This window comes from Nesoenas mayeri (assembly GCF_963082525.1).
Source record: "Nesoenas mayeri genome assembly, chromosome: 11".
In the NCBI taxonomy this organism is placed as follows: domain Eukaryota; kingdom Metazoa; phylum Chordata; class Aves; order Columbiformes; family Columbidae; genus Nesoenas; species Nesoenas mayeri.
In genome coordinates, this window is record NC_137563.1 from 20819746 (window position 1) to 20929012 (window position 109267).

The window sequence follows — 109267 nt, forward strand, 5'->3', positions numbered from 1 at the left end:
TGGTCAGTAGGTCAGAGAGGTTCTCCTGCCCCTCTGCTCTGCCCTGGGGAGACCACACCTGGAATCTTGTGTCCAGCTGTGGCCCCTCAGTTCCAGCAGGACAGGGAACTGCTGCAGAGAGTCCAGCGCAGCCACCAAGATGCTGCAGGGAGTGGAGCATCTCCCGTGTGAGGAAAGGCTGAGGGAGCTGGGGCTCTGGAGCTGGACAAGAGGACACTGAGGGGGGACTCATTCCTGGGGATCAATATGGAAAGGGGCAGTGTCAGGAGGATGCAGCCAGGCTCTGCTGGTGACAACCAGTGACAGGACAAGGGGCAATGGGTGCAAACTGGAACACAGGAGGTTCCACTGAAAGATGAGCAGAAACTTGTTGGGGGTGAGGGTGGCAGAGCCTGGCCCAGGCTGCCCAGGGGGTTGTGGAGTCTCCCTCTGTGCAGACATTCCAACCCGCCTGGACACCTTCCTGTGTAACCTCATCTGGGTGTTCCTGCTCCATGGGGGATTGCACTGGATGAGCTTTCCAGGGCCCTTCAACCCCTCACATTGTTCTGTGACTCTGTGATTCTGTTATGACATTCAGCGCCCTGGTCTGGTGAAGGTGTCCCTGCTCATGTCAGGGGTTGTGCAGGACGAGGTCCCTTCCACCCGAACGGTTCTACTCCCGCCGGCAGCTCCCGCGGGGACAGCCCGGAACGGAGTTTCCGCGGCCGCGTTGCCCGGGGGGCGGTGCCGGCGCAGCGCGCGGTGCGCGGCCCTTTCCGTTCCCCCGCGCGGCCCATGGCGGCGCCCGGCGCGCTGCTCGCCTGGTGCGTGCAGCACCTGCGCGGGGACTTCGGGCTGGACGTGGACGAGGACGTGGTGAGGTGAGCGGGCCGGGGACCCGCACCCTGCGCCGGGTCCCTCTTTCCGGGGGCGCGGCCGCCGTGGCTTCTTGCGCGGCCTCCGCGTCCCCCAGAGCCCGTGGAGCCACACGGGGGGAAACGGGGGAGATCTTTGCACGGGGCTGTGCCGGGGACACGTGTCCCGTGACGGGACGGGGCCGTTGTGGGTGGGTGGGGAGGGGCTTTGAAAGAAAACGGCCTCAAGTTGCGCCAGGGGAGGTTGAGGTTGGATCTGGGGAACAATTTCTTCCCCAAAGGGCTGTGGGGCATTGGAACAGGCTGCCCAGGGCAGTGCTGGAGTCACCAGCCCTGGAGGGGTTGAAAAGGCGTTTAGATGAGGTTCTCAGGGACACGGGTTAGTGCTTGAGTTGGGTTGTGGTTGCATTCAATGATCCTGAGGGTCTCTTCCAACTGAAATGCTTCAGTTCTACAATTCTAAGGGCACGCTGCTGTCTCCTTGGGTTTATGCAGAAGCTCTTTAGTTCATGGTTATTATTTTTTTTGTTGTTTGTTTTATGTGACACAGTGAGAACCGGAGTCTCACGGTGCATTTTTTGGCATTTGGAGGGAGGGTTTTGGGGGTGTCACTCTATACTGGAACAGAAGGAGAAAGATAATGTATCTCATTATCTTTTCACTGAAACAGACACAAAGAATTTTTCCAAAGTGCCTGTCTGACTGTTTCACGGGGTTTCCCCAAAGCACTTGTCTGGGAATTTGACTCATGGAATCGCAGAATCTTTTCAGTTGGAAGAGACCCTCAGGATCATGGAGTCCAACCATAACCCACCTCGGCACTGCCCCATGTCCTGAGAACCTCATGTCCGTCTGTCCAGCCCTCCAGGGCTGGTGACCCCAGCACTGCCCTGAGCAGCCTGTTCAATGCCCCACAGCCCTTTAGGGAAGAAATTGTTCCCACATCCAACCTCAACCTCCCCTGGCGCAACTTGAGGCCGTTTCCTCTGGTCCTGGCGCTTGTTCCTGGGGAGCAGAGCCCGACCCCCCTGGCTCCAAGCTCCTTTCAGGCAGTTCAGAGATCAGAAGGTCTCCCCTCAGCTCCTGTTCTCCAGCTGAACCCCCCAGGTCCCTCAGCCGCTCCCATCACACTTGTGCTCCAGCCACTCATCAGCTTCGTCACCTCCTCTGCACTCTCTCCAGTACCTCGATGTTCTTCTTATGATGAGAGGCCCATTTTTTGCCCCATATAAACCCATCTCTTACCGTAGTCTCTACAGAAACCTGATCTGGAGAGATAAATTCCATACGTACCTGATTAGGTTGTTGGTTTTCTCAGAACAAAAGCCACCTTACCCATTTTTTCTCTGTCCTGCCCTCTTACAGGTACATCTTGTCAATAACAAATGAGGATGAGATCCGGGAGTACGTCATTGACCTCATTCAGGGGACCGATGGGAAGAAGAGTCAGTTTGTAGAAGAACTTCTGGCCAGGTGGCGGAAATCGTCCCAGCTGCTGTCCGAGCCTGTGCCCGCGTTCCGCAAAAAGGATGGTGAGTGCCATGGGGAAGAAGTCTCAAATAAGCTTGTCTCAGTTATTCTGTTTATAAATAATTATGTGCCGTGAATGCCCACAACTCATCCTATTTCTGTTCTTTGTGACAGTGTAAAGCCCATTTTCATTTACCAAGTAAGAGTTCAGGGACATGAGGCTGCACCTTGAATCCTGTGTTCAGTTTTGGGCCCCTCATGTCAAGAAAGGGCTTGAGGTGCTGGAGTGAGTTGAGGGAAGGGAACGGAGCTGGAGCACAAGTGTGATGGGAGCGGCTGAGGGACCTGGGGGTTCAGCTGGAGAACAGGAGCTGAGGGGAGACCTTCTGATCTCTGAACTGCCTGAAAGGAGCTTGGAGCCAGGGGGGTCGGGCTCTGCTCCCCAGGAACAAGCGCCAGGACCAGAGGAAACGGCCTCAAGTTGCGCCAGGGGAGGCTGAGGTTGGGTCTGGGGAACAATTTCTTCCCCAAAGGGCTGTGGGGCATTGGAACAGGCTGCCCAGGGCAGTGCTGGGGTCACCATCCCTGGAGGGCTGGACACACGGACATGAGGTTCTTAGGGACATGGGGCAGTGCCAGGGGTGGGTTAACAGTTGGACTCAATGATCTTTAAGTTATTTTCCAACCAAAACAATTCTACGATTCTGTGATCTTGCTCCTGCTGGTAGTTACTCAGCCTTTCTTTGTGCTTACACACACTTCCAGAGCCTTCAGAAGTGCCTCGGGCTGGAGACCAAGCGAAAAAGGGTAAACGCAAAGGAAGGAACAAGCAGGAGACGCCTGCGTATGCTGAGCCAAGTGCACCTGTGGAGGAAGTGAAAACTCCCCTGGACCTGGCCAAGGTGAGTGTGTGTGGTGCACGAGGGCGAGCTGCGTGTCGCTGGTGCTGGGGACACGCTTTGAGTTTGGGTGGCGAGGAAAGGTGACATCAAACGCTCCAGCCAAAGATGTGATCGGAAAGTGGAAACGAGCTTTGGGAAATACGAATCCTTCATTAATCGGAGTCTTGATGGAGAAGGTTATACGCTTGAAAGTGTGTTTGTGTTTCTAAGCTTTGGCTTCTAAGATTCTAAGCTTGTGTCCATCTCCAAAAAAAAAGGTGACAAGACAGTCTTATATACAGCACCGCTTCTGTGAGATATACGTAAAATAATCATCAGGTAGCGATTGTGTCAAAATGGATTTTACTCCCGCCGCAAGAAGCCTGGCTGAACAAGCGGCAATGGAAATCGATGCTGTAATTAGTGACAAATGTGTTTCTTTAAAGCAGAGCTGTGAAGGTTGAGGGATTAAGGAAGCCACTAAGTGGGCAGAACATTCCTTCTTGCTGTATTTCAAACTCCTCAGTCCTGCTGCAGAAAGCCTTAATTGGTCAATGAAATATTTCAGGCTGCTTCCGAGGGGAATCCTTGGGCACTAGAGCGAGGAGTCTGAGCGCTGCAGTGAGCGCCTGTTTCCCACAACAGCAGCTCCGGTTTGGCCCTCGGCCTCCCCTGTTCCGTTTTGTGTGGAAATTATTTTGCGGTGTTCCTAAACAGTCTGAGCTGCGATGGAAGAAACTGTGAAATACGAGCATAGAAATGCTAAACCCCAGGAAACGCTGCTCTTTTCAAGCAGCACGCGGCCATAGGGCTGTTTTATGCAGCAGATTTGTTCTCTAGCCAGCAGAACTGTTTCCCACAGTCAGTGGGAATAAACGGTGGAACCTGAAGTTATGTTTTTCCACTGAGGGTTTTGTAGCAAGAAAGCTGTAAATGCTCAAAACATTTGTAGAAGTGTTTGTATGAAAGGTTAAAAAAACACAGGTTTTGAGCTGGGGGTTGAAAAAGGACAGCGGTGTTCCATTGTCTTGTGGTTGTCTTTTGAGCTAATTAAAAAGAAAAGCGAGCAAGCTGTGCCAAAGTTTGCTTTATGTGTTTAATTTTTTCCTAAATATGCTGTTTGGATCTGGATGTGGCAGTAAAACCAGTTGGGCAGAAGTGGAGGGGACTGGAAACACCGTTGAGAGCAGAGCAGGGAAAAAGAGTCCAGGCAAGAGGTGTCCTGATGCAGAGAAAAAAGGGAAAAGCGGGAGCTTTGTGCTGTAATTAATTCCTGCAATTAGCTTCTCAACAATTCACTTCTCATCTGGTACGTGCTGGAGACGTCAAGTGGGAGGAGAAACCCTTTGTTTCATCGATCAAAGTGTAAGGTTTGAGGGAGAAAACGCAGAGTTCCACTGTTAGATTATTAATCCAGCCATCATCTCAATTAATCTTGCTTTGTTTCTGATCAGAGTTTCTCTACTTGAGCCTGACCTGAAGTTTAATCCCTGCCCCTAGTGCAGTCTCTGATCGAAACTCAGAGAGGTGAATCTCAGATTCACCGATGCCACGTCATTTAATGAGAAGAATTTACATCACAGCTGAATATTTGAACACGCAGTGTGTGGAAAACAAAATCTGAGGTGACTGTGAGCCCAGAGGTCCTGCCGCCACCAGCTGTTTGCGGGGACAGGCGCACAGGACTTCAGATTTACGAACAGGGGGTTACTCAAACCTCGGTGGCCCTTGAAAATCAATCGGGGCGTCGCTGAGCTGCTGTTGGAAGCTGTTAAATACACGTGGGTTGAGAACTGGGTCTGGAGGACGGGCAGCGCGCCTGCCAAGCGGTTTTAGCTTTCAGAGTCAGCACACGTCAAGTGGATCAGCAACATCCTGATGTTCTTGCTTTGTTTAGATTCCTCGGAGGTTTTCTGGCAGGCCTAAGCTTGTCTTTCCGTTTAATCAGGGTTCTGGGCCAAGTCTCGCTGCAGCTAGGCGGAATAACGCGGGTCTGAGTCTCCCAGCCTGCTCAAGGGTCGGTGTTTCCCTTTGCTGCTGGGGTTGCAGCATGAGTACAGTTTGTTTGTTGAATTTGTTGCTTCTCAGGCACAGGAGAGCAGCAGCGTGGGCAGCAGCAATTCCTCCAAGAAGAAGCCCAAATTTGTCAGCCTGTACACCAAGGAGGGGCAGGACAAGCTGGCCGTGCTGATCCCCGGGCGTCACGCCTGCGAGTGCCTGGGCCAGAAGCACAAGCTCGTCAACAACTGCCTGGTTTGCGGGCGCATCGTGTGCGAGCAGGAGGGCTCCGGGCCCTGCTTGTTCTGTGGTTCTCTGGTGAGTAACGCGGCGGTTTTGATTTGCCACGCTAGAGCGTGACGTGGTTCGCTTCGCGCTTTGAGGCTGAATTAGCCTATCGAGATCAAGATTCCTCTAGCAGAGATGGAGGAAAAGATTGGTTGGGTGAAGAAAATGTTTAAAATCAGATCTGTTGCTGTTTGTAAAGATTTGTTTAACTCGAAGTGGCCAACTGAGAGAGGATCTCTGCGCTAAGCGTTGTTCAGCTGCTTGGGGAGGTTCTGAGTGCAGTTTGAGGTCATGTAGCAACGTGCTCACCCACAGCACCAAGAAACACCAAACTGTACAGTTCTCATGAATAAAGAACGGGCTTTCAAGATTCTCCCTGCATAAATAACACCAAAGGGAAGGAGGTGTGGACTGTCCTGGCCTTTTTAAACAGTTCACTTTGAGCTGTTGACTGAGGCTCTGAAGCTGCTCAAGATCCTTCCTAAGTCCTCATTTTCCTCCTTAGGTGTGCACTAAAGAAGAGCAGGACATTCTCCAACGGGACTCGAACAAGAGCCAGAAGTTGCTGAAGAAGCTCATGGCGGGTCAGTAGCAATTAGGTACCTGTAATATAACGAATCAAATCAGTAGCGCAACAGCAGGAGCCCTGTGCTACGCTCGCCTTGAAACCGTGTAGGGGTGAGATTGTGCGTGTCCAGAATGTCCAGATCCATTCAGAGAAAAGCAACGAAGCTGGTGAAGGATATTGTCGCATGGAGGGGGTCGGGCTCTGCTCCCCAGGAACAAGCGCCAGGACCAGAGGAAACGGCCTCAAGTTGCGCCAGGGGAGGTTGAGGTTGGATCTGGGAACAATTTCTTCCCCAAAGGGCTGTGGGGCATTGGAACAGGCTGCCCAGGGCAGTGCTGGAGTCACCATCCCTGGAGGGGTTTAAAAGGCTTTTAGACAAGGTTCTCAGAGACATGGGGCAGTGCCAGGGGTGGGTAGTGGTTGGACTCGATCTTAAAGGTCTTTTCCAACCAAAACGCTTCTGTGATTCATCCACATCATAAAGAGCTGCTGGCAAAGCCTAATGGTAATTCCCACTTGGGAGCGGACACCTGGATGTTTCTCTGGGCTGTAAACTGCCAGGACAGTTTGTGAAGTTTATTTACTTCAGGCTTTCTTGCCCCGGTTGCTGCACGCTGGCCGTGGTGGGCGATCAAAGGACGTTGTGTCCCCTCTGCGAGCGCTCGCCAGCGTTTCTGGGCTTCCACAGAGGTGACAACTCTGTGCGTCAAATGGCAGCGGGTATTGTCCTTACCCAGAGGCCCCGGGGCTACTTGTTAGGCATTTCTCAATCAATGACAGGGACTGGATCGCCGTAGCAGTCTTTGAAAATGAGGACAAGGCTCCTGTGGAATGATGATGTGTTGCCGGCTGATTTGCTGGGTCTGCAGAGGTGCTGGGGAATATTTTCTAATGGCTCTTCTTGTCTAACACTTATCTCGGGAGCTAAAAATAGGAACAGAGCCAAGGAAAGCAAGAAGAAATAATACCCAGTCTCCCAGCGAGGACCTGTTTGTCTGAGTGTAGCTGAAACACAGCCAAGGTCACAGTGTTCTTGGTTGAAAAACACACTTTGCTGAAGAACTGGGAAAATATTTACTCTGGGTCTCGATGTCAACTTCTCTTTAGAGCTGCTGAGATGGCGGGAGGTCCTGTAAGTCCTTGAGAGCAACAGATCATGGAGTTGGTCTGGTTATAATCTTCCCTTATAGATCCTGCTATACTTCAGAATCCCGTTTTCTTCCCCATTTTATCAGCCTTATCCATGCAGGAAAAAGCTGAAATGCGGGTAATTATTTGTCTTGGGAGTGAAAAACTGGATCAGCGATGACAGGGAAATACAGGCTTTGTGTTTCCTCAAAATAAAAGCATTAGCCTGTGTGATGTCTGCTGCGAAATTCATCGGTTTGTTCCATTGTGGCTTTGATGCGAACACGCTTGGTTTTTGTTCCCCCCTCCCTTTGTTTGGTTGGGTTTTGGCTCCTGGCCAGAAATGGTGATGAAGAAGAGATGGCTGCTGGGAATTGATTTCTGCATCTCTAACAAATGGTCTGCAAAACCCGCTGAGGTGTGTGGGGGAGGATTTTGCTTGCGAAAGGCTCCAGTGGCAGCTGCACGGTTTGCTCTGGAACTGGCACCTGTGGGTCATTTAGTGTGACCAAGAGTCTCGTTGTGGAGCTAACAACACTCGGGAGAGAATTTGGCTTTCAGGAGGGGACGCGGGGCCTGCGGCTGGTGATGGGCAGAATTTAAACAGCCCAAATTGTTGGGAGGGGTGGAGAACTGAAGAGCAAGACCTTCTCTCTCAACGCATTGTCACTGTAGTGTTTAAATGCTTCCTTCTTGGAGGAAGGAGTTTGTCAAAGGGACTAGAGGCAAAATCAGGGCTAAACCTGGTTTGGAAAGGTCCTGAACTGGTGCAAGGTTCCATGGATGGTGTTTGTTTTAGGAGGGATTTCTGCAGCCGGGCCCAGCAAGGCTGGGCTTGAAATGACTGCCTGTTGAGCTGTGATTTGTTTTCTCTCGCAGGCGCTGAGAGTTCGGGGAATTTGGACGCCGTAAGCAAAGACTTGCTGCCTCGCCAAGAAGCACGGCTTAAAGCGGGCCTGGAGATGGCCGTGAAACACAAAGACAAGTTGTTGGAATTTGACAGGACGAGGTAAGACACGAGCTGGGAGACGCTCCTGAAACAGCATCAATGACCTGGCGGGATAAGTCACCTTTGTTGTATCTCGCAGTGTGCGTCGAACCCAGGTCATTGATGATGAATCTGATTACTTTGCCACGGACTCCAACCAGTGGCTGTCGAAGCAGGAGCGGGAGGCTCTGCAGAGGAGGGAGCGGGAGCTGCGGGAGCTGCGGCACGCCTCCCGCCTCGCCAGAAAAGTCACCATCGACTTCGCCGGCCGGCAGGTCCTGGAGGAGGACACCAGCATGGCCGAGTACCACAGCAAGTGAGTGAGAACCGCAGTGCCGGGGCACGCGGCAGGAAATCCGCACGGGCTGAATGGGGAGGAGCAGGTGTAAGAGAGCAAGCGGATCCCTTGAAACGCGCCTCTGATGTTAGGGTGCAGTTTTATGTCATTTTCTTCCTTGAGGGTCCTGAGGACAGCAGGGTGACCAAGAGCCAGCACTGGGCCCTTGTGGCCAGGAAGCCAATGGGACCTGGGGTGGGTTAGAAGGGGGTGGTCAGTAGGTCAGAGAGGTTCTCCTGCCTCTCTGCTCTGCCCTGGGGAGACCACACCTGGAATCTTGTGTCCAGTTGTGGCCCCTCAGTTCCAGCAGGACAGGGAACTGCTGGAGAGAGTCCAGCGCAGCCACCAAGATGCTGCAGGGAGTGGAGCATCTCCCGTGTGAGGAAAGGCTGAGGGAGCTGGGGCTCTGGAGCTGGACAAGAGGACACTGAGGGGGGACTCATTCCTGGGGATCAATATGGAAAGGGGCAGTGTCAGGAGGATGGAGCCAGGCTCTTCAACCAGTGACAGGACAAGGGGCAATGGGTGCAAACTGGAACACAGGAGGTTCCACTGAAATCTGAGAAGCAACGTGTTGGGGTGAGGGTGTCAGAGCCTGGCCCAGGCTGCCCAGGGGGGTTGTGGAGTCTCCTTCTGTGCAGACATTCCAACCTGCCTGGACACCTTCCTGTGTAACCTCATCTGGGTGTTCCTGCTCCATGGGGGGATTGCACTGGATGAGCTTTCCAGGGCCCTTCCAACCCGTCACATTCTGTGACTCTGTGAGGGTTTTTTTTGGCTTGCAGCACATCATCTCTTCCAGCACAGCTCTGCTGAGACCCCCTCGGAATCCCAGCTGAGCAAGGTTTGCGTGGGGTTTCGATAGCTGGCATGTCTGTTAAAGATAAAGCCACCCTGAAAAGAGATGCTGTGGAATGCCGATCTCAACAGAACGCATTCGTCTCAAATTCAAAGCAGGCTGAGTTTCTGTGGTAGATTTAACTGCTCCAATTAGAAATCGGAGCGAGCGAGGAAATCGTTTGGCCAGGAGAGGTGGTGATAAGACGCCTTGGCTCAGAAATGTGCGTGTGGGGAACAGGGGGATGTTGCCAGGGGGAGCAGGGGATTTTCACGCCTCTCGTTTGTGCTTTGCAGGCTGGATGAAACCATCGAAGCCATTAACTGTGGCACACTGAGCAAGGCAGCGGGGAGCCCGGAAGCAAAGACGACACTGAATTCTGGTGTTTTGGTGAATCCCCGTCTTCTTCAGCCTGCTCCTTTGGTCAGTACAGGTTGAATGGTTTATACCAGAGTAAGGACTAACGTTGAAGAGCTGAGCTTAAGCACTGTGTATCTAGCATGTTTGTAGTGCCTCTGTCCTCCTCCATGTCTGAGAGATCGTCATTAACCCTCTGAGCTGGGGCCAGAAGCTTTACCGATGCCCTGCTCTATTCCCTGCTCTTGGGAGCTGATTTATCTGGTTTTTAGTCTCCTGCCTCTCATCTTCAGGAACTCGCAAGAATTTCTGTGAATCAGCCTAAGGCTGTGTCACTTTTTCAGCTCTTTATGAAGCCTTTGCTGCCAGGTTTTCAATTTGCAAAGGGCATCATCTCTACCCTCCAATTCCCCTTCAGTCGTGGGTTGCTTGGTGCCTACTAAGCATTTGGGGGTTGGATGTTTCCCTGTTTTGAGTGTTGATCGTTGTAAATATGTTTTGAAAACTGTGTCTTCCTGTGAATGCTCTGAAATGCCAGCAGGTAGATTTATTTTTTAAATCCATGGTTCAGCTGTGATGCATAGAAAGGAAACGCTGCGCAGGGCAGAGCACCACCTTGGTTTTCCTCCTGCCCGAGCACGGCACGTGAAGCTGGTCCCCAAAAGAGCAATACCCCTGCCCTTGAATGAAGTAAAACTTCAAATAGGACCTGCACTCAATTTACGTCGTTCCTACAGAGGTGCTAACGCTTTTCTCTTTTCTTTTGGACACGCTGAAGTGGGTGGACCAAACGGGTGTGCTGCCACCCAGGAAAAGTCTCCCGGCGCTGGACGGTGGGGACCAGCCCGGCCCTGAGCGGAGCAGGTTGCGGATCCAGGACCGAGAGCTGCAGGAGATCTCTGACGACGGCTGGTGCCTCAGCCTGCACCAGCCTTGGGCGTCCCTGCTCGTCAGGGGAATCAAAAGGTAAAGGGCTGGTCTGAACCCTCAGGTATCCTGCTCAGCTCTTACTTCGTAGGTGAGGTGGAAAGTTTTGTGTTCCTGAGGGGCCTTTGTGCTTTGGACAAGCTGCTGGTAGCTCCAGGTTTGGCAGCCGTGCTTCCTCATCCGGCGGACTGATGGGCTGAGAATCAGTTATTTTGGGGTTTGGAAGGTGCAAGTTTCTTCACATTGGTTAAATGGAGCGAGAGGCCGAGATTTCTGCGGCACAGTCACAGCATAGCTTTCTAGAATTGGAAAGGCAAATAAGCGGAAAATGTGAAATATGTGCTTTTTGTCTGTCAAAAAGAAGCCAGCGGTGGCTTTGTTTAAAGAAACAACCCCATGCACACACCCCTTGCCGCTACCTTCCCCCTCTGGGCTTGGAATCAGGTTACAAAGAGAAGCTCCTTCTGCCCAGCATCCCAGGCACGTTAATTCACCTTTTTATCGCAGAACAAAGAATCTCCTTTAGCCTTTTTTTTCCCTCTTCCCTTCACAGAACTTTTCATTTAAGAGAGCAAAGCTTTTGCACTTCCCAAGCTAAAGATGCTAGAAACATTAACGTGTCCGGATTCTGCATCCAGGTGCTCTGGGATCCTCAGGAGCCGCAACTACTGACCACCCTGTGCCTGTGTGTGGTCCGTGATGACTCCCTCGATGACACACTTATTGTGTGTGACTTTTTGAGCTTGTGAGGGAATGGTGTGAGCAGATTGTCCTCCACATGTGTCCAGGTCCTGCTGTCCTGGCCGGGGATTGATGTCTTTTTTGCGGTGAGGCCACGCTCTGCTTGTGGTGTTATTCTCACCTGTCTCAGCTTTTCTCCGTAGCGCTGACACGTTGTTCGAGTTTCAATAGTCAGGGCAAAGCGGAGGGAAACGTTCCGTTGTAAAATCTGTCCATGTGGGTGATTTCTGCTGAAATTTAAGGTCTAAATTCTCCTTTGTTCTCCAGGGTGGAGGGCAGGACCTGGTACACGTCTCACAGAGGGCGGTTATGGATCGCAGCCACCGCTAAAAGACCTTCCCCTCAGGACATCTCTGAACTGCAGGCCACCTACCGAATGCTGCTCCGCAAAGGTGAGCTCCTCTCCTTGCATCTTGGTGTTATTTGCTACACTGAGCCCTGTAATGAGCAGTGGCAGGAAGCCCTCTCTGCTGAGCGGTTATTACTGCTTCGCTTTTCAACCTTCTGCTCTTGAAATCCTCTTCATCCTCGCTGCGTTTCGCCAGCCGGTGGCAGATTGGAACTCCGTCCTTTAGGTGGTCACGTACTCTGAGCACAAACACCTGATTTCTGCGATAGCTTTTGACAGTGAAGGACTTGGTTTTATCCTCGGCTCGAGCAACAAGCCGTTGAGCGTGTAAAGCAGCTTGTGCTTCAGCCTGATTGCGGTGGTGTCAAAGGATTTTCATATATTCCGACCGGAATCGGAATGGAAAAGCTGCAGGTTCTCGGGAAGGTGTTTATTCTCTGGGTGGGTGGGAGGACGCTGGTGGCTGCACCGCCCGCCTGTTTGTGCCGTGTCACTCGGCTTAAATGTCACCCAGCAGGACTGTCAGCTCCCTCGGCAGGGCAAGGGGCTTTTCCTGTGCTGTGTGTTCCTCTGTGGATATGGAATTAAATCTCCCAACCTTACTTCTGTCACGGCCAATATCCTGTGCTGAGAAAAACAACGACAGGGTGTTAAAGTCACTGTGTGTTTTCTTGCGCCTCAAGAATTAGAAGTGTGTGGAGCGGAGGGGAGGGCACGGGGGTCAGAAGCCCCAGCTGTGCGTGGGGACCTGCACGGCCTTCAGAGAGATCTCTTTTCGTGCAGATGTGGAATTCCCAAGCGATTATCCCTCAGGATGCCTCCTGGGCTGTGTGGACGTGACCGACTGTTTATCGCAAGAGCAGTTTCACGAGCAGGTGAGTACAGCAAATAAACCTGCAGGAGCTTTGCGTTAGCTTTTTAAGCTTTAAAGTTGCGTAATTCGCCTCTGTGAGATGTTCCGGAGCGGATGCCGAACAGAGATTTGCGGCCGTGATGGGAGAAGTTGTGACTTGTACATCTAGAAATCAAATATATTGAGAAAACGCATCTAGGCAGCGGTGGAAGGGAGCGGTGGGCTAATACAGCCTGAATCCATCCCCCACAGCGAGGGGGTTTGGTTGGAGCTGGTTTCTCATGTACACTGAAACTCTTTTCAAGGAGGACTCACACCTGCTTCATTAAACCGACGCAGATGGACGTGTGCCAGGACGCTGCAGCCGTGCTGGGCGGCGCAAAACAGCAACCTTAACGTTGGATTTTTGGTTTTCATCCTCGTTTGGCAAAATCGGGAGCGTACATCTTACCTCAGGGTGACTTCCGAAGCGCTGATTTCTCTTGAAACTTCCCGGAGCGCCGATAGAAAGGATTGCTCTGAGTTTTGCCCGGGCAGGCAGCAATATTTTGCTACCGCTGGGTATAACTGATCTTCCCGTTGCATGGTGGGCTCTGGATTAGGAGGGATCACGTACCCGTTTGGCCGCTTTTGGAGAGCAGCTGGAGATTACAGTGGATTAAGGCTCCCAAAGGACGTTTAATAGGCCTTTTTGTGAATGTGGCAGGTGAGCTGGAGGCCAGGGACACATCAGGTTGAGCTACTGGGATTTTCTTTGCCTGAGGCTTCGCTGGCAAGATCTCGTGGTTCGAGAAGGAGGGAGACCTGCAGGGAATGGGGGTCGACGCAGGAATCTCCTGTGAAATCTCAACCCCTACGAGTCGGTGGGTGCCGATGTGCACCCAGATGTGCTGAGAGCTGCCAGATGTCTCTGTGAGCCGTCCTTGCCGTGGGGAGGCGGTGGAGATGAGGAGAGGACGCTGATCCTTAGAGAAAGGTGAATATTGCGTATTACAGAGAGACAGAGCCAGGCTCTTTGGTGTCATACATAGCAGGAGGGTCATAAATTGAAAGGGAAGGTTTCAGTGTGACTTAAGGAAAATATTCCCTGGGAGGACGGTTGAGCGCTGCCCAGAGCAGTTGTGATCAAGACAAAGCCATGAGCAACCTCAGCTGAACCGCGTCCACCTCGCTTTGCTGGAGACCTCCTGAGGTCTGAGCGCCGATGCTGCGCCCACCTCTGCGCCCAAAAATCCAGAGTGGTGGGTTTTGTTAATAATATTAACTCATGGAGCCTGTGAGATGTTTTGCTAGAGGGAAATGCCTGGAAACTAGAGGTGAAGAGAATATTTCTGATGAGATTGTGTCTCAGTCGCGGGCGGAAGGGGGAGAGGTTGGAAGTACGAGCAGCAGAGGGAGCTTTGGGACTGGAACACACAGAAATCTGCAGGAGCGTTGGGCTTTGTAGGGGAATGAGCCTTGGGAGGGCAAAGAGGAAAGGACACTGGGGCCAGTGATGGGTTTTTCTCCTGTAGCATCTGCTGCTTTGCAGTTTGGTCTTGAATGGAGATTCTCATCCTTCTGTCTATAACGTGGGAAATACATCGTGGTCTCTCGCGAGTACTTTTCTCTCTCCAGCAATTCCTCCTCGTCCTTGTGTTCTTCAGGCCTTGGTAAAATGGCTGCGACAGCTCCTTACGATCAGGAAGTTGAGCTGTAGATAACAAGCTTTTAATCTTCCCATGGAGGAGCCCCCCAGTGAGTGATGTTGTCTGTAAATTCCTCCCGCGTTGCTCGGCCGCAGAGGCGCTGGGGGAAGAGCAGAATACTCCAGGAGCACCGTGACCAGACGTGCCAGTGAGAGATGTTCCTCTCTTCTCAACACCGCCATGCCACGGCACTTCATATTTCGCTGCCCTTTTGCTGCTTCTGTATTGCAAACTCTTTAGAATTCCTAATATGTTGCCTTTTTACAATGGTTTTGTCCATTTTTTCCCCAGGACTGCTTTACGCAGTGTTCATTTCCCTAGCTGCTAAGATTGAATTCAGAGGTCTGAGCATCCTTCTGAAGCTGCTTTATGAGGAAACGTGTGTTTTTGCGGATTGTGATGAGCAGTGAGCGCGTCTGAAGGAAGCTGAGCTTAATTTAATTGCGAGTGCTAGCAAGGTGAGGAAAACGTGCAGCGCCAGCGCAGAAACTCGGCTTGGATGTGGCTGGGAGTAGGAAATCCCTGTTGCTCAGGCTGGTGATTCAGCCCAGGTTCATCAGCAGCGTAATCCGCCCGTTTCTTGCTGTACAAAGATTCCCCCTCGCTTCGGGGGGACAGGGAAAGGAAGATGAGTTTTCACCACTTATGGCGTGCAAAGAACGTGGTATATTTCGAAATATCCGCAGGATATTCGTGGGTAATTAATGCGATGCAGCAGGAGAGGCTGTCGGAGGTGAAGCCACCGCCGAGGTCTCTTTGGGCGCTGCGCTTTGTCTCACACCTTCCTCCTCTCAGCTCCCACTTGAAGCGTCTGCGTTATCCGGAATCAGTCATTTCACAAGCCCCGTTTGCGGGTTATACCCACCGCCCCAAGGTGCAGTAGTTCCCTGACGTGCTCTTTGGCTTTTGATGGTGGTTCTGCCGTTTCCAGCAGCCGCGAAGTTTGTGTTGACTCTTGTGACCAAGGGAGATTCTTCCTGGTCTGTCCCTCCTGTGGCTTTTCTATTATTTCGCGGTCCTTTTGATGCTGTCACCCTCTCCCTGTTCAGTACCGTCTGCAGATTTAATTTCCTCGCTGGTCGCATCCTCTCTCAGGTTGCTAATGAAGATGTTAGTGGCACCCTGCTGGTATTTTTCTATTGTTATCCTCATTTAATATATATATATATATTTTAAACTTGTGCTCAAAAAACCCCAAATCAGGCAGCGATGCCCCATTTCACTGCACCAGCAGACTCAGACCCTGCCCCACGAGCTTCTCTTATTATCAGGGACTGGCTATTTAGCTGCGTTATTGGTAAGTCTGGCCCATTGTGGTCCCTTTGGAGGGGTCAGTCTCGCAGCTCTGCCCCATGTAGAGCATTCAAAGACCGATGTATGTGTTTGAAGTGGTTTGTGGATCGTCAGGAGAAGCGATGACAGCAGGACCTGTGGTCGCGGCGGAGAAGCCGAGAAGGGACGTCCTCGCGATTAGAATCAGCGGCACGTCAGATGACATCGCCCTAATCTCGGCTGTGCCGCTAATTGCGTGAATGGCTTTAATCCGTTCCCCTGGGTCTCTTTCCCACGTGGAAAATAAAGCTGTAGTTCCCCGGCAGAGCTTCTTTGCGCCTCGTTGTACTGCTCCAAGCTGCGAGCTTTGGATCGAAGCCGCTCTGGGAGCAGGAGTTACTATCAGGTAGGAAAGTCCAGCCCGGGTATCAAGTGTCACCTGGTTTGATCGCAGCAAAAGCTGTTTCCGAATTCAGCGCATGGTTGCGGTACCCGGAGCTCCCTCCGCGTCGCTCTCCATCTCAATATTTCCAGCGGAGCTTTGCACATCTCGCACCTCGTTCTGGGCTCATTTCCTTCTCTCCGTGGCAGCCACCCAAAAAACCCTGCTCACGCCACAACGGTCCCTTTGTTACCGCGCTAAAGGCGACCTGCAAATTGGTGGGGTTTGATTTTTCTGCCCTCCCCGTCGAGATGTGAGCGTTGACGGCGGCTTTTCCTCGCCCCGGGCTGACGTCACCGGCACCTCGAGCAGAATGCGGAGCCGCTTTTGCTTCTCGTTCCCCGCGCGAGGTGTCGGTGACTTCAGCCGCGCTCGCTGGGGCTGGCGAGGGGCTCAAGCAATGGGAACTATTCCCATTTACGCCGCTTTAACGCGCTCCGAATCCCGCGTTCGTTTTGCTGACGACTTTGATCCGAGAGACTATTACTTCACCTGGAAAAAAGGAACATTTCCGCCGCCGCTATTTTAGTCGTTGATAGGTGTGTTTGGACTTATTTTGAATGCAAGCGTGCACACACACCGGTTTCGAGATGGAGCTATTATCTCGGCTTGAAATATTGGGTAATTATGTTTGACGGGAGTAAAGTGTTTATTTTTCATTTCTAGGCGATCACTTAGTGTCCTAAATCTGCACAAGGGAACACGTCTAAGCTATTTTTGTGCCACGAGACTGCGACTATCATTTCAATAGGCTTCGTCTTTCCTTCTCAGGATATTTGCATTTAATCTTTTGCCCACCCCGGTGAAAATAACAGCAAGAAAAAATGAGGCTTGGGCACCAAGCATCCAGAACTCTCTTTAAATTCTCAAACAGGAGCGCAGGAGAAGGGTAGAAATTGTCTATATTTAGACTGCAGAAGATGCCTGTTGAGATTATCTCCAAAGAAAGGAACAATAGCCCACTGGTCATGTTTTCCTAAGAGAGAAGTTAATGAGAGGGAGGAACACAAACATGTGCATTGACGTGCGCTTCAAAGAACATGTTAATACATCAAGACTTTTTACGAGGACCGTGTCCCCAAAGGAGAGGTTTCCTGGCTGGTTCGTGCGGCGCTGGGGCTGCCCTGGCGCCTCCGCTCGCTCCCCACATTTCAGATTTACCTCCTCAATCCTGAGGTTTTGTTCCTGCCCCTCTTTCCTGCAGGATTTTGAGGGCTAAATCAGCTCACCCTCCTCCCACAGCCATCTGGGGGGCTGCTCATGATTGCCAACCAGTGCAAGGCCTTTGAACTTGGCAGGTCCCCGAGTTCCCCGAAGCCACATTTATCTCCCGGGCGGTATCAGGTGTGGTTTGCGGGGACCCGGGGCTGCCGCATCTCTTTTTTCGGTTCCTCGCCGCACCGATCCCCCCCGGTTGGTGGTTTTGGGAGCGGCGCGGAGCAGCTGGTTCGGATTAGAGCCGATAAAACACGGGGGAGTTTTTGCCGACGCGAAGCGCTTTGGTTTCCAGCGGAGACCCCGCGGAGGCTCCAGCTGCCTCGCCTGAGCCAGCAGGTTTTCCGAGGCCACCGCTCGGGCTGTTAAGATGAAGGAGAGATTGTCACTTGATGATGATTAATTTAGGAATGCATTAACATGCCAAAGGAATCGAATGATAGAGGCGAGCTTGCCCTCTCCTCTGCTTTCCCAGACCCAGGGGAAAAAACGAAGCCAAGGCTGAAGCATATGACTTAATTAATGATGACTGTGGACTTAGCCTCTGCTACCATCTCCACGCTGATCTGTGAGGTGGATTTTTCTCCTTTCAAATGTGGTCACTTACGACAGTTGCTGCCTTCTTGGTGTTGTTTTTTATTAATCCTGAAACCGAGCATTAGATCGAATTGACCTGGAGCTTGGCTGCTGCTCAGGTTGAGCTGTGACCACCCTTTGGTTGATGTCCCCAAATGATGGGGGACCTGCTGGCCGTGGAATAAAACCACAGCAGAATAAAACCACCGCAGCAAAGGTAGGAGCGCCCAAGGACTCCGCTTGCTTCCGCTTTCCTCGCGTCACCTGTTTCGTCACCCCTATCAGACCGGTTGCTCAGGTGTGTATCCTGGCTCTGCCCTGAGAAATCCCGTCAGGTCGCTGGGATCAAACTTCGGGGAGACCCGGGCAGGGACACGTTCCCCAGAATGGGGTTTTCCCCAAAGTTCTGCTGATCTCCGTCGTGTGCTGCGCCATTTTTACCCCTTTGCTTTGCAGCTCTGATGGACGGAGGGACTTGCCGGAGCTGTTGGACGTGTCTGGCCGTATCTAGCAGGGTGCTGACGTTCTGGGCAGGAGCAGGTGCCCTGGTTTCCTCTCATGTTCTCCTCCCCGGTGTCTCTTTCCTCCTGGCTCGTTTCCATCCCTCGGCAAGGGAGGCTGAAAACGGCTCTTTAGGCAGCGCCTTGTACACCACCCAGTATTTTTCCAGGTCCACCCGGTTTCCTCAGGCTCTCTGTAAACATCTCAAGCCCTTCTTGTCAGGTTTGCCGCGGTCAGGGGTTTCTCGGGTGGGATTTGAGCCACGGGAGGGTGTTGGTGGCCGCAGGTTTGGGGCCAGCGGGGTGGGTGCGTTTGCCGGCACCGCCGCGTTCCCCAGCTCTCAACACAGACCGCTCAGCCTTTTACAAATCAGCGCACAAGCTGGGATATTAAATCTGCATTTCAAAGCGCTGTTATTACTCTTTAATTGCTTCCCCTGCCCTTCGGATCCAAGCACAGAGCCAGGGAGGTGAAGAGCACCCAGCGGACGGGCCGGACCGGCCGGCGCGCGGGATCCCTCCCTGGATCCGCTTTGTGCCGGTGATGGGGAGGCAGGGGAAGGGCGGCAGGATCACCGCAGGATCCCCAGATCCCTCGCGCATCCCCGTGAAGGAGCCCGTGCCAGCCAGGCCGTGCTAGCGGCAGCTGCGAGCGCTCAGAGCAGCGGGGAGGATGTTTGACTGCAACAATGCATCAAGGCTGCGGTTTGTAACCTCAATAGCAAGGCAGTTAACTTATTTTTTTCTTTCTTTTTCTTTTTTTTTTAACAAAAGACATTTTGATTGCCAAATCCATAACCATTAGCAGCTGTGGTTTCGAGCTGTTCCTTCCTCACACGTTGCAGTCTAGACCTGACAGGCTTTCAAACAAAAGTTTGGCTGCCGCCTTTTGTTTGTGTTTCTTTGCGATCCTGCTTCTTTTTGTTAATTCTCTTTTCGCTCGTTCTGTTGATTTGGCCCGAACATCGGTGCGTATCCTTTTTCTAACCCATGCTCTGCATCCACGGGCTCTTCTGTGGCCAAAAGCAGCGCGGAAGGCTTCTCGGGTGCCTGGATATTTCTGCCTCAGGCTAGAAAAATTAGTGTTTCTAGAAAATTGGATCTGCTTTGGGGTCTCTTTAGGAAAATGTGATGTTTTTCGACTGGCCTGTGCAAAGGCACAGGGAACAGGTCCTTCAAAGGTGATGCCGGAAAACGTGCTTAGAGTTGAAAGTGAGATGCGATGGAACCTTACAGCGAAGCGCTCGGTGCTCCGCAAGCCCTTCCCAAAGGTCTGATTGAGAAGGTGATGCAGAGCGGCAACAAACCTGGATCTCCTGGCTCGTGTCGCTAGTCGGGTGGCACCTTTGGGCAAACGGCAGCACTTTGGGTCAAGGCTGGGTTGGGAAGATTGGCTCGAGAACCCCCAACATGAACATACTTCAAAGAGGCGGTGGAGATTCCTGCTGTCAGACAGCGAAACAACGCTTCGACCCGTGGAGAAGCGGCCGAGACGGGCACCACGTGGGCACAGCGCCTCTCCAGGGCTGGTTCTGCACCCTGCGAGGATGCGGTTCCTTCAGTTTCCCATCTGGATGTTAAATATTTAACTCCCACCTGCAGACAGCCTGTGATAACAGAGCCACGAGTGCTGGATCAGCCAAAGGTCCACGGGGTGTCTGAGGGTTATTGCTGGTGGTACCCACAGCAGCACCAACAACCTGACCAGCATCACCTCTGGTGTTTCCGATGGCTCCGTTTCTCCTGCGTCCCCGTGTCCGTGTCGCTGGCATTGCTGCCCATGCCCCTCAGGCTGCGGCACAAACTCCCCATTTTCTTTTCCTCTTTGCAAACCGCTAAAGAAACATTTTCTAGCTGGATGGCGAACAATTTCCCTCCGGAGAGGAGGAGAAAATGGCTGTTTAGTAGTTAATTACCTGTTACGTTAGTCTGACGGCTATGAAGCTTATGAGGCGTGAAAGAAGAGCGGATCCGCCTTTCCCACAAATCACCCAGAAAGGGGGCGATGGCGTTTGTCCCCAGCTCCCGGGGGTGTCTCGCGTCCCCTCGCACGTGGCCGAGGGGCTTCTCGTCCCAGGGAAGAGCCCGGCGCGTGTTTTTGCCTGCGGGGGAGCGCTGATTTATGGCCGCCGGGTGCAGCACTCCTGCTCTTTCGGAGGGGCCGCCGTCTCCGCCAAGATGACTATGTTTTTTTCCCCTTTGAAGGCTTTTTTACGGTGAGCTCTCTTGCCAACACATGGGCTCCGCTTGCCTTTATTCTTTCCAGACAGCGCTGCCTCTTTGACTGCAGAGCTCTCGGGGAGCAGCGGGGAAGCGCCGGAGCTGGTGTCCTGGCAGAGCGAGCCGTGCTCCCCCGCGCCAGGAAAATGATTCAACCCTTTCCATTATTAACCTCGCAGAACGTCCCCACCGCCTCCTCGCTGCCCCACGGCCACGCCGTGATGGAGAGGACGGCGGGGACACGATGAAGGACGGCGGTTTCCAGTGGGCTGCGTTCCGGCCGAGCTGTCGCGCTGTTGACGGGCATGAAGAGCTCTGGCTGCATCACTGTTCCCACCCTGGGTCTCCTCCTCCTCCTCTTTTTGTGTCTGGAGACCTTTAATGAGAGCGCAGGATGCTCTGGAAAGGTCGCTAACGAGGCTGCCGGGGAGCGTTGCGGTGTTATGTTGCACATGGTGCCTTTGTCCTCCGGGTGCACCGAGCGATGGTTCGACTCCCCTTTTTCCTTTGCTCTCTCGATTCCCCTGCCTTGGGTTCCTGGCACCCCGAGCGCAGCTTATCGGGATGGGTGGAGAAATCAAGGGGCTCAGCACAACCCTTCTCCGTGCTTTTGGTTTCTTTTCTCAGTGCCGAGATGGAATGGGGGCGAGCTGAGGGTCCCCACGTTGTCACCACACGGCCCCCGCTGCAGCCTTCACCCAAGGCAGGGAAAAAAATACTGACTTCAACAGATTGTTAGGGGGATTAAAATGAGCAGGAGTTTTGTTGTTGATGTTCTCGGCTGTCAGAGAAGGCGGATTCGTGTTTGGTCGTGGCTCGTCCCCTCCTTTGCTCTTGCAGCGTGGGGCGGCCGGGCAGCCCTGCTACTATTCCTGGTGGTGGCGGGAGCTGAGGGACGGTGAAAACAAAGCGTAGGGAACATTCATTAGCAATTAGCCCTGCTCACAGCTTGATTGGGGTGGCTGCTGCGGCCATCTGACAGTCACTTCGTGTGCGTTCAAAGTGCCGGCTCCAGCACGAGGGCAAATCTGTGGCCATTTTTGCTCCGCTCCCTTTTCCAGCTCGGACTCAGCCGCTGCGTTTAACCTCAGCCTCTCTGAGCCTCTTAAGCTGCCTTGAGATCTGCTATTTTTTCTTCTCTTTAATTTTTCCTCCTGCTAATCCCTTGGCGGCCGGATCTCGCCAACCTGTTAGCAGCAAATTGCAACTGTGGGGATGGGATGAGCGAGGAGGGCGCTGGGGATGCGTGCAGAGGTACGTGGGGTTTTCGCCTACAAACAGTGGGCTGGAGCAGCAGTTGGTGAGCTGTGTCTCATCGCCAACCCGCTCCGAGGTGGCAGAAGGCCTGAGAAGAGGCTGAATCATCTATTATTTGTTCTTTCTACGCCATCGTTACATTGCATAACCCCTCTCTTTCCAGCTTCCCCGCGCATCTTCAGAATTGGAGGAGTGTGGGTTTTCCCCTTGAGGGTCTGGACTTTGTTGCAGAGGGACTTTGGAGCCGCCTTCTCCTGAATGCTGAGTTGGTTCCTGGTACAATGTCAAAGCCTGGAGTACAGGCACCTGCTTTATTGGCATCCTCAGGTTTATAACAATGGGATCCGTTGAAATTAGGAAGGAACGTCCCCCATCAGACTCCTGGCTGGGTTGGATTCTTGCTCTCTTGTGGAGAGGGAATGTGGTTTCCCTCTAAATTGACCTTTTATTTAAAAAATTGCTGCTGCAGGTGCTGTTTCCTGGGGACGGGCTCTGTGTTCTCTCTCAGGCAGACTGGATACGGCTTTTGGGCTCTTACTACAAGTCCCAGGTTTGCTGAGGCACTTACGGGCAGTGTGGGGTGGAGTAGCTGGGATTAAATTTGCTCCCCGTCTCCTAAACTTACTGTGTTGCAGGTTGTAGAGCGTCTTGAGTGACCTCTTCCAGCAGAAACAGTGAGAAATGAGTATTTTACTCCTTAGATACTCAGGCAGCTTTGGAAATGTAACAGAGATGAAAGTGTTTGGTGTCCTGGTGGCAGCGTCTCTGCTGAGAGCGTAAGTCAGCTCAAGAGCTGCCAACACGAGGAGCGTCTTTGCCACGGGGCAGGTGGGTACGGGGTGTGAGCTGAGCCGCAGAGCGAGCCGTGCCGACGCAGGAGTCCTGTCGTTCGGCCACGCAGCCCGTCTTGGACTTGATGATGAGACAAGACAGCGCAGATGCAGTCCAGAGGTGTCTACAGGTGACGTTGCTTGTGGTGATCATACAGGACGTTGAGTTTAGAGGACTCAATAGAAACAGGGAGAGATTTTTGGGTAGGAAATAGTAATAACTCAAGTGACTTCTCAGAACGAGAGGTCCATGGAGGTGGTTTCTGGAGCACAAGTGTGATGGAGCGGCTGAGGGACCTGGGGGTTCAGCTGGAGAACAGGAGCTGAGGGGAGACCTTCTGATCTCTGAACTGCCTGAAAGGAGCTTGGAGCCAGGGGGGTCGGGCTCTGCTCCCCAGGAACAAGCGCCAGGAGCAGAGGAAACGGCCTCAAGTTGCGCCAGGGGAGGTTGAGGTTGGATGTGGGAACAATTTCTTCCTCAAAGGGCTGTGGGGCATTGAACAGGCTGCCCAGGGCAGTGCTGGAGTCACCATCCCTGGAGGGTTGGACAGACGGACATGAGGTTCTCAGGACATGGGGCAGTGCCAGGGGTGGGTTATGGTTGGACTCCGTGATCCTGAGGGTCTCTTCCAGTAAAATGATTCTGTGCTGAACAGGTTCTTGGCAGCTTCTTACAGGCGCTCTCGGTCCCAGTGACGCGTCGTGCAGCAGCAGAACATCTCCCTGTGTCTCTGTCCGGTTTGTAGCAGCGATTTCAGGAGCTGCAGCGAGCACATCCCACCTCTCGCTGCTCTCTAAGAGGAATTCCTACCAGGCCCCGGCCACCTGCTTCACCAGCCCCTTCTTTGAGCAGTTCAGCCCATTAACCTGGCAGAAAATGGGCTTTACCCAAAACCTCCCTAAATTCCTGCAGGGGGAATGAGTGGAATTGACTGGTGGAAGAGGAGCCTGGCCATTAAGTTGGCTCAGCCCCAGCTTCTCCATCTGGGAGCATCTTTTCTCCAGGCAGCGGAAAGGGTTACGGCTTTTTCTCAGCTCCAGCAGGAATATTCTGCTCGTATTGTTCACCAGGACGGGATCAGAGCTTTCCAGGGTGGGTACAATAGGAAGCATTAAATGTGCAACTCCCCAAGGGGCTCCTTCCCTGCCCCCTGGGAGTGAGATGCCAGAGGAAAGACGGAGGTTTTTAAGATGCAGGACACGGAGGGGTTTGGCACAGGAACGTGCCCTGGGAGCGGAGATGAAAGCTGCGGTGTGGAAGCATCGACCCGAGTTGCAGCTGTGGCATCCGCCTTGGCCTCGGGATCACATTGAGCTGGGAGGTTTTGGAGCTGGAAGGTTTTGGAGCTGAAGGTTTGGTCCTGGTTTCAAATGAAAGCTATCAGTGGAGAAACCACCCTGGCTGGTGTTTTTGAGGGCCGGTAAGGGGGACATGGGGACACAGTGGTGTCCAGTTCCACCTGGGAGAAGCTTGCTGAGGAGCTTTGCGGAGCAGCAGAACCTCCGGACACAAAACCTGCCTGAAGAAGCCACTGCCTGAACCTTGTAGCAGAGAGGGAACGGGCCACCTCTGCCACCAGGCCTGGGCGGTGGCTTTGTCCCACAGCTTTACGGTGGGACGTCCCGAGGCCTTGCTGGTGTGGGAGCTGCTGGGCGAGTCCTCGGCTGCCACCGGTCACCTGCGTCACGCCGGGAGCAATAACGCGGCGCCGGCGTTTCGCGCTCGGCAGGCGCTGGCTGGGGATATTCGCTTTGGCTCTTTCTCACCTTCCAAGCTCCTTCCCCACAGATGCGAGATGAAAATCCTTGGCATCGGTGTGGAGCGGTGGAAACGAGTCAAATAACGTGGCTCAGCCAAATAATAACAAGAGGGAGAAGCGCGTCCAGCCCCAGATGGGTACAGCAGGTCAGCTGCGTGTGGTGCGGATCTCTCTGCTTCACAGAGCAGCTCAGGGCACGTCTATCTCCCTCTCACTCAGCACACGGCTCTTTCACGCTGTTGTAAAATGAGAGGGGCTGGAAACGCTTTCGCTGGTTGTTCCAATCCATGTCAGGCTTCTGTAAATCTGCCCTAACCGCTGGCCCGGCTGCCAAGCGCCGCTGCAGCGCTGCGCTCCCGCTCCCCTCGCCGGGCCCAGCTGTTCGGGGGCAAATCCCAACTCCTCTTGGCAGGTCGATGAGAGCTTTGCAAACACACAGCCCAGGAGTCATTTGTTAGGAACAAATGGGGGATTTGCCAGGACACGCTGCTCCATCTGCTCTGGCATCCTGTCCCCTCCGGCAGCCGGGATGGATCTGCTCGAGGGAGCCAGCGCCGCGGAAGAAAACAAAAAGCAAGCGGTTTTCCCATGAAAGGAAAAACCGCTTCCGCAGTCGGTTTGAAGAGGGTTTCCCGGGCTGGAGCGCTGCAGCCAACAGGGGATCTGAAGCCATGGGTGGGATATATGGGGTTTTTTTATTACTGTTTTGCATTTTGGTTCTGAACAAACCGGTGAGGCTGAGCTGCGTTCAGACGGGACTTCAGTGCGCTTCCCTCGCTGAGTAGGTTTGTTTGTTGCTCTTTTTCCCCCTTTACACCCTTCCGATAAAATTCCCCCACGTCTTCATTGCAGCAAGTTCTCTCCATATTCTCCGCATACGGAGCCAGCCCTGTGTGGGGACAGCCGGTGTTTCAGAGCCATTGACCTGGCACATTGCAAGTGGTTTTTGTGCCGCTTACCCTTTAGATGCAGCCGAATATCTCCAGATCTCAAAGGGTCAGGACTGAGCTTTGTGGGGATGGAGCCAGAGCTGGGACAGCGGCTTCAGTGCCCACATCCCCGGTCAGGTGAATTTGGGAAGGCGTTGGGCTGTAAAAACCCATCCTGTGCTTGTCCCAGCGATGAGCAGACAAGTTTAGGAGGGCAGGGCCCCCGACCGCTGCCTTGTGGACGCCCCACGCTTTAGATCAGCTTAAGGCAAGCGTGAAACCACAACTTTTATGCAGCAAAACACAGATCGATGCTAAAGGGGGCTGAAAAGACACGGACATCAACAACATGGACAGTGGGATCGAGTGCACCCTCAGCAAGTTTGTGGGTGACACCAAGCTGAGTGGTACAGGTGACACACCTGAGGGACAGGATCCATCCAGAGGGACATGAACAGGCTCCAGACGTGGGTGCATGAGAACCCCCTGAGGTTCAACAGGGCCCAGTGCAAGGTCCTGCACCCGGTCGGGGCAGCCCCGGTGTCAGTCCAGGCTGGGATGCGGGGATGGACAGCAGCCCCAGGAGAAGGACTTGGGGTGCTGGGGTGAGAGATTGGACAGGACACACATGGACCTGCTGGAGAGGGGCCAGAGGAGCCCCAGAAATGATGCGAGGCTGGAACAGCTCTGCTGGGGACAGGTGAGAGAGCTGGGGTGTTCAGCTGGGGAACAGAAGCTCCGGGAGACCTCAGTGCGGCCTTTGCGGATTTAAAAGTGGCCAATGAGAAAGATGGGACAGACTTTTGAGCAGGGCCTGTTGTGACAGGACAAGGGGTGATGGTTTTGAACTAAAGGAGGGAGATTCAGGCCAGACATGAGGAAGGAATTGTTGTCCTGAGGGTGGTGAGAGCCTGGCCCAGGTTGGGCAGAGAGGTGGTGGATGAACCATCCCTGAGACATCCCAGGCCAGGCTGGACGGGGCTCTGAGCACCTTGAGCTGGTGCAGATGTCCCTGCTCATGGCAGGGGGAGCTGGGGGAGCTGGGGAGGTCCTTCAACCCAAACCATCTGTGATTCTAAAAGGGTGAGAGCACTCAGTGAGCAGATCCGAAAAGGGAGCAAGTCCTGGCCGTGGCTCAGTGAGATGATGCTTAGTGAGGGGCTCGCTCTAAGACCCAAATCTGCAATTGTTTTTTGTTGATGTTTTTTTTTCACTAAAAGTTCCTGAACAGGTTTAGTCCGAGCTGCCACAGCCTAGATACAACCCGTCTCGCCAATAATGATTTGCCCGTGACCGCGGAGCAGCTCTGACCCTGTTGTGTGTGTGTCTGTTCGCAGTACCCCGAGCTCAGCCAGGAGTCCGACTCCCCGTTTGTCTTTATCTGCACGAATCCCCAGGAGATGGTTGTGAAGTTCCCCATCAAAGGAAAACACAAAATCTGTAAGTAGTAAAGTTTCCCCAGATGCCCCCTCGGCCTTCCGTGCCTGCTGTCATCACCACCTCCGCTCGCCGCTGCCATATGAGTTCGCAACCTTTGCCCTGTCCTCTTTGATCTGTAGGTGTTTGTTTAATGACTCGAATACGTCTGTCATTTTTTTTATTTTTTGTCTTCAGTTCCCCTTTCCCCAGATGTTCCTTCCTTGCAAACAAACGCCTCTTCCTGCCTCCGCAAACGCTCGGCAAAGAGCTGGTGTCTGCAGCTGATCCGCGTCTGGCACCAGCCGCACGATATTGGGGCAGATCTACTCTGCCCTGGGGAGACCACACCTGGAATCCTGTGTCCAGTTGTGGCCCCTCAGTTCCAGCAGGACAGGGAACTGCTGCAGAGAGTCCAGCGCAGCCACCAAGATGCTGCAGGGAGTGGAGCATCTCCCGTGTGAGGAAAGGCTGAGGGAGCTGGGGCTCTGGAGCTGGACAAGAGGACACTGAGGGGGGACTCATTCCTGGGGATCCATATGGAAAGGGGCAGTGTCAGGAGGATGGAGCCAGGCTCTTCTGGTGACAACCAGGGACAGGACAAGGGGCAATGGGTGCAAACTGGAACACAGGAGGTTCCACTGAAATCTGAGAAGAAACTTGTTGGGGGTGAGGGTGTCAGAGCCTGGCCCAGGCTGCCCAGGGGGTTGTGAAGTCTCCTTCTGTGCAGACATTCCAACCCGCCTGGACACCTTCCTGTGTAACCTCATCTGGGTGTTCCTGCTCCATGGGGGGATTGCACTGCATGAGCTTTCCAGGGCCCTTCAACCCCTGACATTCAGGGATTCTGTGATCTGCACTGGCTCCTCCAAACCGCGGGGCCAGATGGACGTTCTCCATCTGCAGGTGGACGGGACGGGACGTCCTGGCACAGCTCACGGGGAAGCTCCGCAGCATCTGCCTGCGCCACACTCGCCAGCGTCGTTAGTCCCTTTTTACGAGCCACCAGCCCCTCCATGGGCTGCCAGTTATTCCTGGTGCCAGCAAAAAGGCCTGAGGAGGGACACGGGTGAGCGCGTGGTCACCCACAGCCTGGTGAGCGGCCTCACGTGCTTCCAGAGGACGGGAAAATTTAATTTGATGGGCTAAAAGCAGCATAAGCAGAAATAGCCGTGGCTGTTGGTTTAGCAGCGCTGACACTCGGGTTTTCCATCTTGTTTGCAGCGCGGTTCGCTGGGAGGAGTTCTCTAGCGGCAGGGTTGCTCAGGACTGGTTGATAAGGGTTGTGAAGCACAGCGTGGGGTTATTTTTGTTGGTTCGAGGTTTTGTGCCCCCTCTCTGCTCAGACAAGCACTGTTCTCCACAGCATCGGTCTCTCCGTGGGTCTGGGGTGACTCCTGCCCTCCTGGGCTTATTGAGAAGGGTGAAACACTTTGCTTTCCTCCCTGATTTTTGCAGCGATGTCCACAAGGTGCATCGGGCCGGTGGTGACAGACGATGCTCGGATCTTGCGGGCAGCACCGTCCTCCCCAGGACGGCTCTTTCCCATCCTTTGTGTTGTGACGCTTTCCTGCTTGGAGAAGGGTCAGTCTAATGGCCTGGAGAGCTCTGGAGCTGCACGTTCCCCTCCCAAAGGGGACACTGTCCATCCAGGTGACATTTGTGACAGCTGGGGGAAGGAGCAGGGAAGCCTTTGGCCTTCCGTGGGGTAAGGTGCTGATTTTGGAGGAGCTGGCGTTACATCCAGGCGCTCGAAAGCTTCATTTTGCGAGCTGGATGCAGAGCAAAGGAGAAGGTGCTGGCTTATGGCCCCACCTGAGCTCCCTGCGTGCCCCGGGCTCCTTTAAGCCCAGCTCAAGCCATGACAAAATGCCAGTTCGTTGTGCTGGGAAGCCAAGCTGGAACGGTTTTCCTTGCCAGGTGACAGCACGGAACTCACCACGGTGACATCCAAATGCTTCTCCGTTGCAAATTAGCTGTTTCAAGCAGCCAGGGATGGAGAAAAAACAACCGGGATGAGCTGCAGCGCAAGACGAGACTCCTTAAATCATTGAGCGAGAAGAGAAAGGGACACGGGTTCTGTTGCCTGATTTTTAGCCTTTTCCTAAAGGTTCCCCATGCGATGCTTTATTTTTGCTGATGGAGCCGAGGAGCCTCCTGATCTCTTCCAGGGTCTGCGGCACGATGACTTGTCAACCCTCGCTCACATTTGGTTTTGCATTTGTCGCGGGCTTGGTGTGTTGAGCTTCCCTTTGGAGGTCAAACGAGACCAAGGCTGGCCCAAAAGTAAAGCCGAAGGCGCAGAAACCGGTTTTAGGGAGGCCGGATTGTCCTGCCGGGACATCCCTGAGCAAAGCGGTTCTGTGACCTCCCTCTCCTGCGCAAAGCGTTGTCGGACTCTTCATTTGGCTGAAATTGAGACGTTTTCTTGGTTTGAAGAGAAGATGATGGTTTCTGGCTGGTCTGGGAGTGGTTTGGAGCCTGGGATGCGATCTGCTGGGGCTGGAGCGTCGCAGCTCTCACAGGGACCTGCGTGTCCCCCGGGGTGACACCGGGCTCGATCCCCCTGAGGGGCCCGGCTGTGTTGCTCCATGTTCCCCCGTCTCCTCCGAATGCGACATCCATCCCGTGGGCGAGCGAAGGGATCGGTTTCCCCCCTCGGCCGCGGCGAAATGTTAATTCCCCCTCCTCCTCGCCGAATTTCCCCTCCTCGGCATCCCTGTGCCCCCGGCTCCGCCGTGTCGTGCCTGCGGAGGGAAACCACAGCGGCTGGAAACGCCTGGCTCCTCAAGCGCGATAATCCAATGTGACAGGAACACACTAACGAGGAGACCTCGCTGCCTCCAGCTGATTTGCATTGCAAATAGCGTTTAAAAATAAAGACTGATGAGGGCTTGTTGTGGTTTTTTTCTCCTCTCTTTCCAGGGAAGCTGGATGCAAAGATCCATCAGGGAGCGAAGAAGGGGTTAATGAAGCAGAAAGCGATGGGGTGAGCGGCAACGGGTTCCCACGCAGCACCCGGCGGCCACCGAAGGGTGACAAATGGTCCTTGAAGGGTGACAGGATGGTCCTCGGCTCTGGAAAGCGGGTGCAAGATGAATCCCCGAGTGCTCTTAGGTATCGCTTTACCCCTCGTTTTCCAAAAGCATTAAAAGAGACGCATTTTCACCCAGCTCTGCGAGTCACACGCTGCGCTGCGGGCGGTGGGAGGCGGAGTGTGACGGGATGCGCTGCCCATCTCCACGGTGGCTTTGGCAGCGTCCACCCTCCCCAAAATGTGCCCCTCGGGGCCTTTTGGCTGGCTGGGGTTGGACACATCGAGGCGTGCGGGAGAAATGGGGCGTGAGGGGGACGAGGGGGATGGTTCAAACAAGCAGAGGGCTCGAGGTGAGCGCCGGGCTCCATGGATGCGTGTCCTTACCTCCTGATTTGTCTCGAAGCAGCAGCCACCCTGCAAAAGCTGCACACAAGCTAAAAACCCGCCCTGCCTTCGGAATAAGATTAATTTCTCCTGTTTTCTTCCACCCTTCACGTCCAGCAGCTCCCGCATTGCCGTGTCTGTGCGCGTTACGCGCTGGTGTTCACTGGGCTGTGAGCTCTTCGTGCCATGTTGCTCCGGGCTCTGCCTTGATGTGGTCCGAGTGCTTCTCCTCGCTGCCCGGAGCTCACCCTGCTCTGGGGGGACAGAGAACCCCCCAGCGCTTCTGTCCTCCTCTGGTGTGCCCACCTGTCCCTTGTGTCCCACCACTATGGTGTTGGGACTCGTGGTGACTTCCCTGCACGTTTTTCTTCTCGTACTGTGGAGAGCGAGGGGAAATGTCCGCAGTGCCCGTAGGAGCGCAGCCAGAGGGGAACGAGGGAGCTTGGGGTGACATCCCGGGGTGCTGGTGCTGTGGGGAGTAGGGGCAGGAGAGGACTTGGCCTTGGTGGCGGGTACAACAGGGAGGACGCAGAGGTCGCTTTGCCCGAGCTGCCTGGAGCGTCTCTCCTGGAGGTAGAAGGGTCCAAGATGCTCTTCCAGGAGAAGAGAGATCCATGGAGAGGGAGCCGCCGGTTCCATGGCAGACAGGGTCTCCACAAAATATCGCTGAGGTCCCTGCTGCCCGGCACGGCCTGGGGTGAGCGGGATGCTGGGGACACCGAGCACCGGGCTGCAGGGAGCGCTCAGCATCCCCTGTGCCGCAGCTCCTCATCCTGCGACCGCAGCATCCTCGGTGACACAGTGGGACCTTCCACCAACCCCCCGGGACGAGGGGACGTCAGGATCCCTTGGTGAGAGCGGCAGCTGCGGTGTCACCTCCCGTCCTTTACATCGCTGCGTGTCACCTGCGGGTTCCAGCCCCAAGGGTGTCACGTTCTCCTTCATCATCCGGCTGGATCACGGCCGCCGCTCACCCTCGCGGCGAAACGCGCCGTGGGGTGCTCAGGTCATCTCCAACGCAGCCGCGGTGCCCGGCAGTGTTTTTATTTTCCTCCCATATTAATGATGTAATTTATGGTTTTGTCGGGAGCGAGCGCTGATGCACCAGCCCGGCCCTGGGTTGGTGCGTGTTCCCGGCAGGAGCTGGTTTTCCCACCCTCCGGAGCAGCATTCCTGGTCTGGGATGTGCTGAAAATCAGCGCTGAGCACCCACACAACCTTTCACCCAGTCCTTCAAAAAAATGTTAGTAAAAAGTGACCTGAATTTGTTGATATAGATCATTTTGGTTTTGTGCCCCATGAGGATGGTTTCTCCTCTATCGCGATAAGAGTTTCTCCTCTTCACCTCTTTTGGGGTGTCCTGGCCCTGCTGAGATGAGCTGAAATTTCCGCTGAGGCTGGTGCTGAGGCTTTGGGGTTGGACATGGAGGGTTTGGGGACAATCCCTGGGGACTAGGGTGCTTTTGGGAACAAAGATTCTCCGTCCACCCAGTGCTGGACACCCCCCTGGGGAGGAACAATGATTGTGCGGGACACAACATTGTGTGGTTTTGGGGTGGATGTGGGTACCCAGGGTGTTGACCCCCTCCCCAGCTCCCTGCGGGTCCTTCCAAGCCCGAAAACCGGCTGGGTGATCTGAACCGCTGGCCAGCGCAGCCGGGGGTGGGACCTCCTCAGCCACGGGGTCTCACACGGCGTGTAAAACACCCCCAAAAATTTGCAACTGCCTCTTTCTGAGGTGGAGAAAACGCGCCGTTCCTGCGCAGAAACCCAGTCTCCGCGTTTTCCCAGCGCCCCCCATTGTGCGGGCGGTGTTTTCCTCCCCGCCGGGGGTGGCGCTCTGCGCCCTCCCGCTCCTCCTCTCCTCCGCTCCACCTTCCGCTTTTTGCGGCGCGCCGCCCCGCTCCGCTCCGCCCGCCGGTGCGATCCGGTTCCGGGCTGCCGCGCCCGCCGGCAGCCGAGCGGAGCCGAGCGGAGCCGAGCGGCCTCGGCCCCGCCCCGCCAGGCGGACAGCGGCGCGGCCTGCGCGGCGCGGCCCTGGGCTGGGCGGCATGGCGGCCCCGGCGCCCGGCCCGTAGCTGCCGGCGAGCGGCCAGGCGGCCCCATGGAGGACACTTAGGGCCGCCGGGGAGGGGAGCGGAACCGGGTGAGTGCGGGGGCCGTGCGCGGGGGGCGGCGGTGCGGGCTCCCCCGCGGCCGTTGGGCCTGGGCCCGGCTCCCCGTGACCGTTGGGCCCGGGTCGTGCCGCCCGCCCCCGCGGCCGTTGTTCGGCCGCTTCCCCCCGGGGAGCGTTGGGGCCGCGGGAGCCCGTTCCGGGGCCGTTGGGAACGGGCCCCCCCGCGCTGGGGGGTGCGGGCTCACCTGCTCCGCCCGGGGTGCGGATCCCCCGCGCGGGGGGGTTGGGGACACGCGTGTCCCGGCGTGGGGGGGTCACGGCCGGGGCACGGTCGGGGACACGCACGGTGTGGTGGGGCGGGGGGCGGCGGGACGCGGGATGGGCTTCGGCTGCGTCCCCGGGGGTGTCTCCCCTTCCTGCCCCCCCTCCTTGCGCAGAGTTTGGGGAGCGCGGGGACCCTGCGGGGGTTCGTTCGCGCCGTGGGGTGCGTGGGGACACAGCCCCTCACGGCGCCGAGCCACGGGACATTCAGCGTTCCCGAAAGCCCTTGGCGAGGAGTGTGTGTGTTTGTGGGGCAGACCCCCGAGCAGCGGGGTCTCTCATTACACAACGCAGGGTCCCAGCGCGGGGTGACTGGCCCCGAGGCTCCGTCGCGGGGGTGACACCGCAGGTGACAACGTGGCCGCGGGCGGATCGGGGGGCGCAGACCGGGGAGCGACCCCGGGGAAGGTCACAGGTTCAGCTCTGAGCCGCCACACTTGGCTCCCCTCCACCTCCAGCTTTTTTCCTACTGTTCCTTCCTTTTCCCCCCGTTCGCTCGGAGGAGCTGCTGGACACACACATTTTGCGTTGCACGCACCACAGACCCTTTTCCCCCCCTCCAGAAGATGAAGGATTCCAGCGCCGGGGCTGGTTCGGGCACTCACCGCCTGGACATCCTCAGGAAAACCTATTTCCACGCTTTGTGCGATGGATGGCTCCGGCCTCGGATTATGCTGCACATTTCTAGCTCTTTGTTGGCAGTACACGGCCGCACACATGCGGCGCTTGAAAAATCCCCTCGCCTTATTTTATCGATTAGCTCTCCACCAGAAAGAATTTATAATTTATTATTTTGAAGCCGTTTCGCTCCGGAAACAACAAAATCCTTGCCCTTTTATCCCCTGGTTCATCCAGGCAGGTTTTCTCCTGTGGGTAGAGCTGGCTGAGGAAGGAGACGTGCGCTCGGCCGTCTCGCTGCTGCAAAAAGACAAGGCTTTAATGTTTCACCTAAACTGGCCTCTCATTCAGGACAACGAGCCAGTTAGAGCCACCGGAGGAAATTAATTATCAAGCGAGTCGTAATGATCTGTAATTGAGTACGGCCAGGACGTGGGGTTATTTTTTGTGTGCCTTTTTCCGAGCTGGGCGCTCAGTTTGCAGCGGAGGGGCTGCGTGTTTTGCGAGTCGCCATTAGGCTGCTCGTTAAGCATCTCTTAATACACGTTATCCCATCGTGGCGGCCTCTGCGCATGCTGAAAATGTTATTTTTGGGGGGGAGCGGAGAAGCTGCTGCGAATACGGGACGTTTGTCCGTCCGTATCCCCGTGCTGGGTGTAATTTCCCCCTCGCCGCAGTTGCGGGGTTGCAAAGTCCCCTTGTTTGCACCCAACTTGGACATTGGTGGCTGTGGCTTCTGCTGCCTCTAAAGCTTTTCCCTTGAAATCATGAGGAGAGCTGAAAATGTGCCTTTTTGGGTGGAAAAAAAGGGCTTGCGAAGTATAAAGGCGGTTGAGGTGTTCTCAAGCTACTAACAGCTTGTGTGTCTTTATTATGGGTGAACAAGAAGGAAGGGCCAGAGTTCGCTCCGTCTGGTTTGTTCTTGTCGAGAACCAGCCAGTGTTGAGTTGCAGTTTGCCTCCAGATTATATTTACACTATCTTTTTAATTGCATACATTAAAGAAAACCAGAAGCTGCCTTGTTTATTTAGCACTTCTGGGCGCCCTACGGAAACAGCGCCGATGTCCGCGAGTCGCGCCGGAGGTTGGAGATCCCGGGGCTCGGTGCTTGGGGACCTGAGTCTTGTCATGTCCTCGACGCTGTGATTTATTCCACATTTCCTGGCTCAAAAGGGGGATTTCTGCGCCGGCTGGAAGAGGAAGAGCTCTCGCACCTTGCTCGCGCCTCGGCCGCGCTCGGGATTAGCTCCTGCGGGCGCTGATGCAATCCTAGTTCCAGCTGGAACGCAATAAGCCTCTTTGTCCCCTTTAGCCGGAGTATTATGTAAATCAGCCGGTATTTATGGTCCCAGGTATGTTGTTTCGGGGCAGCTCTGCCCTTTGAGTGTTGACACTGGCCAGGGGACGGCCGGGGGCGCATCACGTGCGCAGAGGAGCCGGGGCCGCAGGTGACCTTGCCGGGGGCTGGTGACACTTGGACGCGGTGAACTCGGCAAACGGTTGGCTCTGCGGACGGGCCGGTTTCCCCCTGAGCTCCAGGTGAAGTCCGTGTTTATCTCTGCAGAATACAGCCCCACGTTTCCCCACCCTCGAGTCTGCGAGAGTCGCGGGGCTGTTTGCAAACACACCCCGTGTTTCCTCGCAGCTGACGCTTTGCGGAAAGATGTTTTTGAGGGGCACCAATGTCCCCGAAGTGCCCAGAGATGCTCTGCAGCTCTCCTATGACACTTCACGAGCGCAAGTTGCGCACGTGTGGGCTCTGAAGTACGAGGAGAGCTGCTCCCTTCCCCGTGGAATTGGTTTGGTAAAGTCACAATGTAGATGGTTGTACTGGGTGCGAGCTCATCGGTGGCCACGTGTGGCTACTGAACTGGAGCTTTGGTGGCCCGAAGTCGGCTCACACGAGGGATGGGGATGGAAAAAGATCCCGCCGGGACACGGCTGCTTTTGCTGTGCATCAGAAACGCGCCTTCGGTGCCTCGCGTGACGTGGGTGTGGAGGAAGGAGTGAGGTTTTGCTCTAAAGAAAACAGAGAAACTCGCCCTGGGACTCTACTTGCTTGTGCGATTTAGTTTCTTTTAATTGATATAATTTCCTATAAGGAAACGTCTGTTTCGCTTTTGGTGAAAAATGGGGTTTTGAGATGAACCCAAGAGGTTGTTTTGCTGTTGCTGCAGCTGCGCGTCCTTCGCATGCACAAAAATCACTGACGTAGCCGCTTCACCGTCGGCTCAGATGTGTGAGGCCATAAAAGAGGATGCCAGTGCAGTTTTATGGATGAATACGGATAATTCCAGGAGAACCTTGATATTTTGTATTTAAACATTAAGCACTCGACATCTACAATTAATTCCCTCGTTTACGGTGTGGCTGTGCTGATTTATTGCTAAAAAGCCAGGCAGTTTGGGAAGGGTTTTGAGACATTCGCTGAGCCCGTTTGTGGTTTCGATTAAACGGAGCGTTCGAGTGCAAAGATTTGGGTCGGGGTGATCCCGGTGCTTCTCCAACGGGAGAAAGGGCGACTTGGGAAGAGCCTTGTCTGCTCCTCAGCTCTTTGAGGAGTGAAAATGAGGTGTGGAATGGAGAGGTAGAGTCTTGCTAATCTCCAGGAGCATTTCTGCTCCGTCCCCAGAGACATCGGAGATGCAATTTCTTGTCCTGAAGATGTCCTGTATATTTTTGCTTGGGTTTCATGTCTAATGTGTTCCTTCCCTATCGCCACAAGTAATTAAAAGTGAACTACAGCGACCAAAATAAGCCGAGTACACTTTGATGCATGCTCCTCGCTGGTTTTTGATTGTATTCCTTTCCATGCTGGCTAATTCACAAAATTTGGCAATTTGCAATGGGTCATTAGCGTGAATTAGCTACTTTCTGATGGATATCGTAGCTTTGCAAATGCGCTTTATTAATCTCTGAAATACACCTATTTATTATCTCTCCCTGGGAAAGGGAAAAGGGGGTTTCTTGGCGTGGCGTTGGCTCTGCCTGCATTGGTCCCCGTCTGCGGGCACCTTCCCGCCTCCTTTATTTTACAGCCTGGTCGTTTTTTCCCAAATCGTTCCCAGAGCGGTGGCTTTGACAGCAAGAGAGATGAGAGCCGCCCGGCCCGGCCTCCGCCGCAAATGAAGCCTTAGCTGGTGCAGCCAAGGTGCCCTAATTGCTTATTGAATGAAGGGAATTAAAGGCGTTAATAGGTGAAGTGGCAGCTCCTTCGTTTTTGGAGCAGCAGAGGGATGTTTGTCGTCTTCTGAAGGCTGGGGAATGGCCAAGCCTGCCTGCGTGCTCTTCTCCGAGAGAAAAGAAAACCCAGCAGCTCTCCCTTCTGTCTGTCCGCTCCAAATTGGCTGTGACCAGGAGCATCGCTCGACCGGGATCGCTCAACTCGTAGAACCATAGAACGAGTCCGACTCCACAGGACACCCCACAGGTCACCCCGTGTGTCTGAGGACGGTGTCCAGTCTCTTCTTGAACACTGTCAGATTGGGGCTGTGACACCTCCCTGGGGAGCCTGTTCAGTGTCCAGCACCTCTGGTGAAGAACCTTTTCCTCATGTCCCACTGACCCTCCCTGGCACATCTTCTGCCATTGCAACTGGGGTCGCTCAACTGGGACCACTCCGGTGCTTTGCCTTTGGATGGAGAAGCCAGAGCCACGATGCCGACCGGCACGGAGCCCTCCCCGCCTCTGCGGTTCCCCTTTCCCAATGCAGCTCCGCGGAGGAGGATCCTCTTTGGAAAACCAGATGGCTGTGACCATGGGAGCCCCGGTTTGGGACTGGGACCACCACAGGGACACAGGGAGCCTCCAGAGCCCCGTACGGGAAGGGTACAACTGGTGGGTTCACCAGCACCGTGGAGCTTGTGCTGCTGCCAAAACTGACAGTGTTGGGCAAGCGGGGGAAAAGGCTGAGCTCCTTTTTTCCGACATTTACCCCCACGGTTATTTATGCCCCTTGGTTGTCTTTGGTCTTCGCCAGCTCTTCTTTCTTCCCGTCTCCGTGACTGATGCTCGGGGGATCTTTCCTGGTCACATCCATCTTGCTGCTTCCTCTGGCTGTTGAATTCTTTCAGACTCCTGGCGATCCTCCAGCCCGCGCAGAGCTTTATCTGAAATTTCTAAGCCTTTTTGGTTATTTTAACATGCTCTCTACCCCCTTCTAGGCTGTGCGTGAGGACAGGCCGCTGATTCCCATCTCTTTAAGCCTCTCGTAAATCACTTCACTTGTGCACTGGGCTTAGCGAGGGTGTCACCGGACCGGTTTTAAATCCGTGCGGCTGCTCCGCTTTCCCGGTGGAAACCAGCTCCCCGCTCTGGGGATGGTGACCCCCAGGTTTATCCCTATGGGGAGCATCGCGTTGCAGAGCTTGGTGCCAAACGAATTTGCTCAGAGGTCCCGTTTTGAGTGTTCCATGTTATTTTTGGCAGTGGCACGGCTGGCCGGCTTCAATGAGAACGGGCTTTGCGACGCTGGGAGAGCGGCCGCGGGGCTGGTGCTGCCGGCAGCGTCTCCGATGAGCCGTAGCGCCAGCTTGTCTAGCCGATACTCATCCCGAGCGCTCCCTGCTTAATCCTGGCTGGTTATTGCTCACAGGGTTGCTTTTTGGTTTTGCCACCGGTCCGTGGGTGGCCGAACCCCGTGGTGATGCCTCTTGGTGCTGCCGGATGGGGACGCTGGTTTGGGGTGAAGACGGGGCTGTAATTCTCGTTACCGGTGAGCCTTGGCGTGCAGGTTTGGGCACGGCGATTACGCGGTGGGTTCCACGTGTGCAGACACAACTGTTGAGTGTCGCTGATTCAGGAGAGATCAGAGGCTGCGGGAAGGAAGCCGGCTCTTTCATCTTACCCACCAAATTCTTGTTCTCCCGTGCATGTGAGTGTTGATCTCCTCTTTCGCAGTGATGAGAGCGCTGGGCACCAGTTTATGTTTCTGGGGGTGCTGAGCAGGCTCTGGGGTGTTGTCAGCTCTCAGGTTTTGAACTCTGCAATCATTCACTGGAACAACCTCCTCAGGGATGTGGTGGAGTCCCCGTTGCTGGAGGTTTTCAATGGACAGGGTGGTGGAAAATGGCATCTGCGCTCCCTTTCCCACCAAAGGTTGGACCGGGTGACTTGTCGAGGTCCCCTCCAACCCGATCTGCTCTACAACGTGAGTCATGTTGACACGTACGTTTCCGCTTGTAATGATGGTGCTTGCTCAGCTTCCCACCAGAGAAATGTGTTCAGCAGAGGACAAACAGGAGCCCTGAGAAGGTGACATTTGCCCCTTGTCCTTCACGGGGAAGAAACGATGTTTGGAGCCTTTGTGTGGCTCTATGGGTATTGATGCCCCTCCTGCCTGAACCAGGGACCACACACTTCAGGGATGTTCCTCTCGCTGTTAGTTTTCTTGAAATACAAAGCTCTAGACTTCCCCGTGTGTTGGCAGAGGAAATCCGAGTTGTGTTTCATTCCGTACAGATGTAGGGAGCTCGAAAAAAATGCAAGGATTGAGAGACATCAACATGAAATCACTGTAAACCTGAAGAACCGCGGGCTCTGGGGGCGCGACAAGCGACAAATCACGACTCTGAATGACACTTCCAAGAGCGATGGGAGGATTGAAGAGGAGCATGTTCCAGTTTCCCTGTTTTGTGACATTAAGGAGGGCCTGAAACATTTCCTCCTTTTCACGTCTCCCCTTTGTGTGCTGGTGATGTCGCCTCCTGTTGCGTTTGGCTTCTCAGCTTTGCCATCGAGCCATGTTGGAGAACGTTGGGTTTTCCAGCTCTACGTGGAGTTTGGGCGCCAGGGTTAAAGAAGTGTCAAGAAGAAGCAAACAGTTTTAGCTAAGCTGAAGTGTTTTTTCAAACACAGCCAGGTTGAGATCTGGCACCCTTATCTCATATCTACAACTTTGCTGGACGTCTTTGCGCCCCATAGTCTTGTTGAATGTTGCCGTAAAGGTCGTGGGTGGATAGGGGTGGATGTGGGGTTGAGTTTTGATCCGAGCTGCATTTTTTCGCCCGATGATGAATGTGAAGTTAACACTTGAGGGTATATTTGGTAGCTGGAGAGTGTATTTGGTAGCAGGAGAGCGTTGTGACTGCTCAGTCTCCTGAGCTTTGCTCCAGGTAGGGCAGTCGCCCAACCATCCCCACCAGAGAGGCCTTTGCTCCTCTTGTCCATCCTCCCGTGACCTCATCCGTCCTGCTTTTGTAAGCCTGGACTCAAGTATTTCAGGCTTTTCTCGAGGATGCCAACAAATGACTCAGGCCTCGAGCGCAGCCCCGTGTCAGGTTCATCTCCAGTGTCAAGGCTCAGCCTACGGAAACTCGGGAGTCCCGGCGCGAGCTCCTCGCCGGGCGCTCGGCCTGCAGTGCATGCTGGAAAATGTAGTCCTGGCGGGGTGCACCTCCATATTAAAGTAAAAAAACCCCAGAAGGGTAGCTCCATTTTATTCAAATTGCGTTCAGGCTTCTCCCTCCCGCAGCTCGCCGGTGCCGGCCCCGAGAGCCGCCCAAGTTGTCCCGAAGCTCCTCCGTTCCAAACCTCGCTCCGTTTCACAGCGAACAGCTTGTTTGGAAGCCCCGCGCCCCGGCGTGTTTTGCAACAGCTCGGCCTCCCGCGGGGCGCAGGCGATGGGGGGATCCTGCCCCCGTGGGGTGGCGGTTCTGGAGGGGGTCATGGTAAATCTCCTTTGTCTGCTGCAGCTTGACTGATGGATGGGGGAGAGCAAACCCTCCTCCCCTGCGTGATTTCTTGAGCTGAAAGCAGCAAGTGAGTGAGGAAGCTCCTTTGTGCAGATTTCTCCGTCTCCTCTTGTGCGTGCCAGCTGGCTCGCGTTCAACATTTCTCTTCTTTTTTTTTTCCTCCTTTTTCCTCATCTCTAGAGAGAGAGAGGGGGTGGGGAGAGAGGAGAACATCTTAAAAAGAAATCTGCAGAAAAGACATGGGAGTCACTTAACAAAAATCCAACCCAAACAAGCCCAGCTGGGGAATTACAAACGCGGCGGTAGGAGCTGAGCGAGAGGAGAGGCAGGCGCGTTTCCCCCCCCGCCCTGAGTTTCTTTAGTCGTAAAAGGAAACAAAAAGAGATCTTGTGCGGAGGCGGCGGATGGGGAGAGCGGCCGGCCCGCTGCCAGGAGGGGCCTGGACACCTCGTGCTGCTCCTGGGGAGCCCTTTGGGGTCTGAGTGAGCCAGGGGGGCCTCAGCATCCCCGTGCAGCTCTCCCCGGGCTGCCAGCGCTGCGTTTGCCCCCTGCCGCTCCATCGCGGGGGTCTCTTTGCTCTTTGGGCAGCATCTCCCCGAACCCCCAGCTTCCCGCCTGAGGTAACACCGCGTCCTGCGGGTTTTTATTCCCCCCACCCCGTCATCTTTGCTGCTCCTTCTTGCGGGCATTCCTGAAAGTTAATCAGGGTGAAAATTGCAGTCGGTCATGTCTGGAAGCCACCAGAGGCTGAAGCTGGAGCGCTGCAGGCTGGATGGAGCACATGGCGATGAGACAGGCTCCCTCCGTGTGGGCTGCTCGTTGCCAGGAGAAGAGCTTTTCTCCTGCATCTCGCCGCCCTTGGGCGTTCAGTCCTTCCTCGCTTTTGGTTTCTTGGCCTCCGGTAAGCGGCGGAGAAAGCCGGAGCGACGCGGGTTTGCTACCGAGCATCCTGCCCGGGTTTGAGCACAAAGAGCCGGGGGCTCGTGCGGTTTCCTCGCTCTCGTTTTGAAGGTGAGCCCGTTCTGCTTGAATAGCTTTCTCTAGGTGTGTTTGAAAGTGAACTTTCAGGTTTTGTCTCTTAATACGCTTGGCTCCGTCCCAGCCCATATCTGCGGATTGTAGAGGTCTCGGCACCTAATGGAGCTGAATTATTCATGTCTGGTGCTGTGTGTGCGCAGCATTCCCAAGCAGAAAGCTGCCTCCTTGTAGGATCTGCGCTCCAGGACTGCTCTTAAAACGCTTTGTTGGCAGGTCTCCAGGCCAACAAGTGAGCACATGCTTTTCATGTTGCACGGGGATCAATCCCGCGATGGCAGGAGGTAAGGGGAAGGACACGTTCAGAGCCCAATCAATCTCTTCGCTCTGTTTTCGGAGACGCTGGGATTTGTGGCGGCTTCGCTCCCTGCGTCGGGCAGACGGGGAGGATCTGGATGGCACCCGGAGCTTCTCCGGCTTTGCCAAACCAGGCGGTGGGAAGGAACCCTGCGATCGGTCCAACCAATGTAGCAGTGGCATCACAGGTCAGAGGGTCTTGCTTGGGAGAGAGACCTGAAACCCTCATCTCCAAAGAGACAAGAAACGCAGAATTGGGGTGGGAATTTCAGTGTCTGAGCTGCAGGAGGTGCCTCAGAGGCACGTGCTTTGGGTGACTCGCAGGGGACGCCCCTGGATCATACCCCGGGGCCCTGGTCCCCAGCCGTGGGTTGGGAAGGGCCGATCGCTGCCCCATCCCTCTCCCGAGCTCTGGGCACGACGTGACTTCCCACTGCTCCTGCAAACCCGCCTGTTCTCGTCCGTCCTGTTTGCGGTTCCGTCTGCATTAGCCGAGCTTGGGCTCCCTCGACGCCTCCTCCGTAGGGTGAATGGATTTTTTCTCCTCTTGTTTTCTAACCCTTTGATTGTTCCCGGCTCTCTAATCTCCGGGAACCCAGCGGACTTCTGGGCTCCTTCTTCTTTTTGTTGTGGTAGGAGTTGGCAAACGCTGCTGCTGTTTGCATGGTTTCAGAGCAAAGTCCTGCTCGTCTGCTCTCCTTATTTTGTATGTATAAGTAATATTTATGTACAAATGCATGCTCAAAACAGCGAGCTGAGGGCCGGCGTCGCGCGGAGCAGGTGATGCTGAGCCTGTCGCAATACAGCCCTGCGGATTGTCTGTCGCCTTCATGTCCTTGTCTGTCTGTCCCTTTGTTCCAAGCTGGCCATGGCCCTTTGGGTGGGCAGCTCTCGGGGTTGGACACCGACCTTCATCCTCCTTGGTAGCTGGTGTGTTGGTCCCGCGTGTCCCCGCGCGGTGGGGTTGTCGCTGTGCCTCGACTTTGGGGCTGTTACCACCTAAAAATCTGGTTCATCCACCCGACTTTGCCCATCTGGACAAAGCAATTGTTGCGGATCCGTGGCACAAAGGGCGCCAGGGGTCTGTGCCCATGGTCGCTGCCCATCGCCAACCCCATCGGCGGTTTGGGGAGGTGGGTTGTGGGGTCGGGCTGGATGCCGGGGCAGGAGGAGGAGGAAGAGGAGGGGGCAGCAGCGACAGGAGCACGTGGGGCAGCTTTGGGAAGCCGTTTAGCGACTCTGGCGCACAAAGTGATCTCCTGATTTGGCACTTTCTGTGCCGCTGAAATGAGAGGTCAGTGCTTTTCATTTCCAGCTTGCATGCTAGCCCCCAGCTCCTGGGGTTAAAAATCTCCGTAATGACCTGTCAGAGAGCGGATTATTAGCTGTACAGAGCCGAGGATGCTGTGGGGAGCAGATGGAAAATGGCCTGGCTGCGGCAGGCTGGCTGATGAAAGAATCCCTGGCATTTTTACAGTGTTTGCATCTCTGGAAACACACCACGAAGCTGCTTTCCAGCCTCCTGCCTGCTGGGGTTTGAAGAAATTCGTGCTTGTGTGGGTTTTGTGTGCGTGGTGGTGTTGTTTTCCCCCCCTCTTCTCGTCCCCTTCTCATTTCTGTTTAAATCACCTGGTTTTGAAGCGCTGGTCAGAGCACGGCGAGGACGGGCAGGAGAGCAGCTCCGGCCTAATGGGCGCTCAAGGATTTGAGAAGAGATGTGGAGAGCCAGGAGCTGGCTGGGAAGAAGCTGTTTCGCCTCTTAATTATGTCTTGTAATTGCCACCAGCTAATATCAGCGAGTATCTTTCAATCCCCACACCAGAGTAGGAACATGGATTGGCCCACGGTTGAACCCGGACGGCCCGAAATTTCTCCGGAGGAGAAATTTCGGGCCGTCCGGGTTCAACCGTGGGCCAATCCCGTCCTTCCCAGTTAAGACCAGTTTCTCACCATCTGAAGCTGCTGGAGGTGATGGGTTTCACACCATAAAGCCTGGGGGTGCAGGATGGAAACCCAGCGCTTCTCGCTACCGTTCTTAAGCCTCGCGGGCACTCCAAAGCCAGGGATTTATCTCCCACCGAGACACTCGACTTCCCCGGCGAGCGGCTCTTGTCCCTCCCCCCGGGTGGCATCGGCAGGAGAGGAATCAATCCTCCCTTCCCGGGGCAGCGCTCGATAATTCAAAGGGAAATGGCGAGCAGGGAAACGTGTGAGTAATGTCTTGTTGGAGCCGAGAGCCGTGACCTGCCAGGGCTGCTATTGATCGAGGGACCGGTGCCAGATGGCTGCTGCGGCGGGGAGGAGACGGGAGGATGTTGCGATAGGGGGTTTTTGGGGCATTTAGAGCTCTCCTGCCCGCACGTCAAGGCAGATCTTGGTGTGTAACGCTGTTGTCTGTGCTCTCCGTTTCAGCAGCGATGCCGTCACCTGGGCAGACCCCGAGCGCTGGAAGCCCCCCGAGGAAGTAGGTGACCCCCAGGGCCTGGAGCAGGGAAGAGCCTTGAACCGCGAGGGGCCGTTAACTCTAAGATGTCCTTGAGCAGCGGAGCTTCCGGAGGGAAAGGAATTGATGCGAACCCGGTTGAGACGTACGACAGCGGGGATGAGTGGGACATTGGCGTAGGGAATCTCATCATTGACCTGGACGCTGATTTGGAGAAGGATCAGCAGAAATTGGAAATGTCGGGCTCCAAAGAGGTGGGGCTCCCGGCACCCAACGCGGTGGCGACACTACCGGATAACATCAAGTTTGTGAGCCCGGTGCCGGGCCCGCAGGGCAAGGAGGGCAAATCCAAATCGAAAAGGAGCAAGAGTGGCAAGGACAGTGGCAAGCCGACGCCGGGGACCTCCTTGTTCACTCCCGGCGAGGGCGCTGGTGGCAAGAAGGAGGCTCAAGGACGTTCTGGGGACGGCGCGAACTCGGGTGGCTTGGTGGCCACTGTCACCCCGAAGGGCTCGGAGAAGTCGGCCAAGGCGTCTCGCAGCGTGGCCGGCTCCAAGAAGGAGAAGGAGGGCGGCTCGTCCAAAAGCAAGAAGGAAAGGGGTGAGGGCGCGGGGGCTGCGACCGAGAAGGAGCCCAGCGTGCTGCAGCCCCTGGCCCTGGCCGTGAGGGTGGGACAGTACGACGGGGGCCAGGGGACAGAACCTGCTGCTGCCGAGCAGCTCGGGAGTATAGCTATCGACACGGGAGCTGCGCTCAACCCCTTGGGAATTAAGTCGGAGCTGGAGGACGGGGAAAGTGAGTGCCGGCAGCTGAAGAAGGTGAAATCGGAGAAGGTAAGAAAGGTGAAGGGCTGCGGGTGGAGGTGGCATTGCCGCTCGGCTCTGGCGGCTGCTCCAGGGAATGACAGGGACCACTGGCGGCCGGTGCTGCTGGGTGGCTGGTGCTTCTGGTTGTGGCATGAGGACACTTTGGCCGTGTGACATGCCGAGTCTGGCCGCGGTGATGGGAAGGCACCGCTCGCGCTGTGCCCGTGTTCTATAGACCTTGCTGTCACTGTGCGTCAGGCTGCGATCCTGCCGGACCCACAGGGATCTGGTTTCATCAGTGCCGAGTGGGTCCGAGTCTCTCTGTGGCTCTGTGGGAGCAGCCAGGGCCGGTGAAGGTGATCTCAGCGGCCTATGCCGGATCCTGCCAGGACAGGACCGTGTCTGGCCGCCGTGCTCTGCTTCCCAGGGGCTTCACCTTGCGTGTCAGAGCTCTCCGCAGCTCCCACAGGAACTTATTTCTCTCCGGTTGCATCATTTGCAGAGAAGGAGACCTCAACGTGTTGGTAAATGCGGGATCTGCGCGGAGGCGCAGGCAAGCACGAGGTTGACAGGAGGTGCCTCCTCGTTTCTGACTCCGCCATTGGTACGTGGGTTTTGTCCCCCTCGCGGTGACAATCGGTGGGTTCCTGGGTGGATTTCCTGACATGTTCCTTCTCCGCTAACGTGCAGCAGCGATGCTGAGCCAGCGAAGTTCCTTTTCCAGGTCATGGGGGCCACAAAAAGCCCAGCCAGTGGTGTGCGGTGATGTGGTGTACGTCTGTCTGTCTGTCTGTCTGTCTGAGTGCCATTCGGCTGTGCACAGCTGTTTGTGGATGCAGCCGCCTGATGGGCAGCTAAGTTCAGTTGGTTTTTAGGAATCAAGGTGGCTGTCGTGGTTTCTGGGGGCAGGCGGGGGCCGCTTTGGGGTGCGCGGAGCTGAAGCTTCTCCGCACCGGTTGGACATGGGACATCAGCGGTCCGATCGGGTTTGCCGTGAGCATCACGAGCGTCTGCGCTCTTGGGGCTCAGCCCTGGCGCTGTCTCCACACGCTGGGTGTCAGGACAGCGGTTGGGGGGTGTCGGGTGTGCGTGCCTGTGTTTGCAGCTCTCCGGGAGCGTTCCGGCTTTGGTATAGAGACCGCAATGCTGGGTGGAGAGCACTCGGTGGCTTTGGGAGAGTTGCTGACACCAGCGAGATGTTGGGGAGATTTATTTTATTTCCATCTGCAAAATATGGAATATATATGGAGAGAAGCATGGTGGAGATGGTCAGTGATGGGGGAAGAGCTGCTAAGTAGGTCAGTGCTTCCTCCGTCAAGAGAAAGGCTCCTGGGGCAGGAGAGTGAAGCCTGTAACATGAAGGGTGGTGCGGAAACGCTGCGTTGTTTCCTCATCCCTCCCAGCAGCAGAACCGGCGAAGGAGAGCGGGGAGAGCAGCAGCTGCTCTTTTGCGTGGTGGACTTGAACACTGCTGTGAGAAGCTGTGGGTGCCGGAGGCTCAGCTGGGTGGGTTGGTGGAGGAGGAACCCGTGGTGGCGATGGACGGGGCAATGTCTCCTGGTTGGGAAAGCCCGAGGAGGGCTGGAGCTCGGGACGTGGTTTGGGAAGTGTCCTGAGGCTGTTCTGTTCCTTCACGGCCATCCCCGCTGCCACGGGAGCTGCCTGGACCACTGGTCGGACCCCACGGGGCTTTTCCTGTATTTTCGCTATGATTTCTTTCCTGGCTGCAGGTGCAGAGAGCATCTACGGGTACCAATGCCAAAGCAGGGTGGGGGTTGTGAAGACAGAGACCAAACATCATGGGTCTTGGTGGGACTGGGCCCATGTGAAGCTGCTGAAGTTCAGCCAGGCCACGTGTGAGGTCCCACAGCTGGATCAAGGCAACCGCAGTGTCCTGCAAAGAACAACCCTGTTGTGGAGAAGGACTTGGGCGTGCTGGTGGGTCTGGAGAGACCTTAGTGTGGCTTTTCAATACATACCGGGGCTTGTACAGAAGATGGAGAGAGACTTCTTACCAGAGAAGTAAAGAGGGTGGGTTTAGATCAGACAGCAGGGAGAAATGATTTATGGTGAGTGTGGTGAGACACTGGGATGGGTTCTTCAGAGGAGCTCTGGATGCCCCATCGCTGCAGGTGTTCACGGCCAGGCTGGACGGGGCCCTGAGCAACCTGAGCTGGTGGAGATGTCCCTGCCCATGGCAGGGGTGGCACTGCGGCAGCTGGGAATGTCCCTGCAACCCAAACCATTCTGTGGGTCTATGATCTCTGCACACATACCCTGTGAGAACAGTTCTGCTGTTTCACTTGTCCCAGTTCAGGTACAACCACATCGATAAAGGCTCATTGCGATTTGGGGGAGTGATTTAAGGTCTGGATCTGCAGGAAGACATCTCATGTCTGGTCTAAGAGGAAAGGTTGGCCATGTTCCGTCAGCCTCCTGGGCACAGCGAGATGACTTCCCTTGGGTTGGGACAGTCATGGGTGAGGAGAAGAATGGTGTCTGTGTGGTGAGGGGTAGGAACGTGGTTTTATCTCTTGAAGAAGCATCTGAGGATGGGCCAGCGGCCGGGGCAGGGTGGAGGATGGCAATGAGAGCGGCCTCGTGCTGCCCTTGTCTCCCGAAAGCTGCAGAGATGCTGCTGAATGGGTCTGGAGGACAAGCCCAGAGCAGAGGGACGTGCTGGCCGTGGGAGGGCAGCTGTGCCCGGGACGGAGGGGACGGGTTCCTGCAGGCCTGGGGACAAACCCCGCCTGGGAATGGAGCAGCTTGTTCAGAGTGAAACAGGAACAGCCGCAACGTGACTCAGCCCAACCTTTGGTCCCCGGCAGCGTGTCCTCTGGGTAACCCAGCGCTGCTCCCGCTCCGCGTCTGGGATGGAGCGGGAGGGACCTTCTCTCCCGTGCATACGTGCGGTGGAGCAGCCGGGCGGTTTCGTTGCACCTCCCTGGCTGGATTAAAGAGCACTCGAACAACGAGTATTTTCGCCTCGCTGCGGTGCCTCGGTGCCACCGCTCGCCGCTCCTTCTGCTTTTGTGCTCTTTGAACATCTCGCTGGAGGGTTTCGCAGCCCTCCCGTCTGCGCCGGCTGGAGGAAGGAGCTTTGCTTTGGGGTTTTCACGTCTGCAGGAGCTGCCGTGGTATCCACGGGCAAGGTCACCCTTGCTCCTGTGTCTGGCGTTGCAGGTGGACGTGGCCCGTGGGCTCAGTGGGAGATGTTTTGCCGGTGTGACCCCACAGCTCTTGTGGTCGCCGCTTTCCTTGGGAACCAAATCTCCCGAACACCCTTTTCCTCAACGCGTACCCAGCTCTGTGGCATGTCCTGGCTTGTTATGTACTCGCCTTGAACCCGCTGCCACCGGCGCATCGGGACACGAGCGATAACATCGCCAGGGATGGGGCTGACGGTGACGAAACCTGTTGGCAACAACCTCGCTGAGACATTCCAGGGTCTCCGGGGTGGAACAGGCCACGGGCGCAGGTTTCCCTGGGGCTGCCCTTCGCCAGCTCCCGGAGCCCCAAAATGTATTTGGGGCCACCAGCGGAAGCAAGAGAAACAAGCACGTGCTGATGGAGCCGTGTCCGGAGCACGGGCACCAGAACCGGGTCTGGTTTGGGAGGGAACGGCCGCGCTGGGCGAGCGGCCGCGCTCAGCAAAATGGCCGTGCAGGGCGCAGCGGGGCTGGGCGAGCCGCTTTGTGCCGCCCGCCGCCTTCCCGTCCCGCGGCTGGGTTCCCGGGCGGCGAACGCCCCCCGCCAGCCCCGCTCCGCCGTGCGCTGGGGCGGCTCGCCCGGCCGCGAACCTTCAGCATTGAACAAAAGAGCCTCCCAGCTCTTGGCTGCTGCTCCGGCTTTGTTTTGATTGAGAGGTTGTTCAGCAGGAGGAGGGCGCATGGGTTGGTTTTTTTTCCCCTCCTGACGAGCGTCCAGATGCGACGCTGCTGCAAACAAGGGAAAGGCAAACAGAAGCTGCTGGAGACTCGGCAGCTCTGAAAAGCCTCTCCGGGTCACGTGCGCTGCGGCGAGGAGGGTGGATTTGGCCGTGTCCCTCTGTGCCGTAGGGGATAAAAGCCAGGGGTGCATTGTTTTGACCCTGAATTTCCCCCTCTGAGCAGAGATCGCAGGCTTTGGGTGAGGGGGTTGGGGACACCGCGGTGGTGTGGAGATACATTTCTGGTTCCCCGGGGGCCAGCGTGGCCTTGGAAATGGTGCTTTTTTGTTGTTGTTAAGCCATTTTTGATGGGAGGGACGAGGATGGAGGGGTGAGGGTTGGATGTGCCGAGATGACTCCAGCTTGGAGAGGCGAGATCTACCAGGTCCAGCCCAACAGGAGGCGGCCGCAGACCCTCCTGGGGACATTTCTGCACGTTGGGTGTTGCGTTTCCTTCTGGATTTGTATCTCGTAGAAGGAGGGAGACGTGGGAGCTGCCATGCTGAGGGCTCGAGCCTTCTGTGCTCACAAAAAAACACCCAAAACACACCAGAGCAGCTTTTCCCACCCCAAATGTCAAGACGTTTGACACGAGGCTTCAGCAAAGCCCGGGCTGCTCTGACCGAGGCTGGAGAGGCCTCCCCGGCCTCATGTGTGGCAGACGTGTGTGTGATTTGGACCCAGAAGTGACGGGTAGTGCCCAGCCTGGGTTCGCTTGTCTCGGGGCTGGATTTTGGGGAGGAAAACTTCCCAATGGAGGCGTTTGGGTGAAACCACCCTTTCCCTTACAGCTCGCTCTGGCTCTCCAGGGCTGCCTGAACCCTGCCGTTCCTTTTCCCCTGGGATTTTTTGGGCAAATGCTTGGGGTAGGGACCTGCTCATATCCCGAATCCGGGCAGAAGTGATTTTCCTGCCCGCTCAGTGCCGTGTTCCCCTTGCTCTGCAGGGAATGGTGCAGAGAGCGATGTGGGGTGCAGTGACACAGGGATGCAGCGACAGGGCGTGTGGTGACATGGGAGTGGGGCGACAGGGGGTGCATTGACACAGTGCGGTGTCGGGGTGCAGTGACAAGGGGGTGCATTGTCACGGGGCTGCAGCGACATGGGCTGCAGGGACACAGGGGTGCAGTGACAGGGGGTGCATTGTCATGGGGCTGCAGCAACATGGGCTGCAGGGAGACAGGGTGCATTGATATGGGGGTGCAGCGGCACGGGGTGCAGTGACGTGGGGTGCAGGCAGCTGCCTCTTGCCATGGTTTCTGTCCCCGGCCAGGCTGGGACGAGCCGCTGACAGGGCCGTGCTGGGAGGCTTTGGGAACAACACCACTCAGTTCCTTATCGGCCCCGGAGCTTCTGCTGCGGGAACAAGGCGCGAGGGGCACACGGCCAACTTGTGTCAAGAGCTACAAAGGAGGAAATTGGCCTCGTTCACTTAAAACCATGGGGTTAGTCTTTGAGTTTTGGCTCCTGCTGAGAGGTTATTTATATGCAGGCTTTTATTATTTTATTTTTTTTTAATAACTGCTGGATGTAGCAGCTTTAGCCGATCCCGCCTCTGAAGGCAAAATTGCATCTCTCTCTGTTTGCTTTCCCGGCTGGCAGCGTGAGGAAGGACTAGTTAAGGGGTGAGTTAGTTGTGCTGCCCGACCCACTGGCATTACCGGATCCCAGTTAATCGCTCGTTGAGCCCAAACGCAGCCCCGTCCCCACCACAGCGGGAGGAAGCAGGACCTGTGGCAGCAGGTCCCGGAGCTGGGAAAGCAGAGAAAAGGGCGCTGATGGAGGGGACGGCTCCCCCGGGGGGTCTGCGCCGCATCCTCAGCACGGCCGAGCTGCAAACCTGGCACTGTGATTAGAAATGTTGATGAAAGGGCCGGTGGGTGATTGATCCTGCTGACTCACGGACCTGATTTCTCCTCCGATGGCGACGGGAACCGCTGGAGATGGGTCAGATTTTGAGGCTAATCGGCCTGGGTAGACTCGTGTTTGTTACTTTGCTTCCAGGCTGGCGGTGGTTGCTCATTAGCCTAATGACCCCGGTTACCCAGCACCATTTATCTCTCCGAGTGAGATTGCTTTAAAGGAAGATTCGTGCGTCTCCGAAAGCTTCAAAACCCGGCGGCTGTGCCGGGGAGGTGATGTAGGGGGATGTGCCAGGAATAACCTGCTAATGAGCAAAGCTGCTCCAACCACTGGAAAGGGCTGGGGAGCGAAGCACCGTCTGCTTGTCCCTTCCTCCGCTTTTCCAGCGTGGTTTGTTGGGGATTCGCCACCTTCTCCCTGTTTCCTGCAAGCTTTGTGCCGCTGTTTTCCCAATGTTTGCCATGCAAACACGGTGCTGTGTTCCTCTGACGGTGATTTTCGGGTTGTGAAATCCATCCCACCTGCGAGTCCTTGTGCAGCTGGTGATTGCAATGGACTTTTTGTGGTGACTCATTGGGGTCTTCCCACCTCATGGTGGTCGTGGAGTCCTCATTTTGCTGCAAGAGCAAAGCCGCCGTGGGTCTCGCAGGAGTTGGAGAGCCGGGGAGACACAGCCCAGGGCTGGAAAAAGGATCGCCGGGCTCTGAGATGATTTAATGCCGCCAGCAGCCTGATGATATGTTGTATTTGGTGACAACATCTGCTGGAGGTATTCCTGTCCCTGTTACTCACTCCTGCCCACGGAGCAGCGCAGGGGGCTGAGCTGCTGGAATAGAATAAAGGGGTTTTGTGGGCCGAGGCAGTGGGGACACGGCTTTGCCAGCCGGTGTTGGGGTGTAAGGGCCCCTCGCGGGGCTGGCGGTGGCTTTGGCCAGCACCTCTCCTTGTCCCTTGTCCCCTGGCTGAGCGGTGCTGCGGGCAGGATAAATCCCTTTGCAGGGAGACGTTAACCACAAAGCTTTTGTACGGTGGAGTAACAGCACGTGCTTCTATCTGCTGATGTTCCCCCTGTGCTTGGACTGAAATGAGTTTAAAACTCGGTGTCTAGATGTATTGTAAAATATTGTCTGGCCCTCGTTCACTTGGGGTCCGGTGAAGATGGCGAGCAAGCCTGCTCCGCAGCATTAATTCTGGTCACGGCGTGGAGGTTGCCACATTTTACATGTCATTGAGGGGATGGGATGTGATACAACTCAAAATGGTGTTTCGCCCGGTGCGAGGGACCAAGAGGAGCTGTCCGGGCTCTGTGCTGCCCTTCCTTAGTGCTGGAGCCTCCGTGCCTCAGTTTCCCGTGCATGGATCAGATGCCCCATTAGGTACTTTGTCAAGCACAGCACCCAGGCACTGTGGCTGGAGAACACACCATCACAGCTACAAACCCTGTGCTGATGTTGTGTTTCCTTTGCTTTTTTCCCCCATGTCAGCAAGTAATTTCACTCTGGGAAGCTCGCTCCCCAATTAGCGATGTAAATGCAATGTTGTGATTTTTTTCCCCAGGTGCTATGCAAACGAACGCCGTTCCCAGCCTCCTCCCGCTCGCTGGGATGCGGGAACATGGCCTCCTGCTCTGAGAACGGCCCCGTTCACCCGTTGCACAGGGGGCTGGTTCTGGAGTGAACCCTGTGGCGGCACTGGCCTGGAGTTCAACCTGTGAAACAGGATCCAGTGCTGGGTCTCAGTCCTGCGTTCAAGTACGTTTGGGCTGGAGGAAGCAGAGCAGCCTGTGTGTGTGACCAGTGGTAGGGTTGTGTTGTCCCAAAGGGGTTTGTTCTCTAGGACATCTCCAAAATAATCGGTGCTGCTAACGCCAGTGTTGGTGCCGGGATGGCACATTGTGGCAAAGGGGCTGCTATGTCCTCGCAGTCCCACGCTGAGCATTGTGCGCACCGAGAACCACTAATAACATGATTATTCCAGCTCCGAGTGTTTCACAGAACCCCAGAATGTGAGGGATCAGAAGGGCCTTGGAAAGCTCATCCAGTGCAATCCCCCCATGGAGCAGGAACACCCAGATGAGGTTACACAGGAAGGTGTCCAGGCGGGTTGGAATGTCTGCACAGAAGGAGACTCCACAACCCCCTGGGCAGCCTGGGCCAGGCTCTGACACCCTCACCGGAACAAGGTTCTTCTCATATTCAAGTGGAACCTCCTGTGTTCCAGTTTGCACCCATTGCCCCTTGTCCTGTCCCTGGTTGTCACCAGCAGAGCCTGGCTCCATCCTCCTGACACTGCCCCTTTCCATCTTGATCCCCAGGAATGAGTCCCCCCTCAGTGTCCTCTTGTCCAGCTCCAGAGCCCCAGCTCCCTCAGCCTTTCCTCACACGGGAGATGCTCCACTCCCTGCAGCATCTTGGTGGCTGCGCTGGACTCTCTCCAGCAGTTCCCTGTCCTGCTGGAACTGAGGGGCCACAGCTGGACACAAGATTCCAGGTGTGGTCTCCCCAGGGCAGAGCAGAGGGGCAGGAGAACCTCTCTGACCTACTGACCACCCCCTTCTAACCCACCCCAGGTCCCATTGGCTTCCTGGCCACAAGGGCCCAGTGCTGGCTCATGGTCACCCTGCTGTCCCCAGGACCCCCAGGTCCCTTTCCCCTACACTGCTCTCCAATAGGTCATTCCCCAACTTGTACTGGAACCTGGGGTTGTTCCTACCTAGATGTCAGGCTCTACACTTGCCCTTGTTCTATTTCATTACATTTTTCCCTGCCGCGACGTGGGCAGTAGACAAGCGGGGACGTTGGTGCCGGAGCTGAGCCCTGGCCATGGAGCGCAGGAGTGATCGGAAGGAAAGGACGAGCCGGGGCTGAAAAGGAGCCTGTGCGGGAGCGTGGCCGGGCGCCAGGCGGTAACGAATGGCGGGGAAGAGCCGCGTGTGCTGGCGAAGCCTCTCCCAGACAAGCGGATCTATAGGCGGCCTTGTCGGCAGAGCGACGCTTTAGGGCTTCGAGTGCTGTTTGCTGTTCTGCGGCCGGGAGGGAGGAAGGCACCGTGTATATATATCACAGAGCCCAGCAGTTTGCTAACAGGAAGGTTTATTTTTTGCTGAGCATTAACATTTCAAGGTACAGGAACTCTGGAGGTATTTAGTGTTTTATGGTCTTCCAGGCCGGCTATTAATACTTTGTGTACAGGGTGAAGGGAGCTGGAGGGGCTGAGCGCTGAATGGCCCTTTGAGGGGAGCCAGCCCTTCGGTACAAACCCTATGGCCGCAAGCAGAACGTTTCTCAGCCACCCTGACCCGGGGGGAGAGATAAAGCCCTTTGCTAACGGGGAGAGCTGGCAGTTCCGCAGGGACTGGATCTTGTATCAAAAAAGCATCGCGGTGACCGAACGTGCCATGGCTTTGCCAATCACTGCCTGGTTTGCGGACGAGCCACGTCCCAGGAAAACGCTGTCTCAGCTCCATCCTGCAGCCCAGGAAAGCAGGAGGTGGTGGTGTTCCCCACGATGGATAATTCGATGGTAGCGAATGGGGCGTCCTGTCCGTGTGGGTTCAGTGTTTGCTCATTCCCTGAGGCGCGTGGCATTAAAAACTGGGAATTTGGGGATTTCTGGGCCGTGGGTCCCGGTGCAGAGGGCAGCGGCAGGTCCTGGGCTGTTTATTCTCCTGCGGACGGCGGCTGTTTTGGGGTTCCCAACGCTCCCAGTGTGCTCGAGCCCTGGGGTGAGACCTGATCCTGAACCAGTGAGCAAAGCTCCTGTTGGCTTCGATGTGAAGTCAGCAAGGGCGAATGTAAAGAGCAACACCGTCTGCCATTAAAATCTCAATGCGGCCTGCACAATAGCGATACTTCTCATTGTCAGGTGGCAGTGTGCTCGCACAAAGCTTTTCCCAAAGTCCTGGAGCAACAAGAGATGGCCATTAGCCCTCTCAAGACTGCGCTCTGCTGGCGCCTGGGTCAGATAATGGTGTTAATGCTGCTCAAACAGCTTAACTTGAATTTCTTCCGCGTAGCAGCAGATAGTTACAGTGATGGCATTTAAAACAAAACGTCTGATTATAGAGTCTGGTCAAAAATATACAGCTTGGAGCCACCTTTGAAGTGACAGAAGAGGAAGGAGGCGATTTCTTGTATTTCAGGCAGAAGAGTGGAAGTTGAAGCGATGCCCTGCGAGCTGCACGCAGGGAAGGGCCAGCCCTGGGACGGGCATGGGTGAGGTGCACCACGTTTTCCCGATGTCCTTTGGCCGCAGGAACGAGAGCGACCAGACTTGCAGGTGCCTCTTGTTTCTGGGCAAGAAACCAAGAGCTTCATCCTCCAGGCCGCCGGAGCAGCCAGATTTTCTGGGCAAGAGAGGGATCCAGTTTGGTGCAGATCCCAAGCCTGTGGTGAGGGGTTGGCTCCTCTTTCAAAGCCACCGCCGTGAAGCGGAGCATGTTGAGCTGCAGCAGTGGGCCGGGGTTTTGGTAAACTGGACATTTCTGGGCGCGGAGACCCATGTTACGGTGCTGTGCTTTGCTCCTTGCTCACTGTTCTGCTGTTGTGTGTTGCCCAAAACCCTTTGGTCCCTGGCCAACCTGTTTCAAACGTGGCACTAAAGCAGCACCGGGCAAGAGGGGGCTGGGCAGTGAGGGTTCCAGCCTCCCACCACCCAGCGAGGCTTTTAAACTGGGAGCTGATGGGCTGATACAGGAGATGGGAAGAGAATCGCTTTCAATTTTCCATTGATCCTACGGAGCCGGCTGTGTTGGTGGCTGTTGGCTCTGGCACTCCGGTCCTCTTTACTTCTCAGTTCTAGGAAATCGAATAAAGAGAAAACCACTTAGGGGAGGATTTTAATCAGAACTTGGCAGAAGAACTTAGAGGAACCCAAGAAATCTTCTGATGACTGAGATTGCCGATGAGCGGAAAGGGCAAAGACTTGGGTGGGTTGGGTTTCTTCTGGCCTGTTTAGTGGGATCACATTAGCATTCCTGACCCCCTAAGCTGGGTGAGAGGAGAAATCAAATCAGTTGTCTTCAACGTGCCAGCTGGAAATGAAGCAGAGTCCTCTGGGGTGGTTGATGGAAGTCATCCCAGACCTGGAGATGCCCAGCATGGCTTGGAGGAGATGGCTTTGTAGTCATTGTGGCCTTGCAGATTGGGGCTGTTGCGTGGTATGGTTGGGTTTCTTCAAGAAGTTGGTCTTGGCAGGCGTGAGGGTTGGGTTCATGTGAACCTCATGAAGTTCAACAAGGCCAAGCGTGAGATTCTGCAGCTGAGTTGGGGCAACCCCCAGTATCAATACAGACTCTGAGGGGCAAAGGGGTTGAGAACAGCCCTGTGGAGGAGGACGTGGGGACACTGGGGGTGATAAAGCGTGCTCTCGCAGCCCAGCAAGCCAGTTGTGTCGTGTTGGAGCAGGTCCAGAGGAGGCCATGGAGATGGTGAGAGGTCTGGAGCAGCTCTGCTATGGGGAGAGGCCAAGAGGTGGGTTGTGCAGTTGCAGAGATGCTGGACAGACCTTATTGTGGCTTTTCAATATGTATAAGGAAGACAGAGAGTTTTTACCAAGGTCTGTAGTGACAAGGGGCAACAGTTGTGAACTGAAAGAGGGGAGATTTAGATTGGAATTAAGGAAGGAATGTTTTTATGATGAGAGTGGTGAGACACTGGAAGAGTTTGTGGATGCGCCATCATGGGAGTGTTCAGGGTCATGTTGGACAGGGCTCTGAGCACCCTGAGCTACTGAAGATGTCCATGCCCATGGCAGGAGTGGCACTGGGGAGCTGGGCAGATCCCTTCAACCCAAACCCTTCTGTGGGTCTGTGGTGTGAAGTTGTTGACGATAAATGCTGTTGGGAGTGAGAAATGCTGCTGGGAGGCTTAGAGCCTTTGTGGGTGACGTTTGGGTTCAGACTGAGACTTGTGTGAGGGATGTCCCCTTGAGGGGTGTCTCTTGGAGGGGTGTCCCCTTGAGGGGTGTCTCTTGGAGGGGTGTCCCTTTGAGAGGTGTCTCTTGGAGGGGTGTCCCCTTGAGGGGTGTCTGTTGGAGGGGTGTCCCCTTGAGGGGTGTCTCCTCACTTGTCCAAACCCGTTGCTGTGCTGGGAGATTCATCTCTGCTCTCCAGACCCCGTGTATCACTGATGATGAGTTTCCCATAACATCTCAGCTCAAGTTTCCCATTTTGGAGTTTGGCTCAGTTGTAACTCCTTCTGTAAACTGTTATTTCGAAAAATTTGATGAAAAATCCCTAGAGTGGTACGAGTAGCTTGGGTGTTTAGGGAAGGAATGCTGCAGGAGCGGTTCCCGCATGTGTGTCCTGCAGGTGGGTAACCCAAACCAGCTTTTATTTCCCTATTCTAGGCGAGGTGAGCGTGTAATTTTGGTTTATGAGCGTGGGCCTGGCACTGCTCAGCACAACCCCCCAAAGTTGTGTTTATTTGTAAAAGGCTCTTCAAGACGCCATTCTACCATTGCTTTTGTTTTATTGATGTTCCAACATCTGGACTGTTTTCGTAAATGTGCTTTCATCCAAGAAGAGGCTAAGGGAGTGTGAACTGTTCTGATAAAGCTGCCAAAAATAATCATTGCTTGAGACTAAGTACCACTCTCGGGGCTCTATCCTGTAAAACAATTTGTGGGTGAGGACAACGAACGATCCAGGGAAGCCCCCAAATGCTCCAGCTGGTTGTTCCTGCTGGGGGTTCCAGGACTGAAAATTCATGTTTGAGTTTGTCATGCGCTGCGTGAGATGATGTGATCGGGTCAGGGAAGTTGCAGGAGATGGTGGTTGAGGTCCTCGAGAGGAGGATCTGCCCACAGCCGGCTGGTGGGAACCATCTGGAACTTGATGATGCAGACGTCCATCTTCCTCACCCTTGCAATGACTGAGCGTAGCGGTTGGACTTGATGATCTTGAGGGTCTTTTCCAACCAAAATGATTCTGGGATTCTGTGACTTGCTTTTTCTCCTTCAAGATTCTGATCTTGTGAATAAGCTGATAGGGCGAGTCCGATAGCTGGCATGGCATTGAGTGTTGAGGTGACAACGGGATACGACTGGTCTTTAGGGTTTTGGATGAAAAGTAGGGTGGTGCAGCCTGGGAAGTGCTGAGATGCAGCAACCTTAACTCTGCCCCTTCATCATCCTTCTTCTGGCAGCATTCACACTCATCATCACGTGTCCCTACGCTGTCACTTTGACAACTTGTGTCTCACTGAGACGTGGAGGTCTACGTGGTATGAGTTCTCCAAAGTTACGTGGCCACGAAGCAAAATATTGGTTTTGATGCCATCTGCTTTGTAGGGAATGGAGTTGGATCTGCCGGAGGGGGTTTAAGGCTCCCCTGGCTTTGTGCTGCACCGTGCCTCTCCCGAAGGACACGGGGCTGGTTGTATGAATTCACAGTTAACTGAACACAGCCGCTTCTTAAGGTGTTGTTAAGAAAAGCGTGCTTGTAGGAGGGCTGTCTGCTGAACCCCTTGGCTGGTGGCTTGCATGGCAAGCCTTAGGGGTCACGTTTTGCAGGTGGAACTTGTGTGGTGAGAACGTTGGTGGCTGTCGTGTCCCATTGAGTAGCACACAAAGCCCAACCTTGAATGTGCAGCCGCTCGGGTTCTCTTTAAGACAACCAGCAGCTTTGGAGGGTGAGTGCAACCCGGGGATGATGCCACCACCAGCGGGTGGAGGATTCATGTCACAACCAAGAGTTTGGGTACTAACCTGGAAGAGATTGTGTCAGTGGGACAACATGTTCCTTCTCAGGGGCTCCTCGTGACTCTAGAAACATGAACTTTGGGAATCACCAGGCGCTTCGTGGCTCCTCAAACCCATGTCCATGCTGGTGAACGGCGCAGGAAACGACCCAAGCTCTGGAGACTTGCTGGAGGGCTCCAGCTGGCTGGGAACCCAACGGGGCCCAGAGCCGCCGCTGTCCCGCCTGGGCCAAGGATTCTTAGGGGTTTAATTGACCCGTCGGGGCTGCGAGGCCGTTCCAGCGACACGTTTATTGGTGTCAGCAGCACCGAGCACCCGCCGCAGCTTCTGCAGCTCCTGCCTTCCCGGGGGGAAAATGCCGCTTGTTTATTCTGGACCCAAGTGAAAATCTCAGCGTAGGTTTGTCATCGGGCTTTTGTGAAAGTCCAGCCACAGGTCTTGACACTTCATCTTGCTCCTCCAGTGTATTTTGGATTGAAGCACAGTCAGTTTGGTCCTTCCTCTTACTCAAACTTTCTCTGCGCAGGGGGAATCTTTCATCTGTGTGTGTTTTTCATCAGCAGCAGTGGCCGGAGCACAGATCACAGGGCATTGCTTCCTCCTAAGCCAGGTGTGAAGAACTGAGACCGCAGCTGTGCCAAACAACTAAATAATCCTGAAATGCACGTTTGCATTTTCTTATCTCCTCCGTAAATCTGTCTGGACGTCAGGAGTCGACTGTTCCACCTGTTCTACCACCTTTTAGGCTGCTCTCCTCGATGGGTGTCAGGACACAGCAGATATTTGGTTATGATCTCTTGGAAGATGGGAGATCTCACCAGGTTTGTGTTCAGCCTGAGCTTGGGCACAGGAGCTTTCGTGCTTCCTTGCGTGATCATCGGAGCTTCTCTGCAACACTGGGACGTGTCCTACCTGCCTCTGGCCACCTCTTCCCACACTGATACTCAACCATTTGTGCAACCGTGTGGGGAATTGGGTCAGGGATATGATCCAATTAAAAGCTACGCCGAGCAACATCAAAAGCGGGTTTGAACCAGGCGGTTTCCCAACGCTTGTGTTGGTAAAAGGGCCTTGGGCCAGGGGAGGGATGGGCGGCTGTGGTTGGAGCATGGTGGATGGTTCCTTCTGATGGCGGTGCTGGCCCGTGAAGACTCGTTGGACGTGGCCTGTGTTGGTAGGCGACCTCAGGGACAGCAAACCTGACTCCTGCTGGGCTTCATTTTCTTCCCGGAAAGCCCAGTCTTGCTCCCCAGCAGTTGGATTGATGTCTCAAGGCTCATGGGGAGCCCCCGGCCACATTTTCATGGGCTCCTTCTCTCCCAAGGGTGCAGCTATGGGTGCAGGGGGCTGTGCCGCACCCCGGGGGTTGCCTGCAGTAATCCTGCCTAATCCTTTAATCTGTATCAACACTGATAGGTATTAAAGCAGCAGATAAGATTCAGACGGTGGCTCAGCGATATCTCCACCCTCTTCCAGCTAAATCGGGGCCAGTTGTGCTTTCTCTTAAGGGAGCCGTGCAGGTTTGCTGGGTTGGCTGGGGAGGGTGGGTTAGCAGCTCCCATGTTGCCAGACAAGCCCATCGACCCATCGACGGCCGTTGTGCGCTTGCCGGAATGATCCCCTCCAGTGCGTGGAGCCGAGCTGGAGCAGCAGCTCTGCTGCCTCCTGCCCGTTATCTGTGACGTCCACCTGGATATAAGCCTGATTTGGCTGGAAACACTTTGTGGAGCTCTCAGGCAGCAAACATGAATGTGTCTTGGCTCTTGGTGCTGTGTGCGGCTCCAGACGGGTGTCACCTCCTGCCCCACATCCAGTGCAGGGCCATCACCTCCATCTTCATCCTCCTTATCGCTTCTTTTTGGGCACCTTTCCTGATGACTGAGGGCTGAGGTGTTCTCACTTCTATAAATGCCGCAGCGCTCTCCCATGAAGGTGCTGGGACTCCACCGTAATTACTGAGTGGCAAACGAAGGTTGTTAGCACCTGGAAGAGCAGCTCCTGGTTGAATTCCCCACGCAAAGTGAACCGTCCCTGTTGGTTTTGCCGTCACAGGCCTGTCCCCTGTTTCCCTGTCCTCTTCCAGCTTCTCCCCATGCTCATGGGATTGCTCCGAGTTTGCCACCCGTTCCCTCAGCAGCAAAGCCGTGGTTAATCCTGCCCTTAAATCCTTTAAGCCGTCAGCAAACAACCCCCTTCTTCATCTTGTAGCACGCAAGCTGGACTTGGGACAGAGCCTGGCTCACAACCCCGGGCTTTTATTACTGTTCCCACATCCTCAGCTCCTGGTCCCGTTTTTCCCAGCATCGGAGTAATGGATCTTCGGTGGAAAAATATTCCAGTTCTTAATGGCCCAACGCTGGGTTCCTGGTGCGTTGTGTTTGGAGTCGCAGGTGAAGATGTTGCTTGGATCCAAGGAGCCTTCTGGCAGCAGGTGTTGACCTTGCTTCTGGTTTACATGAGCTGCTTGTGAAGCTGGTGGCGCCAAAATGGGCTCAAAATCTCCACTAAAGCTTTTTCAATAGGCACACTTGCCCCAAACCCTCACATCGTTGCGTTGGTGGTCCACACTGATGGTGCATTGACAGTTTGGCTCTTCCAGGCTTGTTTATTCCTTCGAAACGCAAGGTTGTATTGTTGGTTTGGGTCGTATTTTCATCAGGGATTAGGTTAGATGGTTCGATTATTGCATGTCTTTATTTTGAAGAATCTCAACATGCCCTCCTCGGAAAATCTGTGTCCTCCAAGGCATTTGGCAGAACCCAAGGGACCAAAAAAAATCAGCGAGTGCTTCTCAAAGTCTCAGTCTTGAGTTTCTCTCCAATGTAATTTGGTTTCTTCTCTGAAACCTCTGGATGAAACAGGCTGTGGAGGTGGTGAGGTTTGCACCACACTTGCTCTCCAGGTCTGTCAAACAAGCACTGTGAACCTTTGCGGCTCCCTCAGGAATATCAAAGGGCACCTTGCGCAGAGTCCGCACGCTGGGGATTATTCGGGAAAGGAGAGGGCAGGAAAAGAAGAGGTTAATTTAGTGCTGGCAGCTCCAGAAGCTCGTGTCCTCCAAGCCGTGGTTCAGCTCGGCTGGCTCAGGTGCAGGTGCTTCTCGGCTTATTCCTCTGGTCTGGCAGAGGAGACGGGATTTGGAGGCAATACCGTGTTAAATTTGAAGTTCTGAGTTATTGAAATAGATGATTTACAAAAAGAAAGCAAGTGTGCTTGTTAGCACGGGCTAATTGCAAAACCCACCTGCGCGCAGCCCCACGGACGCCGTTTCTTCACCCAGCCTGTTCTGCCGCTGCGAGCAGAGGCGACAATTCGCTCCATCCTCGGGCAGCGCTGGAGCCGGGAAACGCCGCCAAAAGCCCGGGGCTGAGTTTGGGGTGCGTGAGGGTGGGAGGGTAGCCCTGGGCAGAGCTGCTCCCACGGGCCATGCCGCGCTCTCGCTCTTTCCAGGAGCCGCGGGAGGATCACCCCAGGCGTTACATGCTTTTGCAGGCTGTGCTCGCTCACCCACCACCAGCAAGCACGGGCTTGAACAAAAGCCGGTTGCCTGCATCTGCGTGGTTCTATTATATTATATTTTCTTGCGAACAAGCTGGGTGATCTCGGCTCGGCTGTTGGCACAGCGGCTTGCAGCATATGACAGATAATCGGGCTGGCTCCCCGCCTGCGGAGGAGGCGAGGCTGCTATCAATACGTGACCTGGGATGGCACGGCAGCTTTAGAAATCGCTGCCGGCGCTTCGTGCCTCTCTCCTGATTCTTGGCAAATTCGGTATCCACCGCCAAGCTGCCCGGTTGCTCCTTGTTGCTGGGTGAGCGAGGTCCTTGAAGGCTTCCCGCCCAGTCCCGCTCCTCTTTTAACAGCATTTCTCAAGGGATAAATAGAAAGAATCACTCTGATATACTTCATGCTGGCAGCTTGGCTTGCCCCTTTACCTGCAGGCCGTGCGGCTCCTTACAGACACCAGGGCTGCCACCCAAGCCCATAATCTGTAAAAGGCAAAGGTTGGTGGGTGAATGATGCTTTTATTTTCATTTTGCTAGAGCAAAGCTTGGATTTCCACCACTCATTTGGGGTGCGTGTCCAGCTCGGAGGGTTTGAACCGTTGGTCAGGAATCCTGCGCTGCAATCGGGCTCTGCATCTCGGGGCTTTCTCTAGAAAATGGTGAAACTGATGCAGCGAAATGTTGTGACATCTCCTTTGGAGGTGCCAAGCGGGCTGTTCCCGCGGGCATTTTGGAGAGAAGCTGCTGCCGCTTTCTGGCACGGAATTCCTCCTGCCTTTCCTCCCAGCACACCTGAATGTGGAGCTCGGCTCACAGAACCCCAGAGTGTCAGGGGTTGGAAGGGCCCTGGAAAGCTCATCCAGTGCAATCCCCCCATGGAGCAGGAACACCCAGATGAGGTTACACAGGAAGGTGTCCAGGCGGGTTGGAATGTCTGCACAGAAGGAGACTCCACAACCCCCTGGGCAGCCTGGGCCAGGCTCTGCCACCCTCACCCCAAACAAGTTGCTTCTCATATTCAAGTGGAACCTCTGGTGTTCCAGTTTGCACCCATTGCCCCTTGTCCTGTCCCTGGTTGTCACCAGCAGAGCCTGGCTCCATCCTCCTGACACTCCCCCTTTCCATATTGATCCCCAGGAATGAGTCCCCCCTCAGTGTCCTCTTGTCCAGCTCCAGAGCCCCAGCTCCCTCAGCCTTTCCTCACACGGGAGATGCTCCACTCCCTGCAGCATCTTGGTGGCTGCGCTGGACTCTCTGCAGCAGTTCCCTGTCCTGCTGGAACTGAGGGGCCACAGCTGGACACAAGATTCCAGGTGTGGTCTCCCCAGGGCAGAGCAGAGGGGCAGGAGAACCTCTCTGACCTACTGACCACCCCCTTCTAACCCACCCCAGGTCCCATTGGCTTCCTGGCCACAAGGGCCCAGTGCTGGCTCATGGTCACCCTGCTGTCCCCAGGACCCCCAGGTCCCTTTCCCCTACGCTGCTCTCTAATAGCTCATTCCCCAACCTGGGGTTCTTCCTGCTCACTGGATTTTGAAGCCACCAGCAGGTTTGCTGACAAATAAGAGGCTGTGGCCACCAGCTTTGCATGGCTCCATGCTCACTGGGTCCCCAGCGCTGAGCTTTGGGGTGTCTCAGCCTGTCCTGTCTATCACAGGGACCCGTGGGGGATGAATCCCCTGATCTCAGCACAAGCGTTTCAATGCATCAGAAGCCGTTTTCCATCCCTGGCTGAACTGCAGCAGGAATCGCTCAGTGGGGAACACAGTCAGGCCCTGAGCTTTGCAAGTGCTGTCAGTCCCCAGCACTCACTAAACAGAGCAAGAAATTGCTGTAGCGCTTTATTCCAACAGCAGGAGCAGAGGCGAGCGGAGCTGCCGGCCCGGCAGGGACATTGCTGCTCCCTGTGCCGTCCTGGAGCGGCAGCGTCGCCGGGCTGGGCTGCCAGACCCATGAAGAGGAGGGTTAGGTGAGAAGGCTGCAAACCGGCTGCCGAGCAATTCCCATGGCTGCTTTCCTCCTTGCTCTGCATTCCTTTTTTTCCAGCGGGGGATCAGACCAGCAGCTCCTGCCTGTTTTCCCCGTCCTTGAAGGTTGTCGCACCAGCTGTCAGTGCTGCTGGATTCGGGCTTTTCCTTAAGCGTCTGCTGCACATGGCTAAAGACGCGGCAGAGCCGGTCATGGCTCCTGCCGCTTGGTTACTGGTTTTCATCCATGATGCGTTTCTGGCATCCCAGCGGCTCTGCTTTCCAGGTGGCGTTTGGGGAGCTGCGATCTCCAGGATCGAGCCGTGGAGGCTTTGAAGGACGACATCTCGCAGGGATGAGCTTTGCTGCGCTGGGTGGGATGGGTCGGGGTGGCAATGGGGACCAGACAGCACTTTGGGTGGGAGCTGCGGTGCCTTTGCAGAGCGGACAGGCTCCGTCTCCGCTCCCTGCATGTCCTTGGCGATAGTTATTGTCTGACGTGTGGTTTTGCCATGGCTTGTGGCTCTTGGGAAGCGTGCAGGAGGGTTTGCTCATGTGGAAGGGTCAGAAACCTCCATTTGGAGCTAAGAGATGACTTTGGGGCTTAAAGCACAAAGAAAACCAGGTTAACGGTCTGGGTATGGCACAAGAGATGCTCTGGAAGCAGGATGCAGCGGGTGAGGCCACTGCAGCTGCGCCTGTAAATAGTGCCCCTGTCCTTAGGGAACGAGTCAATCGTTTCCCCTCGCTCGCTGCATCGCTCTCTCTCTCTCCCGGTGCCCTGTTCCTCCTCCTCCTCCCTGCTGTTAATTGCTTAGCGATTGCTGATGCAATTAAAACCAAGATGTGTCTGCAGTCTCTGCGCTCGCCTCCCTCCTCCGAGGTTCCTCTGCCTGCCTGTGAGGAGGAGGAGGGAGCTGCTGGCCGGTCCCCGTGCTGGCTGGGTTGTCCCCGCACTGGCTGGGTTGTCCTTGCAGCGTTGGACCATGTGGACCCTGGGGATGGGGAAGCCAAAGGTGGAGCTGGGATGTCTCTCCCAGCCCAAGAAGGTGGCTGGTTGACTCCCACTACTCCTAAGGATGGGAACAGGCTCCAACAGAGCTTCTTGCAGCTGATGTGTGACAGCAAACATGGTTTTTCCTTTGCTTGGGGATGTGGTTTGGTTTGCAAGAGTGACGGTCCATGTGTCAGCTTGATCAAGCTGCCCAGGTTGAGGAAGAACCGTGTGGGGGAAGCAGGAGGTGGGATTGGTTTCTTTAGGTGGTCTGGTCTCCATGTTCCAGAACATCCTTGTGCTCTCACAGCCTTGGTACAGCTGTGAAACGCTGGGCCTGGTAAGCTGGGCCTGGTCCCCAGGAGGACTTAATGGCACTGGGTGTCCCAGTATGGCCATATCCCAATGGAAAAGCTGGTAGCGTTGGCTGGGCCGAGGCAGGACTCGTGGAGAAGGGTGGGTGAGCGGTTGGGCTTTAGTAGAAGGAGCTCATCTGTGTCTGTATCTCCAGCTGTGGAGCAGTGTCCCACAGCCTTCAGTTGATGTCTACACAAGGTCTGCGTGGGTCAGTGCCGCCCCACACCTGCCACGTACTTCACAGGGTCACAGAGTGTCAGGGGTTGGAGGGCCCTGGAAAGCTCATCCAGTGCAATCCCCCCATGGAGCAGGAACACCCAGATGAGGTTACACAGGAAGGTGTCCAGGCGGGTTGGAATGTCTGCACAGAAGGAGACTCCACAACCCCCCTGGGCAGCCTGGGCCAGGCTCTGACACCCTCACCCCAAACAAGTTGCTTCTCAAATTCAAATGGAACCTCCTGTGTTCCAGTTTGCACCCACTGCCCCTTGTCCTGTCCCTGGTTGTCACCAGCAGAGCCTGGCTCCATCCTCCTGACACTGCCCCTTTCCATATTGATCCCCAGGAATGAGTCCCCCCTCAGTGTCCTCTTGTCCAGCTCCAGAGCCCCAGCTCCCTCAGCCTTTCCTCACACGGGAGATGCTCCACTCCCTGCAGCATCTTGGTGGCTGCGCTGGACTCTCTCCAGCAGTTCCCTGTCCTGCTGGAACTGAGGGGCCACAACCAGACACAATGTTCCAGGTGTGGTCTCACCATGTCTCCTGCCTCTGTCCCACAGCTGCGAGGCCGGGGGGGCGATGACGGATGGGTTGTGGTCTCTTGGCTGTCAAGGGAAGAAGAGTGAGGGCCGTGGACCACGGGAGATGCTCAGCTGAGGGGACAGGCCCCAGGCTCAGTGGTCCCCAAGGACAGCAGCTGGGGCAAGGTCCAGAGAGGGCATAGGAGACATTTGCTCCGATCTGGTGGGAAGGAAGGTCACTGATATCATGGAGAAAGGCTTTTCTCTTCTACTAGAATCCTGTTGGGGCGTCACCTTGGCTTTTTGCATCCTTATTTGCATTCCTCTGGTTACTGTTACCTTATTCAGGGGTGTTCTTCAGCCCCCCTTCTCCATGGTGTCTGTGGTGATGTTCCTCCACGAGAAGGGAGGAATTTCTCAGCGTTTCACCAGGGTTTAACTCTTTTATCCTGTTGAACCCCTCCCTGCCCCCAGTCATTTCCTGGTCCCATGCAGCTTTGCTAAGGCTTCTGTCCCTGCGGTCGTCACCTTTCATTTCCGCAGCAGTGTCCTTCAGATGCAGTGATTTGTCTTTATTCTCCATGGCCAAGCAGCATCGCTGGGATCCAACATATCGGCTATGCCCATGTGTGTTTGATCCCTCCTGGAGCCTCGTGGTTTCTCCAAACTGCTGGGCCTTGCTACCTAACTCCTTTTTTGCCCCCGTGCCTATTGTTTCTTGGTTGAGTTGACCAAGGACCATGTCCTCGAGTTGTGCTGCTGGGCTGTGTTGTGTTGGGGAAGCTCCTTGGTTGGCCCCACATGAGCTATGGGATGTTTTTTCAGGGACGTGTCTGCCATAGAGAAGAGCTTGGTGACATTCACACAGGCACTGAGGTGACTTGTGACTCCCTTGTGTCATTCCAAACAGGACCCATGTTCTTTACCACAGGAGAGCTCGGTGGTCCCTCTCAGACCCGGGGAATGGGAGATTCTTAATGACAGGTGTCCAAATTCAGGGCTGCAGTTGCCAACAAAGCCCGATACATGGCAGGGAGCCTTGAGCGTGGCATCCTTGCTGCTAATATTCCCGTGTGTATTATTATTATGCTGTTTTTCATGGCATCGGGTTTGCTCTGCCTTAGCTGGTTGTTGATATGAAGAATCAATGAAATTTCAACAGCACAGGGAATAAAATCGGTGAAGATCTGGGCTTGCTTACGGTGGGTCTCTTTCTAGCTTTGCTTTATTTTAGGGATGCCAGCTGAAAATCCAGCGTGTTGGTTGGATATAACCTTGGCCTTCAGCACCGACCCATGTGCCCGCCAGCCCTGGCATCACGATTTTGCACATGTACGTGCAAAATAAGGCACTGCCTCATTTCAAACCGCGCTTTGTTTTGTGGCGAAGGGGAATGAATTCTCTGTAGCTGGAATTCAGTGACCTGCGCGTATCCCTGCGTGCAGGCTGAGGAACGTGGGGTTACCGGCCAAAAGCCTTCCCAGAGCTTAGTTGGGCTGGAAGAAAGCTGCAGCCGCATCTGTCCTCTGCGTTTGCCCTGCTCGGGTGTCAGCACAAAACTGAGACTGCTCGGCACCGCGGCCCAGGTGTGTCTGACATCTGGGGCACCGGCTCGACACCGTCATGCTCGAGGCGTTAAAAGTGGGTTCGGATGCGGCAACTCCGAGCAAAGCTGTGGTGGTCAATCCTGGAGGGTGCAAACCAGACTTGTGCTGGAGGACGGTTCATCGTGGCCTTTCTGCGTGTAAAAGGGGCCGATAAGATGGGACAGACTTTTGAGCAGGGCCTGTTGTGATAGGACAAGGGGTGATGGTTTTAAACTAAAAGAGGGAGATTCAGGCCGGACATGAGGAAGGAATCATTGCCCTGAGGGTGGTGAGAGCCTGGCCCAGGTTGTCCAGAGAGGTGGTGGATGAACCATCCCTGGAGACATCCCAGGCCAGGCTGGACGGGGCTCTGAGCAACCTGAGCTGGTGAAGATGTCCCTGCTCATGGCAGAGGGAACTGGGGAGGTCCCTTCAATCCAAACTGTTCTGTGAATGTGTGATTGGCAAAGCCTGGCTTGGGGTAGGATGTTCCCCTCAAGCTCACCCTCCTCTGGGCAGCTGCCTTTGATCAGACCAGAGGCACCCAGAGACATTTGAGCTGAAGAAGAGAGAGCTGCTTTTCATCTCTGAGGCTGAAATGACAATCCAGAGCGATGGGAGGTGATGGGAGCCTCTGCAAAGCCCGTTCCTCCTCCCCTTGCGAGATTTAGGGGCAATATGGACACATTCCATGCCTCTTTGGGGTTGGTGGGTGCATCTGGGCTTAGAGAGACAGCAGCTTGATTTCAATCATTAAAAAAAAACAAATCAGCTTGAAAAACTTCTTATTTAAACCGCTGTGTCCTGCGGGCACCGACGGCTGCGTGTTCCACGCACAAGTCGTCGCTTGAGGGACTGCGGAGAGAACAATAGGAGTGTTGGCTTATGCTGCTTTAAAAATAGCATCTTTGACCAAAGTGGCTGGAAAGCTGGGATTTGGGGAGTGGGGGGGACAGTTTTCCATCTTGGGTGCTGAGGAGAACCCAAGGAGCGATGCTGGAAGCTGCTTCTCATGGGCGTCCCGAAGGGGCAGCACCACGCTTGTCCCCGCTCTGGTGCCACCCTGTCCTGGTGCCACCCTCCTGCTCACCCACATCCTCGTGTATCATGTGCCTGGGCTTATTTCTTGTTCGTGTGCTCCCCTGCCGTCGTCTCCCGTCAGACCGAGCCGGCTTTGTGTCTGGAAACCACCAGGATTTCTCCTGACGACCTGAGCAAAACCTACAAAGAACCGATGAGAGCCAGGCGGGCGGCTCCGAAACGTGCAGCCTGCAAGCGCCGGGACGTGAAAATCATACCAAAATAGGTCTTTAATATTAAATAGATGGGAGGAAGATGTCTCCTCTTGCCTGAGGGATAAATAGATCTGAAACTCCTCCTAGACTTTGCTGCTTATTGTATCTGAAATATGTGTGTCTCGCCCTGGAATTGAGCCTCTCCAGGAGCTGCGAATAACCACGTGTGTGTAAAATGTTGGGTTTGCTTCTTTTCCCCCGAATCCACACCTGGGTGCACCCTGCACGCAGTGGACTCAGATGTGATGCTTCTCGGTGTCCCACCAAGCTGTGATCCCCCGGTGTCCTTGAGATGCTGCTCCCCCGGTGCTACATCTCATCCCGGAGCTGTGCAGATGGCTCAGGAGATGCAGAGACCTCCCGTCATCTCCTTTCCACCACCCACATTGCTAGGTCCGAGCACCAAGCGCACACGTTGACTTCTTATGCCTTGGAGATGAGTCCACGTGACCTTCAGGACCAAATGTTGGTTGGCACAGGCTGTTTGATTTCTTGCACAGAAGCGCTTAGAAAATTGCTTCAGCTCGCCGACTGCTATTTGTGGGTACAGTGATGTGATGAGAGAAGGATCTTTTTTCCTACCCTGCCGAAATTTGGCCAGCCTGAGGTTTGCTGGTGCCTCGGCTGAAGTTGGGCAGGTCCGGAACGGCTGGATGTTGGACATCACCCTGTACAATTCCTCTCTGCTTTTGGTGTTTTCATCCATTTGCAGATTCCGACTGTGTCCCTGTGTAGCTGTGGCTGAACCATGTTATCCACATTTAGCTCTTTTCATCTCCTCTTCCAAACCAATCCCTTCAGCTTCTTTGTTGGTTTTGTTCCTCTTCTCTGAACTTCCTCCAGTTTCTCTGTGTCCTTTTTGGTCATGAGTTGTCCAGAATATCCTGTGTCCCAGCTGAATGGGGGTTGAGACATGCAAGGGTGGTTTGATGTAGAAGTGACTGAGCAAAGTCCCATTTGCTGCTCCTGGCTCTGCCTCCGGGTCTCTTTTGCAAACTGGTCTCACCACATTAGTACCTGGTTTCCCAGTGGCTACAGAATATAGGACAAGCGTAGCTGAGCCAGCTTGGTGACACCACTTTAGCATCTCTGCACTTAGAGGGACCCCCAGGCCACGTTGCGTGGACAAAGACCACGAAGGCAGGTTTAAAGTGAACATTTTTAATGAAGCGGGTGGTGAGACGCTGGAAGAGGTTGCCCAGAGAATCTGTGGATGCCCCATCACTGCAGGTGTTCTAGGTTGGGCTGGACGGGGCTCTGAGCAACCTGAGCTGGTGAAGATGTCCCTGCCCATGGCAGGGGTTGGACTAGGTGGTCTTTGAAGATCTCTTCAACTCAAACCATTCAGTGATGCTAAGATGGCATCTTGGAGCTGGTACCCTTGTAAATCATTGGAATGACCACCTTGGGGTAGCGCTTGGCTGGTTTACCCATGTCCATAACTCTATATCCCCCCTGCACAGTGACTCCAGGGCTGCGGTGACCTATGGGCTGGATTTGTCCCGTCTCACCTGAGAAGGGGTGACCAGCGCAGTTGCTGTGGATACTGGGATGGATGGGGAGAAGGGTGGTCCCTGGACCACAGAACCCTGGATGGGGCAGGTCTGAGCCCAGCTCATTTCCTGGCGAGTCTCGGATCCATCTCCTCCCCTCTGAATTTACTGGAGTTCAGTTTTATACTGGAATCGTCAGTAAATCCTGAGCTGTGTCTCCTCTGCTTGACTTACATGTACTGCAGCTTTCCAAAGATAAGAACACTGTGCCTGGACGGGCATCATTAATTAATTAAATCACTTAATTATTAATGCTCTGAGTTGGCATGCTGGTGCGTGTGCTTGCCCTGGTGTGAATTGCTGGGAGCCCAGCAGCTGCTGGGGCTTGAAGCTTTGGACTTGCAAGGCTGAGGTGGAGAAAAATTGGGGAAAAAAATGAATCATAGAATCATAGAACAGTTTGTGTTGAAGGGACCTTCTCAGCTCCCCCAGTTCCCCCTGCCATGAGCTTCACCAGCTCAGGTTGCTCAGAGCCCCGTCCAGCCTGGCCTGGGATGTCTCCAGGGATGGTTCATCCACCACCTCTCTGGCCAACCTGGGCCAGGCTCTCACCACCCTCAGGGCAACAATTCCTTCCTCATGTCTGGCCTGAATCTCCCTCCTTTAGTTTAAAACCATCACCCCTTGTCCTATCACAACAGGCCCTGCTCAAAAGTCTGTCCCATCTTCCTTATCAGCCCCTTTTAAGCACTGAAAGGCCGCACTGAGGTCTCCCAGAGCTTCTGTTCTCCAGCTGAACACCCCAGCTCTCTCAGCCTGTCCCCAGCAGAGCTGTTCCAGCCTTGGATCATTTCTGGGGCTCCTCTGGCCCCTCTCCAGCAGGTCCATGTGTGTCCTGTCCAATCTCTCACCCCAGCACCCCAAGTCCTTCTCCTGGGGCTGCTGTCCATCCCCGCATCCCAGCCTGGAGTGACACCGGGGCTGCCCCGACCGGGTGCAGGACCTTGCACTGGGCCCTGTTGAACCTCAGGAGGTTCTCATGCACCCACGTCTGGAGCTTGTCCATGTCCCTCTGGATGGATCCCGTCCCTCAGGTGTGTCACCTGTACCACTCAGCTTGGTGTCACCCACAAACTTGCTGAGGGTGCACTCGATCCCAGTGTCCATGTTGTTGATGAAGATGTTAAACAGCACTGGTTCCAGTATGGATCCCTGAGGGACACCACTTGTCACTGGTGTCCATCCAGACATTGTGCCATTGACCACCACTCTCGGGGTGTGACCATCCAGCCAGTTCCTCATCCACCAAACAGTCCACCCATCAAATCCACACCTCTCCAATTCAGAGAGAAGGATGTTGTGGGGAAACGTGTCAAAGGCTTTACAGAAGTCCAGATAGGTGACATCCGTAGCCCTTCCTTTGTACACTGAGGTAGTTAATCCTTTGTAGGCCACTTCTCAGCACCTCCAGAAACCTGTTTTCAGTCTCTTTCCTAGTGCCCAGCAGATGGGGAGAACCGTGTTTTTGTGACCTCTTTGAGGCCGGTGGAGGAGTTGGGGACTCTCCGAGAAGGGTCTAGCCCAGGGTGTTTGTACAGGGACCTCTAACTGTGGTGGAACCTGCTGGCTGGGGCTCGTGCTGGCGTGTTCCTGGGATGGGCATGGTCCTTCAGGTGGATTTTGTGTAGCTGGTGATGATCAGTGAGTTCTTAGCAGTGACGGGAGCTCCATCCCGCTGCGGTGAGCGGTTCCTGAAGGGCCTGTTGGATTTATGTCCTTCTTCCAGGAGATGGATTCACTGAGGTATACATGAAACCTTGCTCCTTTGCCTGCTCTGATGTGCTGGTCAAAGAGTGCTGGTATTGATGGTGACCGTCTGAGCGCTGCTGGGATTTGGGCTTGAATTTCATGTGGTCCAAGGCAGAAAATGTGTCTGTTTGCTGTCATCATGGCTTGGCTCCTCCTGCTTCTGGTCTTTCCTATGTGAACATCTATTGGGAACAGAGCAGAAGGCGAAGGTGGGTGCGGTTGGTTGAGAGCAGCTGGTGGAGCCTGTTGTAGGTGGACATTGTGAGCTGGGGGTGTTTGGGGGGCTTGAAGAGCTGTTATCTTCAAGAAGGCTGGGCACGGGGCTGGGACCTTGCTGGGCAGCCAGTCCCAGGGACGAGATGGTGGCCTCCAGCCCTGCAAGCAAAGAGATGTGTCTGAAGGGGGACACTGGAGATCTAGGCTGCACTGGTGGTTGAGAAGGTCCCCAAGAAAGGGGCTTGCTGTGTCTCTTGTGGTGTGGAAGGATCTTTTTTTCTGCTTGGCTAGGGTCACCTGGTTATATTGTTGAGTTTGGGAGCAAGAAAAGAAGTAAGAGCAAGACTTTGCCACGTGGTGGTTCTTCCATTTAGCATCCTGGCTCGAAGGCCACGTGGCTGGTGGTGCAGGGGATGCTGGAGACAGGGCAGCAATCTAAGAACCCAACCATACGTTGGCCACGTTGACAGGACAGCACTGCCAGCGGTGAGGATGACTCTGGTGACCGGGAGCAGCCCCTGCACGGCAGCATAGGGGCTGAGAAGGGGCCAAAGGTTGGCTTGGCCAACACAAGGGGTGCTTGGAGATGTCTGTCCTCAGTTGGGGATCAATCCACAGAGGTCCCAGCTTGGTCTTCTTCTTTCCTGTGTCTCTTGCTCACATCAGCTGTCCCCTTTCATCGCTGCTCTTCGCTGCCTCCCTCCTGCCGGAGACACCTTTTTTTTCCCCTTCCTAGAGCAGATCTGATAGTCTCCTAAGTGGTTGGAGCAGGTGACTTGGTGCCAGCACGTCTGCTTTGGATGCTATTCCTGGCTTTATTGAAGACGCGGTAACATGCAAGACTGTGGCTCTGCCGCGTCTGCCTCCCCTTGATCTCGAAACGCTGCGAGCACCGAGATAAGACTCGTCGTGTTGGAGCAGGGATTTGATTCCCCTCTGTGCCGGAGAGCGGCGGCCCGGGGACAAAAAGCTGCTGGTTGGAGGTCGTGGTGGGTGACATTTGAATTTCTCCAGCAGCCTGGCTGGGGTTGATATGCATCTGACTGACTGGATCGCCCGGGAGCAGCATTTGGATCATTTTTTTGTCACTGATTTGAGAGGAGGTTGTTACGGGATGAGCCGTCGCATCCTGATATACCTGTTATCCCAGCCGGCTCTGTTGGCAGTGGTTCTGATGACGGGACCTCGAGCTTGATGCAGAAGTCTTCATGCAGGCTTGGGTTTTTGTGGCGTGCTCATCTGTGGCCGGGGTGGACTTCCCTGCCCAGGTTCTCCCCAAAATACCCAGATAAAGGTGAGTCTGGGTGTGAAAAGCATGTGCCGTGGTGTGCTGGCCCTTTGGCCACCATCTGCTGACTGAGAAACCCAATGTCCTCCCTGAGCATGTTCCCGTGGTCCAGAGGAATAACTTCATTTCTTTAAGCTGGCGTTTTTCCAGGGAAGGGAAGCTTGCTTCTAAAACAGATTTGCTTTGTGGCATCTTCATGTGAGCAACCTCAACCTCCAGCTAGCATGAGAGAAGCAACAGTGTTGGGATCGGTGTCCTGGACCACACTCTCTGCTCCATCCTTGGGCCCGACGCTTGCGCCACCAGTAGTTCCTGGCATGTGGGGTTTTGCTGGAAGCTCTTGGTGGTGGCTTCCTTGCCAAGGTCAAGACAGATCTTCTGAAGCTTCCTCCATGCTGCCTGGGGTCATGTCAGGATGTTGTCACTGGGGGACGTGACCAGCAGCTTTGCACCCAGAGCTGGTCTGTTGGAGCTTATTGAGCAATGCTTGCGAGTAAATACAAGATTGAATCGTAGGCGTGGTGGGCACCAGTGTCAACAATGGGATTTGTCTTCAGGTTCTCCATACCCAGCTTTGGCGGTCAGATTGGAGAAGTCTTCAGTTCCCCTTTGAAATCCCTGCTGGGGTCACTGGCGGAGGACGAGAGGCAACTCGGGTGCTGCGGTTTTGACATTTGGAGAAGTCCACCACATATATCCACCAACTGGATGGATCTGCTCCCAGGTTATCTGTGAGCTATCCCAGCTCACGTTCCCAGGTCCTGCTCTGAAAATCCAAAGCTGTTGGGGATGTGGTGACCGAGCAGGACAAGAGTGCCGGCATGAAAGCTCCCAAACGTTGGGCTGACGTGGGAAGTGGTGGCAGTGGCCTTGAGCGATGCTCCTGAGATGGAGCACTTCTGGTCCGGGTTTCGTCCCCTGGCGCACGGCAGCCAAGAGTTTGTCACCACTAATGAGGCTCCTCCTTGGCTTTTGTTGTCTGTCTGCATTTGGAGAGCTTTAAACTAGATTGGGGGATGGGGTTGTAGCTGGGCTTGCACCAGTGGGGGAACGCTCTGGAACTGATGAAGACCAGGAGGCCTCCCGTCCCCCTGGGGTGAAATGGGTGCGCTCAGCTTGCTCCCTGAAATGCCTGCACACCAATGCACAGCATGGGGAACAAGCAGGAGGAGTCAGAAGCCTGTGTTCAGGCAGGAGATTATGATCTGGTGGCAATTCCGGAGACACGGTGGGACAGCTCGCATGACTGGAATGTGGTCATGGGTGGCTGTGTCCTTCTCAGGAAAGACAGGCCAGCCAGGCGTGGTGGTGGAGTTGCGCTTTATGCGAGAGAGTATTGAGTACTGTCCAGGGGCGGATGCGGAGAGAACTGAGAGTCTGTGGGTGAGAATTAAGGGGCAGGCTGGCAGGGGTGATACTGTTGTGGGTGTCTGTTACAGGCCACCAGATCAGGGTGAGGTAGTTGATGAGGCCTCTACACACAGCTGAGAGCAGCCTCACAGTCACAGGCCATGATTGTGGTGGGAGATTTTAACTACCATGATGTTTGTTGGAAGGATGAACTCAGCCAGACACAGTCCAGGAGGTTCCTCCAGTGCCTTGAGAACTTCCTGATGCAAATGGTGGAGGAGCTGACTAGGAGAGGAGCTGCTGGACCTCATCCTCACTGACAGGGAGGGTCTGGCTGAAGCGGTAAAGGTTGAGGGCTGCCTTGGCCCCTTAGTTCCAGCAGGACAGGGAACTGCTGGAGAGAGTCCAGCGCAGCCACCAAGATGCTGCAGGGAGTGGAGCATCTCCCGTGTGAGGAAAGGCTGAGGGAGCTGGGGCTCTGGAGCTGGACAAGAGGACACTGAGGGGGGACTCATTCCTGGGGATCAAGATGGAAAGGGGCAGTGTCAGGAGGATGGAGCCAGGCTCTGCTGGTGACAACCAGGGACAGGACAAGGGGCAATGGGTGCAAACTGGAACACAGGAGGTTCCACTGAAATCTGAGAAGCAACTTGTTTGGGGTGAGGGTGGCAGAGCCTGGCCCAGGCTGCCCAGGGGGTTGTGGAGTCTCCTTCTGTGCAGACATTCCAACCCGCCTGGACACCTTCCTGTGTAACCTCATCTGGGTGTTCCTGCTCCATGGGGGGACTGCACTGGATGAGCTTTCCAGGGCCCTTCCAGCCCCTCACATTCTGGGATTTGCAGGAGTTGAAGGACCTTTTAGATGAGGAAAACCTCGTTCACATGGAGACACGCTGGTAGCCCAGCGCCATCTCAGTGCATCAGTGGTCCCACACTGACCACGGCCAGGTCCTTGCTGACCAAGGGCTGCAGCTCGGTGGGCACTCTGTCCCACCTGCTTGTTCCCTTGTAGATACACCACAAATATCTCAGCTAATTCCTCTCCTCTGTGTTTTGGTGTCCCTGTTGGATTGCTCAAAACCACACTTTTCTTGCCTGCTTGGCTTTGATTATCAGGAGCAAACCAAAATACTCATAAATATGAGCAAGTGGTTTAGGGGTTGGCATCAAAATCAATGTGGTGTTTTTATTTTCGTTGTGCCCTCTCCTCTGTTTCCCGGTAGCCGGTTGCTGCTGTGAATTGCCCTTAATGGCCCCTGGTGCTAACGAAGCCACTCTGAGACAGCCAGAGCTGCTTTGTGCTCATCTCCCCACACTGCCCTTCACCTGGGACCGCGTCCCAGGGCTGTGACGAGGGGGAGGTTTTAATTACCCCCCAGACACACTCTCCCGGATGGCGCCATTGCCCCGCGCTCTCTCTGCTTTGCCTTTTCCCCATTGAGCAGTTGGCTTCGTTCCACTTGTGTCCTCGGCGGTGGCGAGAGCACGTTCCCCGTGCTGGAAAAGCCTCGGCGGGGAACACAAAGGGCTTTCATCGGGGCGGGCGCCGGGAAGCTTCTCCCCCACCGACTCCTGCAGAGGGGCTGCTGCAAATACATCAGCTCCCTCCGGCAGCCCCTGCGTTTGCACTCGCTGGCGTTTAATCTTAGAGCCTACCCGGCAAGGAAAGAGAAATCAATTGTCCGTTCTGCAACGGGGATTTAGGACCCAGCAGCATTAAGCGGTTTGCTCGGGGTGGCGTGTTGGAGCTGGATGCTGGAGGGTGCAGGGCTTGATTTGGGGACCGGAGAGCTCCGGCTGCATCCCCGCTCACCGGAGGAGATGCAGAAGCCGCTGCTTGAGGGTACAGTTGCTGCCCGGTGGCCCCAGTGCCAGCGTGTCCCTCGGCTACTGGCCCAGCTGAGGGAACTGGAACTCCAGCCGGTGCATCTCCTTGCTCGGTAAAGCCGGAGGATGAAAAGCTGTGGCACCGGAGATAAGACACACGCCAGGGGGGTGAATTCAGGGACTGATCCATCTGCCTTTTCCTCCAGCCCGGCTTTGGACATTTATCACGTGTCCCAGCGAGGCGGCTCCGTTCTGCCCTTGCAGAGCCATGCTGGGTCTTTTTATTTTGCCGCCCTGTCCCCCTGCGGCTGCTGAACGGGGCCGTGTTTGCTCCAGCACGGGGTGAAATACGAAATCCCATCAAACCGCCTTGCTTATTAGAGAGATCTCAGCCAGCTGCTTATTATGCACCATGGCGTAATGCAGATTACGAATGTGACCGAGTGATAATTAGCAGAGCTGGAACTGTAATTAAACACTCCTGTGCTGCGCTGTGGTTTCTGTCGCAGAGTGGAAGGAAGCTGAACGGTTTCAACGGTTTTGGAGATCGAGGAGCAGGGAGGGAGTTGGGCTCTGCTTCTTAATAACGAGAGATGGGACGAGAGGAAACGGCCTCAAGTTGCGCCAGAGGAGGTTGAGGTTGGATGTGGGGAACAATTTCTTCCCCAAAGGGCTGTGGGGCATTGGAACAGGCTGCCCAGGGCAGTGCTGGAGTCACCAGCCCTGGAGGGCTGGACAGACAGACATGAGGTTCTCAGGACATGGGGCAGTGCCAGAGGTGGGTTATGGTTGGACTTGATGATCTTGAGGGTCAATTCCAACCAAACTGATGTGATGATTCTGTAACAGGAAGGTCTCCACTCTCTTTGTCCCTTGGCCAACAGCAAAACTCACCCATCAGCCACCCTTACACCGCTGAGATCCGCCGGCGTGGTAGAGCAGCCAGCCTTGGCTCGTCACCCGCAGGGGGACTTGGCCGTGGTTCCCCTTGGCGCATGGGCTCGTTGGCTTGCCAAGCCCGGTTCTGGCCGGGAGATGTGGTTTCCATGACAAGGAAGGTTCAGCTGGCTCAGCCATCGGCTGGATCCGGCTCTGCAGAGGCTTGCGCAGGGAAGAGGGATGTGATCCCAACATCTGCCTCTTCAAGGGGTCACAGGGAGGATTTGGGAGGAGGAGGAGGTTGGTTTTCATGGGCGCTGGAGGGAGACCGCTACTCGTCTGTCCTGTCCTGCCAGTTGAGCAGAAGCCTGTATATTTTTTTTTCCTTCTAATGAGCCATCAGGTCCAAAGTCGTGTCTGCGTTAACATCTGAGCAGTAGCCAACAGGCATCCTGAGCGGGGATGACTGCCCAGGGGAAGAGCTTGGCAGAAACTCTTGGAGCAGGAGAGCAGCTATCTCCTGCGGAGGGACTCCTGGGTGTGATCTCTGACTACAAAGCTCTTCATGGTTACGTGCGGATGGGCACGGGGGGTGGGAGACACCTCCGAGCTCCTTGTCCTCTGATGGGTGTGGGACCTGAACCGCCCGCTGGCACAGACCTTAAGGAGCTGACAGCCCTGGGCTTGATGTTCTCCAGGAATGGAGATGCCTGTCGATACTTGCTCTCCTTCCTGAATTCCTGACAGTGACCGGCGTGTTTCTCCTTCCCCACAGATGGAGTCTCCGGTGTCTACGCCTGCGGTGTTGCCCTTGCACCTCCTCGTCCCCGTTGTCAACAACGACATCTCATCGCCTTGCGAGCAGATCATGGTCCGCACCCGCTCGGTGGGAGTGAACACCTGCGACGTGGCCGTGGCCACCGAGCCCGAGTGCCTGGGCCCCTGCGAGCCCGGGACCAGCGTCAACCTGGAGGGCATCGTCTGGCAAGAGACGGAGGATGGTAAGTGTCACCGGAGAGCTTTGTGCTCTGTCACAGTGTCATTGTGGAGTTATGGCCATCCCTTCCTTCCTGTGTTCCTGCTGTGTCTCTTGTTGGGACATCCTGGACTTGTCTCTGTGTCTGGGTGGTCAGGACACAGGGGAGCCCTTAATCTGTCCAGCAAAGGGAGTGAAGGGCCAAAACTTATAGAATCACAGAATCATTTCAGTTGGAAGAGACCCTCAGAATCATCAACTCCAACCGTAACCCACCCCTGGCACTGCTCCATGTCCTGAGAACCTCGTGTCCATCTGTCCAACCCTCCAGGGATGGTGACCCCAGCACTGCCCTGGGCAGCCTGTTCCAATGCCCCACAGCCCTTTGGGGAAGAAATTGTTCCCACATCCAACCTCAACCTCCTCTGGCGCAACTTGAGGCCGTTTCCTCTGCTCCTGGCGCTTGTTCCTGGGGAGCAGAGCCCGACCCCCCTGGCTCCAAGCTCCTTTCAGGCAGTTCAGAGATCAGAAGGTCTCCCCTCAGCTCCTGTTCTCCAGCTGAACCCCCAGGTCCCTCAGCCATCACACTTGTGTCAGCCCAATGCGTTGAGTCGTCCCCTCGCCCCAACCGTGGGTGAAAACCCAAGCCGCAATTTCTCCACCTTCCTGCAAGAGCAAACTTGTTGTGGCGGTGCCGGAGGAGCGGCCGCGGGAACTTGAGGGAGCTGATTTGGTTCTGCTTGGCAACCCGCAGGTCTGTCGCAAAAATGCTCAAACCCTGGGAGGCGGCAGAAATCTCCCGCTGGATTACAAAACCCCAGCGGAGCTTTCAAAATGGACTCGGCAGGAGATCAGGCGCTCGCTTCTCTTGCCAAGCCAATCGAACCTTGATTTTTTCTATTTTTCCGCCGGAGCTCTTCTCATCCGCGCAGCTTGCTTTGTTTGCCCAGCTCCTTTGATGGGTTTCGTTGGTGTTGGGGCTCTGCCAAGCGGCGTGGGGACGAATAGGTGGCGAGCGCTGGAACCCGACCGGCCCTCCACCCTCAATGGGACGCCGGAGATTTCTGCTCCAGGCTGAGCTCCTCAGCCTTGTGCTGGGCTCTGGAAGCAGAAACAGAGCCCAGAAGCTCCAAGGTGAGAACAAGCAGCAGTGTTGGAGGCCAACTGATGGTTCACGTCGGCCCTTGACCTCTTGGACATCTGCTGCTGCTCTTCCATCGCTGGTGCACACGTTGGCCTCGTTATCTGACGGAAGCCGAACTGAACCCCACGTTCCCAGAGGTTCCCTTCTCACCCCCCACTTTGGGAGAACAGCAACAGGGCCCAGTTTGCCTTTCCACTCTCCCTACTGGGAAAACTGGTTTGGAAGCTGCGGTTGGTGCAGGACTGAGTGCTGTCGTGGCCCTCGATGTGGAGGTGGTGAGCGCCAAAGCTGGGAAAAGCGTCGTGACGTGGGCTGTTTGGGGAGAGAAAAGCACCTGAACTGTGCGGGGGGAGGCTGGGACGGGATTGCTGGGACCTCCAGCTGTGTCACGCTCCTCTGTCCTTGTGTCTTGTTCAGTAGGAACAAACTCCTCGGAGCTGAGGCAGCCAGGAGAGCTTGGACCTTGTAGGGTTGGTGTTTTTTGGGTGGAAATCAGGAGAATCTGCTCACGGCGGGCAGAGAAGCCCACGCGGCTGTGCCAGGAGGGATGGACAGGGCACAAAAACATCCTCCCCACAAATCCTGGTTCAGAGGCGGTTCCATGGGGGCGGGTTCTGGTTCTTCTCCCTTTTCTCCCGCTCTCCACTGCCAATCCCCGTGGCCCGTCTCTCTGTCTGTCCGCATCACCCCACGCTGGTTCGCGGCGTGTCTGCAGTTTCCCGCAGCCTGGCTAGTTTTATCTGCAGTAATTAGATGAATTGTGCAAAGGTCCTTCTCCACTGGCTGCTGCTTGGTTGCCACCATCGGGAGTGATGACTTTTCCAGCCAACTGTGCAGAAGACAAATCCCACCGGTGCCTTTGGTCCCTTGTGCTGTGCTGCATGTGTTGCAGCGTTGTGTCTTGTCCTTGAGTGAAAAGTCAGGGTGAAACCATCCCTGTGTCCTTGGCCCCTCTCTCCTGCGTTCCCATTATTAATGGGGCATCGAAGGTGATATTGGAGGAGATACTGGACCTCCTGGCCAAAGCTGGAGCTTGTGCGATGTGGGAGGCTTCATCGAGCAGCTCCCCCACCTGAAGGATCCAGGGAAGAAAGCTGCACCAAGGGCACATCTACAAACCCAAACTAGGAGATTCCAGCAGGCGTGAGATCCCCAGGATCTCCAGAGTGATCTCAGCACCTCCACCAAGAGGGATCCATCTCTCCCCAGCTCCTCGCGATGCTGAGTCCTCGCCGGGCGGCTCTGAGTGACTGTGGGACGGATCCTTCCCTGCAGCTCGATGTGTCCCAGTGTGTGGATCCCACCTGCTTCCACCAGCTTAACGAGAGCAGCACTTAATTGCAAGAGGTTGGGTGAAGCAGTTGGGTTGGAAAGCTCTTCCTCACATCAAAATGTTGGGATGTTGGAATCTACATTGCTCTGCGCTCACCGGGAAAAGCGTATTTAGAATCACAGAATCATTTTGGTTGGAAAAGACCCTCAAGATCATCGAGTCCAACCATAACTCAACCTGGCACTGCCCCATGTCCTGAGAACCTCATGTCCGTCTGTCCAGCCCTCCAGGGCTGGTGACTCCAGCACTGCCCTGGGCAGCCTGTTCCAATGCCCCACAGCCTTTTTTTCCATGAAGAATATTTTCCTAATATCCAATCTGAACGTTTCCTGGTCCAACTTGAGGACATTTGGGCTCGGGCGGTTGCAAAACTTCCCTTCCCGTGGGGCTGGGGTGAGGAAGGCAACGTGGTTCTTCAACCAGAGCTCCCTTTTTGTAGAAACTGGCGCTTTTGGGTTGCAAAATCAGGGAGAAAGGCTCCCAAAGCCAAAGCCCAGCGACCTCGGAAGGACGCGCTGGAGCTGACCCAGCTGAGATGGGAGCGTGAAGCTCTGAGAGGCCCCACAATGTCCCTCCTGCCTCCAACACCGGCTTTGTCCTCTCCCCTCTCTAAAAAAGCTGCTGGGAGCCTGCGATGGCCGCACGAGCATCACCAAACGTTGCTGGTCAGTCTGTCCTAGCGCTCTGCAGGTCGGCATCTGGTCCTGGTGGCCACGCTGGTGACACCGTCCCTCTGCACAAGGACTGGGTTGGTTGAGACACTGTCGGTGGGAGCAGCTGTCTCGGCAGTTGCCCTCATTCTGTTCGGTGTGATTTCAGTCTGCGGGAACTATTAGCTGATCTAATTACACCGGAAAGCAGCGCTCCGTTTGCTGCCTCGTTAGCTGCCGGCTCTCCTCCATCCCCCTGCACGGAGCCGGTGTCACCTGGCTCAGAGCACGTCACCTCCTCGCCGTTCCTGGCACCGCTCGCAACCAAAAAGCCGCCGGCTGACACGCTGGAAGGTTTTACTGTGGCCATGAGGAAGCCTGACCCCAAATTGGATGGTTTTGCATGTTGGAGGTGCTGCCTCGCCGCTTCCCGCAGCCTTCAGTTGCGACCCCAGTTGCTCTGGGGATGATTTAAAAGGGGAGATGTGCCAGGATTGCACCGCTCACGGGGCTTCAGAGGGGCTGCACCGTCCCCTGACCGCGCTCTGGTCTTCACCGCTGCGTGTCCCCAGACCCGGGCACGGGAGATGAGTTTTTATATGGATTTCTCCTTTGCTTTAATGGCATTTCCCAAAGGGCCAAGCGGCTGTAAATCCCCCTGAGGTCACTGAGCCACCGCGCTGCCCCCAAAGCCACAACAGCCACAGCTGTGAGTGCTGTCGGGTCTAATATCTGCTGGGCGAGAGCTACCGCACCGCTTAGCGCCCGCAGAGCGTTTGTGCAGAGGCCGCTTTAGCACCGGGTGAGTGATGTTAAGCTCCGGACGGGACTGGTGCTGGTGTCCATCTCCTGCTGTCCATAGCTGCCTCGGGTGCCACCAGCTCCTGCTGCAGCTGCCGAGTGCTGCGTTAAAGGGTTTGTTCATGTTGAGGCTCCTGGGCTGCTCTGCCGCACGTTCCTGGGAGCTAAACCGGGTTCGACTCCGGCAATAAATGAAATTAATTTCCCCAAGTCTGTTTTATTGGTGACCGATATCTCCTTGCTGGGCGAGGTGGCTCTTGTCCTGCTCTCCCCTGCCCCGTGGTGTCCTCTGCTCTCCCATCTCATGGTGGCCATGAAACACCTTTGGCTGTTGTGTCCCAGAGCCACTGTGGGTCAGGCCAGGCTTAACAATGCTTACAGCAAGGCTTGGGCATCCCAAAAGCGATGCAGCTGGAGGAGAAATTCATGGAAAGAGGGGCATCCCAAAGCTGGAGCATCCCAAAGGTGCTGGAGCAGGAGGAAAAATGCATAGAAGGATGGGCAGCCTAAAGCATCCCGAAGCTGGAGCATCCCAGACGTGATGGAGCTGGAGGAGGAGTTAATGGAAGAAGGATGATGGATTCGCACAAAACCAGGTGGGGCTGGAGTTATCCGAGTGGGATTCGTCTTCTGCAAGAGCATCTGCAGCCTCGGGGACGTGAGGACGTCACCTCTTCCCAACTCACCCTTGCTCTGCTCATCATCCTGCCACGAGAGGAGGACACGGCGGGTGAAAAAAGCTGCTTAGGATCTATCCCCGGGGTTTAAATTGTCCTGGGTTATTATTGGAGGATTAGGAGGGGATTTGGGCTGATTGGTTGCAGCGGGTTAAATATAGGCTGGAGTGCGTTGGAGGGCGGGCCGGCTGCGTGCTGCTCGCTTCGCCCTTCGCCTTTCATCTCCCGCCCGCCATCGCAGCGCCGGGGGAAGATAAAATGCCAGCACGTCCTTTCTAATATCTCACGCATCGATCTCCACCTGCGTGGGGGTCCCAGCAGTTGGTTTGGTGCTTGGTTCTACCTGCTGTCACCTCCAGCGTCGCGTCCCGGCCGTGTCCGTGCTAAGGCAGGTCCCCAGCGCTTTCCAGAGCACCCAACATTTCCCAGGGAAAAACAGACCTGTGTTTTACTTCTTCTCCCGAAACAGAGCCACATTTCGGACCTCGGCTCCATATATTATCCCCCTGAAGGCTGCAGCTGGCTGCTGGCACGGCACACCGTGGGATACGCGCTGAGATTTATCAGCGTGCTTCAGGCACAGCTGCTCCGGGCTCCATCCATCTCCCAGGGCCACCCGGCCGTATATCTCACCGCGCTCATCGCCCCTCGCAAACGAGTTTCCAATCTCTTTGGCTTTACCTTGCTCAGATAAATGTTCTTGGTGTGACAGGCTCTGCTCTTGGTAGTTCTGCAGTAGATCCGAGCGGTTCGCAGCAGAAAGGGCTGTTCCCAGAGCCAAGGGACGCTGTGAAAGGCCCCCAGCTCCGAGGAGAGATGCTGAGGGTGTGAGCCGGGCTGCTTCTCTTCTCAAATGGGGGTGAAAAAGCTGAAACCAGGAGGTTTTCTGAACACCCAATGCCTTTGCCCCATGACAGGAGGAGCTGTGGCCCCGTGGATGGTTCTGCAGGCTGCGGGGTGTCCTGCAAGGTGCAGAGGGACCGAGATTATTCCCTCAGAGTTGGTTTTCCTACCAGGGTGGGCTGTGGAGCCGGGATGCTGGGCTCAGCTTGCCATCTAGTGGCAAACGCAGCCTTTGCCGGAGGCTGTGGGGCTCACGGCCGCACACGGGGGTCTCAGCCTTGCTGGAGTTCTGTGGGTCCGTGTTGGGGCGCAGCCTGCCGGGGCTGTCTCACCTCCCCGGGGGTTCCCAGCCCTCGCTCCACAGAGGTTTCCGCTTTCCCTGCCCAACCTGAGCGCACCTGGAGACAACGTGGCTCTGCAGGCCCCCCCGGAGCCTGCAGAGCTTTGGGAGTCACTGCTTTTGGCTCAAGGAGGAGGTTGGGTGGACACTGATCAGAGCCTGGCTGAGAGAGGGGTACTGGGGGCTCCAGCGCCTGTCTTGGTGTCCCCCCAGCCCCAAGCCCGGGATCTCATCTCTCCCCAGAGCCCCAAACGCCTTCATCCACCTTCCGGCAGCCCTAGAGCCCAACTCTTCCTCCTGCTGGTCTCGAGGTGGGATCCGCCTTTGCCCTGATGCCCGGGGAAGGGCGAGACACTGCGCGGTGACACCAGCCCCAGCTGACCCTGTCCCCTCCTCTTGCAGGTATGCTGGTGGTCAACGTCACCTGGAGGAACAAGACGTACGTGGGGACGCTGCTGGACTGCACGCAGCACGACTGGGCACCTCCCCGGTAAGCATCCATGGGCAAACTGGCCACGGACGGACCCCCGGCACCCGCTGAGCTCTGCCACAGGGGGTGACATCTCCTTGTCCGCGTCACAGACTCCCTCATCCTGGAGGCTAGAGGTGGTCGAGCGTTTGCAGACTGACCTGGTTTTTGGTTTGGGAACCATCCCGCGGGATCGGAAGTGAGGAGAGAAAGGGGGATTGTGTTGCCCAGTGTGACCATCTCTGTGTTTAAACCTCCCTGTCCTCCTCCCCGCAGGTTTTGCGACTCTCCCACCAGCGACCTGGAGATGCGCAACGGCCGAGGCAGGGGCAAGCGCATGCGCCCGAACAGCAACACGCCTGTCAACGAGACGGCAGCCGCCTCGGACAGCAAAGGGACCAGCAACAGCAGCAAGACGCGGGCGGGAGCCAACAGCAAAGGGCGCCGAGGGAGCCAGAACTCCTCGGACCACCGCACGCCGCCCGCCGGCACGGCCGAGGACGTGAAGGCCAGTCCCTCCTCCGTCACCAAGCGCAAGAGCAAACCCCTCTCTGACATGGAGCTCAACTCCAGCTCGGAGGACTCCAAGGGCAGCAAACGCATCCGCACGAACTCGATGGGCTCGGCGGCCGTGCCACCCGCCGCCGTCAAGGTGGAACCGGCTGTCCTGGACCGAAACTGCCCCTCTCCCATCCTCATCGACTGTCCCCACCCCAACTGCAACAAGAAGTACAAGCACATCAACGGGCTGAAGTACCACCAGGCCCACGCGCACACGGATGACGACAGCAAGCTGGAGGCGGACGTGGACAGCGAGTACGGCGAGGAGCCCGCCCTGCACGCCGACGTCGGCAGCTGCAACGGCGCCCCCGCCGCTCAGAAGGGTTCGCTCTCGCCCGCGCGCTCGGCCACCCCCAAGGTGCGCTTGATGGAGCCGCACAGCCCGTCCCCCTCCAGCAAGTTCAGCGCCAAGGTTCCTTGCAAGAAGAAGCTGGGTGGAGAAGGAGACACCGACCCGGGCGCCCTGTCCAATGATGGCTCTGAGGACGGTCCGTCGGTGGCTGATGAGACGAGTAACGACGGCTTCGACTCACTGGAGAAAAGGTGTGTTGAGAAGGACAAGTCCAAGAAGGCGTCTGGGGCCAAGTCGGAGAAGATCCCTTCCAAAAGCTTGAAGTCGGCCAGACCCATCGCGCCAGCCATCCCCCCGCAGCCCATCTACACCTTCCAGACGGCCACGCTCACCACGGCCGCCCCCGGTTCCTCCGCCGGCCTGGCCACCACCGTGGTACAGACCATGCCCAACAGCCCCCAGCTCAAACCCATCCAGCCCAAACCCACGGTGATGGGAGAGCCCTTCGCTGTCAACCCTGCCCTCACCCCTTCCAAGGAGAAGAAGAAGAAGGACAAGAAGAAGAAGGAGCCCAAGGAGGTGGAAAACCCTCTGACTCCCGGCAAGGCCTGCAGAGCAGAGGAGGGCAAGAGCCCGTTCCGCGGGGAACCCGGCGAGCTGGGGCCGAAGGGCGAGGGGCTGCTCAATGGCTCGTCCGACCCCCACCAGAGCCGCCTCGCCAGCATCAAGGCCGAGGCGGATAAAATCTACAGCTTCAGCGACAACGCGCCCAGCCCGTCCATCGGCGGCGCCAGCCGGCTGGAGAGCAGCGCCCCGGCCCAGCCGCTCACCCCGCTGCACGTCGTCACGCAGAACGGCGCCGAGGCCAGCTCGGTGAAGACCAACAGCCCGGCATACTCCGACATCTCTGACGCCGGGGAGGACGGCGAGGGCAAGCTGGAGGGTGTGAAGGCCAAGGATCCCGAGCAGTTGGTCAAGGAAGGCGCCAAAAAAGCTCTTTTCCCCCCGCAAGCGCAGAGCAAAGAGTCTCCCTACTACCAAGGCTTCGACACCTACTATTCCCCCGGCTACCCGCAGGCTAGCCCGGGCCCGCTGAACCCCGGCGGCCAGGCCGCAGCTGACACGCAGGCCTTGAAGCTGAAGAAGGACGAGGAGCAGGAGAACCCCGAGGTGAAGGTGAAGAGCGAGGGCTGCGAAGAGAAGAAGCCGGAGCTCAGCGGCTCCAGCCAGCAGCCCTCGGTCATCCAGCAGCGTCCCAACATGTACATGCAGTCCCTCTACTACAACCAGTACGCCTACGTCCCCCCGTACGGCTACAACGAGCAGGGCTACCACGCTCACCTGCTGAGCACCAACCCCGCGTACCGGCAGCAGTACGAGGAGCAGCAGAAGCAGCGGCAGAGCCTGGAGCAGCAGCAGCAGCGAGGGCTGGAGAAGAAAGCAGAGCTGGGCTTGAAGGAGAGGGAGGCGGCGCTCAAAGAGGAGTGGAAGCAAAAGCCGCCCATGCCCCCCACGCTCACCAAGGCCCCGAGCCTCACAGACCTCGTCAAGTCAGGGCTGAGCAAGGCCAAGGAGCCGGGAGCTCCCGACATGGCCAAATCCGTCATCATCCCCAAGCTGGAGGACTCGGGCAAGCTGTCGGGCAGCCAGGTCGCCGAGGGGCTCAAGGTGAAGCTGAGCGAGGGCAGCCACCTCGGGAAGGAACCCGGCGAGACGAAGGCTGGTTCTGAGTGTGGGCGACAAGCCGAGGTGGACCCTGTGCTCTGGTACAGACAGGTAATCACAGAATCCCAGGATGGTTGGGTTGCAGGACCTCTGTAGATCCCCCGGCCCTGCTAACTCGGGTCACAGAGCAGATCACACAGGATCCCAGGTGGTTTGAATGTCTCAGAGAAGGAGACTCCACACCCGCTCTGGGCAGCCTGGGCCAGGCTCTGGCACTGCCCAGCAAACAAGTTTCTCCTCATGTTCAGATGGAGCCTCCTGTGATTCATTAATGCCCACAGGGTTTGCTGGGGCCATCGCCTCAGAGAACAGGCGTAGTCCTCTGCTCATGGTGGGAATCCACGGGGTTCCCTTGGGGATGGAGCCCGGGAAGGGGAGTGGGGTTCACTGGTCTCCAAATCCACCGAGTTTTGGGACAGGCCGGGCTGGGGGATGGCAGCTGCTCTGATGGTGGTTGGTTCTTGCAGGAAGCTGAGCCGCGGATGTGGACCTACGTGTACCCGGCAAAGTACTCGGACATCAAGACCGAGGATGAGCGGTGGAAAGAGGAGAGGGACCGCAAGTTGAAGGAAGAAAGGAATCGGAGCAAAGAAGCCGCGTCCAAGGAGGACGGGAAGGAGAGCGGCAGCTCTGAGTGCAAGCTGACCCCCGGCGAGGAGGCTCGGCTGGTGGGGAAGGACCCCAGACCCAGCGTCCACGTCCCCGTGTCCTCACCCCTCACGCAGCATCAGTCCTACATCCCCTACATGCACGGTTACTCCTACAGCCAGTCCTACGACCCCAACCACCCCAGCTACCGGGCCATGCCCACCGTCATGATGCAGAATTACCCAGGTAGGGAGCCGGGCTCCTCTCGGGGACATCCCTTCTCTGCTGTCCCCGTGCCGGGGCGGTGGGTGGCAGCAGGACGTCCTCTTGCACACGTCAGGCCTGCACTGCCCGCGGGTTCCTCACGGCCTGGGTGCTTTTTCTCCCCCAGGATCATACCTCCCCTCCAGCTACTCCTTCTCCCCGTACGGGAGCAAAGCGTCCGGCAGCGATGACAGCGACAAGTCCCGAGCCAGCCCCAGCGTCAGCTGTAAATCCAGCTCAGAGTCCAAGGCCCTGGACATCCTGCAGCAGCACGCCAGCCACTACAAGAGCAAATCGCCCACGGTGAGGGTCGGGAAGGCGCTGGCTTTGACCGGCTCCGTCCTTGAGCTTTGGGATGCTCCCTGGATCCTGGGGCTGAGGAGTCATCCCACAGCACAGCCCTTTTGGGCTGGACACGCCAAACCTGCTGGCCCTGCAGCAACTGGGTGACACTTGTCCCCAGCCCTGGAGCTGGCGGGTGGGACGCAGGAGCTGTGTTCATCCCACAGCAGTGCAGGGTCACGAGCTCCTCCTGGATGACATGGTGGCAGCAAACCCCGGTTTGGGGCAGGACGGGGGTACTTGAAACACAACCTGTGTCTGGCTTTTGGGCTGGTCACCAGCCATCCTCTAATCATCTCCTAGAGAGTCGTGGGCACCTGTGGGCAAAGGTGGGGGAATGTCATCCCCATGGGGCCGCCCGAGTGCCAGCACGGCCCCGGGGTAGCAGGTAGCGTCCCTCAGCCTGTGTCTGCTTTCTCCTCTCCAGATAAGCGAGAAGACGTCTCAGGAGCGGGACCGCGGCGGCTGCGGGGTGGTGGGGGGCGGCGGGAGCTGCAGCAGCGTCGGGGGAGCCAGCGGGGGAGAGAGGAGCACAGAGCGGCCCCGCACGTCCCCCTCGCAGCGCCTGCTCTCCACCCATCACCACCACCACCACCTCGGGTACTCGCTGCTGCCGGCACAGTACAACCTGCCCTATGCAACAGGTGAGAGCCCAACCCGCCCTGGCACTTTCGGGCAGTGTGAGCCGTCACACTGAGCTTTGCTTTGAGCAAACCTTCCCCTCTGCTCTGCCCTGGGGAGACCACACCTGGAATATTGTGTCCAGCTGTGGCCCCTCAGTTCCAGCAGGACAGGGAACTGCTGGAGAGAGTCCAGCACAGGCCAACAAAGATGATGGAGGGAGTGGAGCATCTCCCGTGTGAGGAAAGGCTGAGGGAGCTGGGGCTCTGGAGCTGGACAAGAGGACACTGAGGGGGGACTCATTCCTGGGGATCAAGATGGAAAGGGGCAGTGTCAGGAGGATGGAGCCAGGCTCTGCTGGTGACAACCAGGGACAGGACAAGGGGCAATGGGTGCAAACTGGAACACAGGAGGTTCCACTGAAATCTGAGAAGCAACTTGTTGGGGGTGAGGGTGTCAGAGCCTGGCCCAGGCTGCCCAGGGGGGTTGTGGAGTCTCCTTCTGTGCAGACATTCCAACCCGCCTGGACACCTTCCTGTGTAACCTCATCTGGGTGTTCCTGCTCCATGGGGGGATTGCACTGGATGAGCTTTTCAGGGCCCTTCCAGCCCCTCACATTCTGGGATTCTATGATTTTCCAGCTCTTCCGTCCCAGGCTGGAGCTCCTAACGCGCCTTCTCGTCCACAGGTCTCTCCTCCACAGCCATCGTGGCCAGCCAGCAAGGCTCCGCTCCCTCCCTGTACCCACCTCCGCGGAGGTGAGACCGGTAAGGCCGTCCTGCCGGCACGGCCACCCTGCTCCCCGCGGGGGTGGCTGTGCCGGGGGTGCCCGTGGGGACAGTGGGTTTGGGGTTTGGCGGCGGCGGGAGCTGACGTGCCCTTGGGTCGTGGCAGGACGTGACGCGCCGGACGCCTGGGCTGTACGAGACATGTGACTGGCTCACATGGGGAAGCGCCGGAGACTCGTTAGACATCAGTTGAATGGTGTTAATTGTTCCGCTTGACGTTCCTGCCGTGATCCGAGGCAGACTCTGTCCCATTCCCCCCGTCGGACACACACTGACCCCCCTCCACACCCTCCCCTTGGTGCGTGGGCGAGCTGGTACCTGCGGAAATATTTATTCTACTGGGCACCAGCGCTCGGGACGGAGGGGACTCTCCCGCCTGGTGCATATGAAGAGGAAACGGAAGCACTGAGGTTTCTCGCTGGATTTGGGACCCCGCCGCGGCTCTGCGAGCTGCTGCTTGGCGCTGGGGCCGAGCGCCACGGGACTGGGCCGGGCAGGGGCCGCGTCCCGCCGGGGGTCACGCACGTGTCGGGGAGGCTGGTGCGAGCTGGGGGTGTCATCCTGACCGGTGGCAGCCGGGGGGCGCGGGGACGTGCGGCATGTGGGGCGCAGCCTCTCCCAGCTCCGTGGCTGCTCCCGCACCCCACGGCACCCGTGTGTGGGCTGGAGCCGCCGGCGCGTGGGCTATGGCCGAGGCGGTGCGCTGGGGGAGCCGGGGGCTGCTCTTGGGCCCGGCAAAGCAGCGTCTGCCCCCCCTGCACCCCCACCAGGGTCCCTCCCCAGTGCCTTGCACGGGCCAGACCTGCCCCAAGCTCCTGCCCGCGGCTTTTGGGCTGGTTTGTGAGCTGTGACTCTGCAAACCCCCGGCCTCTCCTCTGCCCCCCTCGCCCCAAACCCTGGGGCAGCGCACCCCACTTGGGGTGAGGGCTGTGATGCCCTTCGCATCCACCTTTTGCTTTTCAATGGGCTTTCCCAGGCTGTGGGCAGAGCCCGGCTGGGAACAAGCACACGGGCTCTGCCAGAGGCACCTGCGGCTGCGCCCGGTCCCGTCCGGCCCTTGGTTCCCCAAGCTGGGGCTGGGGGCATCGGGCACTGAGGCCGCCGGTCCCCCTGCCCAAGGACAGGGGCTTTCTGGTCCTCTGCCCCCGCCGCAGCGGCTCCCCTGGCCAACGCTACCTCGGCCCCGCAGCACCGGCTGCCCCGGCTCCCCCTGCCAGCCGTCGGTCTCGGTTGCGTCCGTGTCGCACCTGGCCCCGAGGGGCGGCTGTACCGGGATGCTCTGCCCGCCGGGCTCTGTACATACTGTAAAAAGCAATTGTTTGAAAGCTGTTGGTTTTGGGTTTTGTTTTCTTCCCCTTCCGGTCCCCTCCATCCCACTTTACCCGGTTGGAAAAGAGGCGTGTGCTGGGGCGGCCGCTCGCGTGCCGCTCGTGTTTCTTCCGCTCTTGGTGACAGACCCAGCGCGGCCCTCGGGGACGGGGGGCTCGGGGGTCCCGCCGGCTGCTCCCACCTCCGGCCGCGGTGTCGGCAGAGCCGGCACAGCCGGGGTAGCCGCGGCACAGAGGGGTGGCCAGAGCGGGGTGGGTGCCGCCTGCTCTGCTGGCAGCAGAAGGGGATGCGGGGGGCTCCAGGTGCCGCTCCCCACCTTCCCCCTTGGGTCCCAGTTGCGTCTCCCTTTAGGTGTTAAACAAAACAACCGTTTCAGCAGAATAGGTTTGAGGTTTGACTTTTTTCGGGGTTCCCTGTCAGGTGCTGCCTGTGGGCGGTAGCGCAGCCCCCGGGGTGGTACCGCAGCCCCCAGGGTGGCAGCGCTGCCCGGGGGCCCCGTGCCCCCCCAGGGTGTCAAACCGTTGGTGTTTATAGCTCTTGTTTCCATTGGCGTTGCTGTGTTGGGTTTTCATTTCAGTCTTCCTGATTCTGCCCTTCTGTAAAGTGTACATTATTACCAAGTTCCTTGTTTTTTTTATATATATATATATAAATATATATATATACAAACTGTACTCTTCTTGCCTTTGTACATTTGGGCAAGGAGAGAGAATAAATCTTTTTAAGAGACAATCACAAACCTGTGAGGGTGGCTTTTTCTTCCTGATCCCCCCAATTTCTCTTTTGTCCCCAAACGCTGTGGGCAGTGATTTTTTTGGGGGGCGGGGGGTGCCCATCCCTGGGGTGTGTGAGGGTTTAAGCAGATGTGCTGCTCCTGGTGTCACGTTCTGTGAGGGGTGAAGAAGGAGCAAAGCGGTTCTGCCGCACCCGGGATGTGCCAGCGAAGGGAACGTCCCAGCCCAGGGAAGGGGTTGAGGCAGCTCTGCTCCAAGAAGGGATAAAACTTGGCTTTTCTAAAGCCAGAACTAGAAATGAGGGTTGGTTTAAGCAGAGAATGGTGCGAGGTCTCCTCTGCGCTGCGTGTGGAGGGGACGGGAGGGTCATACCTGTCACGGGGCGCAGCAAATGGCAGTAAATGCATTCCGAGGCTCCCACTTCGAACCAGACTATTCAAGGAGGAGCAGAGCCCCCAGCCCTTTGGTTTCATTGGAGGGGAAGGAGGGAAAGGCACAAACTTTAAGATGATTTATTCACACCGACTCATATCCCAGCCCCACCTCTCTCCCCCAAACAGAAAGCGCTGAGGGTGATGGTTGTGGAACGGCTCGGCTTCGGCTACTTAAAACAATCCTCCAAGGGCGAGAGCACAGCAACGTGCACGGGGACAAGGCCTCGCGAGCAGCTTCCAGAGACACCCGCCTGCAGCCCAGGGACAAGAGCACAACCTCCAGTGTCACACAACACGAGCTGCGGCCAGCACAGCGAGACAGCCCCGGACTGGGAGAGCAGCTCACGGGACTGGGAGAGCAGCTCACTGAACTGGGAGAACATCTCACTGAACTGGGAGAGCACCTCACTGAACGGGGAGAACATCCCCCAGGACTAGGAGAGCATCCCCCAGAACTGGGAGAGCACCTCACCGAACTGGGAGAGCATCCCCCAGGACTGGGAGAGCATCCCCCGGGACTGGGAGCACCACCATCCACACCTGCCCCTGCACGCAACCCCCTTTGGTTTGGATACAACTCTGTGTCTCAAGGTTTGAGATCATCCCTTTGGGAAGAGGAGGAGGAAGGAGAGGTGGCGGCTCCAGCCCCACTCCAGACCTGCCCGTCGGGTTTTTGGTTCTTTGGGACCATCACATGGTGAGGAAACGTCCCCCCGAGCGGAGGAATTGCTGCTCTGAGCCCGCGGCAGCACCGGAGGCTCCGCTCCGCTCCTCTCAGAAAAGCAGCCGCAGCTGAGCGAAGTTCATCCGAATGCCCCTTTTATTGAACGAACGCTGTGATAGTGCGGCGGTAACATCGAACGGAGTTAAGACTGCTTAAAACAAAAGCTGGAAGAGCAAGAAGTTTCAAAAGGACAAAAAAAAAAAAGACCAGCTTAAACAGCATCGGTCGCCCCGAAGTGGAGACGTGCGGGGTTTTAATGTAGTGTTAAAGGTTAAACTCGAGCACGTCTCCTCCCTCCTAACACCCAAACACGCCGTCTATTTAAGAGTCTGAGTGAAAAATAACATGAAAACCAAAGTAGTGGGTCAGATGAGCGCACACGGGAAAGGACCAGCCGGTCTGGAGGAGCCACCGCTGCACCGGCGCTGGGCTCCCCGAATCGCACCCCGACAGCTCCTGCGCCCCTTCAACACCTCCCTTTACTATTTGGTGATTACATGTGGATATATAGTTCTCTAGGCAACACGTTTCAATGAGATAGTCAACTCGGAGGATACACAGGCCAACCTAACAATGAGAAATGCAGTTTCAGTCCAACAGAAGCTTGTTTTCCCTTTCCTTGAGGAAGGAGGTGTCGCCCCCTCTCCCCTCAACAGCATTTTGGGGTCCCCGCTGCGGTTATTCTTCATCGGAGGAAGAGTTCTGCTCCAGGGGGTACACCATGAACATCACGTCTGGCCGCGACGGGACCGAGGGGTGACCGGGCCGCACGATCTCAAAGCCCAAGAAGCTGAACGTCTTCAGGAGCGGAGCTACCAAAGAGAAGGAAACCGGTTACCGCCAAATAGTCCTCCCCACCTGCGGCGCCCGAGAAGCCGCGAGTATCCGAGGGCACCGAGCACCCTCTGTGAGCTGCTTGCTCAGAAGAACACATTTTTAAGCCGACAGCGCTCTCAGATAGGTGGTTCCGTCTCTGCCTGCGTTCAGCACAGCTGCCCTAAGCGCCAGGGGGATTTGGGTTGTGCAGTGGAGCAGGTTTCGCCCCGTTTATCCCGCAACGGTTGTCCCGGCCCCTCGGAAGCGGCGGTGCCTGGTTACCAGCCTGCACGCCCACGCTTCCAGCTTTTATTCTGTACTTACAGGGCGGCTGCTCAGCACCCCTGAGCGCGTCAGACAGCAGCACACGGGAATCTCCTCACTCAGCTCTAGGCAGAAGTTTTGTGTGTGTGTGTGAGGAGCCGGCGCTGGGCGGAAGCTCCCCTGGGAAAGCTGCCGCGGGTTACGCGGGCAATCCGAGCGGGGCGGCTCCAGCAGCGCCCGCGCACCTTGTTTCGGTCACACAAGGTTACACAGGCGACAAGACACGTCCTCGCTTGTAACAAAGCCATCACTTCCCTGTGGTCCGGGAGGTGACCCTGGTGCCGCATCTCATCTCCGCAGCATCCATCAGTGTCCAGGCACACGGGGAAGCGCCTGCATGGTTTTCAAGCCAGCGCTCAATTTCCATCTGCACAGACAAGGACCCAGGATCTGGAGCTCTCCAGAACTCATAAGCCCGGTCCAAGTGCCTGTTGTTAAAAACAAACTGCCTCCTGTGAGCAGCCGCTGCGGGGTCACCTGTGCATCGTGGTGACACCATGGCAAGAACTTAATCTGCAAATTATTCCTGGCGTCACACCAGGGAGTGACATCGCGGCTCTGCTAACGCGCTTTGTTTCAGAGGAGACGCTGCAGCTTGCCAGTTCAGGTTTGAATGGCTCCTGCCATGGCAATCACTCGGTTACTCGCCTGCGTCTCCGAGGATTTAAATCCATCCATAGCTCGGAACACCAGCACAAATCGCCTCCAACTTCCGTGCTGTAATCACTCCTCCAACACATCTATCTTTAGATCCTAATGCAGCCCCTTAAGCCGAAGCATCTAGAGCCAGGGTCAGGATTACTTGGAGGTCTAGGAAGGGCAGAAGTGCCAGGAGATCTTTAAATAGCAGCTGAACATGAGGGCAACAAGCTACAAGAGTTCGTTTCCAGTGTAATAACCTCTCCCTGGCTTCTCCTTCCACATGACAGAAGCCTGGTATCAAATTCACATCATCACTCCTCACCAACGGTGAAACAGTCACCAATTTCTGGACAATAAAATGCTCCACGTTGCTCAGGAGCATCTTTCCACAGGAGTAACAGCAAAGCCTACCTGCTGCAGAAACCACAACTGCTCCCTCTCTCTCAGTCTCAAGAAAGGGCTTATTTTCTCCATAAGAAACTATTTCTACTTTGCAAGAACACCATGAAAACGCTGCAGTAAACGGCGTCTATTAAGCCTGGCCTGGGGATTACCAGACTTTAGTACAGGTTCAGCAGCGCCGGTTTGGACGGAGGGAGCAAACCTGACGGCGGGGGCGAGTTCTCACCTCTGTCTTCTCTGCTTTTTCTGAAGCAAATAAAGACGTAGTTGACTTTCATTTTCTCTTCAGCAAACTCCAGCAGCGCTGATAACCTGCCAAGGAGGAGACAACAAAGGACCATCAGCGATAGGAAGTCCTGGCCTGAGGAAGCCTCAGAGCGTTATCAACTGTTCCGATGTTTTTGGGCAGAAAGATCCCTTGTTTACAGCCCCTTCCAGCGAACAATGTGCTGGAACAATGGGCTTCCTGTCGCACTGTCCGGCCCTGCGAGCCGCAGCCGGCACGCACCCGCGGGTCACCGGCCCCGCGCCCGGCACGCCGCCCGGCCTCCTATGGAGGCTGAACACCGCAGCTCCTCCATGGCCGGGTACGTGGGGGATCTGCACCTGTGTGCTGTATGGGGGAAAAGCAAAGGGAGGGAGAGAGGAGGGAGAAGGGAGAGGGGAGGGAGAAGAGAGAGGGGAGGGAGAAGGGAGGGAGAAGAGAGAGGGGAGGGAGAAGAGAGAGGGGAGGGAGAAGAGAGAGGGGAGGGAGAAGAGAGAGGGGAGGGAGAAGAGAGAGGGGAGGGAGAAGAGAGGGAGAAGAGAGAGGGGAGGGAGAAGAGAGAGGGGAGGGAGAAGAGAGAGGGGAGGGAGAAGAGAGAGGGGAGGGAGAAGAGAGAGGGGAGGGAGAAGGGAGAGGGGAGGGAGAAGGGAGAGGGGAGGGAGAAGGGAGAGGGGAGGGAGAGGGGAGGGAGAAGAGAGAGGGGAGGGAGAAGAGAGAGGGGAGGGAGAAGAGAGAGGGGAGGGAGAAGAGAGAGGGGAGGGAGAAGGGAGAGAGGGGAGGGAGAAGGGAGAGGGGAGGGAGAAGGGAGAGGGGAGGGAGAAGGGAGAGAGGGGGGAGAAGGGACACAGGAGGGAGAAGGGAGAGAGGGGGGAGAAGGGACACAGGAGGGAGAAGGGACACAGGAGGGAGAAGGGACACAGGAGGGAGAAGGGACACAGGAGGGAGAAGGGACAGGATGGGGGAGAGAAAGAGACAGGGATGAGAAGAAAAGAGAAGAGACAGGAGAAAAGGGAGGGAGATTAAGTTTGCAAGGGTTTTGTTAATGCGGTAATGAATTATTTTAATTACAGCCTCTCCAAGGCTGTTTTGCCCAGCTGAAAATAATCTTGGGGAGCTGCCCTTTAAGTTGCGGTGACACAGGCGGGTAAATCCCCTCCCAGAAGGTTCCACTGCCAGGAGAGCAGGAATTGCGACAGCTGAAGGATTTACGGGCCGACTGCAGAAATTACACAAACCTTTACCTGGCCTTGGAGTCAAACGTGAGACACGAGAATACCGGCACTTCCTGACGGTACCTAATGAGGGTTTCTTCCTTAATTAGCTTGTGTAATTGATGGATGAAGCCTACTGGGAGGTGACGCGGTGAAGCTGGGAGCGCTTGGCAGCGGGAGCTGCTCTGGAAGCTGCGTTTACACAACCTGCGCAGAGCGGAGCTGTCTGGACAAAACACCGCCCGCTTCTGCCAGCAGATTGAAACCAGGGGCTCTGGCACAGCCCAGCGCCTGCGCGGAACCACCTGCTGATGGGGAGCGCATCACTAGCATGGAGGTTTAGGTTTTTCCCTTAAAAACAGAGGAAAACAGCTGCCAAAAGAAGCTCGCCAAGGGGCCAAAAAATGGAGAAAGGCTTGTAGATTTTTTCCATGCTGAAGCAGGCAAAGCTGTTGGTTATTTTTCATTAGCACAGGGACTGAAAAAAACAGGAACCCATATGAAATGATCACTGAGGGGAAAGAAAATATATATAAGGAGGATTGACAGGAGGACACAGGACACAAGGGAGAGAAGGAAGGGAGAGAGAGAAGGAAGGGAGAGAGAGAAGGAAGGGAGAGAGAGAAGGAAGGGAGAGAGAGAAGGAAGGGAGAAGGGATACGCAGAGCAGGACCAGAGCCCATGGGATGCCCAACTTACCCTTCTTTGCTTCCATCGGCTAATAATCCATCCGGGATTTCCACGAAGAGGCTCTGATTCGAGAGCACAGCATCCCAGGAGGAGGTTTTCACTTCCGTGACCTTGTACTGGAAGTGGACAAGATGAGGCTTCCCCTCGTGCACCGGGACATCTTGGTTAACAGTGATCTTCTCGTCCTGCGCCAGGGAGGGAGGAGAGCGCGTGAAATAAGGTTAAGGGGTAAAGGAAACTATCTGTGAGACTGTAGATTAAAAATGGTAAGCAACCGTGCTTAAATGAGCATGCAAAGAGATGGTGTTTCACTCCTGAGTAAGGACCAGCCCTGTAAGTCCAGAATTACAGACTAGAGCAGACAGTGGGGGACTCGCCGTAGCTCACGTCCGAGCCGCAGAGCTCTACACAAGCATGAGAGGTTCAGAGCTATCATTCTGAACCACCGGGAGTACTTTGTTCCGTTCTAATCAGGAACAAAAAGAGTAAAGCCCTGCATTATAAACAGCCAGGGGAGTGTAACTAGAGGGATGCAAATGGCAAATTACTCCAAACATGATACTTTTCCCTCTCGGGGACACACACTGCAATGAGCACTCAGACCTCGGAGTGACTGTCTGCTCATGTTTTCCTGTTCAAAGTGATGCAGCCTTGCAAATTTACGTTATATGAAATATCTGTGTATTGAGTCTTCATTCACCACAGGTCCCAGCCGCATGAACTACTGGAGCATCTGCTGCCACCAATTCTGTTATATCCCCAACTCCCAACACGGTCTTTTTGTTTTAATGCCCACAAATTGCTGTCCCAGATTTTACAGCCAACAGGTTTAAGGGATGAAAATGGAAGTGGTGGCGTCACCATCCCTGGAGGGGTTTAAAAGGTGTTTAGATGAGGTTCATAGGGACGTGGGTTAGTGCTCGAGTTGGGTTATGGTTGGACTCAATGATGCTGAGGGTCTCAACATTTTCAAGCAGATCTTTTCTTCTTCAGCTATTAAAAGCATTGCTGGTTCAGAAAACATATCTCCGAGAACCTTCCGAGGCTCCTCAAGGCTGTGTGCTGGTGCTTTAACTCCTGTACCCACATACATTAAAATAAATCCCTCGTGGTTTGACTATTGTGACACGGAAGCCACCGTCGAGTATGTTAACGCTGGCAGAGGAAGCCGCCGTTTGTTTAAAGCCCACAAAGCTGAGCCGAAAAACAAGTTTACACTTCATCAGAATAAATATCCTGTAGGAAATAAGTTTATTCATTGAGGTTGAAAGAAGTTTTTGTGGTCGCGCCGCTGTCGGGTTTTACTCCTGTTTTAAGCCAAGTGTATGAAGGCAGCCACAGGCTCAAGTTAAGTCAGGCTTGCTGCTGCTAAAGCCAGCAGCAAGAGTTAGATCTGAGCTCAGCAAGAGCTCCGTGCTGCAGAAAACAGCAAAAAAAAAAACCCCAAAAACCAGCAAGAAGGGGATTATCGCACATCCTCCAGTTTCTCTGACAGCTGTTGCTGTGCAGAACGTGTCTTTGCTTCAGCAAAGATCCTCCTCCCCACAACAGCTCACATATACTTTGTGATAACAAAAACAGAGAGAGGAAGTTGAGAAAAGCAGCTGGGGGTGACACACGGGACGGGGAGCCCGTGGCAGGAGGGAGAAGCTTTGGGAGCCATCGGGCTCGTGTCCCCATGAGCGTCACCCGGCGCTCCAAACCAGCCGAGGCTTTGCCACTTGAACGCCCCCGAATGCAACAGCGGAGTGAAACTGCAGGGATTAAGAGAACCGGTTCGCCCGGTTCGGTGGGAATGACGTTTCCATTTGATTTCTAGACCTGCAGCCAGCAAGATGCTGGGCTGAGAAGTTGTTCCTGTGAAGCAGCAGCTCAGAATCCTCGGGAAGCCGCTGAAAGCAAAATCCTGTTTACGCCACAAACGTTGGGGTTTAGTTCAACCCCTGCAAAATCCCTGCGGGGAAGAAAATAAACCCACCAGATACACAGCTGCCGAAACCACCAGCTCTCCAGCCTGGGGGAAGTGGAGCCACAAGTAGCAGCTTCCACTTGGTTACAGTTCCATTTTCCAAGCTCCGATGTGCCGAGAAGGACGGGGCAGCCCCTTGGCAGCGTCCGAACAGAGGATGTTATGATCCAGCACAGCCAAGCGACTCGAGGAACCCGCGCTGGCATGTGCTGCACCTGCGGGATCCTGCCAAGCTCGCCAGCCAGGGCACGTCCATTCACACCATCGCCGATCGCCGCTGCCTCCCCAGCTCCGGTGAAACGCCTTTGCTCGTAACGCAAAGACCACAGGGAGCTGCTGAATCCATAGCGCGGTTGCACAGGGAGAGGTCACCCCTTGAACCACAGCAGCTGATACAGCTGGAAAAAGTACCAAAGCTTTTGGTCCAGGTGCCTTTCCAGGTCACGGCGGCGCTCGCTGGCTGAAAACTTGGTCCAGTCCAACTCCAGCGGGATTTGAGAGGCGCAGAGTCCCAGGAACCGCCGCCTGAGGTTGGATTTTGAAGCACTCGCAGCCGTCTGCTCTGGGATGCGCCACCACAGAAGGGGCTGGTGTTCTGACCCAGAAGGAATCACAGCCGTGTTCTGGGTGCAGCTCTCAGGTCACGTCCCCCCTGCCCACACACCGCCGCCAAAATCTTCTGTGTGAATTCGGGACCCTTCAAAACCTCCAAACTGTGATTTTCCTCCTACATTGAGCCCATTTTCTGGCTTTGGCCCTCGCCTGGTCCAAGGCACAGCAAAGCAGCAGTTCAAGGTGCAGGGTCTTTTATTTCTTAGCCCTTCCCTGAGGGAATTGATTCGTTGCGCTCAGCTCCTCTTGAAGCCATTTATATACCTTTGTTATCCATCAGGAAGCCCATTGTGCAATTTTCCTACCTCTCTGGATTTTGTACCACCTGTGACAATTCAACTCGATGGCATTAAGCTGACATTACGTTATTATTAAGAGGTGACAGAGGGTGAGGTTTATTCACAAGCGGGTGAGGCACGTGCTAAAAACTCACCAAGGCTGCATTAAAGGCCTCTGGAAGCAGCCATGAGGCTCTCTCACGGATTTCAAGAGACGACTTTGGTTGCTGTGGCCCAAAAGTCCCTGTATCTTTTCATCGCCGTGTGCCTCCCACGGGGTAATTAAAAATCAAGCCTGACGCCTATGACAACACCCCTGTGCGAGCAGCCAAACCTGCGAGCTGCGCAGAACTTCATGCTGCCTGATCCCATAGCGCATGGGAGAGCAGCTCCGTGTCCCAAAAGGGAGACGGGCAGATGTTTTCCCCTTGTCACACAAGAGAAGCGCCTGTTACCCCTCAGCAAGCACCAGCCAAGTCTCTTCGTGCGGAAGGAAAGGCCTTGGAGAGTGAAGAGGCCAGAAAAGCCAAGAGCTGCGCAGCTCCACGTGCTCCTGAGCAAGCGCCCGCAGGTACAAACCCTCCCGATCCGCGCTGCCGGTGCCCGCGTTCCAGAAACGGCCCCGTTCGCACTTCGGTGAAGCCACAAGTTCCTCCGTGCGGCGGTTCGGGCCCCGACAGTTGTGTTTTTCCGGACCGGGGCACAGGAAGGAGCTTATCAACCATTCTCTGCCCTTTCATGTTTCGATAATCCGCCTACAACAGCTGAAACAGGCCTCCGGGACACAGGGCTAGTGAATTATTTGCTGCACGCCTTTAAGAAAAAGTTCTTTGATTTCTTAATAAATAGGTGATACTTAAGCAGGAGAACCAAAAATTAGCTGTTGCTGAAAAATTAAGCGTTCTCCCACTTATCACCCTGGAGTTGTTTGCGTTTATTCCCATCGGAGCGCAGAATGAACCAAACGCAGCTGCGACGCGGGTACAGGTCGGTATTTAGGCACGAGATCTTTCTTACCTTGTAGATCAGAGCTGAAAGAGAAGGATCCCTGCCACCCCCTCGCCCACCGGGGATCTTCGACAGTGGGTGAGGGGCATCAGGAGCACCACAGAGGCCCTGGAACGATGTGCCTGCAGCACTGCAGCTGGGGACAGTTACTCAAAGGTAAAATACTACTGCAAGATAAAAAAAAAAGAGAGAGAAAAACAAGGTTACATCAGTAGGAATCACATTTAGGACGCAACAGCTCCTCACCGCTCGTATCCCTGCGCATCGGAGCCCTGATATCCACAAAGAAAAGTTGCTGCCCGCAGTGTATCAGCAGCGTTGGGTTGGGGACGTGAGCACCGAGCAACCTGGTGCTAACGGGGCGACGCGCGGCCAGAGCAGCACAAACCTCCTGCAGACAAATATCCACCAGCTCATCAACGGGGCCGCGCAGGAGGAGGCTTCGCTCTCACACCTCCAAAACGAGGAGGAGCAAAAAGGGCCAGTTCTTCAGGTATTTTTGCAACGCGCTCTACAACGCCCGAGTTGACATTTTCATATGCAACGTCACACACGCATCCTTCACTCCAACCCTAAAAATTACAAGCGCGCCCCACGGATCTACTTCTAAGAGCAAGAAATTAAGTTTCCCTTGCAGTTTGGATGCCCTACGCAAGGTCTTTCAGCATCGCTTTGAATACACACTTTAATATCTGCTTTAGAAACTTAACGAAAGCCAATGATTTCACTCGTGGAGCGTCGCTTCCTTTAACGGTGCCACAGAAGCTCTTTGCGAGGCACCACAGCGATATTCCTCCGACAAAGCCTGCAAAAGCAACGCCCAGAAACCAGTTGCTCCCCAGTGCTCCCATTACGAACCGCGCCAGCGCAAAGCTATGGAAACACCACCAAAATAAAGCGGTTTCGATAAGCACACGGAGTGAGAAATAAGGCTACAAGGGACAGATGCTGGAGATGCATTGACAACTTACTGTCTGTCCTAAAATTCCTCACTGGAGCTGTTTCCCAAGACTTTTCCGCTCTAATCCCTCTCCGCAAAGGGGACAGATTGAAATATCCAAGACCGAGGACCAAACCACGCTTGAGGAACCACCTGAAACGTCCACCAGACTGCAAGCGAACCGCCGGAATCTGCCATTTCCGAACGCCAAAAAAACACCTCACAGTTGCGCCGCGGGCGGAATTTGCTAAGATCTCAGCTCGCCACCTCGCACCAAAATACTCGGGAAACACAAAATAGTCTTCCTCCATATATTTCCTCCTCCTCCGAGCTTTTCAGCAGCGTTGCCGTGGCCTAGAGCAGCCCCTGCTTGGAGAGAAGGCACTGAAAGACCCCAGGAATGGCGCTGAGCGTGGATTCGGTGCCTCCGCTCGCAGGGTATCAATGGAGCAGTGTGTATTCCGGAGTAGTGGATGTGCAGAGCCATGACAAAGCACTTTGCTCTGCACTTCCCCACCCCCAGAAAGCTGTTGGCAGCTTTGTTATTCCCTTCCCTCCTCGCTCACCCCCCCCAGTCAACAATGTACTATTGATAGCTCGCTCCAACTCCCCGCCAAGGCATCGAGAAGCTGGATAATGAACTGTAGTTGTGGGAAAAAACACACACAAAAAAAGAGACAGGCTGTAGTTTACATGCAAAGCAGTTCAAGACACTTCCCAGTTTTGCTTCCTCTGGCACATGCAGAAGTCAAAACACAAAACCCCTCCAGCTGCTAAGCCCGGCTTAGCCAAGACTTGCGCGCCAGCCCCAAAACTTGGAGGGGGGGTCCCAGAGCAGGACCACAAATTAAATGGGGTTTTTCCTCCTCCAGATGCACATTAGCACCTCGGGAAGAAGTCGGTGCGAGCGCCCAAAGTCTGAGCGCTTGGTGCATCCACACACCAGCGACTTCGCTCCCTGAGGCCTCTTCATAGCTTAAAAATTCAGATTGTGCTCCTTTCTGCCCTTTGGAGAAGCTGCTTTCCAGCAGTTTGGTTGAGATTGTGGTGCACTTAGATCACCAAGGGCCTTTCACCAAAGAAACTCCCGAGCAAAGGCTCTGGACGGATCCCCGCCTGAAACAGGAGCTGGAAGCGCGTGTTTGTTTTCAGCCGGCGGGTATAATTTTAACTCCCTAAGCTTCCAGCCATCTCGAGCCCGTGTCCCGTCCCTGGGCAGCGCAAAGGACAAGCACCTGCAGCCAGCCCTGCCCCACAACAATGCATTTCGGGGCTAAAACCCGCGCTTTTTGGGGTTTCGACCAGATGAAACGATCCTTGCAGCTCCCTTGACGTTACAGAAATGAAGTTTTTTTGCTTGTTTTCTTTTTCACCCCCTTCAAAACAGGTTTTTGAGATGCTGTTGCGCTTCGCCTGTAATCATATCATGCTGCCAGCCACTGCATGTCATATATTAAGGAACCTGGTTTAAAAAGCAACTTGTAAATAACAGCATGGCTCACACACCTACAGCCAAGAAACAAGGATGGTTTATACAGATGGTCCAGGCGCTTATCTAGAGGCTCAGGAAATGACACTTTTCGGGCTCTAAACAAGGAAGAGACACACGAGATAATTCGGTCAGCTGAGAAAAAACCCCACAAATGGTGTAAGTTCACGATAAACGCAAAAAGATCAGCGCTCCCTGGGGCTGCGGGGGAGACACGGACCCTCCGGGCGCTAAACCCTCATTAGGAAAAGGCTCATTAGCACAAGGCTGCTCAGACATCGCGGAGGTGATGCACCCCCAGCCCCGACACCCCGGGGGGCAGAGCAGATTTTAACAGAGAGCGGATTTTAAGAGAGCGGCGAATATCCCCCGCTGCCCCGGCCGGCCCCCGCCCCAGCCCGGGCCCGGCGGCCGCTCCGCTCCGCGGGGCGCTCAGGCCGCGACGGGCGAACGCGGCGGCGCCGCCCCGCACCTGTCCTGGGTGTTTATCATCCTGCGCTCAGTCTCGCCGCGGCCAGGCCGTGTCCGTGTGTCCGTCCCTACGCGTGTCCGCCGCTCCGCTCCGCTCCCTGCGGCCGCCGCGCTCCGACTGACCCCGCGGGCCCGGCCCGCCCCGCCCCCTGCGCCGCGCGCCGCCCGGGCCCCGCCCCCCGCGCGGGGCACCCTGGGAAACCGCCGCCCCAAACAAAGGCCCCGCCACGCCCACCCACCGCGCAGGCGCGTTGCGCTTCGCCCCCCCCGCCAGTGACGTCACCACGGTGGCCGTTCGGGTGCCGTCGGGTCCCGCTCACCCACCCGGGGCTCCGGCACCCAGAGCGGGGAGCGCGGGGAGCGCGGGTCTGTGCCCCGGGGCGGCCGGTTCTGCGGGGCTGGGAGCGGAGCTGGGAGCGACTGTGAGGAGAATGAGCAGCGCACGCAGAACCCCAGAGTGTGAGGGGTTGGAGGGCCCTGGAAAGCTCATCCAGTGCAATCCCCCCATGGAGCAGGAACACCCAGATGAGGTTACACAGGAAGGTGTCCAGGCGGGTTGGAATGTCTGCACAGAAGGAGACTCCACAACCCCCTGGGCAGCCTGGGCCAGGCTCTGACACCCTCACCCCAACAAGTTGCTTCTCAGATTCAAGTGGAACCTCCTGTGTTCCAGTTTGCACCCATTGCCCCTTGTCCTGTCCCTGGTTGTCACCAGCAGAGCCTGGCTCCATCCTCCTGACACTGCCCCTTTCCATATTGATCCCCAGGAATGAGTCCCCCCTCAGTGTCCTCTTGTCCAGCTCCAGAGCCCCAGCTCCCTCAGCCTTTCCTCACACGGGAGATGCTCCACTCCCTGCAGCATCTTGGTGGCTGCGCTGGACTCTCTGCAGCAGTTCCCTGTCCTGCTGGAACTGAGGGGCCACAGCTGGACACAAGATTCCAGATGCAGCAGCACTGTGGTGGGAAACATGCGCGTCTGCAGAGCTGTTCAACATCTGCATTAGTGACACGGGTGAAGGGATCGAGTGTGCTCTCAGCAAGTCTCTGGGGACGGGATCCATCCGGAGGGACCTGGACAAGCTCCAGAAGCGGGTCCATGAGAACCTCCTGAGGTTCAACAGGGCCAAGTGCAAGGTCAATACAACCGTCCCCCAGTGTAAGGATCGTTTAACAAAGGACTGTTGTTTTTACAAAACTGGGGACCTGGTGCCTGACCCCAGCTGGGGGGAAGGACCAACAGACATCAGACTATGAATCCTTAATGTAAAACACAGTCTCTTTGAACTAATCCCAGATTGCAGACTGATTCCTGTATTTAAAAAGGTAATCTAGGGGGAAGGGTAACCAAAGATCCAGGAATCCATATTTTAAATAAATCAATAAGGGGATTGAGGTTGTTAGAATTAGATGAATGAGACAGGTAAACTGAGGCAGGGTCAGGTGGTGTGTAAAGCCTGCAGTACTGACCAAGGGGGAACAGGGGAGGCAATCTGCGGCCAGGATTTGGGTGACATAAGCAGGGGCTTTTTGCCTTATTCCATGTGCCTACCTTTAGGTAGAACACCCGGTCTTGCAAAATCATTATTAAAATATGCTTTGCCGAGAGATCTTGCCTGAGCCTATAATATTTGCGAGGTATTGTTTCCTACAATGAGAACCTCCTGAGGTTCAACAGGGCCCAGTGCAAGGTCCTGCACCCGGTCGGGGCAGCCCCGGTGTCAGTCCAGGCTGGGATGCGGGGATGGACAGCAGCCCCAGGAGAAGGACTTGGGGTGCTGGGGTGAGAGATTGGACAGGACACACATGGACCTGCTGGAGAGGGGCCAGAGGAGCCCCAGAAATGATGCGAGGCTGGAACAGCTCTGCTGGGGACAGGCTGAGAGAGCTGGGGGGTTCAGCTGGAGAACAGAAGCTCTGGGAGACCTCAGTGCAACCTTTCTGTACCTAAAATGGGCCAATAAGAAAGGTGGGGACAGACTTTTGAGCAGGGCCTGTTGTGACAGGACAAAGGGTGATGGTTTTAAACTAAAGGAGGGAGATTCAGGCTGGACATGAGGAAGAAGTTTTTCATACTGAAGGTGGCCTGGGGGACTGCAGGCTCAGAACCCAGGTGAGCAGGAGCTAAAATACGGAAACTGGTGGAGGGGATGTGGAGCTGCCCATGGCAAAGCTCTGCGGCACACCCGTAAGGGACAGGACAGTCACCTGGACAAAGACAAGGACCCTGGAGAACCAGGCAGTGCCATCAGTCCTGCACAGCTCGGTGGACACCGAACCTTCCCACAGGCGCAGAGACTGGAAGAGAAGCTCTTGACACCCTCAAGATGCAAACCCTGCAGGCTGGGGTTGTGGGTCTCACACCCGTCGCCGGCTCTCACGCTGTCTGTGTGCTGCCGCTCACAACGCGCCGGAGAACACAGGCCCTGCGCGGGTTCCCGAGTGACACTGGTGGCAGCGCCATGTCCCCAGCGAGCCCCGCGCTCCAGGATCTGCCCGGCTTGGCCGTCCCGGTTCCCAGCGCGGCGCAGGAAGCGACCAGCTGTTGTGACAGAGCTGGACACCGGCCAGCGCCCGAGTTCAAACACAGCCCGTTAAATGGCCTTTCCCCCTTCCTCCGCGTTTAAAGCCCCGCTCGCAGCCGGCGTTCTATTTATAATACCCAGGAAAAGCGAGCTGAGACTTTCCCACAGTGCCGGCTTCTTGGGCGATTGTTGTTCGGGAAGCTGGAATGTACACGGTATTATTTTTATACCCCTCTGGGAAGGATTATTTCTGTTTTAATTGCTGCGTGTCCCCATCTGTGCCGAGGGAGGTTTGCAACGCGCGAGGTCTCCGGCTGCTGCTCGTGGGTCTCAGGCGCTGCTGTGGGTGTCTCTGCCTGCGTGTCCCTGTTGGGGAGGGTGGTGGGTGCCGCGAGAGATGTCCTAACAGCCAAAATACCGCCGATGTCACATTGTTGAACCCCAGGAGCACCCGTTGTGCCGCTCGCTCGCCCCGTGCCTTTCCCATCCCCTGCTCTGCAAGGGCCTGCGCCGCTTTCCTTCTCCTCCCGTTTGCTGCCCTCTGCCCGGCACCGCCACCCTTCTCCTCGCTGATCTATCACGCTTCTCTCTGCTTTTATTTCTCGAATAAAAGCCATTTGCAGGCAGCTTCACAGCCCCGAGAGCTCTGCTGGTGATTTTAGCGCCGGCTGGTTCCGCTGTGCTCCGGTTCTGCTAACGCCGCGTCGCTCCTTTATAAAATCATTGCTGCCGTGTCCGCCCCTGGCCTGGAGGTGGTTTTATTGCCCTGCTTGGGGTTTCAGCACTGAAAAGTGCTGTTGTGCCATGGTTTTTGCCTTTTTGCTACAGGCACCTCCGAATAGCTTTGCTGTTTGTCACGCCGCGTTTTAGGATTGATTATCCCAAATTCTAGATGCAGAACAGGTGACATCTGCAACCTTCCTGTTTTAGAGGCTTGCAAACAGCAGTTGTGCACCTCCCTAATTATTCTCATTAATTACTGTGATTAATTGTGGGCTCTGGAGCTCTCAAACGATACTTTCCAGCGCTGGGGTGCGCGGTGGGTGCCGCGTCCAGCCGGACCCTCCGCCGCGGTTCCTACAGCACATGCGTTTGAAAGGGGTTCCCTCGTGGAAAACGCTTCCAACCGGAGGTTTCAAAACAGAGAGAAAAGAGCTGATGGTTTTATATGTAATTAATACTCTGTCGCTATTGAAAAACACCTTGAGAATTGTGTCATTCAGAACTGTACACATATCTGGGAATGTAATTATGTTTTCAACAGCAGCCTTTTCATCCCCCACTCTGTGATTGCTCTTTTTCTTTTTAACGCGAGGATCTTGTTTTGCTAGGGGAAAAATAAAAGTGAAGGCTGCCAGGGAATTTTGTTTTCATACCTTGGTGCTCCCAGCCCAGCTGCCGGTTTGGCCGTCCTGTGCCAACACGCCTGTATCGGTTACAGCCGCGGCAGCGCCCGAGTGCCCCTGGGATGGCGGCTCCCCGCTGCGCGGCCATCAGCCTGGCGCTGTGCTTGAGGTGCCGCCGCAGAGGTGGCTTTTGGTGTTTGAACTCTTGGACTGTTCAGTGTCACCAACCTGTGTCTCCTGTGCACAGAATGGACTGGGTTGGAAAAGCCCTCAGAGATCATCCAGTCCAACCCTTGGTCCAACTCCAGCCCATTGACCAGATCATGGCACTAAGTGCCGTGTCCAATCTCAGTTTACAAACCTGCAGGGCCGGTGAGTCCAGCACCTCCCTGGGCAGCCATTCCAATGCCTGACCACTCTCTGCACAGAATTGCTTTCTAATCTCCAGCCTCAATTTCCCCGGGCAGAGTTGAAGCCCATGGCCCCTTGTCCTATTGCTGATGCCTGGGAGAAGAGCCCAATCCCCCCCTGGCTAGAACTGCCCTTCAGGTAGTTCTAGAGAGTGCTGAGCTCAGCTCTGAGCCTCCTCTTCTCCAGACTAAACAAGCCCAGCTCCCTCAGCCTCTCCCCATAGGGCTTGTGCTCAAGTCCCTTCCCCAGTCTTGTTGCTCTTCTCTGGACCCTCCAGCACTTCAATCTCTTTCCTGACCAGAGGGGCCTAGAACTGAGCACGACGCCTCTGTCACAAGAGGTTCCTTCCAAGCCGTGTGGATGCGGTTTTCTGCCCTTCCTTTATATTTCTAACGGGATGAGTTGATTCCTTGGCACACCTGCCTGAAGCTGGGGGTCAGACTTGAGGCACGTCGCTGCCATCAATGGCTTTCTTTTTTTAATGAGCTTTGTCAGAATTTATTTAGCCATTAAGCGGTGCCAGCGCGGAGTTCACGCATGAGCTGAGTTGAGAATCTGCTAGGTGTGAATTAGTGATGAGAGAAAAGCAGGTCAGGGGACGTCTTGTTTCGGAGCACGCTGAGCATCAAGCTTAGCTTGGGCGATGTGTCCAAGGCCTCGGACCAGGGTGAAAACATAGAAATCACAGCAAGTGTGTGCTCTGAAGAGGCATCATCCTTCTTCATGTCAGTGCATCCAAATTGTCTTTGTGCAGTGCAAATTTGGGGTGTGCTGAGGTGGGATTGAAGCCACGTGGTGGCCCATCACAAGGTGGCTCTGTTGCTCATGTGTCACTGATGAGCCCCGCGCTCTGATTGATGCTCCGGGCCAGCGCCAGCACCTTTACAGGCGCTAGAGGGGGATGACGGGATGCGGGGTGCGATGCTGCTGTGGAAGATGTGCCTGCAAACCTGCCGTCCCGCCAAGCACAGAACCTCGAGATGGGCTGCCCTGAAGAGGCAGGTC

At 55.8% G+C, this 109267-nt stretch overlaps 3 protein-coding genes across 3 annotated transcripts; 2 read left to right on the forward strand and 1 right to left on the reverse strand.

The window, feature by feature from the left end:
* Positions 1 to 757: 757 nt before the first annotated feature.
* TRIP4 (thyroid hormone receptor interactor 4) lies at positions 758 to 30001 on the forward strand. Its single transcript, XM_080351467.1, has 13 exons — positions 758 to 863; positions 2223 to 2389; positions 3093 to 3229; positions 5297 to 5524; positions 6000 to 6078; positions 8070 to 8199; positions 8279 to 8494; positions 9650 to 9776; positions 10489 to 10676; positions 11646 to 11770; positions 12511 to 12602; positions 26607 to 26709; positions 29611 to 30001. The coding sequence occupies exons 1-13, from the start codon at positions 778 to 780 to the stop codon at positions 29676 to 29678; spliced, it is 1746 nt and encodes a 581-aa protein (XP_080207593.1). The 5' UTR covers positions 758 to 777; the 3' UTR covers positions 29679 to 30001.
* Positions 30002 to 32118: 2117 nt separating this feature from the next.
* ZNF609 (zinc finger protein 609) lies at positions 32119 to 91694 on the forward strand. Its single transcript, XM_080351575.1, has 10 exons — positions 32119 to 32252; positions 43598 to 44461; positions 78007 to 78232; positions 84398 to 84485; positions 84741 to 87093; positions 87510 to 87876; positions 88022 to 88197; positions 88664 to 88880; positions 89546 to 89624; positions 89752 to 91694. The coding sequence occupies exons 2-9, from the start codon at positions 43715 to 43717 to the stop codon at positions 89617 to 89619; spliced, it is 4248 nt and encodes a 1415-aa protein (XP_080207701.1). The 5' UTR covers positions 32119 to 32252; positions 43598 to 43714; the 3' UTR covers positions 89620 to 89624; positions 89752 to 91694.
* Positions 91695 to 92944: 1250 nt separating this feature from the next.
* Positions 92945 to 104117, reverse strand: OAZ2 (ornithine decarboxylase antizyme 2). The gene is given in 6 exon segments (XM_080351156.1): positions 92945 to 93678; positions 95277 to 95362; positions 97226 to 97401; positions 101093 to 101173; positions 101175 to 101250; positions 103985 to 104117. Coding segments are annotated over 6 exon segments (573 nt in total). The 5' UTR covers positions 104005 to 104117; the 3' UTR covers positions 92945 to 93544.
* Between the last annotated feature and the right edge of the window lie 5150 nt (positions 104118 to 109267).

Excerpts from the sequence above, each read along its gene's own strand:
- TRIP4 (XM_080351467.1), top strand. The coding sequence starts at position 778 with ATGGCGGCGCCCGGCGCGCTGCTCGCCTGGTGCGTGCAGCACCTGCGC. Across the intron at positions 8,200-8,278 it reads TTGGAATTTGACAGGACGAG|TGTGCGTCGAACCCAGGTCA; the intron begins GTAAGACACGAG and ends TGTATCTCGCAG. Across the intron at positions 12,603-26,606 it reads AAGAGCAGTTTCACGAGCAG|TACCCCGAGCTCAGCCAGGA; the intron begins GTGAGTACAGCA and ends GTCTGTTCGCAG.
- ZNF609 (XM_080351575.1), top strand. The coding sequence starts at position 43,715 with ATGTCCTTGAGCAGCGGAGCTTCCGGAGGGAAAGGAATTGATGCGAAC. Across the intron at positions 44,462-78,006 it reads AGAAGGTGAAATCGGAGAAG|ATGGAGTCTCCGGTGTCTAC; the intron begins GTAAGAAAGGTG and ends CCTTCCCCACAG. Across the intron at positions 88,198-88,663 it reads ACAAGAGCAAATCGCCCACG|ATAAGCGAGAAGACGTCTCA; the intron begins GTGAGGGTCGGG and ends TCTCCTCTCCAG.